This window comes from Ipomoea nil, unplaced genomic scaffold, assembly GCF_001879475.1.
Source record: "Ipomoea nil cultivar Tokyo-kokei standard unplaced genomic scaffold, Asagao_1.1 scaffold2826, whole genome shotgun sequence".
Taxonomy (NCBI): Eukaryota; Viridiplantae; Streptophyta; class Magnoliopsida; order Solanales; family Convolvulaceae; genus Ipomoea; species Ipomoea nil.
The window spans coordinates 1,939,300-2,056,257 of NW_017619254.1; the positions used below are offsets into that span (position 1 = coordinate 1,939,300).

The window sequence follows — 116,958 nt, forward strand, 5'->3', positions numbered from 1 at the left end:
CTAACTATGAATTTTTTTTCCTCAAATTTAGCTGATGTCAATATGACATAAAACATTTGTCTTTGTGGAAATTAACAAAAAGGGACAATAAGCTAAAATAAAAATATGAAGGTTTTGAAATTTAGATATTTTTAGATAAATTAATATGGAAAATACGTTTAATTCATTCATGAGATGTAAATAAAATGACACATATCTTTCCTAACAGTTATGCGGACGTGTTTTGACATTTTTGAAGTCTTATCCCATATTAAAATCTCATTTGTTATGTTTTTATTAGAAAATATGTAAAATATAAAAGTAAAAAAAAAAAGTTACAATTATATGATCTACAAAATTTGTCGCTTTTCTATTTGAATGGTAATTTACTCGTTTATTTTCTCACACTATTCAATAATGACTAATTACCATTCGCCACACTATCGCAGTATCGTTTCTTGAGGTTGACACATACAGAAGAAGAAAAGAAAAGAAAAAGCTTTTGTTTTTGTTTTATTTTTATTTTTATTATTTATTTATTTATTTACTTTTTGTTAAAGTGCCATCCCGCACCCTGAACCATTCCTAATTATTCATGGCGCGGTAATAAGCTGACGTGCCCTTATCTCTTAGTCCAAGTAAGCATTTTTAATTATATAATATAAACAAAAATTATGATTTATGCCTCAAAATATCACTTATTAAAGATCATGGTGTGACATGAATAATCAGGAATGGTTCGTTGTACGGATGACACTTTTTTTTTTTTTTTTTTTTAATGAGGAATCTCCCTCGTGAAAGCAGAAACACTGAAAGAGCCGGTCACAAGGGAACGTGAAACTTGCACATAACTGCCAACTATTTCCGTTCTGGCAATTCCCGCGGGAACACGCACACAGTTCCCGTCTAAATGACACCTAAGCCCCTCCATTGGTCCACTTTTAACGGAACTGCTCTGACCCCTTCCCACATTTCGTTCCATTAACGCAAACTCCAAACCCCCGTTACTGGAACGGAAAGCCCCCCTTTCGCTAAACCTCCAAAAGACCGATTCCTCCCTCACCAACAGACGACCCCGCGTACGCTCACCATGGAGTGACATGTCATTTTCATTAGGGGATGTAACTAACAGAAAGTTAGGTCAAACTAACACCTACGTGTCAATTCTGCTAACTCGCCAGCACATGCGCTTTTGTTTTCGTGGCTTTACGTGAGCATCCACACGCTCGGTCCGGTGTTCCGCTTCCGCACGAAATCTTAACTTCCCCGTTCCCTTTCCACTTTCGCTTCCCCAACTGAATAGTAAATGACGGAGATGTTAGTGATAAGACGGGTAAAAAAAGGTCATTAAATTATTACAAAAATTTTAATTGGATAATTTAATTTTAAAATTTATAATTTTAAAAGTGTTTGAGAAAATCAAAACATATATTTTCTTGTAAAGACTTATAACTGCTTAAAAAATTGATAAAATTACACAATATTAATCGATTGTAATTTTCTAAATTAATAGTTTACTGACTTATTTTGACTGTTATTCTGTATAGATTAGAGATTAGAGATATAATGGGGGGTTTTGGAAAATACGGTTGTTATTTGAAACGGTGCGTTTTGAGGCCGATGTTTGGTTGAACCAACCTAACAACCGCCACCACTTTCCTTCACGCTTCTTTGCCTTTTACCAGTAAGTGAAATTAAATTTGCAATTTGCTATTTTTATTTTCCTACTAAAAACGTGTGTATATATAAAGATATATATTATCTATACTTTTCTCTTTTTTCGGTTTTCTAGAGCCATTCTTCTCGGTTTCCTCCGTTGTCCCTCTGTCCCTCTCTCTCTCTATCTATTTCTCTCTCTTTCTGCTTTCTCTCTCTAGCCGCCGGGAAACTTGATATAGAACAGCACCGGAAACTGCATGTTCACCGGCGAGGAGAGTCGCCGGAGAATACATGCGCTTTTGTAATAACTCCGTTTAGGTGCTTTGGATTTATTACTCTGGCATGACACGGAGTTCGCTGACTCGGTCTGCAAAATCGTCTGATCTCTGAATTTGTCCTGGTTCGCGAAGTTTCGAGATAATGTGGCGGCTCTAAGGCCGTTTTCGTGGGTTTTCTCGCCGTAGATCGTGGTCTGGGCTCAATATTGTGGTTTTACGCTGTTTCTGGAGTGGTTGTTCGGCGAACTGTGAACTAAAGACGAAGGCAAGTATAGAACAGCTAAGGAATGAGATGGTACGTGATAGAGTTATTGTAAATATGAATATATATTGGTTTGCAGATTTTTTTGAAATTTAATTTTCCGATTAGCTAATGTTTGTTGTTCAAGTTTGGATCTCAAACATTATTCTAATTCTATTGAAATTCGTGTGTTTTACATCAAAATGAGCTCTCATTGCTCCGTGTCAGCGTGTCTCCTTTATAAGTAGCTATACTCTAAAGTTGTAATTGCAATTAGTTTTAATTTTCCGGACAACATTCATTGTCTCTAAGATTCGAAAGCTATGTAAGTGATCATGCACGAATTTTACCGGCGGAGTAGTTTTCTTTTAACATAAAAAATGCATTTATATGTACTATTTATAGAAATTAATTCTTTATGTTTTGTTCCCTCCTTTTTCAATCCTAACAGTAAAAAGTTTTTGTCAATCGCCTGAACTTGTTCTCTCTCTCTCTCTCTTGGTGATAGCCATATATATTTTTTCAAATAATGCAATAAAAAACTTCCGTATTTATTTTCTTTGATTTCTACTAGGTGAGTATTTTGTTCTTCTTTTGATGGCTATCTGTATGAGATAAGGTTTCAAGTCAATTTTAGTTTAAACAGGTCAATTTTGTTCTCAGTTTCTCAATTTGATCCTGGCTACCAAAGTAACAAATCTACATTGGGTAAATTTTGGTACTTCAAGGCGGCAAGATTTAGATGTTATTGATTTTTTCATTCAGCCTTTTGCCTCGGCCTCTATGTTTACTGGTTATAATGGTCAAAGTCTGATAGGATTCTGCTGAATCATTTTCATGGCCTGCAGAGTGTTACCTAATAAATAATTAAACAATCTATGCTTTCAATCAAATTTCTATCAACTTACTAATGCTTACAAACCTAAAGAAATTGTTGTGCATCCTTTCTAGAATCTATTTAAACAATCCCTGATCTGCTGTATTTTGCTTTAACAGGTGTAATTAATTCTTTGTTTCTGCAAACATTATGGTTGTAAGCAAGATTAAATCATATATATATATGTTTTATTTATGAAAATTTTGTTTTTACTGAAGCTCAGAAGGTGAGAGAGATTTGAATTTCATGTCATACACACTCTGGATTGAGGAAGAATTAATCAATTTGAATGTCTTTTTCCTCTCCGACACTTTGCTTACTTTACCTACCAGAAGCATATAATCAATATCAAGCTTAAACTTTGGGTTAATTTTCATCATAACTTCATTCTATTCTGTATAATGTTTTCAGTGTGTTGCTATAAAAGTAATGTATTACAAATCAGTGATGCTATTTTTATAGGTCAAATGATTCATTGGTTTCAAATCTTTGTCTTGTGGTAGGTGGAAAGAAAAGTTTGCACGTCAAGGGAAGCTAAGTTGGAATTTTTGAAGCGTAAAAGGCTTCAGCGAATGAAGCCAGAATCTGTGGATGATTCTCCATGTGTCAACCGTGTGATGAACAGAAGTGGAGGTGATGCTCTACGATCTCATGCATCTTGCGGTGTGAGAATTCATGGTAACTTAGACATAAATCCACGATTTGGTGCTTCGTTGACTGGAAAAGATGTTTTCTCTAAGCACAGAGTGCAAAAGTTTGAGACGGCGGATCTTGATTGGATTGACCGAATCCCAGAATGCCCAGTGTATTCTCCAACCAAAGAGGAGTTTGAGGATCCTTTGGTCTATCTGCAAAAGATTGCCCCTGAAGCTTCTAAATATGGTAATGCCTCTGAAAATATTCTACAGTAATGAAAAGTTTTATTGTTTTAAAGTTTTGATTAAGTTTATTTATTCCTCATGATTAGACTCTTTGTGAAGCAGCATTATTTGTGTATTCTGTGAATATTCAGATAATAGGTGCTGTATGAATTTGGATTTATTTGTTCTTGTGTGTTAAGGCTTTGAGTTTGATAACTTTCTATTGATTCAGGTATTTGCAAGATTGTCTCTCCCATTACTGCTTCTGTTCCTGCTGGTGTAGTCTTAATGAATGAGAAAGCTGGCTTCAAGTTTACTACTAGAGTGCAACCATTTCGCTTAGCTGAATGGGATATGGAGGACAAGGTCACCTTTTTAATGAGCGGAAGGTCAGTCTCTCATCCCTATTCATATTTGGATTATAAGAAATCAGTAAATGTTATGCTGGGGTTGTAAGGAAGAGCATGCTTTTTCAGAAATTGAGAAAATGGCGAACAAGGTTTTTGCTCGAAGATATTATAGTGTTGGATCCCTTCCTCCTGCATACCTTGAAAAAGAATTCTGGCATGAAATAGCTTGTGGAAACACTGATAGTGTTGAATATGCATGTGATGTTGATGGTAGTGCCTTTTCATCTTCTCCCGGTGACAATCTTGCAAAAAGCAAATGGAATATGAAGGTGTTTAGTTTGTTACAAGCTTATTATTATTATTATTATTTCTTATTTCTTATGTTAATGTATATAACACACACAGAGATGTCACATTGTCACATATAATATGGAGTTCTGTGGTTAAACATTTAGAAATTAGCCAAAATTTAGTGTTCATTCATTAGTATTGCTGTGGTGGCATCTGATGATTGGTTTCATTTTTTGTGCACTGAAGTTTATGCATGAATTAACACTCCAGTTTTGTTTCTTATGTTAACATTACTTTACTCTTTGCATGCAGAGATTCTCTAGGCTGCCCAAATCTGTATTGCGACTTCTTGAAAAAGCAATCCCTGTAATATGATAATTTCATTTTTTATTTAATGTTATAAAGTATGATCTTTGGCTGTTTCTAAGTGTTTTAATATGTCCTCTAGGGTGTTACTGAACCTATGCTTTACATTGGAATGCTATTTAGCATGTTTGCATGGCACGTTGAAGACCATTACTTGTACAGGTAATTAGTCTCCTTTTCAGCATTGAAATGTTGATAATATCTATATTGTAACTGATACCTATAATGTGCACACACATACATTGAAACTGATCATTCCACTTCAATATGTGTAGTATAAATTACCACCACTGCGGGGCATCAAAAACATGGTATGGAATTCCTGGTCATGCAGCTGTTGATTTTGAGAGAGTTGTTAGAGAATATGTGTACACCAATGGTATCTTATCAACTGATGGAGAGGATGGAGCTTTTGATGTCCTTTTGGGGAAGACAACAATGTTTCCGCCAAATATTTTGTTGGAACATGATGTTCCAGTCTATAAAGCAGTTCAAAAGCCCGGGGAATTTGTTATAACTTTTCCTAGAGCATATCATGCAGGGTTTAGTCATGGTAATTAATATAGATTGCATCTTCTTCTTTTTTTTTTTTTTTTTTTTTTTTTTTTTTTTTAATACAGATTTCTGTATCTTAATGGTCCTGAAAGTCAATTATTTACTGATGCTCTATTTCTCCCTAATGTGCATCTTTTTAATGGTTGTTTTTGTAGGCTTTAACTGTGGCGAAGCTGTGAATTTTGCAATTGGTGATTGGTTTCCCATGGGTTTAATTGCTTGCCGTCGTTATGCTCTTCTAAGTAGGACGCCACTCCTTCCCCATGAGGAGCTTCTCTGCAAGGAAGCAATGCTTCTTTCGGAGAACTTGAAGCTTGAAGATGCTGGTTGTTCATCTGAATACTTGAAGTCTCAGCACAGTATAAAAGTTTCTTTTGTAAACTTGATGAGGTTTCATCACCGTGCTCGGTGGGCCCTCATGAGATCAAAAGCCTGTTCAGAAATATCATTAGTTTCCCATGTTAACATTCTTTGCAGCATATGTCAACGTGACTGTTATATAGCATATGTCAGCTGTGGCTGCTACTGGCATACAGTGTGTCTTCGTCATGGTAAGTTTAAACTGAATTTTTATTTTTATTTTTTTTATGCAATTGCGACTATACTTTGGAATCTTAGTGATAAGTTCTGTGTCTCTTTCTGCATCAGATCCTAGGTCAATTGAATTACCATGTTTCACTAGTAGAATTCTCTGTTTAAGGGAAGATATTCTGGACAAGGAAGAAGTGGCAAAGAAGTTTGAGCAGGAGGATGCTGTATTGCATGCGTTTCAACAGCTTCAAAAAAAAGATGATGATTTTTCTGTCCTTTCAAACTTGTTCCCACAACTTGACGACACTGCTTATATTCCTTATTGTGATTTGAGCTTTGAACTTTCTGAGGAAATAGAGGTTCAGAAAGAAGTGACAGTTCGTCTTCCTATCTCAAGTGTGAACTCTTCAACTGAAATGCCTAATCCTTCTTGTTCTGGTGTTTCAACAGAATTCCCTTCCTTCACTGGAAATGTATGTACCTCATTGAGCTGCATTTGCACACTATTAACTTTCTGCTACTGCTTCTATTTCTTATCACTGAAACAGAATAGTACTTGTCTCATTGAATCTAATTTTCTACTAACAGCAGGTACATGGACATGCTAATTATGATCTGGGAAGAAGTGTATCTAAGAACAATTCAGGAGATCTTGCTGGATGTGTGAACAATGTCCAAGAATCTTCCTGTTCTGATGACTATTCAAATGTGCACAGGAATGTAATACAAGGCTCAAAAATTAGAACTGTGGTAGATGAAGATGAGGATGAGTCTGATTCTGAAATATTCCGGGTTAAAAGACGTTCTAGAGTGGAGCAGAAGAGTACTCACGATTCCAATTATTGTAATGAGTACCAGGTATTTGTCACTTCTTTAAGAAGGTTTTAGAATGTTGCCTAATCTGTTTCATGATAAAAGGAGACGAAATTGAGGTCTTAGGGTCAAATTTTAAAATGTTTACCTTCCTTAAAACTGCCTGTTGGTCTCTTTAATGTACCCCTCTTTATTTTTCCATTATGAGTATTTTTTTTTTATTAGTACCATTTTTCTGAAGTAATGGGACAAATATATCTGCAGAGTTTGAAGCGATTAAAGAAACATCAACAACCTGATAGACGCTCTGGGTCATTGTCTTCACCAGAGTGTTCCACTTCTGAGGGCAGAAATTTCACTTATGTTGGCAATTCAAGTGATTACAAGGAAGGTCGAAAGTATCCTCCAAGAGATGAATCTCACAGAGGTGGTGCAAACCGTATTCTAGTAAAGAATAAGAAATTGACAGCTGAAGAATCAAGGGACAAACATAGGGAGCTGAAGAAGAATGATAGATTGAAGCATGAGTTGGGGAGAAGTATTAGGGAACCACCCTGCCCCGAGACTGGGGAAAGGCGCTTGAAAGTGAGAGGTCCATCAATTTTAGGTTTCACAGGAAGAATGAACTGAAGAAGAAGAGATGTGAGACTCAGAGGGTATAGAATCCTACCGATTGACCCCCTATCTCAACCACCAACCTGACTTGGCTAACGCATTCATTCTCAAGTGAAGTGATCTAACAACAGTATAGAAGCTAAAAGTTGTTCTGGGAGCAGCAACGCCAATTAACCAAACTCTAGGTTAAAGTAGGTGCATTCTTTGTGCAGGCATCCAAAATGGGGTGAATTGCACGGTCTCAATTCTTATTAGTTCTCCGGCCAGGCTTCCTACTAGCTAGCATAAGGTAGATTCTGAATTAGCAACATTTGCTGTGTACATTTAGTTTTTAACATTCCCCCGATTAATTCATACAGAGCTAGCTGGTGCCTTGTGGGTAATTCCCACAATCCCACTGGCCGGCTATTTGATGTTCAGTTCAGTCTGCTGCCTCCCTTGTAAGAGCTCATTATTCTTTTTGTAGCTATTCATCTTTCACCCTCACATTTGCATTAATGAAGTCAAAGAAATTCTTTTTGATATATATCTTATCCTCAAAGAATTTGTTGATTTTTTACCTACGCCTGAAATACATAATTTAAAATTTGCATGGACAGCTCAGTTGGTCACAGGAATGAAGTTTGAAAAGAATGATTAAGGATTGAATCTCACTAGCCTTAGTCCCTGTGTTCTGTTGAGTTACCATGATTTTACATCATCATCTCATATGCTTTGTCGGGCGGGGTGTGGGGGTCTTGGGGTTAGTGATTCAATCTTTTGGGAAGAATGAATGAAGAGGTTAGTTTCTTTCATAAATTAAGCCTTATACAGTAGTACTCGCCGAAAGCAATGCAGCAGTTTCTTGGATAAAGCTGTAAAAGGCGTGAAGAGCGCAGTTAATTCTGGATTTCTGGGCCAAGGCCCAAAATTGCATAGACAACAAATTCTCCACAACGTGGCGCAAATTATGCCATGGAATCGTGTTCACCGAGAATGGTGAACACAAGGTAAAACGACGTCGTTTTTAGGCTAAAAAAAAAATTTCGCGGATGTGGAGTTAACGGCGCGCGTTTGATCAAATTATGAATTTTCTGTTATGAGATTATGAATTTTATGAAAATTCATAATCTCATAACAGAAAATTCATAATCTTATAACAAAAAATTCATAATATCATGGTTCCAAAGTGAATGTGTAGGCATGGTTCCAAAGTGAATGTGCAGGCATGAATTCATAATTTATGAATGTCCGTGATTTCGGACGGGAATATGTAGGCATGGTTCCAAAGTGAATGTGCATGCATGAATTCATAATTTATGAATGTCCGAAATTATGAATGTAATGAAAATTCATAATCTCATAACAGAAAATTCATAATCGCATAACAGAAAATTCATAATCTCATGGTTCCAAAGTGAATGTGTAGGCATGGTTCCAAAGTGAATGTGCAGCCATGGATTCATAATTTATGAATGTCCGTGATTTCGGACGGGAATGTGTAGGCATGGTTCCAAAGTGAATGTGCAGGCATGAATTCATAATTTATGAATGTCCGAAATCTTTGTTCACCTCAAATTAAAGTGAAACCGCAAAATGTGAAAATAAAGAAGAAAAGTCACGCAATTAATTTAAAAAAAAAAAAAAAAAAAAAAAAAGATAACGGTGTATTAACACCGTTAGAACCGTGTTCACCATGAATGGTGAACACGGTTCCATGGCATAACGTCTGACAACGTGGTTAGTGGGCTGGTGTTCCAATCGTTATGCTGTGGACTCGTGCCTAGCGTGCATCATGGGCACGGTAACGGTGCCGTTAGTGGCACCGTTATCTTCCTCTTTTTTTTTTTTTTTTTTAAATTCAGACCACTTCGTTATAGGAGCATATATACACAGCCCTGTGTTCATAATTTCATAATTGTACATTCATAATTCCATAACTGTAATATTCATAATTCCGTAACTGTACATTCATAATTCAATAACTATAAATTCATAATTTTCGAAGCTCTATGTTCATAATGTCAGAGTTCCGTGTTCATAATTCCATAACTGTACATTCATAATTAAGTTCATAATTCCATAACTGTACATTCATAATTAAGTTCATAATTCCATAATTGTACATTCATAATTCTATAACTGTACATTCATAATTTCATAACGAATACACTGTTAACGGCCTTTCGAACATTTTTTTTTAGTTAGGACAGCATCGTTTTCTCTGAAAACGACACCGTTTTAGAGACGTGCAAGGTGCGCGCACGTGCGCATAGCATAATTTGCCGGTGTTCCCAAATAGCGTAATATGTCGAACCCTCTCAGTGCAATGGGTTTCGCATTATTTTAACATATTTTCTAACCAAAATACCAAATCAGCTCAAACATTTTTTGAGTAACACTTATGTCATGGATCCGGGTCCACCTTACAAGATATACTCGGGTCAAAATATATAATGTGTATTTTTGAATTCCACCTTGCAAGGTGGACTCGCATCCACATAATAATTTGCCTTTTCTGAGTGACAAGTGAAACCCACAGTTATTACTCCAAGTTTGAAAGTATGTATAGGATAAACCCTATCTTGTGGCCGGATTGGTAAATGAACATAAGGAAGTAAACTAGTCTAGGTTGTCCATAGCTAACTGGCTCAAACCAAGAAGGCCAAAAGATCACCCAGTTCAAACATTTTGTTGAGTCTAAAGTAGGAAATTACAAAAATTAATTTTAATAATCCCGGTGATGAAAATTAAATGTTTCTATTTATGTCAAATTAACCATTCATTAAAAAGGATTTCTAGCCGCTCTTTAAGATGTTTGATAATTAAGAAAGTTCAAACTTGTTCAACGTGTTTTATTGTAGTAAAATTATTGCTCATTAATTAAGCTAGTTTGAGTTACTTTCATTGAGTATAAAATATATAAAATAATAAATTAATATAAAGTCTCACTATCTATTTAAACTTTTACTTAGGTGAAATTCATCCCCTATAATTTGGTATTTTGGTATAGAACAGACAAAATGTATTTAATTCATATTTTCTCATGTTACTTACTTATCTCATTTAAAAAAAAAAAATTTATTACCGACTTTAATTTTTCATTTAAAATAAAACATATCTTCCAAATTAAATTCCTTATATATATATATATATATATATATATATATATATATATATATATATATATATATATATATATATATATATATATATATATATATATATAATGAAGAATATCCCATATTAGAACGAGCCACAATAAAGTTTCATTCTCTATTATTATATTATTGTAGATTTGTAGTACAAAATTTAAGCTGATTGGTTTTCAAATTTCAACACGCCTATGGTCCATCACTTTAAAGAATGTGATTAGCAATGTCACTTCGAACTTTTGGTGAAGAGGTAGAATGCATGGAATTGAGAGAAAAAAAAAATGATGGATGTTTTGAATAGAACAAAGTAGGGGAGCATTAACAAAAGTTGGAAAAAACTAAAAATAAAACAAAAAATAAAGACAAAAAGGAAAATATTAATGGGATTCTTGTCACAAAATCTGCATATTATTTTCAGTCACTTTTTCTTGCAGATTTGTAGGGCATTTATTTATATATATAATATATATAAATGCTTTAAATTAAACTTAATTCACTTGCTTAAAGTCTTCACAAAGATTCAAAATGTTTCCACTTTTTTGACACTTTTCACTACTCTTAGAATAAATAGGGTCCTATACCTTTGGGAAATACTGGGAAAAAGTGATTATTGCTACTTTAAGTCATGTAAGTTTAATATATAATCCTTTTAGAGTGGTCAAGTTTTCTTCAGGGTATATTTTTCCATGGAAGCAAGCCCATATCCTAATTAAATGCATCATTTTTCAAGATCATATACAGATTATGGGAATTTGTTAAATAAAGTTATTGTTTTTGAGAATATTCTCATTAATCAAATTAGTTTTGTGTGATTAATTTCCTTTTAAGTATTAAATATTCATAGTGTTAATTAATTTGGTTGATGGCCATTATATTGTTGTAATCATAAATTTGATCTGAAAATTATTAATAAAAAAATTTATGATTTTGATGGTTTTACTGGACCGGACACATTATAAATCGAATAGAAAATATAAATAGGACATGTAAAAATAATAATTTTATTAATTAGGATATCGGACCCAAATAATATTCATAACTGGACCACGAATAAATAATTAATAAAACCAGCACAACAAGGGTCCAAGCCCTAGTTAGACTAGGCCTTTGACTCTAGCCTAGAAGGCACACTACTTGAGAAATTCGAACTCGGGTGTTGTGATTGAGAGGATAGAGAAGAAATCATTGGATTAGATGTCCCGATGCCCCTGATGATGATGGGATGATGTTAGAAGGGGACAAGGGACGAACCTATAATGTCTGCACCTTGTGAAATAAGTGATTATCATGTCTCAATCAACCATGTCTAATCGATAAAACGAGTGGTTATCATTCTTCAATTAATTACCCTATCCATAATTTATCATCACCACAAGTTGTGACCCCACACCTTTCTCCTTAATTGATTTTTACCGCTTCCCCTTACACAAGAAATATAGACTAGCTGAATTAAGGTATAGTTGTGCATTTGTACATTAGGGGTTCAAGTCTTGGTAGTTGTGCTTCTTTCCATAATTGATTGATGACTTAAATTGAGAATATAATGCTTCTTTTCATAATTAATTAACTCAAGTTGAGAAAGCCAACAAACATCTTCCACATAATGAAATGTCTAAATAAACGTAAAGAGTAATGCTATATACTCTTATTTTTTCCTTCCAATTTATCCCTCATGACGTATCAATATCTAATAGGTGAGTAAATTCTCATTTTAATTAGTGGTGAGTAAAATCACTTTTTAATTAGTAGTGAATTAGTTCATTCATAAACATCTAATGAATAGAATGAAGCCACATTAAAAAAAAATATATATTAGAGAAAATTTAAGAGAGGAATAATACATTTTCCAAACCTAAAAGCCTTACTAAATACGGTTTCAACCTGTTGAGCATATAATATATATATATAAACATAAATGTGCAATTCAACTACCAGCTTAATTTTTTAGTATGTTGAGATGAAACACATGCTTTAATTTGGTATCAGAACTATGGTACACGTGTTGCTTGAAGCCCATCAAAATTAATCAACAATCCTGAGAGAACGTGTTGAACATATAACCATTAATGTGCAATCCAACACCAAATGAGTTCCAATGCTTCAAGGGTACATCTTTTATATATATAAACTTAAAAAGACGAAGGGTGTAAATTTCTTAGAATTGGTGATGAACTATTTGTGCGTCTATATCCTTTCCAAACTTTTGTTTTTTGCGGATTAGCGAGCCCGTATCACCCACCACCTTACCAATATATTTTGAGTGTAATTTGAATTTGTATTATTATTAGCTATCACATGTACATTACGCGAATAATTCAATGTTCAATATGTATTTTTAAATTAGTGTTTTAAAATTTATCAAAGTATCATTCAGTATCCTGGCATATATCAATGTAAGATTATCAATTTTTTCATAAAAGTAAATATTTAAAAAATGCATAATTATAACCTGTGACATAATTTTTCATAAAATTAACTCATTTTCATAAAATTAACGGGTGCAATAACAATTTTAGAGGGAAACACCCTCATTGGATAGTACCATATAAGCATAACTTTTGCAACATAAAACCATATTAATTGGCGTGATATCTAAAAAAATAAATAATATAATATAATAAAGGGTAAAGTAGAAAAAATAATTTTTAAAAAATACTAAAATAAAAATAGTATGATCCATTCATTTTAATAACAATTACACCAACATTTTTTAATTCTCCTTAAGAGCCTAATTTTATTGGTTCTTATTATTAGGTTTGTAGAATTTTTCTTTAAAAAAAAAAATCGAATATCTAGGATTAAAAACTACCCGGAGATCAGATCATTACAAACCTTTTAACATTTGATTAAAATAATGAATTGAATATGATTGTAATTAGAGTACTGGGGAACATATATAATTAAATAATTAATAAAAAGATTTAGGATAATTCCAAGTTTAAGATACAGTCAAAATATGCACCAACTGGAAACCATGTCTTCCACAAGATTCCATTCTCACCTATGCATGCAGCAATCATTTTGGGTAAACTTTATCATTTCATAATAATTAATATATAATGTTAGCATACAACATCTTGTCAACCTGTCAACTCTTAATATCGCCTTCTCCATCGTATCTTAACTTCAAGGAATCTGTAAGTGCATACTTCACTAATTAATATGCATTATATTGCAACCCTTTCTATAACTTTAATTAATACACATAATCATACTTCCTAATATATATGTAAGGTTGTGATTTGTTCTTAGTTTTCTTCCGATGATGTGTTCTCATGTGATCCTATAGAGTTGAGTTCAGGTGAGGTTGTCTCTTCTCGTGCGGTCAGTCCGAACGCACCCATAGTTATCCAAATATGCACCATTAATGTTAGAAAATGCACAACAAAAAACGCACAAAGTAGGTATGTATCACCAAAAATGTACCATTAGGTATAAATAAAAGCACAACACAGTGTTCAGAAATGCACCATTAGGAGCGAGGAGTTATATGGTGCATGTTTTTGGATGTGTTGTGCATTTTTTGGTATATTTGTGCATTTCACTGATATGCATTTTCTTAACACTATTGATGCATTTTTCATGCGGCCGCACAACTGCACGGAAAAGCGCGACCACATTTAAACAAATTTATATATATATATATATATATATATATATATATATATATATATATATATATATATATATATATATATATATTACGCATATGATTATATCTCAGTAAAACTCTAAACCACAAATAATTTTTACTGGCAAATGTTAATTATCTTGTCTAATTTTTACTCTCATAGTCTCCTTGCTCTAAAGTATGGGCTTTATATATTCAGATTTTGAGACTTAACTTTAATTTATTTATAATTTAATTTTTAAAAAAAAATTAATTCAATATTATTAAATAAATTTCGAATTTGAAACTGAAAAGAATTTGATAAAGAAAATAAATGAAGAATAAAGGACTAACTGACCAATAAATAATAAATTGAACATATAAACTGAGAAATTTACAAAAAATATATAAATGTATTGAGGCAAAAGGAGTATACAATTTTCACCACCTTACCCTATAAAGTATAAAGCATTAAAAAAATTAAACAAACCAAAATAAAAGAAAGAAAGAAAAACTAACAAAGTTGGTCATGCCATATTCTTTGGAAAAAGTATAATTTTATACTAGATTTTTTATTGTGCTAAGATGATGTATTAAGAATTTAGAATTTTCAAATTTTATTAGAGTTTTCTATTTTAGAAAATAAGTAAATGTAAAAAAATGATAAGATCAAAGAAATCTAGCTAGTTAGTATAAGAACAAAGAACTCCTAGGGAATAGCTTTCAAAAAAGATGCATGTTATCATATCAACATTTGAGTAAGACTTATAGAAACAAATGAGTAGCTAGCATAGAACTTCGTCCAAATTTTAAAGAGATTGCCAAATGGGAAAAGTGTCGTGGCAATGGACTAAGTTGAAAAAAAAAAAAAATCTAATTAGATGAGTTGTTTGATCGAATAATTTTTTTTTTTTTTTTTTTATGTAACGGACTAAAAATATATATAATTTATGCAAAAGACTTGACGAAAAAGAAAATAAAAAGACTTATCTTACCAAAAAATTGTTGAACCTATGATGTCAAATACGAAGAGGTTCACTTTTGAAAGATGTGTGCTTTCAAAAGAAGTTAGCAAACAAAATATGCTTTCTCTTCGAAGAGTTTTTAATGTGACAATAGTAGAAGATCTCACTCAACAGATGAGTACTCTATACCAGATTATCAGATGACTTAAGAAAGTTGCAAAGCTTTTTCAAGCAAAAGAGGTTACTCGTCAAAAAACTGAAAAAGTAAAGTCAACAAATTAAAAGATATGGTCAAATAGTAGAGTTAATTGCCCCGGGGCTTAACGTAGACGTTCGTCTTCTGACTTGATGTCACAACTAAAGATAATAGTGTGGAATTCGAAACCCACTAGAAACATAAATGAGAAAAAGACTCATAATGATGAAAGGTGTAAATTTGATCCTTTGTGCGTACATGAAGACTAGATTTTGACTGATGGGCTAATTGCGCGACTTATAAGTACCTCTATCGTGACTCTAAGGACGAAGTCCTGTGGGCTTAAGATTAGTAGGGTGAAGCTGGGATTGCTAGTGTATTAAAAAAGAAAATAGAGGTAATTAATCCGCCATAAACTATGCTTTAGGCCCTGTTTGGTAAAAATTATAGGTCAATTTTGACTTATTTGATCACTATTAATTGTTTGATTTAGTTAAAATATCAATATAAATGTTTGGCTAATTAGCTTTTTGCAACTCCAAAATGCTAAAATTCAAAAAACTACTCCAAGCAATTTCTTCAATTAACTTTTTGAGAAAAGAAATTATACCAAACAGCTATCAGCTAACATCTAATTTACCAAACACGTTTCTACAATTAGCTAATGTTATCAACTATTTATACCCTCTAATTAACACAATAAGCTAACAGCTAACAACTATCAGCTAACAGTCATTTTACCAAACATGACCTTAATTTTTTTTTTGAATGCAAAATATGCTTTAATTAAGACTTTAAGAATACTAGTAATTCACCCGCGCGATGCACAGGAAAAACTTATGTTATTATAAATATAAATAAAAAATAAAAAAACTAAAATATTTTAAATTATTTAATATAATAATATTTTTGAGCTTCCATTGGTCAAGTATTTATTATTTTTATAGAATACAAAATTATAATTATAATTAAAATTATAATTTTTTATGGTTAATATAATCTCTAATTATGTGCATATTCAAATAAATTTATAGAGATAATTTACATAATTACATCGATTTATTTTTAATCGTATTTCATCTATATTATAATTTTCACAATACGAATAATAACTAAGATAATTACATTTGGAAAGCAAATTTCAAATTTTGTAGGTGTAAATTTAAACTATAATTGAACACATTTTTTATATGATTATATAATATATAGCTATTTTATTTTTCAAAAGTATATTTTTTATATGATTATATAATATATAGCTATTTTATTTTTTAAATGTTGTGCTTTTTTTTTTTTTATAATAAAGGATGTTGTTGCATTAATTGTAACATTAAATATTTCCCAAACCATATAGCTTTATTATATAAAGGATAAAAATTTGCCGCAAGAAGAATTAAAACATCAGAAAAAAAAAAGATAAAGTCAGAACAAAAAAGAAAGATTACATGCATAAGCTAAGCGTACTAAGAACGTAACCGTCTAACTCTTAAGCAACTGTGGTATGGTGGAGTGGAAAGGACATATTCATCCTTAATCAAAAGTCAATTCGATCAATGACTTTGTGAATGGAGCAACCTTAAATCTCCAGGTTAGCTGTCTTACCTAAAAGAAGTGTCTACAATCTAACGAGGGATTAGTCACTGTGCTCGACGGTGAAATACCGGGTATACCAAAAAAAAAAAAAAAAAAAAAAAACACTTTAGTGAATAGCAAATGAATTTGATGATAGATCTTTATTACGAACGACTATAAATTTACTTGCATTATAGACTGTTTTGACCCAAATTTACTTTTTCTTTTTTTGGAAGGGTAAAAACTTTATTCAGACTTAAGAACCTGTATAGGAAGTATCCGGGAGATTTTGGTTTAAGAATCTGCACACCAACTGACAGTCCGAGTGGATGATGACATTACGCCAACCTTGTGATATGATCGGAGATAGCGCTTCCTTAATAGCCATGACTTCTGCAAGATGTGGATCCCTTAGACAACGGATAGGTCCACATTTGGCCGCCACAAATCCACCACCATTATCAAGGACCACAATTCAATAAAACCCAAGCTCACCATTATTTTGTACACCCAAATTTACTTGTTATTCAATAATAATAATAATAATAATAATAATAATAATAATAATAATAATAATAATAATAATAAATATTGACATTTGATCTTTATATTATTTATTCACTTCTATTAATTCTCAGTAATTCTATTTCCGCAAACGCATCACTGAAATTTAAATTTCTACTTTATTCCTACGCTATTCACCTATTTTTTGTCTAATGGACTATGTGGTCTAATGGTATCTGGGTTGGACTTTCATTTGGAAGGTTATGAGTTCAAGCCTTAGTGTAGAGGCGTTATTGGCTCTTTGTGTTTACATACTACAATGTTATAGAGCTAGTAGCATTCAAAAAAAAAATCACCTATTTTTTGTCTTATGAAATTACAATTCTTTTCTTCCCTAATTTTCTCTTTGTAACCAAACGCTGAGAAATAAACTTTGTGGTAGATGTGAAAGTGCTGATTGATATTACTAATTAGATTTCATATATGAATATCTAAAAGTAAGATTATCACACTTTAGTATATCATACTCCGTACTAATGTTTTCATGTTTTAAATCATAACTTGATGACTATAGAAACAAACAATTGACAATATAATGTTCATAAGATTATCACAATTTAGAATAATATAATGTTTTTCAAGTTTTGTCATAACTCGATAACTATGGGGAACGAAGAATTGACGATGTTGGTTCATTCAATTAATTCCCACTGGCAATTGTTTGACAAAAATCACAAAATCCTCGTTTTAATTTTCCGTGAAGCTTGTCCAAAATCACCGTCATTATCTAATTAATGCAATTGCCTAAAGTCAGATTTTGGTCCATCTTTTTCCATGGCTACCATTTTGTGCATCAAACTTTTGGACTATCATTAAAAACAATGTCGACCCATTTGTGATAAAGACATCTATATATCATATCATACATATAATTGTCTCTTGTGTCTTGTCTGGTCACAATCTGTCACATAAGAACCAACTAAGGTATTCATACAAACACATATAATTATATGTAATTCTATCAACAACAAAAGAACTATACACTTCTATAAACAGAAAAACCTAACCAATTTACTGATTGTCTGTAACAAGATTTAAACTCCATCTTTACTGTCTTAGGATCAAATCCTTTTTCTTATCATCGAGTAAAATGAGGTTGGAATTATGTGATGAACAGTGTAATTAACGATAGATTAATGACTATTTCGTGCCTTCAAAATAGTAATCGCAATAAAATCATTGTTTCTGTGTATTTGCTGTTGAAGGCAGAAACTGGTGTTACGTTGTCTATAAGTTTTCCATTTTCTTCCATTCTGGTGGCGCCGACTATCTTAATGAGGACAAAAAGAATTAAAACGTATAGCTATGCATATTGCGTAATTTCACCGTTTTATATAATTGTTTGTGTTCATTTTTGTTGCATAATTTTTTATATCTATAGAATTACACAAGCAACCAGTATTATAATAGAGGAGAGATAAATTAAAGGATCTATAATACGTGTGTGGAATAAAGTACTCAAGTATATTATTAGTGGGTAACCCGATACCTCGAGTTGCTCAAAACTAAGCTACTATTCGTATAGGTGACATGACAATCCGCTTTTAGTCATTTTTTATTAGAATATTATATTCTCATTTGGTCATAGTATTATTGTGGCATGACAATTTTTATTCTTTCATCAATAAAATCGTTGAAATATCGTTAAATACAAAGATATATCAATCTTTTTTTTTTATAATACAAAATAGGTTGAACCGCTATATTTTTTATGTTTATTTATTATTTTTTTTGAAAACATCTACAATTGAAAACTGATATGTCCTTGTATTTTAAAGATATTTAAACTGTTTTGTTGATAAATGACAAAAAATAGTCAAGCCACAATAATACTATGACCAAAAGTGAATGTTCTAATTTAAAAAAAAAAAAAAAAAAAAAAAAAAGACTTAAAGTAGACTACCACCAAACTATAAATTTAGTACCAAAATTGGAATTAACTCTTAGCTTGAATAAAATATACATAGAAACTTGTACGTAGACTATTCTTTAATATTATACTTTTAGTTTTATTTTTACTAAGTTTTAAAATAAAATTTTGATAAAAAATTATTGTTGATGAAAAAAAATAATGAAAAGTAGAAACTTATTATAATTATTATATTATAAATGTAAATACGTTTTTTATTTGTTAAAATTTTAAATAAAAACAAACTTTTAAATATTAAAAATGATTTATATATTATATACAAATGTCCATAATTTTTACATTATGTTTTTGAGTTGGAATTTAAAATTAGAGATTTGGGTGAAATTAAATGATGTTTTAAAGCATTCAAAAAAAAATGATGTTTTAAATTTATATTTATTATTATTAATGTAAAGGTATAGCAGTGTTACTATTAACTTTAAAATTTTAATTCTAATTGAGCACAACTAAAAATGCCAATAGCTTGATCGAAGTTTTAGGATTAAGGCAAAAAAGAAAGAAGAAAAAAATAGATTGATAAAATTTACTCTATTATTAACTCAAACCAAATAAACTTGTTAGTACATGTAGACTAATCTAATTCACATCCTAATTTTTGGACAATGTTAATTGTTAAGTTGCCCGCATGACAGCTCAGTTGGTCACATGGATAAAATTTGGGAACAATAACCTGAGATCGAGTTTCATCCGTGACTGTGCATAGTACATAAGCAAAGGTCTAGTATATGTATTCATCTGTTTTACAATGATTTACATCCTCCCATATGCTCTGTCGGACCGAGACGTGAGAGACACTTGAAATTGCGGCTGTAACCCCTTTGAGCTACAACTTATAGAGAAAGTAACATATACTATATAAAAAAAAATAAAAATTAAAAGGTCATTGGTAAATAAATCTAAAGAAAACCTTAATTATTTACTTTCTTCCGATCCCCTTTCTCATCTTATTATTATATAGTTGCCCCACGTACGCCCACGATCACAAAAGCAAACACTCATCTTACTACTGTACTGTCTAGTCATTCTAATACTCCTTCCATTCAATCATATTTTGCATAACAGCTTTACTTTATCTTATTCATTTTTAATTTTCAAAATTAATATTGTTTGCGTATAAGAACTCTTCATATATATATATATATATATATATATATATATATATATATATATATTTTAATGAGTTAATTTTATTTTTTTTATCCTAGATTTATATATGACAATTCATTTTAATCCTTTTTTATTTGAACATCCTTATTTGATCCTAATATTATTGTGACATGATTATTTCTAGTCCTCTATCAACAAAATCGCTGAAATGTCGTTAAATACACAAATACATTTGAATCTTTTTTTATACAAAGTATGTAGAACTCCTATTTTTTATGTTTATTTTTATGAAAAAAATTCATAATTAAAGACTGAAATGTCTTTTTGTTTAACAATATTTAAATTGTTTGTTGATAAATTAAAGGACAAAAATGATCATGCCAGAATCAAAAGTGGATGTTTTGATAAAAAGAAAAAAAAAAAAAAAAAGACTTGAAGTGGACTACCACCTACAAAACTATGGCAAAAAATGAAATTAAATCTGATCTTTTAATTTATAATATATAAATTTTAGTTGCTAGTAATTAATTATTTTATATATACAATTAAATTATTGTAACTAAATTTTTCAACTACTATGTAGCTAGTGTGATGGTACATCTGTTACCATTCTAAATGGGTGGTTACAAGGTTGAATCATAGTAGTGGGGCATTGATTCTTACAAATACTACATGTTAAAGAATTATGAGTAAAAATAACAAAATAAATAACCTGACCCGCTCAATGCAAAATGAAATAATTTTTTTTACTCAATCCATTGGCCGGAACTCATGATATATGTGTATATATATATATATATATATATATATATATCTTTAACAATAGACAAATAATAAACCATAATCTTCCACTTCATTAAATTATTCTCTTTATTCTATTTTGTTTAATAACTTTATAATTTTGAAATTATCATCTTTTAGCACTTAAGATAATTTTTAAAGAGTTTTCTAAGAGTATATGGTGCCAAATAGAGCTCTCAAAATTAGCCGGCGCGATAGGATCCGTCAAAGCCCACCATATGGCAGGACGGGCTAAAAAGTCCAGCAATAATACGGGCCTAAAGAATGTTGCCCACCCTAGGCCCACGGGCTTTGGCAGGGCCCATCAAGTTTTAAAAGTTCTAAATTTAAGTGTATTTGTAATTTATTGAACACAATAATAATTAAATAATCTAATACATAATGTGTTAATCCAAAAGTCAATACCAAATAATTTATACAATGTACGAATTACTAATATATTTTTGTCAATATAAATAAATAAATAAAGAAACACACACACACACACACACACACACACACACACACACACATATATATATATATATATATATATATATATATTAATGGTTTATATTGTTTCAAAAATATAAAATGGTGTATGTATATATATAAACTGATATTAGTAATGTAAACATACTAGGCGGGCTTGGCGGGCCTTCGCCAACATGCCAAGCCCGCCATTTTGACGGAGTGGACTAAATAACCAATCAATATATGGATTTTAAAATTCAAAGTTTGTCCCGCTCTTTTGACCTAGCGAGACAAGGTAAGCATATTTTGACGGCTCTAGTGTCAATAGTAATATGTATGCTTGTAATACATATCTGATTTTACATAGTGGGTACTATGACTGTAGTATCTATCATATATACTAGTTTTGTTACGAATTGACTTTGTATATTATATTTGGTTTTACGTGCTAGGTAGTATTGACATAAGTATTATAATAATTTTTGTCAAATATTATATGTTATATCTGGTTTCACGCAATGGTACTATTAACAAAATTAAATTATCATAATAATTTTAGTCAAATTTTGAATGTTATATAATTTAGTTTCATGTATCGGGTACCATTGATGCAAGTATTATAATAGTTTTGGTCAATGTTATATGTCATATACGGTTTCACATAATGGTTACTATTAAAAAAAATGTACCATAATAGTTTTAGTCAAACTTGGAATGTTATATTTAGTTTTATGTACTTGATAAAAGCAGGTATTATAATAGTTTTGGTCAAATTTTATTGTACGAATTATTACTATGAAATGAGACAAATAGAGTATATAATTTTAAGTTTTTAACAATTACTCGGAGTCACACGCAACTATAAATATATATGTGTGTATGTGTGTATGTGTGTATGTATAGATTAAGGATTATTGAATTTATTCGATATGATGCTCCTTATTATATATAGTCGAGTGTGGCCATAGAATGTCTCCCACAATCCTCTAACCCCCTTACCCATCAATTAACTGTCATTTTCTCAAATATACTTCACACAAAAGAAACAACCATTCACTTCATATACATTGTCACCTCTCTCTCTCTCTCTCTCTCTCTCTCTCAATCACAAATCTCCACACCTCCTTTCATTTGATCATCTCTCCCTCTCTGTGTAAGAAAAACCCCAATTTCTATCACCTTCTTCTGCAGTTTAATATCAACAAGAAGAAGAAAACCTAGAGAGAGGGGGAAGAGTTGTAGTTATATATATATATATAGAGAGAGATATATTGTGAAGAATTGAAGGATAGATGGAGTTATTTCCAGCACAACCAGACTTGTCTCTGCGTATCAGCCCACCAAACGCTAAACCCTCGTCTTCGCCATGGACGACTTCTAAAGCTCAAGAACATCATCATCATGGTGACGTGATGGACTTGAGCTTCTGGAAGAGAGCGCTGGAGACCAGAAACTCAATGGCCAAAACTGAGTCTGCTATAAACGCAGCTTCTTCTTCTTCTTCTTCTTTCGAGCTTTCGCTATCGAATCCATGGTCTAATACTAATCGATCTTCTGAACATAACGGAAATATTAACGGCGGCAACAATTTCGCCCAGTTCCAGTTTCACCAGCAGCAAGTTGGGCTGGGCTCGGAGCTTGGGTTCTTGAGGCCCATTAGAGGGATCCCGGTGTACTGTCAAAACCCACCGTCTTCTCCGTCTTCTTCTTCTTCCCAGTCCCACCACCATCACCGTCATCATCAAGCTCTAATGCGGTCGAGGTTTCTGCCGGCGGCCAGGTTTCCGGCGAGGCGCAGCATGAGAGCGCCGCGGATGCGGTGGACTACCACTCTCCACGCCCGCTTCGTTAACGCCGTCGAGCTCCTCGGCGGTCACGAAAGTATATATTTTATATATAAGCTTCTCCTCCTCCTCCTCTTTGAGTTTCAAGATTTTCCAATTTTAAAAAACAGTTTCGGAAAAAATAATGAATCTTACTTCGATTTTCTGAAATGGGTATCTTTGTTTTTCACCTAGGAGCAACACCCAAGTCGGTTCTTGAGCTCATGGATGTCAAAGATCTCACCTTGGCGCATGTGAAATCTCATTTACAGGTGAAAAGCCTAAAATGGCGTTTTCCCTTAGCTTCTTTCCATTTACCACTCCGAATCAGTTTTTAGGTTATTTCATTATTTCTTCCATTAAAGAAAATAAAATATTACTGTACTACACCGTACCAGATTATCTTCAAAATTATTTGTTGATTGTATTTTAGAAAAATCCTTAACATAAATAACTTTTCAAATAAGTTAAAGTGTTACAGCTCTCGGACTCTGTGTCTGCTAGCCAGTACACCCTACATGTAGGAGAAGAAGAAAGTATTAGGTACATTTATATTACAGGAAAATTAAGGTATTCCAATTTTTTTTTTTAAAAAAAAACATTAATTCTATATATAATAGTTAGACATTTTTATTATTTCCTTTTTCTTTTTAGTGACAATGGAAACCATAGTTATTACGTCATAATGTGTACAGTATTGGGCGTCAGTCGAGTTCAACCATTGCACGATTCGAGATTGTGGTTAAATGGTTAATGTCTCCTACTTTATCACCATCTGTTTTTAGGTAAATATGACAACTAGATACTCAAAGAACTGAGGGTATTTATTCTTTTTACTCTAGGTTAACCTAGTGGTATATGAATTAACTTTTAAAAAAGTCAAACAAATGTTATTAATTACATGTTGCAGAAGCAATTTTGTGACAGACCTACTTAACATTTTTGGTTAATTTTCATTCAAACAAAGGGAGACAGAAAGTGAGAGAAGTGTGAAACCTAAGCCATCCTTTTGTTATAGATCTGATGGTTTGCAGGAGTATTAATTAATTAAACCAGCTTTTTATTGCTTTGAAGAATGAACCATCCGTCCATGTAGGGATAGTAGCAGTAGTACACTAGTAGCAGTGAGCAAATTGCTCTACAGCTTGATTCTCTCTCTCTCTATACATATATGTGTATATATATACACACGTATAAAGAGAGAGAGAGAGAGTGATGATTTATCAATAATAAGGGTGCAATCAGAAACAAGTAAGACAAAGACAGTTGAGAACAATAATCATAGACACTGTCTCCACCACCTTCAATCTTCTTACTATAATTATTGTTTCTGGAAAACATGAATGCAATTAGTGTGTGTGGATGAGAATGATTATGCAAGTACAAAACTATATGATTTTATAAAAACTAAATGGTTAAACTTTCGATAGTGACTTCGGGTTTCGCTCGCTCGATCTTCACCTTAAAACAACTAATATACATTCATGTTACCATGTATGTCCACATGCACGCATACATACATTATATATAGAGACATGCATGTATGTATGTAGATTATTATTATACATACATAGGGCACATGCAAAAAGTTTTTCATCGTTTCACTGCTTGTCTTCGCATTACACATATCAAGCTCCCAGGTCCACATCTAGTACTAGGAACCCTATACAGTACTAGCCTTTAAGATAAGTAGCTAGGGCTTTAAATGTGACCATACATATATATATGTTATATTTTATTATAAGATAAGGTGTGGGATTTTTATGCCCGTTGATCCATTGGTATTGATAGTACCTGATATATCATATATATATAAATGTATTGTGTACTATTTTTGAGCTCCTAAATGTATAAAATTTTTAATTTTTTTTAAATGTATTTTTCTCTATATGTGAGCAGATGTATCGGACTGTGAAGACTACTGATAAGGCAGCAGTCGCAGCTTCTTCAGGTTGGGGTCTATGACGTTAATGGTGTCTTAATATTTGGCATTTACTTACTGCAATTTAATTTCTTTCTCTTTTTTCTTATTTATTTTTAAAATTTGGGGTGTTATGACGTTGCACATATAGGCCAATCGGAGATATTTGACAACGGGTCTTCCGGAGACACTTCCGAGGATGTCCAAACCTCAAGAAAGTCGGAGTTATCTGTTCAGAAAGGAACACAAAATATGCATAACCAAGACAAAGATTACCATGGCCTTTGGTGCAACTTTTCTTCGAGGTAACATAACATGTCACTAGTGTCGTAATTGAATATTTTTTTTCACTTTTTGGTAATAGTTGCAGACTTTCTCGTAAATCAAAGAACATATTTTTTCTATATATATATATATATATATATATATATATATATATTTGGTATGAATAATACCTATTACATGTGTATGTAAAAGGGGAAAGACTGGAAAATAGAATTAGAATCGTAAGCAGAAAAAGGTGATTCGATTCTTTCTCAGAGCTTATGCTAAGCTACTACATATAAGATAGATCACAAAAGGAATATATATGGGGAAGTAATCATATCATTGCTATATTCTGTTTGTCCAGAACCTGTGGCTGTTTCAATTTATTTATTTTTTTTTAAATCAACAACTGAAAAAGATTTTCCAATTACCAAGACTACAATATAATTGGCCCCATTAATTTACACAAATATAATTTGTTTGGGTGACTTCTAAGCCCCACTCGGCCCCAATACTTTTTTTTTTTTTGTATCAGATACAATCATGTATATTATTTAGGTCGATTTCTGCATGATTGCATCCGATCGATATCATAGATACCAGTGCTGATAAATTCCCCTTATAAGTTTTAGATAAAAATGGGAATAGTATTTATTAAAGTATTGACAGTTAAAATTAAGTTGGACTGTACTACAGAACTTGTTATATATATTCCCAATAGACAAAATTTACCTGAATTGGGGAGTTTGGCATGCTGCATATCTATTTCCTATGGATATTGCTGGCTTAAATCAGGGCTAATTGAGATGGGGCCCACAAGTTAAAAGAACAAAAACAAGAATCAAAGCAAAACCCTAATCTAACACAGTATGATTAATTAGGGTCCCCATATGTTGAAAATTGGTGGTAGATATATAAAGGAAAAGCCATTAAAAATATTCCATGGCTATCTGATCTTCACTGTTTTGAACTTCCTTGAATGCAGTCTTTGTATGTTCATCTGGTTAATGGGTCATCACATGGGTAGGTGGGTTCACTACCCCCCCACCCACCTTTAGTTCTATCACCAAAGGAAAAAAAAAAAAAAAGAATATATATATTTATGAGCCATTGAAGATACAAGTACAAGTATATATGTATACAACACAGTAAAAAGAGATGTCTTTCTTTTTCTCAGTTTGCTTTCCATTCCTTTTTCTCCCTTCCCCCTTTCTCAACTGCATGCATGGCTTCCACTGATAGGAAATATTCTTTTATTGTGCACAGCAGGGAAAGTTGGTTGCATGGCAACCCAAGTGACTGTAGAGGGAGCACACCATTTCCTACTGAGGTATACTATATTAACTATTTGCCCCATTCTTTGTCGCATTTCATTTCCCTGTGTTCTGTCACTACAAGAAAAATCACGATTTGCAACAGTAAAAGTCAGGCAAAACCCTTAAAATTAATAATAATTACTATTATTATGAGGGTTGGAAGTTGGGTCTATATTTGGTAAATGAGGAAAGTTAAAGAACAGTGTTGATGACAAAAAGGATGGAAAAGATATGATAGGGGGTATAAAGGGCTCTCTCTCTCTCTCTCTCCATGCATGGGGGTATAATTAAAAAAATGATACTTATATCCTTCATGTATCACAGTGTAAAGTAGATTCTGAAGGGGTGAGAAAAAGACAAGCTTTTGTAAAGCTGGGCTAGCTAGGAGGCATCATCGCCTCATTTTTCAAGTTTGAAGGGTACAGAATTATTTAAAGCAAAGGGATTACAATCTTAAAAACATGTCATTTTCTGGTGCATGTCTGGTCTGCTTTTGGGGTCAAATTAAAGCTAATTTAAGGTCGCTTTATTAATCTTCATCATTAACTAATTAATTATGCTATCATCACCATTCCATACTCTTCTGTCGTCTCCATTTTGTTTAAACTTAAACCGTTTCTGCAACACACACACAACTTATATGCACTGTATATATCATAAAGTAAGAAGCTACATATAGCGGGTAATTCCAGCCAAGTTGGTCATGCTAGTTAACCCCAGTCAAGTTGGTCAAACTGGTTTATCTGGTCAGCTGGCTGAGTTTACAGGGTATGATTTACCCATTATACACCTTCGAATAGTGGCTGCGGGTTTTCTGGTCACTAAAAAAACAAAAAAGAGGCTGCATCTAGCTTGTACAATATGATGTAAATTCTCTGATCTGTAAATATTATTCCTATATAGTCAAATTGTCCTTAGGAATCTCTTTTATCATACACACTTCTTTTATGTGTACTGCCATATACTTATGATTGTACATATATATGTATATGACAGAAAGACAAGGATCCAAGGTTGTTTGGTTATGAAAGAATGTCTGCAGAGATGAACTCATCAAACATTACAACTACAATGGAGACAAGATCAAACAAGCCTAATCTTGAGTTCACTCTGGGAAGGCCTTCTGGGCAGTAATGAATTGAAGGGGGGAAGAAATATTATTTTAAAAAAGGGAAGAAAAGAGGTATGTAGAAGAAATGATTTTGATATCATTGTAGTCTCTGACTGGGGAGCTGGTGAAAAGAGAATCAGGTACCCACTGAGACTTTCAGAGCAGAGAAGAAAAGAAAGTGAGAAAAAAAAAAAAAAAAAAAAAGGAAAAGAAAAAGGTAGAGAAAAGAGAGGTAAAGAAAGAGAAGTAGGCACAAAACACAGAAAGCAACAAAGGGGAAAAGGTGGAAACATGGAATACTCATAGCTTCGTTCCCGAGGTATTCTATGGCTACGCTCTCTCTCTCTCATCTGGTCCTAAGTCCTAACAACAGGAGAACACGACATCTTAGTCTCCTTTGATAGCGGCTAACGTTAGGCCGGTATAGATATATAATAGTTGCATTCAATTAGTTCACTCACCACCAGTCTTGTGCTCTCTCTCTCTCTCGCCTTTAAATCAATATAATCAAGGATATATTATATTGTTTTACCGAATATATACTCCTTTAATTTCACCCATTCTATGTGTAGCATATCGGACCCATTGGTTGAATTGTGGTACGATTTTTAGTCCATCAATCATATTCAAAATCCAATTTAACTCAACAATGAAACGTATATTCTGTCTAAAAAAAAATCAATGTTGCATATGTCTTTTTCAAAATAAAATGCTACTATAACCAACTCGATAATTAAACAACGTCCAAATTATTTACTTGATTTGAACACGCAAACCAATAAAACTTCAAGACGTGAACAAGACATTCACTCGTCACAACTATTGATGTGAAAAGCATAACTTTTTATTTGTTTTCCTTTTCCCCTTACTTTTCGCCCTTGATCTCGAATAAGAGTGCATTAGACCAGCTCCAACTATAATTTGTCTTGGATTTTTGTTAGGCATTTTCGTATGTTGCAGAGATAGAAGAGAATAGTTTGCCCCCGGCTCACAAGTGTGAGTTTTTTTGTGGGTCCACGCAAATAAAGGAAAGAAGCGTAACGTTGGTGCTCCAAACAGCAGCACCCACTAAGCGCGCGCGTTTAAAGTCTCTTCAACTTTTTTTTATTATATATTTTCTCTTGTTGGGTTTTCTTTTCTCTTTTTCTTTTCTTTCTTCCCCTCTCTCCCACTTTGCAAGACAAAACCTAACCAAAAAAAAAAAAAAAACTTAAGTATTGGGGTTGATCTTAGGCTTGAAATTTTCTAGTACTACTATTATATATAATTATTATTAATGGAATTTTGTAGAAATTAAATATAATTATCCCATCTACTCAAGCATGGTCACATGCTCAACACTTTCGGAACAAAAAGAAGATGAAAGCTAAGAGGAAAAAGATGATTAAAACTGATAAAGGAGGTGATGGGGGAAAATGTGTATACGTAAGAAATGAAAAATAACAAAAAGAAAAAGACAAGAATGAAAAAAGAAGAAAAGGATGTGTTTTTATCTTCATGCCCTTTTTTACGTTTCATTATCTGTGCATTACTTTTGTTCTATATTACCTATCAATCTGCACGGCCAAATTCTAATTCAGCTTTTTTCACTTGGTTACATATTCCAATATGGATACATATATAGACTACCACTACCTATTCATGAACCACCATGTGTTTGATGAAAGCAATAATTCTACTGCTCTTTGCATTGTCTTGGCAATCGTGTACCTCTCATTTTTTCTTTTCACTTTCACATTAAAGTAATTGCTTTGTTTTTAATACTGAAAATGTCATAATAGTTATGAAGATATATGGTCGATTTGAATACTTTTCAATTGTGTTTAGATTATACATATAATGGTCCTGTTTGGTAACATAATTAGTTTATTAGTTAATTTTGACTTATTTTACCACATATTTCACAATATTCTCTCACCCACGACCAATGTTTTCTCTATCACTTCATGTTACATCCTTTCTCTCTTGCCAATACAATACAAATTTGATAGTTAATTTGCAAATTCTATATTATCATGTACATGTACAAATCATCAATAAATACAGTGGAGCTTGGGTTCTATTCCATTTGAAAAGACTTGTACTTTTTCTTTTAGGTTTTCAGGTAGAAATCATTGTTTCTTCTATCCATTATTGCATGATTGTTTATATTTATATATTATGCATAATTTTGGGTTAGTTATCTAGTGCTTTTATGCTAGGTGGATATATTAACACCAATAAATTGTTTAAAAATAAAAAAAAAATAAAAAAATAATACCTGATTTGGTCCCTTGAGTATGCACATTTATTTAATTTTGTCCTTGATTTAAAAAGTTGTATATTTTGGTCATTTGACTATTGATTTTGTACCAATTTAGTCCTCTGTTAGGAAAACTGTTAAATGACAATTAAATTTGAGGGTAAAATTGGAATTTTAATAGTTGAAGGAGATTATTTCAATAGTCGAAGACCAATTTAAGAATTACCCATATAATACTCAAAATAACTCATAAACTTATTTAAATCACATGCATGCTCGTACACACACACAATAATCAAGTATTGGGCACAAGAATTTCACAACTATCCAAACTCATTTCAAGCTCGACTATCAATTGTCCAAAGTCATCATGTTGTATTTTTGTGAATATTTTATATTGTATGGCTTAAAATTGTGCAATAAATGTATGTTAATTGCTCAAATAGAACACACTAACTAGTTATAACTTCACAGCTAGCTTGATGTAAAAACTTAGCATGTTATCATATTAAAACTTGTGAATGAACTATGATTTTGATGAAACAACACATATTTTCATCTTCATCTAAGTGAAAAATAAAATCTTGGAAATGAAAAGAAAGTATAAAATAGACACACAATTAGTGTTTGATCATAGTGTGATTCTTTTACTATTGTTCAAAAATTAATAAGGAAAAAATGTCGACATAAAAAAATTCTCAAAAGAGTTACTTCCTAAATTAGTCCCTCGACTATTGAAGTAATATGCAAAATGGTCCCTCAACTATTGAAATTTCAATTTTTTCCTTTAGTTTAACAGTCACTTAACGATTTTCCTAACGGGGGATCAAATTAGGTAAATGTATATAGTCGAGGGACCAAATCAGGTATTAACTCTTTAAAAAAATTATGTGTTTGATTATAGTCGATCATATGCAATATATAAGTAGAGTATAAATATATGGAGTATAAATTATTAATAATATTATTATTATTCTTTGAACTTGTATATGACATGTCATGCATAGATCTTGATCCTATTGGGAAATCAGGTAAACAGTTGCTTTCGAGAAATATATGAAAGATGTTTAATTATTTGGTGGTTTGGCTTGGTGCTCAAATTCCTTTGTGGGCATGTGCATTGAGATGTCCTTGCCACATTTTGTTAGGCCAAAGGTGTTGAGTATCAACACACAATTATAGATATGATAGCGATTTTGAAACTTCTTTGATAGATTCATCAATCATCAATATTATATTCATGATTTTAAAATTATTGAGATGGGTCTTGAATACTTGGACCAATTTTGAATGGATGTGGCACATGTGGTCTATTTGAATTCAATTTGTGTCTATTATTTTCAAAATTTTCGAGTTTAATTTAATATTGAAAAATATATCAATTTTATTCTCACGATTTTAATTTAGGTCATGACATTATTTCTGACCCAATATTTTCCATTTTCTACTTTTAATGCATATATGTTATTTTAGACACATTTTATCCGATCACAATGATCACTAATTTGGCAAAAACTTGTCAAATATGTCAAAATATTGGTATTTGAAAATAATTTAGGGACATTTTGATGTGCGTATAGTATGTCTATAAGCAAATTTCTTTCTACCTAGAAGAGAACATAAAAATACTTTTTTTTTTACGTCCCAAGATTTTTGTTTTTTAAACAATGTGAAAAGAAAATAAAAGTATATGATGGAGGAAAAAGCTAACTCAAATTTGACTTTCACAATAGCCAAGTACAACTGTACTAATTATAATCTTTTATATATATCCAATGAAAGGTTATATAGAAAAGATGAACAGATTGAGATCAAGTCTCAGTGAAAGCGGTGTTGACTCTTTATATTTCAACAGGTTGAGAAAGTATAGATTAACAGATACAATGAAACAATGAAAGTTGAAAAATACTCTTATCATACTTTATGAGGTTATCACAAAATGAATATGTTGTAATATAATTAACTAGTTAATGTGTCATATGGCATTAACAAAAATATTATAATAATAATAAATGAAATTTGAGTAAAGATAAAATCCAATCAACTAATTCTATGATGGAACAATTTTAATCGAGTTGGTTGGACAATTCAGAAACGACAAAGTTTAAAGTTTGATTCTTCATAAAGTTTATTGTTGACCTGGCCTGCTTGATTTGAACCGGTCATGTATTGACAACTTAGATTGATTTATATATTTTTGTGGTCTTTTGTAAGTTAGAATCACAAAGCAAATTTCGTCCAAAACACATATTCAGGTGAAGATGGTAGGAATGTCAATTGTACCCGAACCTGACGGGGAAACCAATTCTCCGCTCCTACGGGGACGGAGATGAAGACAAAATAGGGGATCAGGGATCTTTTGAATATTATTTAAGTTGGAGATGAATATATATGCGTTATTTATTTAAATAATTTTTTAATATTTAATTTTAAACTTTTTATAACTTATTATAAACGGGATGGGGATTTCAATTCCCATCTCAAACCCCGTGATGATGGGAATGGAAATGGGAGATTTTTCCTTTCCCTAGCGGGGATGGAGAATGTGAAAGAAAATCGGGGGCAGGGATGAGGGTATATCCCCGCTCAGTTGACATCTCTAGAAGATTGCAAATTGCCCGCAAATCAAAATTAATAGACTACAGAGTAAAAGTTTGAGCTATAAAATGTAGGATTGAATAAATGAATCACATGCAGCAATTAGCAGTGCAGAGTGAGAGAATTAGATATAGGTTGCTGCCTAGGTAGCTTGTTTAGGTGATTGGTCAGACTGTATAGTACGTACCGGCCTATTCATTAAAATTTTTGTAAGATGACAGACAACTAGAATGATCCACCTCAGTCTGTCAGTTAACATTGAAAACATACGGTTGAAGTGTTGAACCCCCAAAATTAATGGTTTACTTATTATTGCTTCTTCCAAAAGGTTAATCTCAAACTTCACCCTGAAATTTGTTCACTTTGAATATAATACTTATATTGTGATGGTCGAACTTTAGACATTAATCTCTTCTCTCAAATACTGTCTAGTGAACCATTGAGTTAAGCATGTTTACGCCTTCTCGGTAGATTAGATAAATTTCATAATTTCCACACTAGAAGCTCAGTTGGCTTCTGAGTGATAGATTATCGACAATGATACAAGATTGAGTCCGGACAATCGCAATGTTAAAGTTATACCCAATGTGGTGGGCTCCTTGTAGACACCAGATACTAGTCCTCCCACCTAATGGGCCGCTGAGTCACTGTGATTTACTCATCCACTATCTTATTAGGCCGATGTGTGATGTCTTCAATCGTTATAACCTGCACCACGGCGCACATAGCACTGTGCGTCCCGCACCTCCCAAAACGACGTCGTTTAGGTAAGTTATGTAGGGTTGATGTGATTATGTGTATTTGTTTATACAATTATATGTATTTGTTTATACAATTATGTATATTTATTATACAATTATGTACATTTTTTATACAATTATGTACATCCGAAACAGGAAATTTATGTGTATTATGTTAAAAGTTTATGTGTATTATGTATTATGTTAGATTATGTGTATTATCTTTTTTTTTTTTTTAAAGTAAGTGTATTTTGTTATACAATTATGTACATTCATGTAAATACAATTATGTGTATTCTAACATAAAATTATGTACATCTTTTAACATGATATTTTTTTAAAAGAAAATTAACCGCCAACACAGGGTAACGAAATTTCAAAAAAAAAATCTGAAACGACGTTATTTTGCATCAGGGCGCACAATGCAATGTGCGCCCTGGTACGGTGCACAATATAAACTGCCGTAAAGTCTTGGGGGTGAGGAAATTTTGCATTTGTGGGCAAGATAAATTCATAATGTGCATTAATTAATGATTTATAGGCATTATAAAGTGTTTACATTTTAATGCCCAAAATAAAAACCAATTTCATATTTTTATGACAAATTATATTGTAGACCACAGATAAATGTTCATTTTTAGTATACTGAAAGTCTATTTTTAACGTACAAACATTTCATTTTTAATGTACTAAAAGTTCATTTTTAAGTAAATTACCTATTAATGAACCCTTCAAAACACATAAAAAAAATATTTAATGTATTAAAATAAATTTTAAATATATTAAAAATGAACATTATGTTAGTTAGCAGTATACCTTAGTTAGTTAATACTTAATACTAGATGTAGCCCATAACTTTTATAATATTTTTAAGTTTTTAGATTTAATCATTAACAAATAAGTTGACTACTATTATTAGTCAATGTAATGACTCTAGTGACACCCAAATTTAATCATATCATTGGCCTTATTTTTTAATTGTTTGACTTTATATATGACCTTAGGCAAAAATATAAATTCCGCTCTCTATTATTTATTCTCAAATCTCGACCTATCACTTTACTTATTTGATCGAAGAAATTCAATATCATATTTCTTCTATTTATTAAGTGCAGTAGTAAGTCATGCAAGTTTTAAGAATAGATAATGGAAAGTTAAATTTAAATTTTTACCCATTAATATAACAACAAACAACCTAAACCTACCCACCCACCCCAATACTACACATATTAATGGCTCTATTTGGTAAAATAGTTAGTCTATCAATTAATTTTGGCTTATTTGGTCATTATTAGCTGTTTGACTTGGTTAAATAATCAATGTGAAATGTTTGATTAATTAGCTTTTTGTAACAATTTATTACTCTAAAATGTTAAAATTAAAAGAACTGTTTAAAGTAATTTTTTCGCTCAGTTTTTTGAGAAAGTTATTTTGTACGTAATAAGCTAATAGTTAATTTACCAAATACTATTTTACAATCAGTTAATGCTATCAACTAGTCAAATTCACTAACTCAATTAGCTAACAGTCATTTACCAAACACTCGCGTAGTATATACGTATTATGTATATGTATACATAACCTTGCATTTGTATATACATTACATTGGTAGATGATGGAAGAAATAGGGGCCTTAGCTTGTTGGTGCAGCTCTGATGTGCAGAAAAGTGTTGCATGCAGCTGCGACAGCTGAGAGTTGGCAGTGGTTGGGGGTTGTGTTTTTATTCTTAACCGCCCAACAAAATAATGTTAAAGCATCATTACACTATCATTTAGTCTCAGTGTACGTATCTGCGAAAATGGACGCGTGTCAACATCGCCCTGCCTTCAATTTCATCTTTCTATCTAATTTGGCCGTCTGATCTGGGGGGCAAGTAATTAATTAAAGGGGTCTATCTAGGCAGTATTTGGGGGGAAGTAAAGGGGTCTGTCTGCTTCGCAGCATGGACAGTGACTCATGAATGTGATCCTCTCTTGGACAACTTGTGCACTAACAAGTTGGTTTCGCGAAATAGTTGTTGTTGATCATTTTTTTATTTTTACAATTATTCAAAAATAAAGATGATTATTTCTCGGAAAAAAAAGATAAATATTCGTTTCGGGTACACTCGAACAATGTTATAGAAGGCACTAGTCGGGCGTGCAATCAGGGGCGCTTAGTGTTGGTTGACTTGGGCTTGGACGAGTTGGTCGAGTTGGGGGACTTGAGCGGCTAATCGGCCAGCCAACTAATGTCCGCTTAAGAGTAAAAATCACTTGGCCTAGGGCGCCTAGCGCTTGATAGGTGCCTAGCTAGGTGGCCCGCCTAAGCTGATTTTTACAACAGTGCACCCAAGTCCAAACTTTTTGGGCTCATTGCACCTTTCTGCATGCAAGAAAGATCATTTATGCTATGCAATTCAATCTCCTCGATCAAAAAGTAGAATTGTATATATACTATTGCAAATTCACACCTTTTTCCCATTTGAGACAAAAGTTACTCTTTTTTTTTTTTTTTTTTTTTCTGAAAACCAAAGCAATAGTATTATTATCATGAAATAAAACGTTCAATACAACAAGAATAGATGAAAACCAACTAATATGACCAGACTGAGAACTCGGAACCCTCGCTAAAGCATGAGCACACTTCACTGATCGAGAAACATACTTGATAGATGATTCAAAGTGTCGTTTGAGATTCTGACAATGCCTTACAACACAACCTGCATATGAATACTCTAGACAGTCCTGGTTGAGAAGTTTACACACCATCTGACCATCAGCGAACTATCACATTACACCAACCTTGCACAAGAATCCATGAAAGAGCCTCCTTCATTGTCATTGCCTCCGCAAGATGGGGATTATTTAAGCATCGAATGGGACCAGATTTTGCAGCCACAAAATTACCATTATTTGATAATACAACAACACCATAGAATCCATAATTTGTGGTCTGTGGAATGGAGGCGTCAACTTCAACAACAAAAGTTACTTAAAAACCTTCATATAACTCCATTTTTATTAAACTTAAATGAGTTCAATTTTAAGAATCAATTTATCATTCACTCATTATCCATTTCGAGAATATAATATATCCAATTAAACTTTTCATTTGGGAAAACCCAAATATACTTTAATTCAACCCAAATTAAAAGTTAACCCTAGTCAAAACTTTGCATCAAAATAATCCATTTTCATGATAATTTTAACTAATTTTCAACCGTTCCGACCCGTTAGTTCAAAATTTGACTACTATAACTAAAAAAGCACGTAATCACAATAATAACAAGTACTCATTAATTTGCACTGATTGGTTGTGCACTTACATAGAATATATATATATATATATATATATATATATATATATATATATATATATATATATATATATAATGTGAGTTGATGCAAGCTAATTAAGGCAATGTGAGGTGCAGAATTGTGGAGAGAAGAAGAAAAAATGGGATTGTTTGATGTAAAGTGAAGTGTGTTGGCAATTTAATTGATGAAAAAAGTGTGTAATTGTTGCAGAGGGCAGAGGGTGGAGGGAGGGACCAAATATCATTCAATGATTTAGTAATTCATTGCATCATGATTGACCCATCCATCACCTGACTCACTGACCACTTTGCCCCCCCCCACACTGTCCATCTACTGCTCCTATATGTCACTTCTTTAATTTATTATCCCCCCTCCCTACTATCACATTCATTCTTACAAATTACTTCTATATATGTATCTATGTGTTTATGTGTATACGTAATAATTACATATATATGTGATTGAATAAACCCATCATACATGTCCCTTGTTGCAAAGTGTATGGTATCAAACTACTCTTAGAGCATCTACATCAGTAGATAATATGGGGAGATTGTAGCATTAATTCTCCCACTTCAAGTTTATATCTAATGTAGGGGAGAATTCATCTGCAAATTTCAAAATAATGGCAGAGAAAAGAAGAAAAAGAAGAAAAAGATAAAAAACAAAGCATGGGTTGCTGTGCGCGTTTCGCGCACAGCAGCCAGCCCACATGGGGGCGAGTCAGGCGCGCCGAACGGCGCGCCTAACTCTTTTGTTTTTTTATTTTTTTTTTCGTTTTTGATTTTTTGATTTTGGTTTTTTTTTTTGTTTTTTTTTCTCCCCTTTCCACATTCTCTCTCCTAATCACTCTTACATTATCCTCCAATTCTCCCAAACTAATGTGGATGCTCTTAGTAGTGATTTTTTTAGGATTTTTGTGAGGAGAGTTAAGATAAAAGAAAGAAAAAGAAGAGAAAAAAAAATTATATTTACACGAAAGAAGATAAGGTTTTTTTAAGAAAGTGAGTCTCAAATTTTATTTTTTTAAAAAAATAATGTTGGCACGTGTTTATCACATTAGCACCCATTAAAGGCACGTTATTTTGCCTTTTTTATCTTCTGGCAACAGTAGTGTATCACGTCTAGGTTGCTCACTTGCTCATCTTAGTGTTATTTTAAAATATACATATATATTATTATTAAGATTAAACCAATCAAAATTATGATGAAATTAGATATTTTTAACTAGGTATAGAACAAAAAATTAACTCATAGTATAAGAACTAGATTGCAAAGAAAGGTACTTTCAAAAAAAAAAAGATTGCAAAGAAAGTTATAGATGCAATAGGGATCGAATGTTGTGTGTTACATTGAGATAGAGTCTTACAATGAAACTCTTAACTAGCTACCTTACACTTGTGCTATGATTGGGAGTTTGGGACATGCAATACAACTATAAGTCTATTTATGCAAGCTTCAATCACACATTTGTATTAGATTCAAAGTAAATTACAATTACTTGTGATATGACATAAGCCATGCCACTATTTATTAACCACGGAGTAATTTTTTTTTATTTTTTTATTTTTAAAGTATGAGGTGACTTGCAATCTTTGTCAGATTAGTAAGGATTGCAAATCTTGAAAAGTGTGACAAAAGTACAATACTTTAAATAGGAGAGGGGGTTTTTCTCACTTTTTTATTGTTATTAGTTTTTAATAATTTAAATAATAATAATATTGATGAAATATTATAATTTTCAAATGTGGTGTGAAATATGTACCCACTTTTAATAGTGTGTTGAAATTGTAAGGACGTAGAGAAAATATTAAATGAATTACAAATATGATGGTGTGAAACTGTGAAAGCATGACTCATTTTTCAAAGTGAGATAATATTACACGGATAAGGATAGCTCAACCTTGGATTCACTCTAACAATTTTATCACTGGCTATTGAGTTTAATTTGATGTTGATATATAGTATATTACAAAACTTGCATTCACTCCACATAGTTCTTAAAAAAAATTACTCAAGAATTAAATTGCCAAGCAAATCATCCTTAAATAAATGTCCAAAACAGAGTGATCAAATGAGTGAAATATAACTTTTGCATATGAATGATCAGTAATTTCTTGATCGAAATTACTTAGTATGCACTTTCAAGTTAATGACTCTTGATTTTCTCATCGTCCAAAAAAAAAAAAAAAAAAAACCCAACATATTGTCAGTCATTATTGTGTGGACCATACTATCAAATAATATACATTCACTACACAAATAATTTACTTTTAGTATATTAAAATTGTACATTATTTTGTATAATGTATATTTATTACACAAAAAATATATTTCTAGTATACTAAAAATGTACCTTTTAGTATGGTCCACATAGCATTGTGTGGACCAATAATTTGCTTATATCCTTCGTAACCCAATTTTGGGCCAGTTGGAATTTCCAACTTTGCAAGTCCATTAATGGATGATGGGCCGGTGCTTCCGCCCAAAAGGGGAAAACAAAACAAGAAAAATTCCGTTGCCGGGAATCGAACCCGGGTCTCCTGGGTGAAAGCCAGATATCCTAACCGCTGGACGACAACGGAAGCTGTTTACTTCGTGTCGATTAAAGTTATACTACCAAAATTGTAATTTTCTCATAAATAAAGCAAAACTAATTGCGGTGAACGTGGATCGAACACGTGACCTTCAGATCTTCAGTCTGACGCTCTCCCAACTGAGCTATCCCCGCAATTGTGATTGAACTTCTTCGTGACATTATTAACGAAACTCTTTGATTATAATACAGCAAAATGGAATTCATTTGCAACACAAGCAAACTATTTCTTTTTTGGAATGCTACTAATTCTGTTACATTATAGTATCTGTTCAAATATACTTTTTCAACGTAATGAAGCATAAAGAGTCAACAAGCAAATTGTTTTAAATTGTTTACAATCCAAGAGTGTGTTAGTTTAGTTCATACCATGACATATGTTAAGGTTTGCTATGTGAGAATATCGGGAAATTGTATTGTTCACGCATTGACGAGAGTATTGAGTCCCTATTATTTCTTGTCTGTTTGAACAAGAAGCATGTCCGATAGTAATAAGTATTTATAAAAATTATCATTCAACAATTATTCATTTTGAACATATAATATATCAATTTCTTCGTTCAATAAAGAATACGAATATACGTTCATCCGACCCAAATCGGAAATGGAATCCCATATATATTTGTACCACAAAATAGCCACTCAGAATTGTTAATTTAACTAAAATTTTCAACAATGCAAACAGAATAATATCAATACTTACTAATTATTTATAAAAATTGAAATTAGTAATTTATATTGGTGTTAATCATGTCAAGGATTTCACATCTCTCACAAATTATATCGCGAATTAGGATTTAGTATGTAATTTGTTATATGAAAATACATAATATGTTAATTATATGTAATACAATATGGACTATGGTCAACATTGTTCATGGTGAATTTTGGTCCAACATATAATGATTGCATGCATCTTCCCTTTCAGGGCGTTTGGTTGGAGGGATTTTAAATTCCCTTCCCACTTAATTCCCACATAATTCCAAAGGCCATTAAATTCCGTAATTTGGTTGGATGGAATTGTAATTCCATGAAATTGCAATTCCCCCATTTTCATGGAATTAAAATCCCATGTCCCCCCTGGGATTTTAATTCCTGAGAAAAAAAGATACTGATGAGTCAAAATTACTCATTCCTTTTTTAACCTAAAATTAATGTCTAACAACAATAATGGACATTTTTTACTTTATACTACTTATTCCCTTTCAATTTCCATGTATACCAAACATTGGAATTGAAATTCCTAGTAATTCTATTCCGGTCAACCAAACACTGGAATTTAAATTCTCACTTTATTCCCAGTAATTCAACTCCCATGGAATTACAATTCCTTTCCCACATAATTCCCCCCTCCAACCAAACGCCCTGTTAGAGGTTAAAAATCAAGATTCCAAACTCAAAAAAAAAAAATACAAGTGATTGAGTAAAACATAATTGTAATATAGAAAATCATGAGTTTGATTTTTGTCAATATTCTTTCTATCAAACACATCGCATATTTTATAATATGATTTATTTTTCTTGAGAGTGACTTTGGATTTGTCTTTGTTTTAAAAAAAAATATCAAGATTTCAAATATAATAAGAAAAACAAATAACGAGAGATAAATTGAGAATGAAAATGAGTGTATATTGGGTGATAGGCAGTAACCACAATAACTGCTATCTTCATCAATGGCCACTTCCTCAGCAGCAGCAACTCTCTCATTTCTAGTCCCGTACAATACTATCAAAACTTGCAATGTTTACTCTCCAAAATGTTTCATTGCCTTCTCAAACCCTAAATTTTCGACGCCCAATTCTTTGATAATTCGCCGTTTGGCTTCTTGCAATTCCAGGATACCCACTCGCCCTCTCTGCAGCTCTCTCCCCACTGTCTTCACAAACACGACCGATTATGAGGTATGCATATCTACTCTCTTGGTTCCAAATTATAGTCTGGGTTTTTGCTTATTCATTCATTTGTTCCACCAAAACCTTATCCGCTTTCCGTTCTGGGGAGTGGAACTTGTGATTCCAATTCTAGAAAATAAAGAATATGAGTTTTATTTAATTTAAATGCAAAATTTTGTGCTTCTTAGAATCTTAGCTTAGGATTGGGGTTCAGTTAATGAGTTTTAATTAAATGGTGACGTTTGGTAAAGCTTACTATTTATTGGTGTAAATAAGCTAGAATGTGTTTACTAATTACCCAAATTGTGTTTTCCCTACTAAAATCACTACATAAAAGTGCCACTACCACTTCATGAATATGAGACTTAACAATAAAAACTCTTTATGACTATCCATAATCTGTTTTCTTTACCAAACATATAAAATAGTAGATTGTTTAATCTATAATAATCTCAATAATCAAATTAAATACTTTAATGTACTCCCCTATGATTGTGGTGTTCTTGTGACAAACTTTACAAATCATATATTTAGAAGCTATTGCTCTAAGTTTCTCACTGGTAAAGAATGCAGCTTTTATCTTTTTCCTTTTCCATATCTTGAGCTCCTGAAATCCTTGAACTTAAAGCTTTAAAGCTAATAGTAGAAATAAGTTTGATGTGGGGGTGGTGGGTTGTAATTGGAGGATATTTTCATTAGAATGATAAGGATACTTAAATGGTATGGGCCTTGCCAAGGACCTTGTGGTCCAATGTCACCAAGTTGCTCCCTTATACTGCATTGTAATAGAGTCAGTAGTATTCAAAAAAAAAAATAAAATGGTATGGGCCTTCCATTTTTATTTTTATCTGAATTTTCTTTCAGTTCCTAAATGATATTTGAAAATTATTTGACTGGTTGGCATTATCATATTGATGTCAAATGGCTGTAAATTGCAGTTTAATGATAGTGGTTCGTCTGAGATGGAGTTGCGATTAGATCTTGGTAACGGAGACATAAGTTCTAATGATATATCTGTTGATGCAAATGAGAGTTCTTTATCTATTAGAATGCTGCAATATGGATCTCTTCAGACTCTCATGGAGACCAGTGCTCTGTATGGGAAGATAAAGCCTACAGAGACAATATGGTATGCATGGTTTATAATTTATCGTTTTCTTATTTAGTTTGGCAATTATATATTTCTTCTAACTGTTTGGTTTACTCAGGTATATAGATGATGATCAATTGGTTATTAACCTGAAGAAACAAGATCCAGAACTGAAATGGCCTGACATTGTGGAGTCCTGGGAATCCCTAACAACAGGAATTAAGCAACTTCTGAAAGGAACATCAATATACTTAGTTGGAGAATCAACAGAAATCAATCAGACAATTGCTCGAGAACTTGCAGTTGGTCTTGGGTATGTGCCTCTCTTCCTTTTGGATATAGCTGTATAGTTGTCTATTCATACTTGGGCAGTTTTGGACATGAATATATGGACACACCAGATGTGCTTTTGCATAGTTATGTGGTTCATCCAAGCTCTTTTATTTTAGTGTTTTTTTTTTTTTTTTTTTTTTTTTAACTCAAGTCTCTCTCTATAAAAGTTGTCGGCTGCAATGGTTTGGTACTTTGGTTGTCAGGTATACTCCACTCTCTACAATGGAACTTTTGGAAACTTATGTCAAGGAATCCATTGATTCATGTGAGTTATATGTAAAGCTTTTGTCTTACCAACCTCTGTAGCAATTCAATACCGCTTTTTACTCATTGTGTTGAATTTTTTACGTTATATGAGCTTAATTATCTCAGCTATTATTTAGAGTTTATATCTGAAAGATCCTTTAGATACATCATAAGCAATTATTCAAAGAACCATGCCTTCTAGCATACGATATGAAATATAACAGTGCTGCTCATGCTCCCAACTATATGCACCACATTTTGCAGTGCATTAACAAATGTAATCAATTTAGGGGCAAGTAGGGAGGGCTCAGATAACGTGGCAGAGTCAGAGAGTGCCATATTTGAAAGCCTCAGTAGGTACTTACTGTTCCCTGGATACCCTATTCATAATCACTCTTTAATGTTGAGAAGTATAGGCATCTTATTTGAAACTTCATGTTCCAGTCATGCCCGTGCTGTAATTGCGACATTAGGAGAGAAGCATGGTGCTGCTAGAAGAGCCAACAAATGGAGGCATCTTTTTGCAGGATTCACAGTTTGGCTATCTCAATCTGAAGCTACTGGTAACAACGTTTTCTCCTCTTCCGATTAAGCAACTAAACATCCATTGTTTCTCTACAATGCTAATTGCCACTTTTCTTATTTCTTTAATTTCAATCTATCTTAATATTTCAATTCCTACTAGATTATCCAGAATTTATACTTGATCTTGATGAAAATATGTACTGTGTATGATATGGCATGTAATTAGATGTGTCAATCACTTAATCTCAATCAGACAATCAGTAGAGAAAAAACAAAGAAGTTTGGCACGTGTGCTTCGCCGGCCGGCCCGCCAAATTTCTAGCGCCCCATCAGCAATTATACTGTCCACAAAGCTTTGTGGACCATGGTCCAAAACGGCAGACTATATTGTATCTAAACTGACATTGTCTCACGTATTTATTTTTATTATATTATCAAATGAAACTGCAATTGAATTGAAATGAAATTGTAGTTGTGTTGAAATGAAACTGCAGTGTATACAAAATGAAACTGAATAACAATTTCACATACTTGAGTGTATATTGTCCAGCGAAACTGTAGTTATATCAAAATGATACTGTAGTTGTGTTGAAATGAAACTGCAGTGCATATTTGATGCCTGGACCACAATGTATTGTGGACCGCAGTCCACAGTATAATTTGCCGCGCCCCATGGGGTAGGCAAATGGAGCAGGCCAGCCCGCATTGACACTCCTAATTGTACTAAGCAACCAAAGTTCCTTTGTGTATTTTGCAGTATCTGGTTCATTTGACCTGTTAACTGAGAAAAAGGACCATTGCTTGTAAAGAAGCTTGGATTTTCACCAGTGGGTTGGTTTGACAGATAACTTGCAGCTGCAAATAGAAATTGTGGCTTGCCAGTCCCCACTCATCTTGAACATGACTGATCAAGAAGACCTCACTCCCTTGTTATACTAAATCCAGTTTTTATTTGGTTTTCGTGAACTTCAATTTCAGACGAAGATACAGCAAAAGAGGAAGCCAGAATGCAGATGCAAGATGATCTTCAAGGTTACTCTAATGCTGAGGTAGTAGTTAAGCTTGCAGGTTGGGACCCCACTTACTCCAAGAAAGTTGCTCAGGCTTCACTTAGTGCCCTAAAACAATTAATTTTGTCAGATAAAAACCTTACAGGTACTCTGGCCTTTCTAGTCCTTGCTCCGACTTCATGGTGCAACTTCAAAATTCTCAGTCAGTCAGTTTTGATAGTCTGCAACTCCATATGGCACCGTTTGATTTCCTGTTTTCTTTTGTTGCAGGTAAAAAGAGTTTATACGTAAGATTAGGGTGTCGAGGTGACTGGCCGGATATCAAACCTCCAGGGTGGGATCCATCAAATCCTGATGTATCTTCTGCATTGTAGTACAAGGCTTTTTGCCAGTTTTATGGGATTTTGTTGTCATAAACAGCAAGTTTTGTTGACCAAAGTTCACAATTTGCTAAGATTGGAATCTAGATGTGCAAAACCAGCTATTTCTGCTATCATATATGAATTTTATACATTGATTCCCTACCCATTTTGGGCAAATTCTGCTATTTCTGGAAAATAAATCTATCATAGACTCAAAGTTTATCAATAGCAAACTAACTTGGTTGGCGTGAGTGGCCGCACACTCTCATCCCTTAAGAGAGGTCGAAAGTTCAAACTCTCTCTCATATGAAAAAACTAACCTGACCAACACTTTGCTCCTTAATCAGGCCGCTCCAATTCGAGCGAGGATTAGTTTGAATATGATATACGCTTAAAGGTGCTTCATACATTTAGAGTCTTCTTATGACAAAAAAAAAAAAAAAAAAAAAAAAAAAAGAAGCTTAGCAATAGCCAATAGCACAATAATAGTGATAGGATGAGATTATTTGTTAAAAAAAAATACGGAAGACATTTTATTCCTTAATTATAGCCATAAGGAAGTACTTATACCCGTAAATAGTACAAGAGAAGTAAACCACAATTCGTGCCCTTTTAGTATTAGAATCATGTTACGTTCCCCGTTTATTCTTCTCAAAAGCTTATTATTTTTTTATTTAATTATTTTGTAATGTTAAGTTTCAACTGAATTTTTAATTTCTTTTTAAATAATTTGTGAATTTTTTCCTACCAAGAATTACGACAAATTATGCTATAGACCATGATTTACATTGCAATGTGAATATGGATAAACGTCCATTATTAGTATACTGAATATTTTTTTTTAATGGTTGGAGGGGGGAAACCCAAAACTAGCTATCTATTATGACGACTTGGGGTACAGGTACACCCATCAAATCATCGTTCAAAAGCTCGAGAACGTCATCTCCGATTGAGTTAGTAAATGTATGCCCCTATTAAATTTTAGCGCTTTCTTTGCCAATAAATCAGCCACTTTGTTATGTTCTCTATAAACATGAGCTACCTTGATTTGTCATTGTTTTGCCATCCATCGGTTGCATTCACTAATAACATTGCCACCATATTAGTGGGGGAGTCCTCACGCTCATGAATGTTGAATATTAATTTTTAATATACTGAAAGTTTATATTTTGATAATATACTTAAAAATAAACATTAAATAAACTTCAAGGTCCATGGTATAACCGTATAATGATAAAATAATTTCTGTAATTTTAAATACACTATCTAGAATTTGAGTATTGGAATATTATGTAACTTTATATTACAATTACAACAAGAATATTATTATTATTATTATTTTAAAAAATCCTTTATCGCGAAACGGCAAACGGCTTCTATTCTTCTATATAATCATTTTCGTTAAACCCTTGCGTGGAGACTGGAGAGGCTTTAGGCGCCATATAGGAGGGGTTCATCGGAGCTTCAACTGAGAGTTCACAGCTAGAACGCGCGAAAATGGGCAAAGGCGGAAATGATTTGTGGGACGATTCTGCGCTTATCAGTGCCTTCAATGACGCTATCTCCAAATACAAGGTACAAAAATCTCCTCTTCTCTCAAGAACCCTAGCAATCACTATTACTCTCAACACTCTCTGTCGCGATACATACAAAAAGAAGTGTGCGTACATATATGTTAACTTTTGAATAGGAAGTTCGTGGGAGGAGGCTTTAGAGCTCTGGTTTCTAAGAGGAATGAAAGAAGCAACTCCAGTTTCTTGCCTCGTTTAATCAATGCCCATTTCAAGATTTATCTTGATTCTTGTCTGGTTAATTCACGGGTTGTCTGCGTTCTGAATGTAGTTTCCGTGGAAAACAGATACATAGATTGATTTTGTACTAATGGATATAATAAAGTTGTCTAAACAGTTCCAATTAAGTAAAGAAATACAGAGAAATGATCAACTGCTGATTGAATGGTCCTTCTGCAGCCATTTCCACTCATAGGCTGCGATTTTATTGTGAATCTTTTTTTTTTTTTTTTTTTTTTTTTTTTTTTTTTGCATTGAATTGCATATGGTTGGAACTAAGAAGTTAGATGGGCCTAGCAGAGAGGGTGCTATATGCCAGAGTTGAATCAAGTGATTTTTACTTCCTGCTTTTATTTGCTCATTCTTGATCATCGTTCTTTTCTCTTCCACAGTTGCTTCAATTCCTCTAAACTTTCTTGACTTTTCTAGTATCTTGAATTTTCTTGTTGCCTAGCTCTTAGTCTTCTTAATTCAGTCATGAACTTTAAGTTACAAACATTATTGCTCTTGCATCGATATATGCTATATTTTTTGCTCAGCATTCCAATATGCCATGTTGTTGCCTTGTTGGCATATCAAAAAGTAATTGCTACTTGTTAGCATAAAACAGTTGGAATCAATTAGTTGTTCTTAGCTATTTAATATATTTGCATTTCTTTTCTTATATTCCCTTTTGCTTAAGTGTTCACCTGTGTTGTATTCTCTCATATGTTTTCCAGGTCAAGCATAACCAAGCTGGTGGGGTTGGTAGTGCACCAGTGAATTCATCTGCTGTGGAAGATGAAAGCAACGAAGCAAGAAGGTCCCTTCATAATTTGAACAAAATGATTTGCATGTTGATCTTTGCTTGATATCTTGCCATTCTTTATTGAATGGTTAAGATGAATACTTGAGACTCAGTAGTTAGCATACCATTAACTGAAAACTAAAATACTAAATGCAGTATCCAAGGAGCAGTTCACATGGCATAATGGGGCAGTAGTTGGTGATATGCATTTTAAAACCTGAGTTTGTGGACCAAGAGTGGGCCACCTTTTTGTTGAATTTTCTATAACAGATTAAATATAGAAGATTGGAAAGAAATTTTGTTGTATAACTTCACCTATACTATGTAAATATGGTGACACAAGCTAGCTCATAATGTCAAATGCTTAAACTAAATATACTGTTTTTAAAAAAAAAAATAATAATAAATACTACTTTTCTTGATTGTTTGCTGTATTGTTACAGACACGAGCAGGCAGACGATGACAGCAAAGCTTTATCAACTAAGACGATAGAAATGGCGGAAACTAGTACTGTTTCACCTGTAAAACAAAATTATTGTGCAGAGGCAAGTGGTCTTGAGCAGTCCCAGGATAAACCCACAAGCTTTGTAAACTCTCAAAGTGTAGAAGATTACAACGTCTTGCTGAACAAATATTATGAAGTTGAGGATCAGAGGCAAAAAGCCTTGCAGCAACTTTACCAATTTTGTGGATGGAGTTATGAGTACCCTGGTCATAGTACCTTAACCTCTCAAGAGCATCAGACTTATGCAGCGCCTACTTCTAACTCTACGCCCACCGCTTTTTACTGCCCATATGGATGCCAGAGTTCGGTGACTCCATCACCTTCTTGTTGTGTGGATGGAAATTGCATTAATAAAAACTTTGATGCTGCTGGAAGCAGTCATGATCAGAGTTCCACATCTCTTCAACAGCCTGATGTTGTTAAAACAGCATTGGATGCCGCAGAGAAAGCACTTTCTTCCTTGGGACATGATTTAGGTATGTTTAATGCTTTTGCAAAGGAACAACCTGCATGTATAGTGGTTTATTAGTAGTATGTGTTGTTCTCAAAGCTTCCTCAAATCAGGTAATGAAGAGGGAGGATATAAAACTCTTAAGATTAATTATATCACTCCTTTCCTACAGGCCTAGCATAGTCATGAATTGAAACTCCAAAAGAAAAAGAGGAGATATATCATTCTCTTTTGACTTTTTATGTTTCATTTCTTTGTCAATCACAATGTTATTTTGTTGCATATCTCTCGCCTTTTTCAATGGAAGTATTTAAAATTTTCTCTTTACTATTTTAAGAAGAATGTTCAACATTGTAGTGGCAAATCTTTGCCCTTCAGTTCCTTTTCTTTTAGTTGGGTGTCCAGGGGTTGCTATGCCAAATGCCTTATTAATATACAACTGTCAAATGCCAGTTTTCCTGAATTGAAGATCTAGAATGTTATTACCACTAGGCAATGGCAATGAACTTGAATAGAAAGTAGACTCATTTGTCCTGCAACTCTTTCATTCCTGAATATACCACATTATTATTCTGCATTCAGGGAATGATACATCACCGAATATGAGCAATGATCATGTAGAGGAAGAAACCAAGGCTGAAACAGATCTTTCGGAAGTTTTGCGTGCATGGTATTCTGCTGGGTTCTACACTGGAAAGTAAGAATCACCTAAGCTGTGCAACCTATTATAACCCATTTATATGCCGATTGATGTCTACTATATCGCTAGTTTGTAGTCAATTTATTTCCTGCATTAAGTTTGAGTATTAGTAGCTATAACAAGGCCACTGGCCTGCTCTTTTATTTCTCATGACTGCAGTAGTTTATGCTTCTCCATCTTTGGTTTGTGATTAATGTTGCATGAGCAGTAGAATTTACTTGACCTCACTCTAGGGGTCCTCAAGCTTACCAATTTAGCAGATTTCATTGGCAATGACTTAATAGTTAATAGTAGAGTTAGGAACTGTCGTGCATATTTGTAACTAAAGCGAATTCCTTATTATGACATAGGTATCTCTCTGAGCAATCTTCTGCAAGGAAACAGCATGACTAGCCCTTTCCGGGGGGTTGTTGGTAAACCTTGCTGATGGACGTGCATTGCTGGATTTTTGTGATTAGCAGTATATCCATGAGAAATCAAATCTGTGCTGTAAACACTGATATGGAGTCATGGAGAGCACAAGATTCGACTTGAATTCTTCACAAATCATTGGGAGTGAATTGGCTGCTTCATCCTTATTAGTCTTGAATTTCCTATGTACTTTATTTTGATCGCACTTTTTGGCCTGTTTGTGTTTGGCCTTCTTTGGTACCTGAACCTTTCGTGTAAAGTGTATACACCGTACTAAAAATTTTAAAAGGGAAGGCTAACGAGGAATCATTTTCGCAAGTGCCGTGGGTTTGGTTAGGATATATAAGTTTATAAATTTGCGTGTTTGGGAGTATTTTTAAAAATAATACAAATAATTGCCCACGCAGGTCTCGAACCTGCGACCAAAAAGGGATATATAAGTTTATAAAATTGCATTTTTTTTAAAAAAAAAAGTGTTTATAAAATTGCGTTTGGGGAGTTTAAAAATGACGTAAAATAGTGGCCCATGCAGGTCTCGAACCTGCGACCTTCGCGTTATTAGCACGACGCTCTAACCAACTGAGCTAATAGGCCTTGCTGATTTGTTATTACTGAAAATATATTTATTATATAATTATTATTAGTCCTCACTCCTCAGTCAATAGCGAGGGTTTTTAGACTTGAGTCTGCGGAACTCAGTCTATTTGGTCCATAGAGATCGTAGTGAGAGAGAGAGAGAGAGACTGCAGAAGAAGAGAGATGGCGAGATCGTCGACAGGTAAAGATGCTCAAGCACTCTTCCACTCTCTGCGCTCTGCGTATGCCGCCACTCCTACTAACCTCAAGGTACACCCCGACCGCTTTTATCTTCTGTCTATCTAAGTGTTTGCGTTTGTATTTCCTTGTGTGTATATAGCTGAACCAGCAATGATTTCTTTCTTCTCTTTTATTTTTTTTCAGATCATTGATCTGTATGTCATGTTTGCCCTCTTCACTGCTGTAATTCAGGTAATTTCTGCATTTTCCGCTCAAGTTATACCCATTTTGTGCTTTTCCGTACACTAATCTTATAGTATAGATCTGCTAATTCGCCCTTTTTTGGGGCTGATGTGATCCCTTTTCCGGTATAATTATCCGATTAACATGATGTTATTATAAACTTCGAGTCAACCTCCAAATGTTGGATGGTCAATTTGAAGAGTTCTGTGCAATTTGGGTAAAATGGATGTTCCTATTAATGTGATCTCTTGAAATTGGGTGTGAATTTTAATTGTTGCTAAGATATGGTCACATATTACATGGTGACAATAGCCATCATTTCGAGTTTGAGTGTGCTTAGTGTTCCAAATGAAATGAGGAGAAAAATGAATTTTCTGAGGGCTAGTAATCTGCAAGAGCAAGACATGACCATTAAATAGTCTACACTTTTGGTCTCACTTCGTGTTTTCTTGTGTGTTCTGGAACTTGGTTATCTACAAGAATCCACCACTTGACAGTCAATGAGTTACCATATTTGCAACATTATGATTTCAAGTAATGGAGATGACATTTAATTTTATTTCTCACTCACAAGTAGAACAGCTTCATAGATATTATGCCCTTCTTAGATATATCACTAGGATGGGTTGGTGTAATTGGGCATTGGTCTAAACAGCAGTTTATTATCAGCTTTAGCTTCTTCTTAGAGTCTGTTCTATTGATAAAGCATCAATTTATTTAGAATCTTGAGTAACAGCTGTGTAAACAGTGGATTTTCTGCCATTTTCATGAATTACTCTAAATGATAATGGATATTTTGTACCAAATACTGTCTCAGACTCGGTAAGACTGATGCACTGTTTAAAGAGCTTTGATTATTATCCTTTCACTGGTTGTCTATACATCACTGCAACTACTTTCACAAATTTCTTACTTTTGTGATTATCAGATTGAGCTATCATGCCTATATATTGTTTTGACTGGGATTATTCATTTCCTTGTTCCCATATATTTGTAATTTGTTTTATTTCTCTTATAACTAGGTGGTGTACATGGCCATTGTTGGATCATTTCCATTCAATTCCTTTCTCTCAGGGGTACTTTCTTGTATAGGGACAGCAGTCCTAGCTGGTGAGCACAATTATCTACTCTCTGCATATCTTGTGTTAATAATTAGAGTAATTTTTTTTTTTTTTTTTTAACTGACTGAATGGAGTCTTTGTTCGCAGTTTGTCTTAGAATCCAAGTAAACAAAGAGAACAAGGAGTTTAAGGTAAGCATTCTCTTTGGACTCCTTCCCCTGCTATGCAATGAAAGGGGAAACTGGGATGTCATTTTCATATGAATTGCTTCTAATCTCACAAACCTAACTATGAAGTAAAGTCGGAGAACTTGTATTTTCTAGCACTGAGTATCTAAGTTTAGTGTATAATTAACCATTTAACCCTAAACCCTAAAATCTGGAATGCGTACTGGTATGATAAGCCAACAATTATTTCTCTTTCAAATTTCTGATTCATGATGTTGGTTGATTCTCATTGCTTTATATGTTTGTTTCTATTTCAGGATTTGCCTCCAGAACGAGCTTATGCAGATTTTGTTCTCTGCAATCTGGTGCTCCATTTGGTGATCATCAACTTCCTTGGATAAAACCGAGGCTTCTATAATTTACTGATTACTGCTTTCTGCAAAGCGGTGGTTATATGTCATTAGAACAATTGAGGCATTGACGTAGACATGTTGAGACTTGCTTCTTATACATTCGCCTTCTGGGACTGTATTTTCGTTGATTTTGTAGAAATTTTATTTGCCTATTGAGTTAAAGAGAACACAGATAAATATTTTGCTTTTCCACTAGCCCTAAGCCCCTAAATATGCTAGTTGTTCTGGAATTGGTTTGTGGTCTTGAGCTTAATGCGCTATAGAAATGTAGTCTATTTCAATCATTGTTGAAAAAATTGCTAGGCATTCTTCGGGCGCTCGGAGAGCGCCTAGCACCTAGGTGGTTGATTAATTGGTGTAGATATGTGCTTGTCTATTTTTATTTTATTTTTTATTTTTTAAAATCGCTAAGCATTCTTCGGGCGCTCTCCGAGCGCCTGCACCTAGGTGGTTGATTAATTGGCGTAGATATGTGCTTGTCTATTTTTTTTTATTTTTTATTTTTTAAAAATTTATTTAAAATTTTAAGACTTGATAATTATAAACTATTTAATACTCTAATAGTTAATACTAATATATTAAATATTAACTTCAAAAAATCTAGAGTTTGAATAATTTTGGGTTATTTCGTTTAAAACGATGTTGTTTTGATGAAATCATTCTTTTAAAAAATAAGGGAATAATAGCCAATCAGCTGACTAGGTGATTTAGTCGGTGCCTAAGTGGTAGCACCTTAGTGGTGAATTGTCTCAACCACTGATCATGGTGATACATGTCAACCGCCTCAACCAATGAGCAACACTGATTTTAATAAATCAATAATTACTCATACCTTCCTGAGCTTCTAAAATTAAGCATTTTCATGAACCTTGAAAATTGTAACAATACTAAAGATTTATGAGAAAACAGTCAAATACACCCTCTAATTTTATGTAAGATGTCAATTAGATTTTCGAACTTTTTCTTGGTAGTGACTTGCAATAGCAGGTTGATAATGCATCGAACGGCAAAATTCTGACGAAGTTGCCGGAAACAAACTAGTCGCCATCTCCATCAACAGAGGAGCCCGAAAAAGGCAACCAAATTGGTCGCCGTCTCCGTCGACCACCGTTTCCGTCGATTGGAGAAGCGACCAAACCGGTCGCCTTCTTTGCCGTTGGAGATGGGCCTAATTGCAACTTTAATCGCTATTAAGATTTTGGATTTTGATGCACTAAATTAATATATTAATGTCTCTATTGCAACTTTCAAAAGTTCAAGTGTCTAATTGACTTCTTATGTAAAATTGAATGGTGTATTTGACCATTTCCCCAAGATTGATTAAATTTATAACATATAATATAAAAATTTGGTGTTACTTCTTTTTTTTTTTTTTTTTTTTTTTTTTTTTTTTTTTTTAATGTATGTATGATTTTCTCCATTATATTATATATTTGAAGGGCTGTTTGGTTAGCCATTTTGAGACTTTCCCATTCCCTCCTGGTCTTAAACCCTTCCTCCCTCAGAGAGTCAAAGCCTGGGTTTTACTAGGGTTTTAGTCTCTCTCTAAACATGGGTAGCCTTCTTCTGAGGAAGTCTTCTTCATCGCTACCCTCAAAGAAGCTCTCCCTTGTTGCTCTTTCCCGTCTCTTCTCTCCAACGTCGTCGACCTCTGAAGCCGTCATTTCCAGAAATGGCTGCTCGATCCCCCAATTTCACAATTTCGCCACTGCGTCTAACTTCCCAGCCTTCGGGAGTTCTTCGGCTGCGGCGACGGCGCCACCGCCTTCTCCGAGGCAAATAGTGAGGGGCTTACACATCTCCCGCCCGTTGGCCGCTGGAGTGGCCGTGGCTCGTTTGCCGGAGGAGGATGAAGGGCTTGAGATCTCGAAGCTCGGCATCTCCCAAGAAGTCGTCTCTGCATTGGCACGGAGGGGAATAACTCAGCTTTTTCCTATTCAGGTCTTCAATACAAAACCCAAAAACTTGGAGATATTCTTTTCTGTTTACAGTTATAAGTTTATAATTTTAATGGAAAATTTATAAATTTTGCTTGAAATGTGTGTACCTTATTATTATTATTTTTATGACTAATTGTTTTCTCTTACATTTCTATCATCACTTGGTTATGAAATCAATTTTCATTTCCAAAGAGATTCATATTGATTAGCTGATTGGAATATTCTTTTGATTTATTATTTTTGTAGAGAGCAGTTTTGGAACCAGCAATGCAGGGAATTGACATGATAGGTCGAGCTAGGACGGGAACAGGGAAAACTCTTGCTTTTGGAATTCCAATCATGGATAAGATCATTCGTTACAATGAGAAGCATGGGTTTGTTAATTTTCTTTTCATTGTTCAATTCAATAATTTGGCATATATGACAGTGTATACCCTAAGTTAGGCACGTTGATGGGGTATCTATACTGTATATTTCTTTTGTCCCTTGTTATGCCTCTTGTTAACAATCATGAGATTTATTCTAACTTCTGCTTGGCTATTCTCAAATATGCAGGAAGGGGAGGAACCCTTTAGCATTGATAATGGCGCCTACAAGAGAACTTGCTAAACAAGTTGATAAGGAATTTTATGAGTCTGCTCCTAATTTGGATACATTGTGTGTTTATGGAGGTGTTCCCATCGGAAAACAAATGGGTGCACTAGATAGGGGTGTTGACATAGTTGTTGGGACACCTGGTCGGATTATTGATCTGCTTAAGAGGGGCTCATTGGATTTATCAGAACTGCAGTTTGTTGTTCTAGATGAAGCTGACCAGATGCTTAATGTTGGCTTTGCGGAGGATGTTGAAAGAATTTTACAAAATGCACCAAAGAATCGTCACACAATGATGTTTTCAGCTACAATGCCTGGTTGGATTTTGAAACTTACCCAGCAGTTCCTAAAAAATCCAGTTGAGATTGATCTTGTGAGTATGAGGTCCTTTAAATACAACAGTATATCCTTATTTCAAACTTGTAAGTTCATTAAATTCTTGGAGGTATACTATCTCACTTATTTGTCCGATGTATTCTTTTGCTGCAGGTTGGAAATTCTGATCAGAAACTAGCTGATGGAATTTCCTTGTATTCTATTGCTTGTGAGATGCACCAGAAACCTGCAGTTCTTGGCCCTCTTATAACAGTATGTTTCTATTATTACATTTCCCTGCATTTTAGATATGATAATTTATTCAGATATATTTTGTTATACTGCTGTTTTGAAATTTACATGGCTGTAAATCCTGGCCATTTATTCTGCTTCACTCACACATGAAAAAGGTTGGGTATAATGCCTAAATTCCTCACATCATGCATGGTGTTAGTTGAGGAGATCTACAGCACACATGCACACCAATAAAATCACTGTGGCCTTTGAACTTTCTACTTCTAAATCTTTGACTGATGAGAACATTCCCTTGTATTCTTAGGAACATGCAAAAGGAGGGAAGTGTATTGTTTTCACTCAAACAAAACGTGATGCTGATAGGTTGGCATGTGCCATGCAAAGAAACTTCAAATGTGAAGCTTTGCATGGGGATATCTCACAAAACCAGAGGGAGAGAACACTATCAGGTTTCAGAGAAGGTCACTTTAATGTATTGGTGGCCACAGATGTTGCTGCCCGAGGTCTTGATGTCCCTAATGTGGATCTGGTTAGTCTTTTAAATGGGAGTTGATATCCTAAGTGGTGTTTCAGTTGATGCCAAAGATTTTGAATTGCAGTCACTTTTGTTTTTCATCTGTTAATGGGAGCTATCCTAAATGCTTTTGTTTCTTAGGTGATACATTATGAACTTGCAAACTCTTCAGAGATCTTTGTTCATCGATCTGGCCGAACAGGACGTGCAGGCAAGAAAGGAAGTGCAATCCTCATGTATTCAAATCAGCAAGCGAGAGATGTTAAAGGTATTGAGCGCGAAGTGGGATGCAAATTTATTGAGGTAAGAATACGAACTTTGATTTTTTATTATTATTATTATTATTATTATTATTATTATTATTATTGCAAGGAGAAACTTCCTTGATAATGTATTAATGTTACACATGTTTGTTTGCGTGCATGAGCTGTGTATGTGATGTATACCTATTTATTTGGAAGCCTTTGGTTGTTACTTTTTGCTGTGTGGTTTGGTAGTCTACTAGTGTGAAACTTTGAATAGTAATTTATGGTAACTTGAAATGCTGGTAATCACTGGGTAATATCTAATAGCTTGTCCTTTGCATGTTTTATTAATTTCATTAGTTAAACTTTTAATTGTTTTTGATGGGTTAGTCTCAAGCATTGATGCCTGCAAAGCAAGGTATGTGTTGTGTTTATCTTTTAAGTTAGCTTATAAACTTGTGTGATTTTGAGTAAAGATTTCTTTAATTTGATTATTGTGATTATACATTAAACAGTTACTTTCTGTGTTTGCCAAATGGGAACATTTCTGCTTATTTTGACTAGTAAAACCAAGGATTAAAGTAGGGAGTTTTTTTATTTTATTTTATTTATTTATTTTATCTACTTGATATCGCAACTTTATTAATAATACTTAAATCCCTTGGTTAATAAAAGCTCCCAAGGATTGAAGTAGATGCTGGAGCAGCAAACATGTTCAGTGACATTGGACTAGGCAATAGTCGTTTTGGCTCTAATGGAGGCTTTGGAAGTGGTCGCTCTGGTGGTGGCCGCTTTGGTGGCAGCTCCCAAGGGTCATCATATGGTCAAGTGGGTGGGTTTGGCAGATCTGGTTTTGGACAATCAGGCAGTGGATATGGTGGAGGCCGTTCTGGAAATTTTGGAAGCCGCAATTCTGGTGGGTTTGAAGGCATGAGCAGCTCAAATCGTTCAGGTGGGTTTGGGAATTCCAGTGGTCCAGCCAATCGGGCGGGTGGATTTGGTTCAAGTCGCCCTAGTGGATTTGGTGGCTTTGGAGGCTTTGGAGACAACAAGGACAGCAACCATCAAAGCTATGGGAGGAAACCTTTTTGACCTTATTCCCTGGTAAATTTCATTTCAAGATGCCTTTTTTTTTTTTTTTTCCCAGAGTAGAGTACATGATTGTTTTGTGTTGTTAAACAGATGAACATAACACTATGTGGAGGGACAAATTTCCTTGATACGTTTCAGTCGACACAGAAAAGTTCCTAGTATTATACTCTCTTTTCTAGTCTCTACTTTCATTCAATGTGTAATAACCAATTAGGGAAGAAACCAAGCCGGTGGCTTATGTTTTTCTGATATTGAAAATGTAGTCATTTATACTTATACAATTTCATGTTTAATTTACTATAAATTGTATTATATTTCCTATACTATTATTTACTCAGTCAAAGAACTCGTGACTTTAAAGTAAAAGGTGACATGTTTAGTCACTAACTCAATTTTTTTATGCATGTTGCCCTCTGAATATCTGATTAGATTTTGCCATTGTATTGTACAGTATATATTGTGATGTTATGACTCGTGAATAGTAATTCGTAGTTGGATTTCGTTAGTTGTAGAAATTTTTATTATTAAAAATTTTAAATTATAAACTTATTTGTGCTTTCTATGAATCCAATGATCACAGCTAGTGTAGGTTTTAATCAAACAAACGTGGAACGCACTACAATCACTCAATTATAACCCAAAAAAAATAAAAATTAAAAATACTTTCGCCATTGATTCACTGAATAGGTGAGGGATTTGATTCCTATCACAAATATAAATTTGAATTAAACTTTTTGTATACAAAGGTTCAATTTGATATTGAATTTTAAAATTAAATTGACTCGATATATCTTATTTAGAAGACACGTGGGATAAAAAAAATTAATGCAGTTAGGCATAAAACCAGGCACCAAATACAGAATATAATAGGGAAAATAAAAAAAGAAAAGGAATCTGAAGTCAGCAGGCATCACAAGTAATGGTTGGCGGGTAATATACAATTGAATAACAACAAAAATTGAAATAGTTTTGAATACTTCAAAAAGAATATATGCTTTCTGTATTTTATATTCATGAAGAGTTTAGTACAAATTGATAAGATATGTCGTACCGGTATAAGATTTATTACAAATTTTTATACAAATTGTGTTATCTTTTTATAAATGCAGAAAACATTTTATTCAATATCTTATGAGATCTACTATGTTGTATGTATGTGTGTCAATACAATATGTATTCATAACAATTGTTAGGAAAATTTTATGAATATTTAGTTTTAAATATAATAATAAATACTTTATTATTATTATTATTATTGAATTCGATATTCTTATTATTACAAAACTAATTTGAATTTGACTCTAATTATCGTGAATGATGATTGCTTTGATAATAAAATATTTTTCTTTGAAAGAATATGTAGGAAACCTTAGTGGTAGTTCATAGTTGGTATGGTAAAGACAATTTACCTTCTTAATTAGAGCCAGTTAATTATGGATAATTTAGGTGAGTTATCCTATTGTGATTTTTTGCAGGATAAACTTTACCCAAAGAAAAATGTTTTGATGTAGTTGATTCGTCGCCTGACTTAAAAATCATGACAGAAAACAGTAGTGTAGAGGTTCGAATTCCATTGAAAACATGTATGTGAAGTTCTAGGGGCAAAATTCTGAAGGCTAAGGACCAACTAAATAAAATGATATTGAATAGTCAAAACATTTTCATTGATGAAAATAATAATTTATTAGTTTTTTTTTTTTTTTTTTTTTTTTAAATTGAGGCAATAAAAAATTGTAAAAATCAAACGGGTATTTAGCATTACTCTTATCCAAAATATGTATTCAGTTATCATCTATTAATTTCCTCGTAAATCAAAGATAAGAATATGTACGTGGTGACTCAACTTAAAATATGAGCTTAAATAAAAACCTTAAAATCTGAAAAACGATTTAAAATTTGAAAAAAATACCGAGTGAAAAAGGTATTTTTAAGAACAAACTTGAACTTTTTCTTGTATACATCATTGTTACTTTGTGAGGTAGGTACTAGGTAAAAGCAGAAGGGGAACTTTAGAATTTATTTCACTTTGGGAGAATCAAAATCCCATTTTTCTCGTCTTGCAATAAAGCGAACCAAATCTCAATGTTATTATGATCTGTGGATCATTCTACTTAACGCTCTCCAAGTTATTATGATCTGTGGATCATTCTACTTAACGCTGGGATCTGCAGTTTTTTGCTGTAGAAACAAGAATGCATCAACCACCTGAAATAGAAGTAGTTCAGGTAACTCTCTTTATATATGTGCTTAAATTCTTGCTTGGAGGTTATTGAAGTTGAGGTTGAGCTTTTAGCTGTGAGCTGTCCAAACATATATTTGAAAAAGCTTTTATTGTGGATTTATGTACTATGATTTTTGATGGGTAGAAAAGGGCAGTGGTTGAAATTAGTAAAGATTGGAACTTTTCGGTCGCTGGGACCAAAGGACTGAATTTAGGTGATTTGAGAGGACTTTCTAATCTGCAGATTTTGTTTTTCAGCTGAACCCTCAACCATTAAGGGGGAATTAAATAATTAAAAAAAAAAGTTGAATGGTTATTTTCTTTGGTACATCATTTTTGCGAAAGCATAGTCAAGATTGGTTTAGTTTTTAGTTTCCTCCACAATCCTGTTGGGCCGCGGTGTGGAGAGATTTCGCCTTTTGTGGGCAAGATTGGTTTAGTTTACTTAGCTACTTTCAGTTTTAGTGAGTTGACTGGGTGAGAGGTAATAAGAATGACAGGAGAGAATTCAGAAAAGAGGAACTGAAGGATGATGAGAAAGTCAAAGATTTTGTTTAATTGGTCTGTTTTTATAGAAAATCTGTTAGAAGCTGAGAAGAAAAAGTAAAGAAAGATAAACAAATGCTAGTACACAGCTGAAACATAGGGCACATGAAACATTGCCTTTTTGGTCTCATCTTTCTCAGTAGCTATAAATAATAGTACTGAGGTAGCTCTATCTTAGGTGGGTTTGTGGGGTGGAGCTTTTATTGGATATTGCTCTTCTTTGCTCTTACTATAGGTTTTGAATCGGTAAAAATTGACTTGTGTATCAAGCTTTTTGGTAGAGAAATGAATTTGTTCGCTATTTATTATGTATGGATTTGTGTCATATTTTACTTATATCCCATCCATGAAATCAGAAAGAGGAGAGAGAGGAAACGACCTTAATCCAGCAGCAGTCAAGGCGGCCAAATCTCTCCTCTCTGCAAATACCTGCAAGGTCTTCAGAGTGTGATTTAACCAGTTTTACCAGAATAGATGTGCCCAGTCCTGGCTCTGCTCGAGCAGGATTGCCCCCGAGACCAAACTCAGCAAGGCTGATATCATCGGTTAAGAATTTGATTCCACAGAAGAGTTTTAGGGCAAAAAATTTACCACCAGATGCTGAAAAGACAGTTCTCATTGTCCCAGAGACACCACTTTCAGATAAACCTTCAACTTCAAGGTCATTTTCTCTGAATAAAATTTTGTTCTCTTCATCAACAAAACCAGCTCATTCATTACCCGTGACACCAAAGGAGAGTGCTGCCCCCAAGCCCTTTGAGGATAGTCAATTGGATGATCATTCAGAATTACCGGTAAGTTCATTTCCATTTACTGCTGATTGGCCCACCCAATCTTTTGTGCTATTCCTCTAACTCTATATTTTCTTCTTCTTTTTTTTTTTTGATAGATATTTGAAGTCCAACATATACCACGTTCATTCTCAGTCCCTGCCAATGTTAAAAATAAAAGCTTAAAGAGGATTGATTCTTCTGGAAATTTGATCCGTGTAATATCTTCATCCGCCAGGCGAAATGCAGATAGTGATGCATTACCAGACACAACACAAGAAATAGAAAATGGTATGTATGTATGCTTCTCTATTAGTATTGCATGCATTGCTTGCTCAATTTAAAATTCACATGACTTTGTGTTTGAGGTTATTTCTTTTACTATCACATAGCTATTTATTTATATATATATATATATATATATATATATATATATATATTGAGTGTTACTGACTCTGTTACAATGCAATATCTGTTCATAACTACTTTCTCAACCTACTGAAGCACAAAGAGTCAATAGCGCCTCCACTGAGGCTCGAATCCACAACCTCCTATATGAGAGTGCAACTTGGTGCCACTAGACCACAAGGTCTTGGCGCCATTTATATCTAATCAGTAACAAGGACACTGAAATTACGGTGTACCTCTTGTGGTCACTTCATTGATTCCTAATTAGAGTTTGATGGTTTAATTTACACTCCACCGTCAGCTGCTACTGATGATAACAGCGAAGACATTCCAGAGGAAGAGGCTATTTGCAGAATTTGTTTTGTTGAGCTCGGGGAAGGAGGTGAAGCGTTTAAAATGGAGTGCAGCTGCAAAGGAGAGCTTGCGCTTGTTCACAAGGAGTGTATCTTGAAGTGGTTCAGTATCAAAGGCAATAAGTTATGTGATGTTTGCAAGCAGGAAGTTCGAAACCTCCCTGTAACATTGCTAAAGATACAGAATCCTTCGACTGCTGTACGGAGGCCAACAACTGGATCACAACAGCGGGAACCTACTCGTTACAGGCAAGTTTAGTTGCTTTATTTGCATGGTTTTCTTTGTTTGACTTGATTTTATGCGATTCTTTAACTGGTACAACAAGAAGTCACTTTTATGTGCAAAAAGAAGACTTGTTTCCTTCTAATTTTGCTTCTAACTCCCCTCCTCTACTTGAACATAACTATGTTGGAATTCAAGCATTATACTTAAGAGATTTGCTCGACTCATGTAGCTGTTTTGTTTTGTTTCAAACAGGGTTTTGCAAGATGTACCTATTCTTGTTATGGTCAGCATGCTAGCATATTTTTGCTTTCTGGAGCAACTCCTGGTACAATACTTGATCTTTCTGTCTTTTATTTCTGAACACCTGTTTTATGCATGCTAATATTTTTTATTTTTTATTTTGAGAATAGACTAAAGTTTCAAATAAAAAGATGAAATGAATTTTTATTATCTCAGTTGAAGTAATGAACCATCTGCTTCAACTAGCCTCCATGTTGAAGTGGTATATAATCTAGCTGATTTGGTCATTTAGCTTTAGGAGACTTTGTTCTATACATTTTTACTTTCAACTTGGTTTGAATTATTGACTGTTTATAACGCACTCATGCTGATTTGTACACTGCTTTTAATTGGACAGGTGTCTGACATGGGAGCTCGTGCTCTTGCTTTCTCTTTGCCCTTCTCTTGTGTTTTAGGTTTCGTGTCATCTATGATAGCTTCTACAATGGGTAATGTTTGTTTACTAGAATTCTCTTCTTCACAACACAACTTTTAGAACAAATTTGTTAGTTTCAAGTCAAAATTAGGCCTTTATGGTACAACACATGTAGAATTATCGCTTTCCTGATTTTCGTTTTTGTCGTTTGCAGTGAGCAAGAGTTACATATGGGCTTATGCTTCTTTCCAGTTTGCGATAGTGATATTATTTGCTCACATATTTTATGCGGTGGTGAGAAATACTTGTCCTTTCACTTTATATTATGAATCACATTTGAATCTTAATTTGCATGATAGTAAACATTGACCCAAAATACAACATCATCCAACTATCAACTTAGGCTTTTAGTTGAGATGGAGCACATGCTTCAATTGAGTGATTAGGCTTTTAGTTGAGATGGTGCACATGCTTCAATTGAGTGATTAATGTATTTCCTATACACGTGCAGCTTAATGTAAGCGCAATTCTATCTGTGATGCTTTCCTCCTTCACCGGTTTTGGAATTGCGATCAGTACCAATTCACTTCTTGTCGAGTATTTGCGGTGGAGAGCTAGCCGGCGCCTCCACTCTTCCCCCGAGAACACGAGGAACGAATCCACCCTCCAGCAAGACCGTCATAATCACAATCATCCAGTTCAGAGTGCATGAACCGGAATCCAGTTTTGCTAACACGTTTCTCGTGTAAATTCTTGACAGCCAACTCCATGTAAGCCAAGCTGAGATGGGGTTTGTCTAATGCAAAGTTGGATTGAATGTTTTTATAGCTCTAATGTCTACTGCACTAATATTTGAATAAAGTTCATTAGGGTAAAAAATTTCCTTAGTTACATTTTTTTTTCCTGACTAGCAAATAATTGAAAATCTAACATTCTAGCATAGCTATTAGCCAAAGCCTTTCTTCTCAAAACAGGTGCAAAAATATTTGGAATCACAGAGTATTACAAAACCACAGAAAAGCTAAAGAAGAAATTGCACATCAGAGTCCAGCATCAAATTTCCATTGTAGTAGTCATTGCTCCCATCCACTGTTAGAGTTTTCTGATCATTGTGAGTTCAATACCGCGTGCAATCTCCAGGTGAGGCCAAATTTACCGAACAGTACTTCTAGCATTTGGCTTCGTCACTGCTTCAACAAGTCTATACATCCATCTGTCTAGCATTCCTGTCACACGAAACAAGCAAAGTTTGTCGCAAAATGAAACCACTTGTTTTATATTCAACGTTAATAGGGTTTTGATTTTTATCATATCTGTGAAGTAATAGGGTCTATACAGCAAGGGAGTACTATGACACTCCAAACACTATATGGTGGGTTAATCACAGTTTCTACGCGTTAAAAACTAACCTGTTAGAGCAAATGTACCACCGAGAACTGCACAAAGTCGAGTGATGAAGTGAAGAAAACTTCGGCGTTCTTCTTTGATGGTGACAGTAATTGGTGATAAATCATACAGAAAGTACACAGCTGCATTAAATATAAGGAAGATATTATGTAAAACCAAGACTGGAAGAGCAAAGGGTTAGTAACAAAAGAATACATAATTAATAAATGAGTTTTTTTTTTTTTTTTTTTTAATAATAAGAATATATACTTTTAAAATGGTATGAGATCGATTTTGAAAATTGAAACAAACCTGGCCACGCCCTATCAAACTCATGTATCAGAGAGTAATACTCAGAGACAGAGAATTGATTCGTAGGTAAAACTTCCTTTGATAAGTACCTATATTCAGTAGGAACAATCTGTGCCAGAAAACAAGAATTTCAAGATCTAGAAGCAGTTTTCTGTTTACCAGTCAACAAAACACCATTTTAACACAAATGCAATGGACAAGTATCTTTCAGGCAGAACTTACCACAAAAAAGGGAACATGCACATTCCATAAAAAAAATTGGTGTCTTTTGAGAAACACCTAGTTCTCTTGTATTAGACCACCACAAACACAAACTTCAAAATATACAGAAAGAGATACGTGAACGCCTAACTATCTACAGAATCACCATAATTGTTAGTTAAAGTTCTTATCTCCAGTGAATAGCTTATTACAGTGCAAGTGGCCTAGTGCAAAACATTGAATTGCATTTTCACATCATATAAAGTCTAGAACTCAAACCTTTATATAATATTTGAAAGTTCCACTTCCTGCATGCAGAATCCGCTCTGTCCCATCTAGAGGGTTGTGAATTCCAGGATATTTTGGACCAAATGACAAGTCATGGATGATATGACTTACATTAACATGACTAGACCCTTGAAATATCTGTGCATGAAAAAGAAATGAAAGTAACAATTATTAGGAAGAAAAATTATGGTTAATCCTACACCATTCTATTAACTCTCTTTTAACTTAAAAAAAAAAAAAAAAAAAAAAAAAAAAAAAAAAAAACCGGAAAGGCCAGGAATTGGACTTGGTCTACTCCAAGTCACTCTATCAAACAGGATATCATTTAGTACAGAGGTTACTGATCTCTCATGTGATCTGGAACTTAATTGGTTTATAAAGTTTGGTATTCCTATTATTTATTTACTTTTTATCTTTTGGTTTTCTGCTAAAACAAATTGATTATATATCAAATATTCTAATGGGTATTGGACTCTGGTTAATAAAGCAGCACACTGTGACACCAAACACCCAAAGGGATTTTGATTGGTACTATCTGGATATGGTTATATCACATCTTAAGCAATTTGATTACATTATATGGAGTATCCTACAGACATGTTTTACTAATGTTAAAAAACGTAATTTAATTTTGGTGGTTAACTGGTATAAAAAAAGTCCAACTGTTTCAGTTTTAAGGATATATTACGATTAGTATGTGGTTTAAATAATTAATAAGCCACATATGAATGAAACATGTTTACTCCTGGTTTGACCAGTTGACCCAGTTGGAAATCCCTAACAAGTAAAATACAGCTTGTCGCACACTAGTTTTAGATCACTCAAGAAACTAATACTATAGAATTCAAAGCAAACTGACCATTTGAGCAACAAATATGTTGAGCCCATGGACAGATATATGGAAGTTTCCAGCAACACGTTGAACATCCAAAGTACCATACACCTGGAAGGAACTATAACTTATATTAGTTATATAAGTATTCAAAAGCCTAAAGAAACCACTGACATTGGAGATACTAAAGACTAACCCTGCATCCTTCACCATTATCCAATGCTTGCTTTGCTTTTTTAATAAAATTTTCAGCTTCCTGGTCAAAACCTTGCAGATGTAAATCTTCATGATTATCTTTGTGGTCATCTGATCACAATTGTTTTGAACTGTGTTAAAACATTTACTCCCATAATGAAACAACTGATGTGCAACTATGTAGCAAAATGATTTTTTTTCCCCACGTAATGTACAGTTAATGAATGACAAATGTGGAGAATTTCACCTCAATCAAAGAATAAAAGGCAGAAAGGAAATATAGAAAAATTAAATTAAAAAAAAAATCACCTGCAAGGTTAGAAGATCAATCACAACATAGAAGATCATGAGATCATGTGAAACATGAAAGAATAGACAAATGCAATCAATAAAATCTTATGGTTACTAGGCAGAGCAATGGTATGATTGTATGAAGCTACCAAATCCAAGGCTGGAGGACCACAGCATATAAAACTTGCTAATAAAATGTATCAACTTTTATCAAATTCAATGCAGGTAGCATCTGTTTATTTTATTAATTTATTTTGTTGTTATTAGAGGTCATTATTAACAAGTAACTTCCAAATTTTCTTTTCATCAAAGGAGATGAGTCAGAAACCTAAAAAGAGTTGAACTGATGTCATAAACCCTAGCACAGGTGGCACAGGAAAGCTGAGACATTAACCCTATTTGTAGAGGACATCATATCCTTGGTTTTGTTAGTAACCATAATCTTCCACGCATTCTATACAAATGTTCTTGCTATCGGATGAGGCCAGAGTCAGAAACCTCAGTTGAGTTTAAATGAAGTCATAATATCAAGTGCAAGTGGTACAAGAAAGCCAGGACATTACCATGCTTATGATCCGAATGTTCCTTCTCCACCAGGTCTGACAAATATTCGGTGCCAACGATGTAGCCATCACGGCTCAAGCGAAGCTGCATAAGCTTTCTACTGGTGAGCAAATCAAATACAATGACTATAACATGCATGCAGTTACAACTCTCAATAACCAAAAGGAACACAACTAAACAACTATACATTCAACCACAAGCAACTCCTGTAACTCTCGGATTTTTGCATAACAGTCACAAGGTATGTCCAAATTTCTTGATACCAGAAAGTTATACAGAGTAAAAGCTTTTTGGAATATGCTACGAATCAAATAATTCTTTAATAAACTCAAATCAACTCAACTAAAGCCTAAATTCTAATTTACTAGGATCAATTAATCTAATCTTTCTTTCATGGGCATAGGCAGAGGGAATTGTTTATATGTGATCAATTCTCCCGTAAATAATGATGGAAAATCAATGACGAAGCTACCAAAACAATCCATGATCAGTGTTTCACTTGCTTAATTCTCTGTCATGTTAAAAGGTAGACAGATGACAACGACAACAAAAATGATGATGATTATTATTATTATTATTATTATTAATTATTATACTATTTAAAAAAAAATAAAGATAAACAAGCTGCTCACCTTCCATATGTTTGTATCAAGATCTACTTCATGCTTTCCTGACATGTCAATTGCGTCGACACTCAAAACTGCCAAAAGAAATATTAAAAACTAAAAACACTGAGCATGAAAAATATTTTAAAGGGAAATGTATGGAAATGCACAAAAGAATTGTCTAACCATCACAAGGTAAAGACGGGAATGACATATTGATGTGTATGGGGAGTGTTTCCCCACGTTTCAAGTCAACAGCCATCTGCCAAAACATAATTATGACAAGCAAAATGAATAAGGTTGCATGCATACTAGATAAAAATGGTTAACCATTTGAATAGAAAACAAACTTCATTGTGAAATGCAACACAAACCTGATGGACTGTATTTGTAGTAAGATAATATCTTAGTTCATGCAAGAATAGTGTTGCCATGATGACTAGCCCAACAATAGAAACTAGTGTGATAAAAACAAGAAAGAAAGTTAGTGACTGAAGCATACAAGTGGGTTTATATAACATGCAAACCATCTCCATATGAAACAAAAGGGACATATTGAAGAACACCAATTTGGAAAGTTCTACTAACTTTGAAAAATACTCCATATTATTGTACCTACTATATAGGATGGTGTAGGATGAGTTTTGTTGAACAATTACATGTTAATTGAAAGCAATAACATACTACAATAGAGAGTTATTGTTTTCTTCCTAAAACCATTGATAACAGAAATGGATTTCCTGAATTATTATTAGCTGGTGGATGGCAATCTAAAAAACTTTATTCTCTAGCAGAATGCATTCTGCCTCTCTCTATCTCTCATATTTCCTTTGCCACTTCAGTTTTCTGTTCCTGGGAGAATCTCCTTTTGCATTTGGCTTGGCAGAGAGGTGAATAACAAAACAAAATCTTTTCAATCATGCGCATCACGTATCTCAATTACATACACATCCCATGTGAATGATCATTCGGATCAACATGAAACGATGGGTAGCATTTTTAAAAAAAGGGATTTTTTTTTTTAAATAAAAATAAAATGAATACCGAGGGCGCCAGATTTGGTCTTCTGCAACAAGTGCTCCTCAGCGCGCGGAAAAGCATCTATAGCTTTGATTGCTTGTTTCACTCCCATCTTTTTCTTCTTTTATTTATTTCCTGTCAATTCATCAAATATCAAACAAACATTATGAGAACATAAACAAATAGAACAAAATCAATCTGAAGCTCAGAATAATGTTCCCCGGGAGATTTGATTAGCAAAAAAGTGGTAAAACTACCAGAATTTGAGGATTTAGAGAGAGGGAGCGGGAGAGAGATACCTTAAACGAAGATTAAAAGAGAGAGGAACAAAAATTGAGAGATATCCTCCCCCTCTGACTTCTTCGCCGTCCGTCTACCGAGCACGAACAGAAGCGCCTACGAGGAACATCGAGTATGATGACCAATTAAAAATCATTGTTATTTTATGCAAAAAGGGCCTCTGATTGCGCTATAAGTTTCAAGCACAATACACCTCAAAGCCCATTATCTTAAGCCCATTAATGCATAGCACTAAGCCCATTTTCACTACTCGTATATTGTACGAGTATGTGTCTTAAACAATTGTTATATTCTGGATCAAGGTCTACTAATTCTCTTTTGTTAACTAAAGGTACATTTATGCTCATGATGAAGCATGGTCCACAATATAATAATTAATAATTTGTACTTTTGTGTATTTGGATCACTGAACGTAAAAAAATGTGTAATTAAATTATTAAACAAGTATAATATGTGCAATAGTTGGGACATTTTTAAAATTAATTCGTATAGAATCCAATCATATTAATCACATAAGTATGAACCCTAAATCTAAGGGCCCCTCACGCCCATGCCCTTTGGTTCTGTGAGAAGAGGTAAATCATGGGTTGTGCTTTAGTGATGTAGGGTCAGAGGGTATTGCTTTTTTAGATGAGGGTTATTCGAACATGGGTATTTGTTGGGCATTATACGCACACTCAATCTTTCGACCATGCACTGAGTTTATGCTATAGGGCATCATATTACTCACATGGTATAGTATGTACTAAGAATCACCATTTCTTCTACCATACTAGATGAGATGAAAGATTGAAATATTTTCAACTTAATTTGCATTAAAATAAATCATAAAATTATCCCAATTGCACATATTTTACTTGTTTGATGGTTTGATTACACACTTTTTAAGTTCAATGATCCAATTATACAAAACCAATAAGTTTAGTGATTTATTTGATATTTGTTTCAAAACAATATTTAGATTATGGGTGTGTTTGGTTCGCACATGGGAATCGAAATCGGAATGGGTATCAAATACTTGGTAATGGTAATGAGTTTTGGTGAAAGTATTTTGCATGTTTGGTAGTAGGGTGGAATGAGAATGATATGATTAGGCTAAGGATGAATAATGGGATGAAACCCTTATAAAATAAGGGAATGGATTTTCCATTAATGTGGTATTCCAAACTCATAGTAGTGTTTTAAAAACCAGTCAACCAAACAATAACAATCATTTTCATACACATACATGAGTGCTAAACCTGCCAACCAAACACACCCTATGTACATGCAGTTAATATATTAGAGCAAATACCAATTTTGGTCCCACGAGTATTAGTAAAATGACAGTTTTGATCCACATGTTTAATTCCTACCAATTTTCGTCCACGACTATTGTTTTAGTACCAATTTTCATCCACAACTATTATTTTAGTGTCAAAATTCATCACGCCGGTCACCCCTTCGTTTAAGACATGCCGGAATATGAAATTATTAAGGGTAGTTTCGTGCTTTTCAAATTAGGATTCATATTTGAGCATGAATAAAGCGATTTAAGCCCTAAGATCTATCACAATTCGCAGTTTTCCTCCTCAAATTAATGTAGGATGAGGAGGAGAACTGCGAATTGAGATCAATCTTTGGACTTAAATTCATTTATTTATGCTCAAATTGGAATATTAAGTTGAAAAGGACAAAAATGCCCTTAAAATTTTTAGATTTCGGGATGTTTTAAATAGATGGGTGACCGACGTGATGAATTTTGGTACTAAAATAATAGTCGTGGACTAAAATTGGTACAAAAATAATAATCGTAGATGAAAATTAATAGGAATTAAACATGTGGACTAAAACTGTCATTTTGTTAATACTCGTGAGACTAAAATTGATATTTGCTCTAATATATTATGTTCATTCAGTTTCAAATACGCCTCCAAGCCCATTAATACATTCATTAAAAAAACATTAAGCCCATTAGAATGTGTTATAAATATATGTATTATATGTATTATGAGGGCAACATTGGTCGGACTGTTTTAAGTTTAATATTATAATATTTATTTATGATATTTAGAATGAATATTTATTAAAGGTTGTATCACATTTTATGCATTTTCTAGATGCCACTTCTCATGTGTAGGCGTGTAGCCGTGTAGGTATATATATTATATTGTAAATATGCTACACCAAACATAACACGAAAACAATACAACCTTAAATTAAGGCATGAAATATAACGAAGCATATAATTCATGAATATAGCAAGTTGGTGGTACTTTCTTCATGATACAAACATCAATAACTATGTATAAAACGAGTGTAAAAGTACATAATTTAATTTAATAAGTGCTAAAAGTAACTAGTTATTTTATTTTTTTAGGATCGAACTACCATATGTTTAAGTATTCATGTTTACAGGAATATTTATGAATAATTCTAGAAAATTTAAGGATGTTAGGGAGGCAATCACTTCTAGCTTCTTTGTCACTGCTTGCCATTTTCCTCTTAGTATTCTTAATCATGTTTAGCACAAACTCAAATTCTCCGCTTAGAACCCCAAATGATGAAATCGCCATTAATATCGTGCCTGCAGATTCCCATGCAAGATTCAGTCTCCTGATAGGGATCTTCACCCGGCCGGAAAAGTACGACCGCCGTCATTTCCTCCGCCTCATCTACGGCATCCAGTCCACCTCTCTCGCCCGCGTCGACGTGAAGTTCATACTCTGCAACCTCTCCGGCGAGGCCCAGCGGGCGTTCGTAGCCCTAGAAATCCTGCGCTTTCGCGACATCGTCATCCTTAATTGCACCGAAAACATGAACAGCGGCAAGACGTACACGTATTTCTCGTCCCTGCCGGGAATCCTCCCGTCGCGGTACGACTACGTCATGAAGGCCGACGATGACGTGTTCCTCCGGCTGGCGCCGTTGGCGGCGTCTCTGGAGGGACTGCCGCGGCGGGATTTGTACTACGGTTTCGTGATTCCTTGTCCGAGCATGAACCCGTTCGTCCATTACATGTCCGGAATGGGGTTTGTGCTGTCGTGGGATCTGGTGGAGTGGATCGGACGGTCCAGAATTCCGGCGAATAATACGTACGGGCCGGAGGATAAACTGGTGGGGCAATGGTTGGATATGGGGAAGAAGGCGAAGAACCGGTTCAACAATAAGCCGGCGATGTATGATTATCCGGGGACTAACGGAAGGTGCTCGCACGAGCTGATTCCTGAGACGATTGCGGTTCACCGGCTCAAGAAGTGGGAGCAATGGGTGCATGTGTTGAAGTTTTTTAATGTCACAACAGAGCTTGAACACTCGAAAATGTACCATTTCTGATGCCATTTTATATGAACACATTAAAGAATAATGTAATTATGAATTAATTAGGCATTTTCAATTTACTCAAGCGAGAATTCCCAATCTCTCACAATATATGAATGAACTAGAATTCTAGCGTAAGTAGCCACACAAGTCCTATATACCTTGTCCTCTCTTCGATCACTTGGTTTCCCTCAATTTACTTTGCATTATTTTGTTGATTGATCTTGGTTTAGTTCTTCCCCGGCCCATTGAATTAACGTATTACGATTTGATAAGCAAGATTCACTCTCAGTTGAATTGACATATTCCTAGTGCTTTACACATTGTTTGTCCAAAATATTGTATAGTACAGTACCGCATGAAAAAACATAACAAAAAATTAGACATAAATAAAGGGTAATCTTCTTATGTAATTTGTGAGTTATTACATAGGAACGGATTACTAGCCCATACACACCTTTGAGGCTTTGAGTAGTGGCTAGGGTTTGCCTGATCACCCAAAAAGAAGTGATTTCACTAGCAACCTTAGCTTGATGACAGGATCTCTAATAGGTATTAAATCTGTTGGAAAATTCATTAACTGCTAGCTCTTAGTAGAAAATTAAAGTTAAAAAATAGGCATCTAGGCAAAACAATCACCTTAAGAGGCCAAATTTCACTTCAAATACTCATATCAAATGCAGGAATGTAACTATACTAGCATACCTGACAACCACTCATATGAGGCAAAACTAATTTTACCAAATTAAACACTTTCAATCATAACAGCTAGCTTAACAGCTCTTTAGTTTTTAGCTCCTAGTTTATAGTTTTTCAGCTTTCAGCTCATAGTTTATAACTTTTCAGCTAGGTTTGCCAAACAGAGTCATATACCACCAACTGGCTCAGCTTGATCAACTATTGGTAAGCTCATAGCTTATAACTTTTCAGCTAGGTTTGCCAAACAGAGCCATATACCACCCAACTGGCTCAGCTTCATCAACTTATTCACCAATTCAAAATGAGTTAATAGCTTTGCTTTGATGACCTTCCACTATATATTTATCTCCTCCAAAAGTTAACATACCCCAGATTGCGCAGTTGTATGTATGTCATGAGTATGATAATATATAGAACAAGAACTATGGGGCACAAAGTTGAGATTATTTCTCATATATATCAGCTGCTTCAAGAAATTGAAGCAATCTGCTGCTTTAATTTAAACCCTTCATGAAGCTAAGTATATATATGTAGTGCACATCTAGTCTAAGTACTCATGAATTAAAGTTGAAAGGTATACCATATACAGATGAAACAAAGATGGATTGAATAATTTTTGTCCCCCATTTTGAATAAGATAAGCTAGGGTAAATTAAAGTAAACATGCTGTAAAATAGGCTGATGAGAGCTGAGGCATGGTGAATATGTTGGGCAGCAATTCTTATTATAGAAACGTGATTCACTGCTATACAAGTACAAGGAAATAAACTTGATATGACAGAATAAGATCGATAATGAATTGAAGAAGTGTATGTATGTATGTCATACTCCATAATATTTTATTTCTCTTCTTATTGCTATAAATAGGGAGAGTTAACAAGATGGAGATCAGATACAAGAAGCTAAAAGCTTATCAGCATCATCACTGTTAGGTTATACGTATTCATAGCAAGGACAAGACAACATAGACACACACACTCTCTCTCATTTGTATATATAGAGAGAGAGATAAATAGAAAGAGTGTAAGTATAACTCTACTCTAAATTTTAGGCTGCAGGCGCGACGCTGGATGCATCGTCATCGTCATCATCGTCATCCCCTTCCCATTCATTGTAGATGTAATGGCGAGTTCCGGCTCCATCAGCAGCTTCCTTGGCCACAGAGTTTCGGAAGCTAACTTTCATGGGGTTAACAATCACCATTTCTATCTAGCTTTCTGGTTGTAGGCAGGTTTAGCTAGCTAGCTAGCTAGGGTTTGTTTCTTCTTCTTCACCGGAGTTGTTTTGTGGTGAGGCCGGGGCGGAGCAATTTGTATTTATAGCTGTGAACCTGGATTCCGCCATTTCATCAGTCGGGGTCCACTCCGATCGACCAAGATCCTCCAAGATAGATGCTATATATGCCACTAGTTAGGGCAACTGTTATAATCGAATGTTTGTCACTGTGCCAAAAGTTATAACTACATTTTCACGATCTCTAGTCATCAATTGTTGGATTTGACCCTTGCTTAGCTTGGGTTGGTGAGTTGAATGAATGTGCAGTGATGTCTGAAACAGAAACAGGTAGAATGGTGGTTTAGATTTTGAAACGGCAAAGTTGAAAATTGGTGGAGAAAATTAAAGCGAAAAGATGAGATGTGAGCTTCGTCACCATACGTTTGTTTGGTAAAAGGCGATGGGGGCCAGTGTAGGAGGCAGGAGGGGAGCTCATGGAGGCTCGTTGCCCTGTACTTCCCGCACGCGTAGGCACACTTCGGTGTTGTACTGCCTCGTGTACACGAGGCGCCAGCGTGGTGCTAGAGACCCCACTCAGCTTCACCAAAAGTTGTTTATGACAAGATCCTTCAGCAAAAGCTAGCTAGCAAATTGCTCATTTTGATTCCTCCTAGCCTAGCTCACTCCCTATTTAATTTTGTAGGGCAACATGCAGTTGAATTGATTCTTAAGTGAAAATTTTTAAATAATCAAAATTAACCAATATGATTGGCGTGGTGGTTCAGCACATCATCCTTTAAAGATGAGGCCATCCATGTGAAGGAAGCAAACCATTTGGTAAATGCCAAGTCCAGCTAGCGTTTCAAAAATCTGATGACGATCTATAAGAAAATAAAATTTCGCCTTTACTACTAGTTATAATTTTTACCCTAAGTGGTAAAAGCTTATAATCATAATAAGATCCAAGTATCGGACTAACTCATGTGGTTAGGGTTGCCCCACTCACTTCCATGCTGGCACATATGCAATTTAATGTGGAGAAAAATTGTCGCAAATTATGCCGTGGAATCGTGTTCACCGAGAATGGTGAACACAAGTCAAAACGACGTCGTTTTTAGGCAAAAAAAAAAAAAATCGCGGATGTGGAGTTAACGGCGCGTTACTGATCAAATTATGAATTTTCTGTTATGAGATTATGAATTTTATGAAAATTCATAATCTCATAACAGAAAATTCATAATCGCATAACAGAAAATTCATAATCTCACAACTGAAAATTCATAATCTCATAACAGAAAATTCATAATCTTATAACAGAAAATTCATAATCTCATGGTTCCAAAGTGAATGTGTAGGCATGGTTCCAAAGTGAATGTGCAGGCATGGATTCATAATTTATGAATGTCCGTGATTTCGGACGGGAATATGTAGGCATGGTTCCAAAGTGAATGTGCATGCATGAATTCATAATTTATGAATGTCCGAAACTCCGAAATTATGAATGTAATGAAAATTCATAATCTCATAACAGAAAATTCATAATCGCATAACAGAAAATTCATAATCTCATAACAGAAAATTCATAATCTCATGGTTCCAAAGTGAATGTGTAGGCATGGTTCCAAAGTGAATGTGTAGGCAGTCACGTAATTAATTAAAAAAAAAAAGAAAAAAAAAAAAAGATAACGGTGCACTAACACCGTTGGAACCTTGTTCACCATTCCATGGCATAACGTCTGAAAAATTGTTTACACGAGGCAAAGCAGCAAAAGATGAGATCGAGTTGGAAAGAAAGCAAAGGGCACGCGCAGAAACATGGTAGAAGCAGGCCTTCCATGAGTTCCATCTGCTCGATCTTCCACGGGCGCCCCCTCACCGGCCTTCTATCCATTAAAGTGAAACCCCGGCCCGGCCCTTTTGAGCCGCGCCGCCGAATGCCTAGACATTACCGTACCTCTGATCTACCTACTTCCGCGCCATTGATCTTTAAACGTAACCTGCGAGCATGTAATCATGTATGTATAAATTAAGGTGCCGCCGACGACGGAGCAAGTGTAGCTCCGGCAGCTTGATATCATCAGAACTCAAAGAAGTAAGGCGCTGCACTTCTCTACTTCTCTTGCTCTTTCCATTCATTAAGTAATGTGATAAATATTTATTTATTCTATTTTTTTTTTTCAATTATTAGACCTCCTGTTAAGTGAGAATAGCTAAACCTTTGTCAAAGGTTGCAATTTTAGCCATATCTTTAATCTTCTTGCATTGTGTGTGTGTGTTTTTGGGGTGCAGTTGCATCAACTTTTGATTTTTTTTTTTAAATTAAAATGTGAGTCAATTATTAATTTTGGTTAAAATCCACTTGAATTTAACTAATTTCATATATAGTACCTTTATTTTTCAATTAATTATCAACATATGCAAAATCTGAAATTGGGATAATGGGATGACCTAATGTGGCATTTAATTAGTAGAATAACGCTAATATAATTGTGGCAGTTTAAATTAGGATTAATTAGGTTAGTTCATCGAAACATATTCTTGATTGTCACATAAGTATAAAGAAATGAAATTGCACATTAATTTACTGGTAGCTGTCACATAAGTATAAGTGTTTAGTCTTGACAATTGATCGATATTAGATCAGAGTAGGTGGGAAGCATGTTGTGCTAGAGGGTTGAATCTAATATTTTGCCATAAAGTTGTCTTGATGATCACTAGCTATTACTTTTGGTGTTGCGTTAAAATTTTGCTTAAAATTACGACTAATAGTAATTGCATAAATATTTAGATTATTTTTTGATTAATATATATATGTACGTGTTTTTTTAATGAATGTCACTAATATGATCTTTAAGTTTGCAGATGTCACGTGCTTTGTGGCAATATATGCATTCCTTAGCATATTTGAGTTATGAAAAATTGTGTAAAAGTTGATTGGCTTTGAGTCATTTTATAAGTGCTCTCACTCTACAAATTCTTGAAGACTCACTCAAAGGAATTGACCGTTGCTTGTTGTGGATGGAATTGGTGTCTCTTGACTTAGGGTCCGTTTGGAAAGCAGGAAAATGACTTCTGGAAAATGTTTTCTGGAAAATGAGTCATTTTCCGGAAAACATTTTCCTTTCCAGTGTTTGGTTGCATTATGGAAAACTGTTTTTCTGTGTTTGGTTCATTTTTTGGAAAATGAGTAGAATTGTATAATTAAACATTTTAATTATTTTATTTAGAATATTACAACATGTATAATAATATATAATAATATAATATTAATTTTAAATATAATAAAAAATAGCTAAGTTTTTCAAAAAAAAAAAACTAATAATATATCAAAAATATTATGGTGGTGGTGGTGGTGGTGGTGTAGTGGTAGTGGTTTTATTCGTTATATAATAATAATAATAATAATAATAAAAATAATAACAACAATAATAATAATAATAATAATAATAATAATAATAATAATAATAATAATTGGTGGTGGTATGACGGTGGTGGTGTGGTGGCGGTGGTATGGTGGTGGTGGCGACGGTGGTGGTTGCGGTGGTATGGTCGTGGTGGTGGCGGCGGCGGCGGTGTGATGGTGGTGACGGTGGTTGCGGTGGTATGGTGGTGGCAGCGGCGACGGTGGTTGCGGTAGTATGCTGGTGGTGGCGGCGACGGCGGTAGTGGTGTTGGTGTGATGGTGGTGGTAGTATGACGGTGGTGGCAGTGGTCGTGTGGTTGCGATGGTGTGAAGGTGGTGGTGTGGTGGCGGTGGCGGTGGTATGGTGGTGATGGCGGTGGCGGTGGTATGGTGGTAGTGGTGGCGGCGATGGTGGTTGTGGTGGTATGGTGGTGGTGGCGGTGGTAGCGGCGACGGTGGTTGTAGTGGTATGGTGGTGGTGGTGGTGGTGGCGGCGACGGTGGTTGCGGTGGTATGGTGGCGGTGGTTGCGGTGGTATGGTGGTGATGGCGGCGGCGGTGGTATGGTGGTAGTGGTGGCGGCGACGGTGATTGCGGTGGTATGGTGGTGGTGGTGGTGGTGGTGGTGGCGGCGGCGATGGTGGCGGTGGTATGGTGGTGGTGGTAGTGGTTGCGGTGTTGGTGGTGGTTGTGGTGGTGGTGTGATGGTGGCGGGGGTATAGTGGTGGTGATGGTGGTATGGTGTTGATGATGTTGGTGGTGGTGTGATGTTGGTGTAAAAGTTGGAAAATGACTTCCCCCAAAAAAAGGGGAAGTCATTTTCTTCCAAAACAAGCCTATTTTCCAAAGTCAACGGAAAATGATTTCCGTTGACTTGATTTTCCAGGCACATCCAAACACTGAAAACTTGGAAAATGATTTCCAGAACTCATTTTCCAGGTTTCCAAACACACCCTTAGAGTGATGTAATTGAGTTTAGTTTAGCTGAAATTATTATCTACTATATCAGAAAAATTGTATTATTTGTTTTCTATACATAAATATCACCATGTGATTTTATAAACATTATTTTCTTAAATTTGTGACTCATATGCAAGTTATGTGTAAGAATCAAATATCAATAATAATCTATTGCCCAAATTTTTATCCCAAATGGATAATAGCCCTATCTCTTAATATGCACTATGACGTGTGATGATATTGCTACTTTACACAATCGTAGGGGTTTGCGTTGGTTCAAGGAATATTTTGAGATAATATAATGTAACATTTCTAAAATAATCTTGCATAATCTAAAATTATCGGAGGGATGTGATTTCTATGAAAGTTACTAAAAGTGAACTAAAAACAATGCTTGTGCCGGAATTCTCACATTCCTAAGGTCGTTATATGAGGTAATTAACCTAAACCAAACACCCCATTAACATTCACAATGGCAAATATACCATGAACCGTACTCCACATTGTAAGGTAAACTAACATAGTTGTTCATTTCTAATATACCAGAGATTCATTTTTAATATACTAAAAGTTTAATTTTAAGTAGTATATTATAAATGAATCTTTAAAAAAAATGAGCATTCAATATGTTAAAAATGAATATGTATATCAGTAGTTCACCTTTCAATGTCGACCATAGTTTATGGTACAATAATTGACATATGACAGCGGGAGCAAATGCCATAAATTAATACTTTTGAGCTATGACCATGATCCGTCTAATTATCTCTCAACTTAGATTTATTATAATCTAAGATATAACACTAGCTAATCTTAAACAAGTTTTTGTGTTGCTAAAATTTGTATAAAGTAAACAAGAAAATGAAATGGCTTTGTAAATGAAAAATATGGAATTTTATTGAGCAAGATCGAAAATATAATACAATTGATTGATTACAGTCGTCGCGTTTTAGCGTAAATTGTATATACTAAATATAAGGTCTTCCCTCTTGTATATGATTGGCGCATTGATACAGTGGGCCCATTCATCATGAGGTGGAGATTACAAGCAACCACGAAGGTGACCCAATATGCATGAGATTCCACATGGCACCAATCACATCCTCAACACCCTTATCTAAATCCACTTATCTAATCTTCCCAAAATCCACTTCCCATCTTCTCCTTCACATATCACCAACACAAAAATCACTCCTCTCAGTATAGCTAAGCTAAGCTAAAGCGGCGAGACAGACAGACAGACAAGACAGTAAGCTCCTCCGCGCGCGATCATGGCTTCCACACAGTGCTTCTACTTGCACCACCCTGCACTCTCTGCCCCTGCTAGGCCATCTTCCTCGAACCGTTACGTTCCGGTACTGAAGCCTAACCAGCTTGTCTGCCGCGCTCAGAAGCAGTCCGCCTCGGCTCATGAAGACGACGCCGCCTCTTCGGTCGCCGTCTCTCGCCGATTGGCTCTCACCGTCCTCATCGGCGCTGCCGCTGTTGGCTCTAAGGTTTCCCCTGCCGACGCCGCCTACGGTGAAGCCGGTACATGCTTCTCCTCATTCGTTAATTGTTTATCTCCTTTTCAGTCACTGTACTGTTTCTGGTAATGATTTTGATTGTAGTTATGATTGGATTGAACGAGTTAAAATGTGTGCCGGAATCGTTAATCGTATTTGCTAGACACATAACAATCAGATTATTTAGTGTCAATTATCTCTTAGTTTAAGCTTGATTGAGTATGTGAGGATGGATCGTCGATCCATCGAGAGCCTACCACCGGTATCCTTAGAGTCTTTGGATGCTAATGTTGATGGTGGATTGCAGCGAATGTTTTCGGAAAGCCGAAAACAAACACAGAATTCCTGCCAATCACCGGAGACGGATTCAAGCTGCAGGTTCCCTCAAAGTGGAACCCTAGCAAGGAAGTTGAGTTTCCCGGTCAGGTTCTCAGATACGAAGACAACTTTGACCAAACCAGCAACATCTGCGTCTTGGTCACTCCCACCGACAAGAAGTCCATCACCGACTACGGTTCCCCTGAGGAATTCCTTGCTCAAGTAAATTCATCATCTCTTTAATTTCTCACTGTTTGATGGTAAATGAAGTAAATATTAAGGTCGTGATGATGATCTGATTGTGTATTTTATTCCCCAGGTGGACTATTTGCTTGGGAAACAAGCCTACTCTGGCAAAACCGATTCAGAGGTAATATCTGGATGCTGAGTTTACTTCAATCCTGTGTGATTAGTAAATGCAATCAATGTTGCTTATGATGCAAGATGAACATGGATGTTTGCAGGGAGGATTTGATCCTAATGCTGTGGCCACCGCAAACATATTGGAGACATCAACTCCAGTGGTCGGAGGAAAGCAGTACTACTTCATTTCTGTGTTGACAAGAACAGCGGATGGCGATGAAGGTGGGAAGCACCAGCTGATCACTGCCAGCGTTTCCAATGGAAAGCTTTACATCTGCAAGGCACAGGCAGGCGACAAGAGATGGTTCAAGGGAGCGAGGAAGTTTGTCGAGGGCTCTGCCAGTTCTTTCAGCCTTGCTTAAGGTTGAATGTGTTTCTGAGTTCAGTCAGTCTGTATGTAGTGTTTTGTTCCCCTAAATCACATGCTGCCTGCTAAACTGAGCTTTTAAACCTTCTTCTGCCTTGCCCATAAAGTTTTAGAAATGTTTTGGTGTCATGATGGAGGCTAATGTGGATAAATCCAGTATATTTCAACCATCTCTGTTCTGTTTCTCTCTTCTCAGAAGATAAAATTCAACATCCTAGCTAGCTAAATATCAAAGCCAAAGATCCCTGACCGATTCAAAGGTATTTTATTACTTAAAAAAGTTAATGCACATTTCATATTCTTGCTCAATGTAAATGCTGAATTGACATTGGATGGAAAAGAAACCATTGGGAAAACAAGAGGTTATAGACTTCTCCCTCTGCCATTGCAATAATGGACGCCATTACTAACCGAGCCATTTTGCTTCATGTTTACACTATTCAACCCCCATATGCGAATAGTCCGATCATCACTGGCAGACGCTAGCATATGAGGGTTTACTGGGTTCCAGCTCACAGAGTTGACAGTCCCAGAGTGTCCACACAATGTCCGAACAAGTTCCCCGGAGCTTTTGTGCCATATATAAACCTACAAAATGACAGTGTTGGTAACAATTACAACTAAAACTACAAAGGATCATAAGCAAGCAATGGAATATGAGAGGAGGAGGTTATAGCGTGTAAACAAATCACAAGAACAAATTGCCTCTTTTCGAACTTATAAGGCAATAATAAGGTACCTGGGAGTCCTCACTTCCGCTAGCAATGAATGCTTGGTTGAGTCCACCAAAACAGGACCTTACAACGAAGCGAAGGCGTTTGTGACCTTTAAATTTGGCTATGCACCTTGGATGTCCACCTATATACCAAAGATGAATTTCTTGGTTAAGCAAACTAACCAAGAGGTGCTTATTGTCCCTGGATAATACGAAAGAGGTTATGTCTTGATCCTCCTCAATTAATTCCTCAGTATTTGATTCCTGTCTAAATAATGAAATCATGTTATCTTTACAAACAGAAATAATCTGCTTCCCGTCAGTTGTTATACCAATATCCGGAATCTTAATAGTCTTTTCCCCTTTCCAACTTTTCACCTCCTTCCCATCTAGGCTCCACATGCTAATACTTTGGTCAGTAACACCGGAAAATATACTTTGGCCATCTGGAGACCATCCACACGAAATCAGACCAACACCATCTTTTTCATAAACATGAACACATTCCCCAGAGGCAACATCCCATTGCCTAACAACTTCCTCCAGTCCACAAGTGAGAATCTGGTTGCTATCGGGGCTCCAGGAAATATACGAGACAGGCTTCTGGTGACCAGAAAACCGATCCTTTAAAAGGACTTGACTGTCTTCTTTGACCTAAAACAGAAAGAAATGTAAAACAAATTTACAATACATTACACACAAATACAAAAGACAGTATGCAACATAGAATGAATCGAAAAGCCTCAGCATCAACCAATCAATCACATTGGAGTATATACATACATTTCATTTCTATATAACCATAAGGTAATGGCAGCACAGGTTACAGGAGAGGAGGCAAAAATTCTAAATAAAAAGAGTTACTAGAAAACAATCAACAAACATGTGTGTCTGTCTGTCAAGAGAGAGAGAGAGAGAGAGAGCATATTAAGGCAACAAATAATACAGCAAGGGCGGTGCGAGAACCTCAAAATACCTCCCAAATAATAACAGAACAATCAGCAGATGACGAGGCCAGGTATTTTCCATCATGGGAGAACTGCAAGAACCAGACTTCATCATTGTGCTCCTCTAAGATCTGCGAGATTGCAAGTGAAGGGTGGGAATATTAATGCTACATACAGATTGTGCTTCCGAGTGATGCAGTGCCCCCTTAAAACTACAAATAAATGAGAAATAGGAAAGAATTGAAATCTAGAAATAGCTACAAGATTTGAAATTGACACTATAAACTCCTCAAAATGAAATGATGGGAGGTCAAACTCTTTCAAATATACAACATGGATTGCAATGTATTGGCATCTAATAGAACCTTTCAAGAAAATATCTCAAGAAATTTATGAAGATTGAATTAAGTCAGAGAGTGGATCACATCTTTAAAAAAATTATATTTTTAATATCCTTGTATACAGTATACCAACCCAAAGACTCAGTGCAAAAGTTCTTAGGAGCCACATCACAAGGTTGCTAAAAGATGCTTAGTTATAAGAATCTGAATTTTTTATACACAAACTTAGGCTATTTAGCTCATTAAAGGTTAAACTTGTTTAGAATTGACTCAAACTGATTTGCATGAGATAATTTTCTTTTGACATTATTGCCTAATTATCAAATGGAAATATGAAATATTATGAGGATCTCATGAAGTATGTGAGCCAAGGATCATGGCATAATTTGCACAATGATCCAGCAAGTTTAAAATAGACATCTTAAAGGAAACAAAGATAACCTAGACCCCGCTTCACTCTATCATCTAGATATCACGTACTAAAACCGAAGACCCTTCCAATGACATTGCATTTTTAAGAACAAGGTTCTTCAGTCCCAAAGTAGTGGATTATGAGCTTTGGAACAACATTTATTCAAACAATGATATCAAATTTAAATATCAGCCCTGAAATAATAGTAAAATGTTAAGGAGTAAATAACAATTAAATTCATCAAAAACCTGTAAGGTCTGAGAAGGAATTCGATCTCTACCACACTGGTGGTCAGTGAACAGCGATATTTCACCCACCAAAGAGTTGTGAAACCTACAAGCAACTAGTTGCAAGTCAAGAGCCTGTTCCACAAGATTCACCAACCTCTTTTCAGGTATCATGACAGAAGGGGGGAGCAATTTCTGCAATTCCTCTAATAGTTCTGAACGTGATTTCATCCTTACAATTTGCTGGCCTGATATGCCAGCAAGATTCTGTCGTGAACGAGACAAGATATGGGAGGAAAGCTCGCGGACCTGATCATGGTTTACGTATAGAGGTGCTATCTCAGTCCTCAATGTCTTCAACGCACCCATGACATTGTCACCATCCAGAAGTTCAAAAAATTTCTGCTGAAATATTAAGAAAGAAGCCAACTTTATAATTGTTTTATCTACTACACCAATTTTTTGCAAACTGGCTACACTTTCATCCCATTTTCCATTGAGGATTTGCTGCATAAATGATTTTACAATTGAGGAGTGCAAAGGTATCCCAGACTCTTCCTCCAGACATGCCCCACTCCTCTTATACCCAAGAGAATATAATGCTTCAGATATGATTTGGACAAATTCAACTTTCTTGACAACACGCTTTGAACCAACAACCTCAGTGTCTGCTTGAAATGCTAGAGACCGAGCCATTGAGTTGCTCGGTGAGCAACTTGCAGGCTCAGTAGGAGATATTCCGTTCAAAAGACATCCTGATTCTCTAGAGGCCACTTTTACACGTTTTGTAGGTCGTTCACTGTCCTCTAAACCTCCCATGAAATATATAACTCAGGCCATATATAATAAAAATGGAACACAAACAATTATCAAATAGTAACCCCAAATCCTCCAACAAACCAAAGAAACTTTCTGCCTGAAAAAATCAAATGAAAAATATATGTTAGAACAAAAAATATATATTTGAACACAAAGAAAATGAATAATAGGATGCCAATAATATAAAACATTCAGTGAAAAACTGAAAACAACATTTATGCTGATAAGAGTCAACTTTTGAATGGCATGGGAGGGAATGGAAACACATGGTAGATAGTTGACCACAACTTCATAGCAATTCAATCACATAAATTTTCCATTTGTTAAATTGAGATAAAAAATTTATTACCAAGGGGATGCCACCAAAAGGGAAAAGACAAGGGGATAAAAAGTAAAAAGAGATAATATATAAAGAAAACGGGAACTAAATTAATCTAACCAAGTGTATATAGAAAGTGCTAGAAAGAAAAGAGAAAACTCAACTTATTATATTGCACTTCAATGTATTTATAATCATTATAATACCATACCGAATCACCCAAATACTCAAAATTGCACCAAGTCCATGGCTACTAGAGAAAATCATTAAGCACCTGAATTCCTTCACTCATTTCTCATTAAAAAGCTTTATAGTTAGTAGCATTAGCTAGAGTACCAATAGGTAGCTCATAACTATGAATTAAATCAACCCTTGGCCGATGATAATTTTCCTAAAAATTTTCATAAGTGCAGCAATTACATTCAAGACAATCTTGACTTCTACAACTCTGCTTTAACACACAAGTCAAACTAAGGAAATGTGCATCATTCTCTCTGCCCATTCCCAGCTATGGATACAGTGTATGCTTAAACTAGAGAACAATTGCATCTTTAAGCTCCAAAAGGCAAAAACTATAATTAATAAAGTGATTTAAAACATCAGTATTCTCTATCAAGAGATACAGCCAGATTCTAGATAATCCTGATTACTAACATTCAATAAAATCCATTAAGGAAAAAAAAAAAAAAACATGAAGTTTAAAAGTAGAAGAATTCAAAATTAACATAAACGAAAACCAAGTAGAAATGCATGCAAAATCAAGCTCAATTCATCGACCATAAAAGCAAAACATAATCCAAACTCGTAAGAAATGAATGGATAAACGAAGAATGTACTCTACCCAGATAGCGATATGAGGATTGAGGAGTGAGATCAAAGTATCTGCAGAAAGAAGGGAAACAAAAGTCAGTAAAACGAAAGGGAATAGGTAATTTTGTCGGCAAGCTTACAGTAGATTGGACAAGGGAGTAAGCAGTGGATTGAGTCTTGGGTTTCGGGTTTACGTATTTATGTATGTTGAGAGAAATCAGTCCTTGTTAATGGCCTTTGCATTTGGATGGAAGTTGGAACTGGAGAGGAAGAAGGAGAATGGGTCGGGTTGGTATATATAGAGATAATGGAGCTTTTTGGGAACAAGAAATGTTGCTTCTGCAAGCCTCTTTAGGCCCAACTACGGGTTTTATGGGCTTTGTATTTTTCAGTGATCTCAAAACGCAAATTATACAAAAACGATAGGAAAAAAAGTGTAAAATAGGCCATTAAATTTACTGCTTTCTATGTAATTGAGTAATAATTATATCATGGATTTGGGTCTTCCTTGCCAAGTAGACTCAAATTCAAAATAGACAATATATTGAATGTTCACAATTTGCATACTAAATGTTCCCAATTTACTTTTTATAAAATTGTGTATTTTAGATCCATGTCTAAAAACGGCGTCGTTTCTTTAAGTAAAGAAACGGCTACTGTTACAACTTAACAGGGTCAGTATTTTTGGTGTGTTAATTACAAAATGAAACTATAGTTTATCTAAAATGAAACTATCCCACATATTGTTTTTATATTATCAAATTAAACTATAAATGAATTGAAATGAAACTGTAGTTATATTGAAATGAAACTGTAGTTGTGTTGAAATGAAACTGAATAACAGATTCACATATTTGAGTATATATTGTCCAGTGAAACTGTAGTTATATCAAATTGATATTGTAATTGTGTTGTAATGAAACTATAGTGAATATAAAATGAAATTGAATAACAGCTTTACATATTTGAGTGTATAATGTTAAATGAAACTATAATTGTGTTGAAATAATAGTGTATATAAAATGAAACTAAATATGTTATACAAACATAGTTAATTTTTCAGAACGGCACGAAACATGCACTATTTTTATGCTTGGACTACAATACAATGTAGACTGCCGTCCACAGTAAAATTTGCACAATAACAGACTGTCAAGCACAGCCCATGGATAACGGACAACATTAGGCCACTACTTGGCAATAGTTATGCTGTGCAACCGAATGTACCATGCGCATGGTGCATACGGTTCAAAACGACGTCGTTTTGACAAAAACGCGCGTCCCACTTTAAAAAAAAAAAATTTCAGGTTCGATTTTCAGCAATAACATTATTGTGGATATATAGTTATGAAATTGTGGATATATAGTTATGAAATTGTGGTTATATAGTTCATTCATTGTGGATATTTAGTTCAATCATATATTGTGGATATTTAGTTCATTCATTGTGGATTTTTACTTCATTCATTCATTCATTGTGGATTTTTACTTCATTCATTCACTGTGGATATATAGTTATGAAATTGTGGATATATAGTTATGAAATTGTGGTTATATAGTTATGAAATTGTGGATATATAGTTATGAAATTGTGGTTATATAGTTATGAATTTCTGGATATATAAAAATGCTATTGCCGGGAATCGAACCTGATTTCTTCTTTAAGTGAGACGCGCGTTTTTTTTAACCAAAACGGCGCCGTTTTGCAACCGTATGCACCTTGCAAGGTGCATTCGGTTGCACAGCATAATTTGCGACTACTTGGTGGGCCACACGACATTATATATATAGAAATAAGTTCATATGGTCCGAATGGGCAGCTTAATGAGTCGTAGGAATGAAATTTGTCATAAAAGATTAAGAATCAAGCATTACTAGCGATAATATGATAATAATCTTTTAAAATAAGGGAGCTCTTTGTGCACAATAAGCGAAATTCTAATTTTTGTTGGTCAATTGAGTCTTGTGCGTAATGAGCAAAAGTTTAGTCACTGTTGATCAAGAATCGAGTTTTACTAGCGACAGTGTAGAAATAGCCTCTTAAAATAAGAGGTTCCTTGTGCGCAATAAACTGACGCCTGGGTGGGCAATTCCACATTTTGTCACAAGAAATAAGCACATATTTATAACAAACTTTTAACGTGAGTAAAAAATGATTAGTACGTAATTGAGTAACTGAATCTTGAGAAAGGAAAATAATCTATACTTTCTTTGATATCATGAAATTAGATTCATATTAACTAGATCATTACACCAAATGTGAAAATAATTTTCTCAACTTTTAAATTTTTGAAAAAGTTTAATTTGAGGCTACCAAACGCCCTCTAAAGTTCTCCTGAGTGGGCCCAATATAATTTACATCACGAACAACGAGTAAATCAATTGTCAATCGTTATATCTTGCATCAGGACGCACAATGCATTGTACGCCCCGCCCTGTTCAAATGACGTCATTTTATTAAGCTGTGTGGGAAGTTGACGCGACAGAATGTATGTGTATTTTGTTACACAATTATGTACATTCTGTTATACAATTATGTACATTCGAAACAAAGAATTTTTTTTAAGAGTTAAGAGTTTATGTGTATTATGTATTATGTTAGATTATATGTATTATCTTTTCAAAAAAATAGTATGTGTATTCTATTATACAATTATGTACATTATATCATATAATTATGTATGTTCGAAACATCAGATTTTTTTTAGAGAAGTTAACAGCAAACACGGGAAGCGAAATTTTCAAAAAAAAAAAAGAGTACAAAATAATGTCGTTTTGGTCCAAAGCGTACAATATAATTTGCCATCAATTATCGTGTAATGACTGTAATTTCCCTCGGCATTCAAACAAAATTAGGATTTGCCAGTGATGCAAGGTCAGTACTGCATCATGAAGATTCAGGCATTCGATCAGGCATGCATCTGAAATTTGGGGACTTGTAAGAAGAGATATGCTGCTGAGAATGAAGAGTTTGAAGAGCCAAACGCGAAGAATGCTGCGCTAAAGAAGAGTACGTGGCAGGTCAACGACAGTGGAACAATCTTTTTGGAACCTGGTGCCTTGACGGTTGCCTTAATAATACAGACACTCAAAAGAAGAATAACTGAAACTAACGATCATTTCAAAATATATGAAATTGTAAAGTCAGAACAATCACAGTAAACATATACTTAGTAACAATGACGACAATAATAACACATTATTATCTTAAAAATGTCACAGAAATGAAAATTTTAACAATGATGACAATAATAACACATTATTATCTTAAAAATGTCACAGAAATGAAAATTTAGTAACATAGATAGGCTTTATTGGGAAAACATGGAAATATAATACAAACTTTTCTTTCAAAAACAAGTGAATGAAACACACAAAACAATAACCTCGTACTCCATCCAAGTTCTTCAACCTGTGTTGCAACGCACATAATCCATCCGTGCCAGCCTATGACGTATGCCAAAGTTGTGGCAAAAGCTTGATTTTAGAAAATGAAAGTGCAGAGCGTAATTTCATAGTTTAAATATCTACTCTTTCACAACAAAAAAGACGAAAATGAAATAATATAAATAGTAAGATCAGAGTAATTATACCTCAGCTCCTATCATCATTCATTCATTCATCAAATCATCAGGTGGGCCTAAACTTTCGCTGTAGCCTCCGAGACGAAATTTTGATTTTCACATAAATCCAGTCTTTAACATCATTCAAGAATTCATAGTAGGCTGATCTCCACGATTCTTTAAGCACCAAAGTAACCACAAATCCCCAAAAACTGATAGAGAATCCAACCACCATAGATATGTAAAATCCTTGATCTGGAAAATCATCATCTTCCCGGTAGTAATTGTTGTTCCTTTGTGGAGGAACATCCGCAGGACATTTGGGAAGTGGGTCCCCGCACAAACCTCTATTTCCAGCATAGGAAGAAGCATTGAAACTTTGTAGTTGAGTGCCCGTTGGAATTTTACCCGATAAGGAGTTGTTGGATAAGTCAAGAACAGCAAGATAACTCAAACTAGCAAGACCAGTTGGAATTACACCTGAGAGTTGATTCTTAGACAAATCAAGAACCTCTAAATTTTCCATCTGATAGATTGTTGGAAATATTTCTCCAGTCAAATGATTATTTGAAAGGTTCAAAGAAAGTAATCCTTTGAGAGTAGAAAATTCCTCAGGAATATCTCCAATTAATTGATTGCTTGAAAGATCAATGCTTTTTAGAAGTCCCAATTGCTTCCTATATTCCCAATCTTTCTTTTTCCATTGAACCAATATATTGTCCACGTAGTTATTAGAACGGAAAAATACAATATTGGGTAAAACATATTGAAACTTTGTGTGATTGGTATTTTGCATCAACAGAGTGAAATTGTTGAAGCACTGTGGAATTTTCCCTGTCAATTTGTTTTTGGAAAGATCCAAGATTTGAATTCTATTGAGCTGACAAATATGTGATTGCATGTCTCCATAGAACTTGTTATGTCGAAGGCTAACAATGACCAAATTCCTTAAAGATCTCCCAATCCATGGTGGAATTCTCCCCGTAAACTCATTGCCTCCAAAATCCATAACTTGCAATGATGTGCAATTTTGAAGTGAGGAAGGCAATTCCCCAACAAGGTGGTTGTTTCTCAAGTGCAAGGATTGAAGCGAAAATATGGAGCCCAAAGAAGGTGGAAACTTCCCGGTGAAATGATTATTTCCCAAGTCAAGAATTAATAGACTTGTAGAGTTATTCCAACAATCGGGAATTTCGCCAGAGAGTTGATTATAAGAAAGATCAATAGAAATAATATTTGAGCTGATAATTGAGCACAATAATGAAATTGGACCAACAAACTTATTATTTGAGAGATGAATTATTGAAAACTCTAGAAGAAATAATGGTATGGGACCCCCAAAGTTATTATAGCTCAAATGTATTGATCTCTTTTCAAGACGAAGGAACTTCTTGAGGAACTGATTGGTCGACATATTAGGTAGTCTCCCATCAATGTTGTTGTTGGACAAGTCTATGGATGCCCAATTACTGGAGGAGTTACAAAACCATTTGGGTATTGTATCTGAAATATTTCCATAAGAAATATCAAGATAAGATATAAAAAGCTGAGTTTGCAACCAATTTGGAAATTGAGGCCCCACTTTACAATTTGCCAAAGATAAAAATAGTAGTTGAAAATGAGGAACCCAATTAGCACTGAAGTTGAAAGACAAGGCTTCATTAAAGGATAAATCCAACACTAGAAGCTTGGTAATGTTCGAAAAGTGGGCTTCAGTTACAACTCCTCCCAATAAGTTTGATGAGGCAAACAAACTAGTGAGATTTAATAGCTTCCCAATGGTTTCTGATAAGGCTCCCTGTAATTGATTTCCTGAGAGATCTAACGATTGTAAGGATAAAACATTTGATAGATCAGGAAATTGTCCAATAATTTGATTGTTGGACAAATCAAGAAGCATAAGATCACATTTTTGTCCAAAACCTTTAATGTCTTGAAACAACCCTCTGATATTGTTACCAGATAAATCTAAAATTTGAAGACTTGAAGGTATGAAGCTTAGAGGTAATGATCCATTCAGCTGGTTTTTACCTGCGGACAATTCCATTAAGAACTGAAATTTGGTGCTGATATTTACGGGGAGTTCACCAATAAGTTTATTCACAGACAAATACAACGTTCGTAATGACTTTCCAGCCCCTTCTGATAACTTTTCCAAAAGCCCAGCAATCGATTCGTTTAATTGATTACCACTCAATGAGAGAACTTGCAAATTAGTTAAATTCCCAAAGGATTTCGGAATTTCATTTGCAAAAGAATTCTCATTAAGAGTAATGCTTTTAAGAAAGTTCATGTCTCCAAATACATCAGGAATGGGGCCTGTAAAGTTATTTTTTGATAGGTCGATGCTAGTGAGTTGTTTGCTAGCATTCCCCAACAAATTGAATACCAAAGGAGAAGTGAGATGGTTTTCAGAAAAGTCAACAACGGAAAGAAACGGAGGGGAAGAAGAATTCAGCAAGAAAGGCAAAGTTTTATGGAGTCCACAACTTGGCATATGTAGTTCCTCAAGGAAAGGAGGAAGGCTGACACGAGTTGACTCATCAGTTAAATCAATGTCAACTTTATACAAGTAAATGGATCTTAAAGAAGAAAGCAGAGTGAGGCACTCAAGATTTTTTATTTTCAAATTGGGACCCGTAATATATAGAACCCGGAGACTGGTGAGGTTCCATAGTTGGGAAGGAATAGTACCAGTAAAGTTGGTATCTATAAGTCTCAAGACTTGTAACCTCCTGAAGGAACCAATAAATTTGGGGATTCTTCTCCATTGAAAATTAATGTTACTAAGGTCCAGATAACTCAGATATTTCAGCTCGAGTAAAGATGGACTAACCTTGTGGGCTACCATATATAAGTCATCCTGATAAAGATCAAGAATGGTTACATGACCGGTGTTGTTGTTGCAGTGAACACCCCACCAATTGCAACATTCTCGTTGATCAACATCACTTCCCCAAGAAGAGAGAACACCCGTGTCGTTCTCAAGGCCATGCTTGAAATCCAGAAGAGCTTGCCTCTCCCTCTCAATACACCTTATCTTTTGGACTGCAAAGCTTTCTGTGAAACCAGAAGACAAGCAAAGAAAAATGACAACGAAAAGCAAGGGAGGAAGTGTAGTAAAGGTTCTCATAGTAGCTTTAGTTCTATGTCTATGAATTATGAAAACAAACTCTAACACACAGTACATATATATAGGACGCTGTGCAGTGCAGTTGTGCTCGCTTATTGGCGTTATCCACCATTTTCTTGGTAAAAAAGCGAAATCTCTCTCACTCCGTGCCTTACACGGGATTGTGGAGTAATTAAATCACAATTATTCAAAGATTACGCTTGATAACCAGAAAAGTTTGAACTTTCACAGGAATTTGAAAGGTAAAAAATTATTCTTACCTTTGCTGTAATTTTTTATTTAAAAAAGTTCCGATTAATCGAAATCACATTTCATGATATTTAGGAAAGTAAATCCCACATAGGGAAAGTATGATTCTTTTTCCTGGATGATAGGAAATCTACCAAAGTTATTTAATTATGTATTTATCCTTGTTGGCATGATGTTAAAAGTCTTTTTTTTTTATAAATATAAAAAAGTCCTTCTACCAAGGACCTTGTGGTCCAATAACACCAAGTTACTCTCTTATATGGAGAGGTTGTGAGTGGGTTACTCGCCTCACTGAGGCGAGATTGTCTTTTTGTTCTTCATTAGGTATTATTACACATTGTTTATAAATTTTACATCTAGGAGTTAAAAGTGTTAGCAATAATAATAATAATATTATTATTATTATTATTATTATTATTAGTATTTGTCCCTTGCGATGCACGAAAAATATGTTATAAAAATATGCCCTATATAAGGTTTATTCATATATAAAATTTTTGTTATTTAATAATTATTATGTGTGAATTTCTATGATAAAATTATGATCATAACAAATGGATGACTACAAAGAAGTAATTAAATTGATCTAAATCCATCAAATAAAAATTGAAATGACATAACATTCTCGTGAATATTATATATTGTTATTTCTTAATAGTTTTTATTCATGGGCTATTCTCTTGATAGGGGAATAGCTATTTTAATTTGAAGGTCCCTGCTAGTATTAAACTATTTTGTGGACCAAACGAGTTCTAAGTACTTATACATTTAACCATTGTTACTTGTGTCCTCTATTACAATTTGTATCCAATTATTGACTTTAATTTTTGAGACAATTTTAATTTGCTATTACTACTTAAATTAAACAATCATTATTGTGTGGACCATGGTTTACACAAGTTGTGTGGACCATATTTTGTCAACTGTAAAATAATCTACATTCAGTACAAAATTAATGTACATTCAGTACAAAAATAATGTACATTGTATTAGAGGATGTATATTATTTTTATTCTAAGTGTACATTATATAATATAATGTACATTCAGTACAAAAATAATGTACATTTAATATATTAAAAATGTATTTTTTGTTATAGTCCAGATAACATTGTGTGGATCATGGTCCACATAATAATTTGCCCTACTTAAATAACATTCAAAAAAATGACATAATAAAACATAGGAAAATGCTAAGTGTCCGTACATCTACCACTCACAGATGTAGCAAGTTTTAATAGTTTTTTTTTTTTTAAATAGTTTTAAATCTTAACCTATTAAAACTTGTCATATCCGAGAGTAGCAAGTTTGTGAGTGGTAAATGTAAATGCATCTAGCATTGTTAAGGGTATATTACATAGAAAAAAGCTATTTTTTCTTTTACAAAATCATATATCAAACTATTGTTTATTATATATTTATGAAAAGATATTTAATAAGAAGAGGAGACTAAGATTTAAAAATACCAAATTGTCATAAAATTTAACGTTAATTTCATGATAATTGTAACAAAGGACCAAATTTTACTAGTATTTTACAATGTTTTTTTTTTTTGAATACTAGTATTTTACAATGTTAGTAAATTTATTGATCTAAATATGTTAATATATGGTCAAATTAAAAATTAGGGATTACATATGATAATAATATCTTAATAGTCATTGGAGTAAAGATATATATATATATATATATATATATATATATATATATATATATATATATAAGTCTTGACTATCTCACATAAGATCAAACGTGCAATACTTGTTAACAAAAATATTTTTTTTATTTACTAATAAAATGTATTACGTTTTAACTAAAAAAGTATTACACGTTTTACATAAGATGTTATTACACTAGACTTATTCTTTTTTTAATTTATTTGTAATGAATAACATAAATTTAAAATTTGTGTCAATTTTTTTAATAAGTCTTGCTTAATATTGTTTCACTTAAGATATTTTTAGTTAAAAATGTAATACTTTTTTACACACTTATTAAAAAAATATTATGGTCTTACAGAAGACTCGCTCGTTCATCTTTCATTGTCTTTTCAAAATCAAATTTATTTATTTAAGGGATTATCATTAAATGCAAAATAAATAAATACTGATTAATATATCAAGATTTTTAAAAATAATAATATGAACCATGATAGTACAATAATCAACTACAATAGTGGTAACTCATTTGCCATGATCACTAGTACTATTTTTGTGATTTATACTCTTTCTTAATGACTTAATAGTTGTGCTGCTGCTTTACTTTATTAATCTAGTTTTTGTTTTGTTTTGTTCTTTATTTTTCTCTCTATTTTTTGTTTAATAACTCATGTTTCAATTCCCGACTTCGTCATACTATATCATGGATCACAATATATGCTATCCTCCCAAATGCTCTGTCGGGTCGGAGTGTGGGGGGGCCTTAGGGTTGGGGTTCAACCTTTTGGAAGAATGGATCACAATATGCTAGACTTGACTTGAATTCAACCATTTAAGGATGTGTTTGGTTGGTGAGTTTTGCCGTTGTTGTTTGGTTGATAGGTTTTTTAGAACACTACTATGGGTTTTGAATACCCCATCAATTGAAAAACTCATACCCAAAGCCCCTTATTCATTCTCAAACACTACTATTAGTAACCATTCTCATTCCACCCTACTACCAAACATGTTAAATACTTCCACCAAAACCCATTACCATAACCAAATATTTGATACCGATTCCGATTCCGATTCCGATTCCTATGTGCGAACCAAACACACCCTAAATTTTTCTTCGCTGGAAAACAACGTTCTTTCCCCTTAGAAACGTAATAGAAAGGAAAAAAGAAAATCAAAGTAATTATGTGAAGTCCTTAGTCATTTTTTTTTTATTGATTTTTGTTATATTGATAAAAGGGAGAAGTGTCAAATAAGTTCATGTACTATTGTCAAGTGCTCAATTCCAACCATGAATTAAATTAAAGGCTAATTAATCACATTTACCTACTAAATTTGTTCAATTAGCATTTTTTAGCAGGTAATTAACTTTTTTTTGTAGATTGTACGTTACCAATTCAATTATTAAAAAATTAATTTCAAAATAATTTAAAAATTATTATTAAAAAAAAAAAAAAAGAATACAGCCACCGGCTGTCCTCGCCGGACAGCCGGTGGCTGCCATTTCAAAGACAGCCGTGGTTGTCCGGCGAGGACAGCCACGGCTGTCTAATATGAGGTCCAGATCTGGACCTCAAACGGCCTGGAACGAGGGCGGCGGCCATGGCTGCCGCCCCAGTTCCAGGCCATGGACGGCCACAGCCATGGCCGTCGAATTTTTTTTTTAGACGGCCATGGCCGTCCATGGCCTGGAACGGGGGCGGCGGCCATGGCCGCCGCCCTCGTTCCAGGCCGTTTGAGGTCCAGATCTGGACCTCATATTAGACAGCCGGTGACTGTATTTTTTTTTTTAAATTATTTTTTAATAATTAAATTGGTAACCTGTAAAAAAAGTCAATTACCTGCTAAAAATGCTAATTGAACAAATTTAATAGGTAAGTGTGGTTAATTAGCATTTAATTTAGTTCATAGTGGGAATTGAGCACTTGACAATAGTACATGAGCCTATTTGACACTTCTCCCTTGATAAAAACAAAACTCAGAAAATTGCTTCCCCATGTTTACGCCTAGTTGTTGTTTTGTTTTATTTATTTTATTTTATTTTTTAATAACTCATGCTTCTTGACTCCGTCATACTATATCATGGACCACAATATGCTAGACTTGACTTGAATGCAACTTAGAGGTGAAACTTTGGAACAATGGCCAGGGTCCAGGGATCGAGTCTCACCAGCGACAATGTGGGAGTAACTTCTCAAAGTGAGGGGTTCTCTTTGTGTGCAGTGAGCACCGGTCTAGTCTCTGTGATTTATGTTCAATTGAGTTACCATGATTTACATTCTTCTAAATGCTTTGTCGGACCGGGGTGTGGGAGACCCTTAGGGTTGAGGTTCAACCTTTTGGAACAATGACTTGAATGCAACCTTTTAAGTTGTTCTGGGGTGGAAAACAACGTTCTTTCCCCTTAGATACGTAATAAAATAAAATCAAAGCAATTACGTGAAGTACTTCAATTCCCCCATGTTTACGTCTCTAAATATACTACGTAGCAAATTCCTGGATTGCAAGTTGTGGATGTTATTAATAATAATTAATAAATGTAAACATATTACACGTATTTCCCACGTACTCCAAGAGGCGTAATAAGTTGACTTCAAGTCAAGATTAGGCAACTAGCTTAGCATCCATGCAATTCCTCCAATTGCAAGCCTATATGGATTATTTTTAACACAATAAAGTATAGTTTTTTGGCACTTTTGGTCACATGCATGCACGACTATAATGAAAATATCAGGATTGATCCGTGATTTTCAAGCCTTGCAATTTTAGTCCACGATTATTATTTTTGTTATAAAAATAGTCCTTTCGATCTATTTTCCGTCAAAATCTCATCGAAGAAAAAAAAAATTCTCCATTTCAAGCATGGATAAAATAGATATTTACATTGACCTTGCAATCCCATATTGTTTTGACCTCTTATTCTGACCAAAGTACGAAAAAATCAAACCCAAAACAAAAACAAAACAAAAAAACAAAAAAAAAAAACAAAAACAAAAACAAAAAAAACAAAAAACCCAATTTTGGGGTTCAATAGGTAACTTGACTTGAGATAGATAGCATTCATAATTTGTACATGTTTTGGAGGTTGCCTATGGCGTTGAGGATGAATATATATAATTCACTTTCATTATTGTCGATATTTGTATCAACAATATGTCTAGGCAAGTCACTTAGCAAAAAGTGAGAGTTTGTGTATCTGTTGGTTCAGCTGCAACTATGATTTCATCTTCATATGTCAAGAGATTCAGCAGTATTATCATTATCTGTCATGATCATTATTTTCATCAAAACAACCAATAGTAGTTATAATAGATGTTTGAGTTACGTTGCTGACTCTGCATTTGTTCTTGCTTTTGGAGGTTCAACTTCAAGAGTAACTTTAAACCATTCACAAGTGCTGGAAATTCAGCAAATTCTATTAGCACATGAATTGATTCTCGAGGAGAGGGTTTATAGTGGAATTTACCTTCATTGAAGACGTGTCTTAAAATATATACATACTCTTTTTGTTCGCACCTATAACCCTGGTGAATAGCGCGGTAACCGATAAATACACAAGGATAAGTTTTCTTAACAAATTTATTACTTCCTTGATGTATTAGAGAAGGAAAGCATAAGCATCCAAATACTCGCAAGCTTTTGTAATTTAGTTCTTTGTGATATAGTTTAGAATATGGAGACTGAGTGTGTAAAACTGAGGTTGACATTCTGTTGATTAAATAGACAATTGCAATACAAGCTTCAATCCATAAAAATAATGGTAAGTTAGCATGAAATAACATAATTAAACATGTCTCAACAATGTGCCGATGCTTCCTCTCAGCCACTCCGTTTTGCCAGGGACGGAGCAAGAAATTCGATTGAGGGGGGGCGAACTAGGACAGATTCAGAAATTTTTTCCAGTAAAAGCGAAACATTAAAACAAAAGATATAATTTTAAAAAAAAATTACCTAAGAATTTTTTTTTTTTATAACCATTACTTAAGAAATATAATTGTAATTTAATAAAATAATTTGAATAGAAAACACATTATAAATTATACATATCACTATTAATATAAAAAAATGTTATATATATATATATATATATATATATATATATATATATATATATGTGTGTGTGTGTGTGTGTGTGTGTGTGTGTGTGTGTGTGTGTGTGTGTGTGTGTGTGTGTTTGTTAAATATTAAAAAAGTAAATGTGTTAAAGCCATAGGCTTTGGGAAGGACAAAATATGCTAATGCAATGTTTCAAACCCAAATTCTTTCCTATTACCATAGATATACTATACCAACAAATCTAACTCCTTACTGAGCTGAATACCACAATTACTAATATGATTGAGAAAATCAAAGGAGTTAAATTCTCCACCACCATCACATTAAAAAGAATTAATTTTTCTATTAAATTGATTTTCTACTAATTTTTGAAATTTTTGAAAACAAAGAAAAAAATATGACTTTTTCTTTAAATGATATAACCAAGAAAATATTCAAAAATCATCTATAAATATATCATAAAATCGAAATCTTTGATTTGAGATAGTGGGAGATGGTCCCCAAAGATTACACTACACTTTTTGTAAAGGATAATTAGACATATCATTATTCAAATTAAAGAGTAATTTACAACTCTTTCCAAATTGGCAACTAACACATACAAAAGACATAGTTTGCCAATTAGTACATCAATGACCTTCTTTCAAACCAGGTTCCAAAGCATAGAGTTGGCATTGTCTATATCCTTCTCTATTGTTCTCTTGTTTTGGTCCTTAATAACAAAATCAGATGGTATGAATTCAACAGTATAAAAGTTATCACTAGTGATTTTACTTACTGAAATTAAATTATTTTTCAGTTTCAGAACAACAAGAACATCTTTTAAATTTAATTCTCCAACACATGCATTTACAGTATGTGTTATATCAAGTTTGTTTCCGTTTCCAACATAGATAAACATCATTTCCTTTATATGGTTTTGTGTAAGACAACATACCTGCGTTATTGGTCATGTAGTTGTAGCTCTCGAGTCCACGTAAAAAAAAAGGGGGGTCATTGTTGTTTAAGGTGAGAATTGCCAATGTTTGTGGTAGATTATACCAACAATCAAGATCAATGTGATTCAGCTTAACACATATTTGACATTTTGGTTTGCCACCTTTTGATTGTTGTACAATTCCGTTTGTTCCATCCTTTTTTAAGTTTTTGAAATCAACATTGTTGTAATGTCCTGCTGGAATAAATCCTCTACCTTCTGAATTAAAACTTCTGTGACCATGTCCACGTTGGCTAAAGAGTGCTTGATTATATTTAATATAATTTTTCTCTTATTCCTTTGAGAAGCTAAGGTCTAACATATCCCTGAAGAGCAAGTAAAAATTGATTAAATTTAGGATAAGGAGGTTTAATTTAGTTACCATAGTTAGACCCAAGCTTTCATATTTGGAGATGTCCTTATGCACGCGCACTGCAGAACACTCTCCTGAAGACGTGGCAAGGGTGCCCTGAGAACATGGAAACTGCACAGAAGGCACTCCTGGTTCGTGCGAAAGCAAACTCCTTAGCTCAGCTCGGGAAATACTCAACAGCAGGCGAAATCGAGGAAGCTAAGACAGGAATGTTTGTCAAAGGGTTATACTAAGTGTAGCAGAATCATAGTGCATCTTGTTACCACTTGCTATTGTATCTTGACTGCTAAGTAGAGTTATCTACATACCTTATTTATCATTCGTTTTTTTGGAGGGTGCCTAATACTCATTGTCCTTAAATAACAGAACATAATCTTAGCAAAAAGTTTCATGTTTTTACATCTTTCTTGTAAAAACATCCTCTGAAACATTACCGAATACAATACTAAATTAGCAAGAAAGTAAAAAAAGGTTGAATTTTTCTTATTCCAATTATCCCTAAGACATTCCATTGACCTACTATCCATTGAACAGAGTCATGAATTCAAACCTACAAAAATGATTTAGTGCAAGTCAACAATTAATACATATAGCTAGAAGAATGGCAAAAAGACAAAGACCAAGCTGGCTGCCTTTACACAATGTTCATATTTCCAACCACCCCCTCTTAAATCCAACCACTTCGTAATGTATGTTTGACTATTTCTATTCTTTTGTCACCACCCAATGATCCAGATAGTCCCCATATTGGATTGCTGCCCAGATATTTAAAAACGTACCAATTAAAAAAATAATTCCCTTACTTGGTAAATCCTATGTTGTGAATAATCATAAAAATGTAAATCAACTTAGATTACTCTTTTCAATAGGTCGAACTTAGAACCTTGTGTTTATCAAAACAATAGCCTGACTAATTTAGTTGTGATTGTCGCGAATTAATATTTATTATTGAGTTCACGATATGAACAACCTACGAGGGACTTCTGGAATGTTGATTTACTTGTCCCATTTTCTAGAAAAAGGGTATTGGTTGTTGGACGCTGCTTGTAAATTTAAAAGACAGTTGACAAAGTCGTAACGGTCGCTGTCGGCAATACGTGCCTTCTTCAATCTTCACCGTATTCCCGCCATTTGTGCCGCAACTTTTCTCCATCCCTAATTAATAATTATCACCAATAAATAAATAAATACGGACATATATACAGACATAAACCTTTGGCTGGTTGGATCAGATTGAAGGGTTCAAGATAATCCAGTAGTCTTGTCTCTCAGGAGGACGGCCGGCCGGCAAGAAAAGATTAAATCTTTTTCTTTTCTGCACTTCCGGGGAGCTTTCAGGTCGCTGTCGGATCAGTTTGGTTGCTTATCCGGCTCAAGAGACGGAGAGATCTAAGCCAAGATTAGTATCTTTCAGTATTTCAGTGCAAGCGAAATGAGTAAGAAAGAATCAGTGAAATTAGACGACGGGCAGTTAGCCGAGCTCCGGGAGATTTTCCGGTCATTTGATATAAACAAGGACGGCAGTTTAACCCAACTCGAGCTCGGCTCACTTCTGAGGTCTCTCGGCCTGAAGCCAAGCTCCGATCAGCTGGAAACATTGATCCAAAAGGCTGATAGAAACAACAACGGCCTGGTTGAGTTCTCGGAGTTTGTCGCGCTGGTAGCGCCGGAGCTTCTTCCGGCGAAATCGCCGTACACGGAGAAGCAGCTGAAGCAGATGTTCAGGATGTTTGATAGGGATGGTAATGGGTTTATTACGGCAGCAGAGTTGGCTCACTCCATGGCCAAGCTGGGCCATGCCTTGACGGCTGAAGAGCTGACAGGGATGATCAGAGAGGCTGATACTGATGGTGATGGCAGGATAAGTTTCCAGGAATTCTCTCAGGCGATTACTTCAGCAGCTTTCGATAATTCTTGGGGCTAAATTCCAGGTACCTACCAATTCCCATCTTTTCTACCTGTGATTCTAGAGTTTATCATTCATTATAATAGTCTACTGATTTGATTTGCTTGATCAAAACTCAAGGAGTAAAAATTTAAACTATTCATGTGACCAGAAAGATGAATATAATTATTAATTAATCATTCATTCAAGATTATGAAGAAATGAACCTGCTGCTGCTGGTGCAAAGTCACATAGCATCAGATCTGCTGCTGCTAAAGCCTACCATTAAATGATATGATGTCACAAGAATCAAAATGTAAACAAATAGATATTCTCAAGTACCATAATCTTAAAACAGAAGAATGATCGATCTTTTTTACCGTTGTCTTTTGCAGGTTGGATAAAATTTCAGACCCCAAACCAATGCTGTTGTGTGCACTTCAGATAATGTCAACTCGTCATGCTCTCCATATTCATTCATATTGCATTCGTTGTATTATGTGAATCTGTGATGATAAAGCAAGCGAGAAGTCCATCATCCAGTATAGTGTTCTACGATGTGATATTATGGCCTCTGCTCTTTGTAACTCTGTCATATGTTCCCTATTTTTTCATGTAAGGATGAAAATTTTGCACATAGGAGATCAATAAATCAATTTTTTGTGCTTTCTTGTATAGAGTTTAAACTGTTCTTGTCAATGCTACTCCACCTCAACCCTTCATTGATGGTTAGAGATGCAAAAACACTGTATTTAACAGCTTAATACCATGCCACTGGCCAGAAATGCAATGTTCAGGCGGACTATGGAAGGCAACTGATTTTGGTTGGTATAGACATTGAACAAAAAGTTTCATTGAGTGGAAATACGCATGGATCAGGTTATATTCCAAAAACCCGTTACAGCAAAAAGCACGTAGAGAGCTACAGAATGTACAATCAGAGGCATTCAAAATTGATTAGAAATGGGAACAAATATTTCAACTATTGTAAAAAATTAGTGTATGATACTATGATTGGTCAAGAAAACCTGTAACCAGACCAAAAAAGAAAGCTAGTATATCGTGTAGAAATTGCATCAAGCCTTCTTCTTCTTGGATTTGAGCATCACATACCCAATGAACATACTCAAGAAGCTGAGAAGTGCTACACCAGCAAATACAGGAATGATGATGGCATATTCTTGTGGGAGAAAGTACTTGTGCACAAAATGATCGCTGTCAACAAAAGGCTGAAGAAAAGACAATTCATCTTGTTAAAAACTTAAAATGCTATAAATGTTACAAAAACATGTGCCAAAACTGAATTGACAACTGACCAGGATAATGACCCAGAAGGTATAATATGTGAAAATTGACAAGCTGGTTACAGTTAAAAGCAGCCCAACAGCTTTATCTGCTAATTCCATAGTAATCACCTTCACCTGTTCAAACGGCAAACAGAACTAGTTTAGATGAGGAAGTTGTACAAATCCTTCCTACTCTATAATAAACCAGAAGACTTTTGGTAATAAAAAATAAAATAAAAAAAAATTCCCGCGCATGCAAAACACATAGTTTTGGCATTAGAGGAAATGATAATTTTTCTTATGCATTTGCTTGACAGCCAAGCATTTATTAAAGCTATTCTATTTCGAAAGTTTGCTTTCCAATGATATTTCTCACAAATATTCATTTCTATTTTGTTTGTTCGCTTGACAATTAATTAATTAGTAACATTTTCCAATGTTGTTTCGATTTCTATTGTTTAGTTTTACAAGTTACAGATCAGAAGGAAGCATGAAAAAAATTAATGATTACAAAGTAAATTTTGAATTTGAATTCACATAAAAAATAGTTTATAAATATTGCATGTTCAAAGGTAAAAACCCACACATAAAACATTCCCATATTCAACTATTAAACCAGAACAAATTCTCTCAAAAAATCAAAATGGCTAGAATGTTCGTTTTGGCCAGTGAGATCAACTCTCTTAGCTTAGAAAAAGCAATTAAGCACCAATTAGAGAAAATATATGAAATACCTTAATATAGAGGTAACAAAGTTTGGAACATTGGAAGTATAAGTATAGGCAAATTCTCCCATGAGACCGTTTCACGGAGACATGTCGGATTTTTTATAAGTATTACATTTTCTCACGTAATTACAATTTTTCATTGTAAGTAACTCTTCAACTAATCAACTCTTAATATTACATTTTGATTTAAAAAGTATTACATTTTTCGTTATAAGTATTACACTTTCTCTCATAAATAACAATTAAACAATTTATCTATAATTAGTATTACATTTTTTTCTCATAAGTAACTATTCAACCCTAAATGTTACATTTTGATTTAAAAGTATTACATTTTCCCTCAAAAGTATTACACTTTTTCTTATAAGTAACAAATAATTTATTCTTGATTAGTATCACATTTTCAGTATAAGTATTATATTTCTATCATGACCCGACCCATCTCACAGATAAGGATTCGTGAGACAGTCACACAGGAAACTCACACATAGGTATATTATGGTGAAGCAAGTCTGCTGAAATTATTAGCAAAATGACAGTTATTCATGCTCAAATTGGGGTCTTAATTATGAAAGGACGAAAATACCCTCAATAATTTCATATTCTAGCATGTCCTAAACGGAGGGGTGACCAGCATGATGAATTTTGGCACTAAAACAACAGTCGTGAATGAAAATTGGTAGGAATTAAACATGTGGACCAAAATTGTCATTTTGCTAATACTCGTGAGACCAAAATTGATATTTGCTCTATTGTGTATATATAAACTGTTCTTCATTTATTTACTTCTATATTAATTATTTTTTATTTATTTAAGTATTTATAAGGGTTTGTCGGATGTCATTTACACAATCGGATATTAATCTACTGTTTAAATTTCAAAGGAGACAATTTCGCTTAATGCTTTCATATGTCATGACTATTAACAAAAGTCAAGGACAAACTTTAAAGCATGTTGGTATGTTATTAAAGTTTTTTTTTTAATCGTGGACACTTTTCAGAGTTAGTAGTCCAAAAGGGCTAAAAAAAATTTAATTTGCAATGATTCAAATGTTCATTGCAGTAAACTATGAATTTTGTGTGCAAAGAAGTCTTTAATAATTTGTAATTTAAAATTCAAATTAGATTGTTAGTAATTGGTTCTTATGTGTGCAGTGTGCTATTTTTATTTTCAATAAATATAAATTTTAAATGATTTATTTAGATTTAGGATTGTTTTTCGGTTATGGTATATAAATGTAGAATGAATAAACAAATTAGTATTGCTAAATAAAAAAAAAAAAAAAAATTGACTGTAACTTTCGAGCATAATTTTACGCACGGGAAGAATGCTAGTTATGTTATAAAACAGCACCCAGCAAAATATAGTATTAGTATCCTACAAATTAACAAATTACATTGACCCCTAAATCCAAGATACCAAGAAATTCCCAAAAATTAGAGAAAGACATGATCAAATTTAAGAAAAGCAAAACATAACAACCAAAACATTAAATACGAGTTAATTCCATAAATGATCCTTCGACTATTGACTTTACTAATTTTTATCCTCGACTTTTCATTTGAACAAAATTGATCCCTTGAGTCCTTGACAGTTGGTTTTGTTCCAATTTTGGTCCTTCTGTTAAATCTCAGTTAAGTAGGCATTAAAGATTTAAATCTAAGGGCAAGAAGGGAAAATCAAATCATTAGCCCTTTTATTCTTCATTTCTTCTCCATTGCCATTTCTTAATGGATGAAATAAGAATTCCTCAACAAAATTCTAGAATCGTAGGAGAAATGTTGAAACATAACTACACCAACTTGTTATTATATTCTAACAACCTCATCTACTCTTAAGGTTTAATTTGGTGTGTTGACGCAGATGGTCAAAAGGAGTCCTCATTCAACCTAGGCATTGGATTAGGTCTAATGTATGCCATTGCAAGTTGCAGAAATGAACTCAACAAGATTGTATACTTACCTTTGCAATTCAAAACCTTAATTCACTCACAAAGCACAAAATCAGCAACTCTCAACTCCATATGATGTTTCAACCCTCAACAACCTTTCCTGCTTCTTGAACACTGTCCGCCACGAAAATTTTAAGGACAACAGAGATTGTTGTGGTCGGCACACGAAATGCAATTAAGGGTTCTAGAATTTGGTTGAGGAATTCTTTTTTTTTTTTCCCATTTGGTAAGAAATGGCGATGGAGAATAAATGAAGAAAAAAGGCCCAACAATTTGATTTTACATTCTTGCCCTCAGATTTAACACCTACTTAACTGAGATTTAACAGAAGGACTAGAGTTGGAACAAAATCAATAGTCAAGGGACCAATTTTGGTCAAATTAAAAGTCGAGGATAAAAATTGGTAAAAGTCAATAGTCAAAGGACCATTCCTGGAATTAAGTCTATTAAATACCAGGTCATACAGTGTTGAAGACCAAACACAAGAACATGACTTAAGAAGAAAAGGAAAATGTAGAAGCTCTAAATGAATATTCCACAAATTTCAACCCATTGTGAAGATCTGATTGCTTATTCCCTTTGCAACATGGACCCCCATCAAACCAAAACTAATGTAACTTGTGTATCTAGTTTGAATAGTGCAGTTTTATGTAGCATTCTCAATGAGCTGAATTTCATTTCAATCTCTACTCTAGTATTTACTTAACTAGCTTAAGTGCATGTTTGGCCCAACTTATTTAGGAGCTTATTTACTCCAAAAAACACTAAGACATTGAGCCAAACACCAAAACAACAAGAAGGATTTTTAAGGGGAGATAAGAGGAAGAAACCTCCTCTTCATTAATAATAAGAGCAAACAAAGAATTTAGATAGACTTAATTGTCCACAAGTTCCCACAAAACTCAAGAAAAATATTGCAAATAAAAAATATTCACTTTTCGCAAGATCACATCCAGGGTTTGATATTAACAAGCCAAGCCTGAACCAAAGATGTCATTTATATGTCCACAACTTTATTGTTTATATATAATGAAGCCTACATCCTCTGTTCTCAATAAGCATCTTATTGCTCTCAATTATGAACAAGCATCACCCTTAGCATCCATAGCCCACTAGCGAATTATGCAAATAAACAGGTTGTCTAACCTCATTCAGCTAGACAATTATGCAAAATAAACAGCTTGTCTAACCCCATTCTGCTAGCTCATACACAACATAAACAGCATGTTTGACCTCATTCAGCTAGCCCATTACACAACATAAACAGCAAGTCAGCATATTATACATATCCATTACTTAGTAGATTATGCAAAGAAAGTCACAATCCAGTAATAAATGGATACCAGTAAAGCTACAAGCACAAATCAACCATTCAATGAATTCCAATCTGACTAAGCTCCATTTAAAAAAAATAACAAAGCTCGTTAAGATTTCAGTAATTAAAAACATTAGGCCGTTGATGGAAAAATTATCATAGACACGAAGAACATTTTACTTGATAACCATTAACAAGGGTTCGAACAAAATTAACTTTAACCAATCAAATTGAATATACAAAAAAAAAAAAAAAAAAAAAAAAAAATAGTAAGAATTTTATGCTAAAAGAGAAGCAGGGATATGATGAGAGATACCTGAAAAGAATTTTCAGCTTTGTGTTTAGAGCATGAAGATCCTCATAGGCGATGAAAACGAACTTCGACGATCTCTCCCGCTTTGATTTTTCGTCCGCCTTCCTCATTTCCTCTTTCATTTTAAAGTCGGGCCTCAGTGGGCCTATGCATCATAAAGCGAAGGCTTACGGAGAAGCCCAAATAAATGCGCTTTTCGGTCATTGTTCATCAGAAGTGAACAGCTTAAAATTATCACAAAGTTCTCCAATTCTAATTGATCACGACCCTATCATAATTTGATTAATATAGAAATTAAAGTTTTTATCCTTTAATTATTTTGAGTATTGAAATGTGATCCCTTAATTATAAAATAAACATGTTTGATCTGTTAATTATCATTTAAATTATAAATATGATTATCTTACTTGTAAAATAAATAAATCGTTGTTTAAACCAACTTTGAGAATGAATATTTTGATCATTTTATGTAACATTTTTCTTCCTTTCTTGCATTATTGTTCAATTAAGAATAGAACAATAAAATATTTCGCCCTCCTATTTGAAATCAAAATTTATTTGAGCGGTAAGTAAAAAAATATATCAACAACTAAAAAATAATTAAAGTATCAACTTTCTTCATAATAGAGAAAACAAATGTAACATATCTTACATAACTTTGATGTACAAAAAAATATAATAATAATAATAATAATAATAATAATAATAATAATAACAATAATAATAAATTGACGCACATCCATACAAATTGAACACATTAAACCTTTAAACGTAAAAGAATTTGTACCAAAAAGAGATTTGATACAAGAAACTAACAACAATATAATAAATTAAGAGGTAACTACCATTTACAAAATGTCAAACTTGAAGCATCTAGTTTAATTTTATCTTCCTGCAACTTGAAGAAAACTTTCTTTGGATTAAGGACATATTGTGCTTTCCAACTGAGAGCACATTCCACAATACTAATTAGAATGCATGAAAATTTCCTACTTAAGAACTCAGCACAAAAACAAAACAATTATAACGATCCAAAATTTTAAAATCTCCGCCAAACATAAATATGATCACGCCGGGGTAAACAGAGAACCAGAAAAACTAATTCTAATAATATCCGCTTACACAGCAGAGCTGTGTTACTTTTGTTATTTACCTAAATTCAAACCTCAAGGAAGTTCAGCTTTTTGCAAGATAAAGCAGCAAACGTAGTTTGATTAGTAAGGTGACCGCGTTGAATCCACTGCATTATGTCCGGGCGTACCATGCCACTGTAAGTATTGCTTCCGAGGTTGGCTTTGAAGTCACCAAGACTGCTAATGCTGAACTGCCTGTAGTGGATGCTAGTTCCTGCAGGCTTTGTAGGCCTCATCATCATTGCAACAGTGGGAAAGGCTTTAGGCCACATACTTCTTGATGAGGTAAACAGATGCCTGCTGGAATCCTGATCCTGTTTTGCATCAAACTTCTGAAAACTGTCGAGCTTCTTGGGGGGTGTTGAGTTTGCAAGTGGTTTGGGGTTGAATTTGTTGGAACTGCTAATGGAAGGGGGTTCTCCTCGGATGTTAGCTGTTGGCTTTGCTTTATCAAGCCATCGAAGGATCCAGTTGCCAAGATTCCTTCCAGCTTCAAGATCTCTTTCTTGTATTTTCCTATGAACCGTGAGTGCCACATCAAACACAGCTCGTGTTCGTCTGCAAGACAATGAACTCAATCAGCCAACCAGCCACATAAAGAAGGATCAAAATGGTTCTACTGTTCTACCATACAATGAAACCCAGGAATATTCACATGAAACGACATGCCACATCAAGTTAAGCAACATTCATTTCATTTTGTTCATGTCCACATCTTTATTATGCATGTAGAGGATTGAGTGGATACAAGAAACTAAAACAAAACAGAACAAGAAAAAAAAATTACTATGGATGGAATTTACTATCTTCTGCAAAATTCCATGGAATGTAATGCTTATTGAAAATTCTTACCAAGAAAATAAATAGTGTACTATAAAGCAGGCAAAGAAGTATATTCAGTATCATTCAAGTAGGAAAAGTCTGAAACTATGGAAATGTCAGTAAAAACTTACAGCGAAAAGTACTCCATCTTCAAGAGTCAAGACACCAAATAAAGCTTTTAGTGCTTAGGCAATGGTATTCAGAAAGAGAAGTCAAAAGTCATTTAAAAGTTAAAGGAGTTCAGAGAATTAGTGAAAACATCTTACGTTTGAGGATAGTGCTTGAACTACAAAATGACAGTTTATTTGCTAGCTCACCCCCAACCAAGTGGGGTTCAAGAGTGACAACTGATTGATATAAGGAACCTGAAAGGAAATTATTTTCTTCTAAAAATTCAAGATTTGCACATTCTCAGATTATGCATAGTTCCAATAGTTTGTTTAAAACGTATCATTTACTTCCTCTGACAAAGAAGAGAACCACAACCACTTTCTTCTTACTAAATGGAAGCTGTTGGAATCAAATTTAATGTAAGGATATTATTCATTTTACCTATTGTAAATTCAAATGTAATTGAATGATATTATTTTAATATGGAAGAATAGATATTAAACAGATAACTTGAAAGATAAAGTTGCCTCTCATAGTCTCATGGATTGAAGAAATTGTTAATGGCTACAAATAAAGTGACAAACTAATAGTTATATGTGATGTTTCAGATACACATCTGGTTGATGACCATAAAACACAACAGACATCTAACATTAATTGGATGTATGCATTTGCATCTTCTGAACTTTTTTTACAAAGATTTATATGTATACTGTTTATTTTGTCCTTAAGAATAAAACTTTACATCTGTATCCACATACAGAGTTCACCAGCATCATTTCACAATGTTATGCTCATGATCAAATCTAAGATTTTAAAAATTACAAACCTAATTTTGTCATGTAAAATTCACCTCTCAAGACAAGGAATAGAGAGGTTATGTTCATTTAAAATATTTATAAAAAATAAAAAATAAAAAAATAAAAAAATAAAAAAAAAATAAAAAAAAATTGGACAGAGTTTTCTAGGTACAAAATAGTTGGCATAACCAGTTATGCAGGTCATATCTAATGGATGGGATGAAGCTCGTGGAGAGCAATATGCAGCAAGCCAGCAAGGTAAAAGATAAAGCATACTGCAGTACTAGGGGAAGATGGCTACATATATAGACTCACTTACCATTAACTACTATAATAGTTCCAATAATCACATAGTTATTAGTATTAGATCACATCCTAAGATAGAGTGTAAGGCCTTACATTTTAAATGAGGATATTTGTCAAACCAATTCCAGCTTCAGATATCACTCATGGCATATTAGGACCTTGGATCAACTACCTTGTCATTGAACTCAAGCAATTATACAATAGCCAACCTTGCATCCAGCTAATAGATACTGTAACTAGACCACTTTTCTAGAGACCAAAGCTGTTTACTTCCTAAATTATACAACTAACATTTCACACAAATTTCAGAAATTTCATGATGATATCTTGTCTCTTTAAATTCTCTAATCTCATTTACCATAAAGCCTTAACATCTGTGTCATGAGCTGAAGATTTCTTCCCCAATTTCCTTAAAAGATTCAACCAATTTAGCTCAATCCAAAATAATTGCCAGTAGTTCTGAGAATGACAGGTTTCTCTTATTTGTGCAGATCACGTCAATAAGGAAATCAACAAATTACAGAACGATACACCACATTTTACATCTATTTTCATAAAACTGAGCCAAATTTCTAAATTGGATGCACACACACACACAGGAATAGAGACAAAAACTAGATGCATCACAATCACAATACACGAATTGAAAAACTGAAATATTCTATGACAATCGAGAAAAGAAAAAAGGAATTAACCTGTGAGCAAATTGACGAATCTTCGGATACTTGGGGCTAATCACCCGCCGCTGAATCCTCAATGCGAGTCTGTACGTTCTCTTCAAACCTAAGAAATAAGCCGTTGCTACTGTTATCTCCCATAGCACCATCTTCACTTCCTCTCTCTCTCTCTCTCAGCTTTTTATTCCTCTGTTATTTTTCTCTCTAGAGATGCGTTCGGACAGTGTAGAATACAGGCCTTTTTTCGGTCCGATTTCCTCTTTAAGCGTATGAGTGTTTGGTTTCGTTCTGGGCAAGGCAGGTGTGTCAAGTTTAGGAGCCGCCGCAGATTCGGCCTTCTAACTTTCTAAAGCGCACGGATGACGAGCCGGCGGCTTTCTAATTTTAACCCGGTTTGGGTAAATCTGTAATTGCACACGCCACCCTTTTTAGTTTTCAAATTCCCTTTCGTCTTTTGCCGCTATAGACAAAACTCGCCGCAGAGAACTCCATCGCATGGCCGCAGCTAACTCTCAGCTTCGAATCTTCAGACTCCAGAACACGATTCTCCTCCCGTTCTCGTCCGAATATTACCAATTTGTGCCATTCCAATACTCACTTCTCTTCACTCTCGCCGCCGGCGCAGCCTCTTTTGCCACTCTGTTCCATTTGCTCCGCCTCGACTCTACTCGCCGTGGCTCTCATTCGCGGCGCCACAGGCCGCGTCGGTGACCCCTCCGGCAAGTGTCTAGAGCGGCCTCGAGCTTGATTTGCTGCATTGAATAAAAACATTGCCGGAATTTCTGCTAGCTTTGCTTCTTCTTTTTTTTTGGAGAGAGATTTGTCACTGGATTCTTGAAGTGATTATTTGATTTTCTTTAATATATACTGTGGATAGATTTCAATGGAAACATATGATTCAAGTAGAACCAAAAGTAGTCAATCATTTTTTTAGTTTTTCGGTCTTACTCCTTGCCGTCCTTGGAAACTATTGAAATTCATTTTCAAGATTTTGTTGAGCTGAGAGATCTCAGATCTCGCCCTGCTACAGGTCCACAATAAGAGCACAATTTGACATCGTAACAATCCAATTGTTAAAGGTTGCTTAAATATTCGAGTGGTAGCTAGGCATGATCACAGTTTGAACCGAACCGTGCACTGTTGAATCGAAATTGGAACTGAACCGTCTGTACGGTTTCGGTTTCCGTTCTTAACCGAAACTAATATGGTTCCGGTTAAGGTTCGAGGTGAAAAGGAACTGGAACCGGCGGTTTCGGTTTCAAACCGTTAAAAATTAAAAATTATAGCTTATTATTATTATTTTTTTTAATAGTAAATACCCAAAATGGTTTCTCGACTATAGCTAAATTCACAAATTGGTCATCGACTTTCAATTTCAACCAATTAAGTCCTTAACTTTGTAATTTTAACACAATGTGGTCTTTTGTCTATTTGGCCGTTTGTTGACTGATTTTTTGAGGATATATATGTAATTTCATGGTCCATCGTCGGTTTTTTAAGGTTCCGGTTGCATTTCCAGAACACACTGTTACATTTGAATACACTGTCGAAAGCAATTTACCAAATCTGGTCGCCTTTCTTCATCCTCCATTTGGATTCAATGTAGTTGAGTTCGTACCAGAGTGAAGAAGACGACGTGTTTCCGTACCAGTGCAACGTCATCCTGGAGGCCTCCACGTGCTCGGACGAGAGCTGAAGGTTCTTCTGGAGATCGTCGATCACGGTCAACAAACAGTCAAATAGATGGAAGACCAAATCGTGTCAAAATTACAAAGTTAATGACTTAATTGATTGAAATTGAAAGTCGATAACCAATTTGTAAGAGTTAATTACCAAAATGGTCCCTTGACTATAGTGAAATTACCAATTTGGTCCTTGACTATTTTTTTAACCAATTAAGTCCCTCAACTTTAAAAATTTTAACCAATTTGGTCCTCCGTTAGTTTGACCGTTAGTCAACCGTTAACTTGGGACCAAATTGGTAATTTCAATATAGTCAAGGGACCATTTTGGTAATTAACTTTAGGGGTGGGCAATTCGATTTAGTTTTCTCGAATCGAATCGTACCGAACCGAAGTAATATACCGAACAACCGAACGATATTGGATTCTTGTATACCGAACGGTTCAATAAAAAACCCGATCTGATCCGATCCGAATTGTTCGGTAAAAAATTAAACTGAATCAAATACCGTTTGATTTTTTAATAATAATAATAATAATAATAATAATAATAATAATAATAATAATAATAAACAAATAAATAATAAATCCAAGTCACTTGTTGCTTGCTCTGCCGTTCAGCTCATATTCTCACGGGTATCTCTCGTAAATGTTTTATTTGATTTCTTTATGGTTTGTTATCAAAAGTTTTATATTATGTGTTATGATGTTTACATAGTCCATATCCAAAGTCTAATATATAACAAAATAGAAATCCAAAGTTCAAACGGTATTTGGTTCGGTTCAGTTTTTACCGAACAATTCAGTTCGGTTCAAGTTTTTACCGAACCGTTCGATATACAAGAATCTATTACCGTTCGGTTGTTCGGTATATTACCAAATCTAACTAGTTTGGTACGGTTCGGCTCGGTTCGAGAAAACTGAACCGAATTGCCGACCCTTAAAGTTAATTACCAAAATGGTCCCTTGACTATAGCGAATTACCAATTTGGTCCCAAGTTAACGGTTGACTAACGGTCAAACAAACGGAGGACCAAATTGGTTAAGATTTTTAAAGTTGAGGGACTTAATTGGTCAAAAAAATAGTCAAGGACCAAAGGTAATTTCACTATAGTCAAGGGATCATTTCGGTAATTAACTCAATTTGTAAATTTAGCTATAGTCGAGGGACCATTTTGGGTATTTACTCTTTTTTTAATAAATCTGGTTATAACCGGAACCTTACTATAAGGTTCCGGTTCCGGTTTGTCCATTTGCGGAACCGGAACCGAAGCCGCGATCACCCCTAGTGGTAGCTGTAGTTGAAATATTCTCACGAGCTTCGGCGCAATGTTCACGAAGTCTATTTACATAACTAGAATTAATACCCAAAATCGTCCTCGACTATAATGATTTTTCTCAATTTCGTCCTAAACGACTTTGGTGACTTAATATCGTCCCAGACTTTTGTGTTTCGCTCAATTTAGTCCTCCATTTGTTATTTCGTCAAATTGGTGTTAAATAAAGGGACAATTCAGTAATGTCAATATTGATCTATCTTTACTTTCAACTTGTGAAGTGCGAAATTCCTCTTTCTTGTACGAATTACACCCAGAATTACTCCCGGACCTGCAAATCAAATTTTATATTCGCAGTTCTGGGAGTAATTCGTAAAAAAAAAAAAAGATTTCGCAGTTCATATGTCTATGAGTACAGAGATGCCAATATTAAAATTATGAAATTGTCTATTTATTTAACATCAAATGGACAGAATAACAAATGAGGGACTAAATTGAGCAAAAACACAAAAGTCTAGGACTAAATTGAGCGAAATACAAAAGTCTGGGACAATATTAGGTCACCAAAGTCGTTTAGGACGAAATTGAGAAAAACCACTATAGTCGAGGACAATTTTGGGTATTAACTCAATTAATTCTCTTATAATTTCATCAAATGAGCTGGAAGTTCTTGAAGAAATATACACGTATAGTAGTGTAATTTTAATTTAAAATTACTTCACGTCTTCATACTAAATTCAAATTTTGTATCGTATTTGTAGCATTAATGTTTGATATGCATCCTTAGTAAGGCCTATTTTGTATATTATGACAATATAATATTGAGTTTCTAAAATGAGAAACCAATCTTATTGGAATTAATTATATGTTCCTTGTACTAAGTCATTATAAAATCCCAGGAATAAGGTTCAAATTGGTCAAATTGGTCACTGAACGTAATTTGAAAATGCAATTAGGCCACTGAATGGAAAAAAAAAAAGTGCAATTAAGCCACTGAACACTAAAAAAATGTGCAATTTCACATGATAGCAGGTTACCCTCAATTTTAGCAGGTTATCTGCTTACGTGGCAGCTGAGTTGGCATTTTTAATAAATTTCAATTAATTTTTAATAAATTTTAATAATAACTTTTTATTAATTTTTTTTTAAAAAAATAAAAATGACTTTATTTTATTTTTTATTTATTTTTTTCCAATTTTTTATAAAATTTATTATTAGAATTAATTATTAAAAATTATTTAAAAATTATTAAAAATGCCAACTAAGCTGCCACGTAAGCAGGTAACCTGCTAAAATTGATGGTAACCTGCTATCCGGTAAAATTGTATACGTTTGGAGAGTTCAGTGGCCTAATTGCACATTTTTGAGTGTTCAATGACCTAATTGCACTTTTTTTTTTTTTTCGTTCAGTGACCTAATTGCATTTTCAGGTTACGTTCAGTGGCCAATTTGAACCTTATTCCTAAAATCCCAACACCTACATTACTTGAAACTAAATAGAATTCTTTAAAAAAAAATGATAAAATAAACCAAAAAATCATTCACAAAACCTCACATCATCTTCAATACTCTCACACTATTTTGAACTAAACTAAAATAATATTGTTTTAACGAATTTGAATGGGGAATTCTATTTGCACCACCCTAATTGCTATTTGCACCACCTATTTAATAGGTGTGATAACTTTTAGGTGGTGTAAATGAAAAATTGCTATTTGCACCACCTTCATTAATTTTAGTCAAACATTATTTTTTTAACAAATATTTATTATAAATGACACTTTTTCCCCTTAGGTATATGCTTTTAACACTTTTTCCCTCTTAGTTATTCATGTATCCACATTTGCCTCCTAGTTATATTAAAAGTGGCATGTTTTCTTCCTTTTATGTTTGATAGACATTTTTACCATTAAAACTAAATATTTCATTTATTTTTTCTTCTCCAACAAATTATTGTTTATATGTACGGATGGTCACAGTTCAGTTCAAACAATTTTTTTTTTTGTATTTATTATTGTCAGTTCAAAATTTATTTATTGATTATAAATTTTATTTCTTATTTAAAAAAATTAATAATTATTTTTTTGTATTTTATTTTTTCGGTTCTGAATCGTAAGCAAAGCCAAAGGGAGTTTGTTTTAATTTGCAATCACACGTGTTATATATTACTCTTCCGAACTTCATTCCAATTAAAAAGGGGAGGGGGGGGGGGGATATTGATTTCTTAGGCTTTCGCAGTCATATTGAAGTTGACAATCCATTACGTTCCAATGGCATTTTGGAGTGTGATTTTATATCTAAGATTATATTTGATTTCTCTCTTTTTGAGGAATGCACACCTTCATTAAAGGACATATATACTAGTAATCTACAATTACTTTGATTTAACAGCAATTGTTTTTTATATGATTATCTTAATCTTAATTATAATAAAGTCATGTGGTCTTGTGAAAATTAAATGTTGATATTAATGGTTAAATGTTGGTATTAACAACATGTAATTTTCATAAGACCATATGGTATGTGTGTGTGTGTGTATATATATATATATATATATATCTAAAAACATAATAAGTCTCAATCAAAGTTATATCCCTCATTTATGTCCATGTTTTCAATGCTAACCATTTTGTACAGTGTGCTTTTAGAGTTGTACTATATAATTTTTTTAACAAAAATACCCTTACCGTTATAACTTCCGTTATCTTTTCCATTACTTTTACCATACACATGCATCCATCATATCTTTTCTTATATTTTTTAGTGATAACAATATTTGTAAAACATTATATATTCATTGTATATTGGATTAATATAATAAATAAATTTTATTTCACTTAGATTTTAATTAGTAAATATCTATTAGTTATTTTTAAAATTATAAATATTGGGCATATGTTTTTGCGCATCGCGCATAAAAAAGACTAGTATATAATATATATATATATATATATATATATATATATATATATGAATATGAATTGCAACTATGTTGATATTAGGTTATGTATTTTTTAATAAATAATATTATTATAATGTTGTCAAATATTCATTCTGTGCATCGCATGGGTAGCATACTAGGAGTAAACATACTCAAGATTAAATATGTATACCGCTAGTTGCGATTAATAATATATAGTAACTTTTTCATACTATTTTCAATTATTAAATTAAATATTGTAAATACAATATCATAATTATTTTGTCATATACTTAATAAAAATGTAATTTTAAACAATTAAATTGTGGTTCATGTTTTCTTCTTCTGTACTTCAAATACCATTATTAAAAACATTTTTTTACCTATTCTAACATTACAAACAAATTTTTAATATTTAGTCCATGCATCGCACGGGACAATACTAATTATATATAATATGATTAAGCCAACTATCATGTAATATGATGACATTTCA

At 33.9% G+C, this 116,958-nt stretch overlaps 15 protein-coding genes, 1 long non-coding RNA gene and 3 other non-coding genes across 28 annotated transcripts; 10 read left to right on the plus strand and 9 right to left on the minus strand.

The window, feature by feature from the left end:
- Positions 1 to 1,755: 1,755 nt before the first annotated feature.
- Positions 1,756 to 7,941, plus strand: LOC109159080 (lysine-specific demethylase JMJ706-like). Its single transcript, XM_019307087.1, has 11 exons — positions 1,756 to 2,211; positions 3,538 to 3,916; positions 4,127 to 4,283; positions 4,354 to 4,573; positions 4,848 to 4,901; positions 4,984 to 5,063; positions 5,177 to 5,454; positions 5,612 to 6,007; positions 6,105 to 6,460; positions 6,576 to 6,845; positions 7,065 to 7,941. The coding sequence occupies exons 1-11, from the start codon at positions 2,209 to 2,211 to the stop codon at positions 7,428 to 7,430; spliced, it is 2,559 nt and encodes an 852-aa protein (XP_019162632.1). The 5' UTR covers positions 1,756 to 2,208; the 3' UTR covers positions 7,431 to 7,941.
- A 14,777-nt stretch (positions 7,942 to 22,718) lies between these two features.
- On the plus strand, positions 22,719 to 28,779 carry LOC109159081 (probable transcription factor KAN2). 3 transcript variants are annotated; one of them, XM_019307090.1, is made up of 7 exons: positions 22,719 to 22,974; positions 23,006 to 23,628; positions 23,766 to 23,842; positions 25,470 to 25,521; positions 25,643 to 25,796; positions 27,025 to 27,088; positions 28,071 to 28,779. In XM_019307090.1, exons 2-7 carry the CDS (start codon positions 23,040 to 23,042, stop codon positions 28,206 to 28,208), a joined length of 1,074 nt encoding a protein of 357 aa, XP_019162635.1. In that variant the 5' UTR covers positions 22,719 to 22,974; positions 23,006 to 23,039; the 3' UTR covers positions 28,209 to 28,779. The 3 variants fall into 3 exon arrangements, with proteins under 3 accessions (XP_019162635.1, XP_019162634.1, XP_019162636.1); XM_019307089.1 differs by having other exon boundaries at positions 22,719 to 23,628; XM_019307091.1 differs by having other exon boundaries at positions 22,720 to 23,628; positions 27,028 to 27,088.
- Positions 28,780 to 39,578: 10,799 nt separating this feature from the next.
- On the minus strand, positions 39,579 to 39,650 carry TRNAE-UUC. The gene has a single exon. It is a non-coding gene; the product is annotated as a tRNA-Glu (tRNA).
- Positions 39,651 to 39,723: 73 nt separating this feature from the next.
- On the minus strand, positions 39,724 to 39,796 carry TRNAF-GAA. The gene has a single exon. It is a non-coding gene; the product is annotated as a tRNA-Phe (tRNA).
- A 1,468-nt stretch (positions 39,797 to 41,264) lies between these two features.
- LOC109158637 (probable inactive shikimate kinase like 2, chloroplastic) lies at positions 41,265 to 45,281 on the plus strand. The gene is made up of 8 exons (XM_019306524.1): positions 41,265 to 41,562; positions 42,492 to 42,682; positions 42,762 to 42,956; positions 43,180 to 43,241; positions 43,513 to 43,579; positions 43,667 to 43,785; positions 44,726 to 44,902; positions 45,028 to 45,281. The coding sequence occupies exons 1-8, from the start codon at positions 41,335 to 41,337 to the stop codon at positions 45,129 to 45,131; spliced, it is 1,143 nt and encodes a 380-aa protein (XP_019162069.1). The 5' UTR covers positions 41,265 to 41,334; the 3' UTR covers positions 45,132 to 45,281.
- A 1,221-nt stretch (positions 45,282 to 46,502) lies between these two features.
- LOC109158666 lies at positions 46,503 to 50,082 on the plus strand. Its single transcript, XM_019306558.1, has 5 exons — positions 46,503 to 46,694; positions 47,629 to 47,711; positions 48,140 to 48,678; positions 49,236 to 49,350; positions 49,704 to 50,082. The coding sequence occupies exons 1-5, from the start codon at positions 46,617 to 46,619 to the stop codon at positions 49,744 to 49,746; spliced, it is 858 nt and encodes a 285-aa protein (XP_019162103.1). The 5' UTR covers positions 46,503 to 46,616; the 3' UTR covers positions 49,747 to 50,082.
- Positions 50,083 to 50,284: 202 nt separating this feature from the next.
- TRNAI-AAU lies at positions 50,285 to 50,358 on the minus strand. Its single transcript has one exon. It is a non-coding gene; the product is annotated as a tRNA-Ile (tRNA).
- A 73-nt stretch (positions 50,359 to 50,431) lies between these two features.
- LOC109158885 (dolichyl-diphosphooligosaccharide--protein glycosyltransferase subunit DAD1) lies at positions 50,432 to 52,597 on the plus strand. The gene is made up of 5 exons (XM_019306778.1): positions 50,432 to 50,610; positions 50,725 to 50,772; positions 51,786 to 51,873; positions 51,972 to 52,015; positions 52,309 to 52,597. The coding sequence occupies exons 1-5, from the start codon at positions 50,524 to 50,526 to the stop codon at positions 52,390 to 52,392; spliced, it is 351 nt and encodes a 116-aa protein (XP_019162323.1). The 5' UTR covers positions 50,432 to 50,523; the 3' UTR covers positions 52,393 to 52,597.
- A 1,256-nt stretch (positions 52,598 to 53,853) lies between these two features.
- LOC109158875 (DEAD-box ATP-dependent RNA helicase 53-like) lies at positions 53,854 to 57,746 on the plus strand. Of its 2 annotated transcripts, XM_019306762.1 has the most exons (9): positions 53,854 to 54,345; positions 54,591 to 54,718; positions 54,900 to 55,311; positions 55,428 to 55,526; positions 55,813 to 56,037; positions 56,164 to 56,325; positions 56,943 to 57,269; positions 57,303 to 57,371; positions 57,450 to 57,746. In XM_019306762.1, the coding sequence occupies exons 1-8, from the start codon at positions 53,956 to 53,958 to the stop codon at positions 57,357 to 57,359; spliced, it is 1,800 nt and encodes a 599-aa protein (XP_019162307.1). In that variant the 5' UTR covers positions 53,854 to 53,955; the 3' UTR covers positions 57,360 to 57,371; positions 57,450 to 57,746. The 2 variants fall into 2 exon arrangements, with proteins under 2 accessions (XP_019162307.1, XP_019162306.1); XM_019306761.1 differs by having other exon boundaries at positions 53,855 to 54,345; positions 56,943 to 57,371.
- Positions 57,747 to 59,322: 1,576 nt separating this feature from the next.
- On the plus strand, positions 59,323 to 63,372 carry LOC109158877. 2 transcript variants are annotated; one of them, XM_019306767.1, is made up of 8 exons: positions 59,323 to 59,584; positions 60,483 to 60,920; positions 61,016 to 61,187; positions 61,606 to 61,906; positions 62,136 to 62,208; positions 62,521 to 62,611; positions 62,753 to 62,832; positions 63,050 to 63,372. In XM_019306767.1, the coding sequence occupies exons 1-8, from the start codon at positions 59,552 to 59,554 to the stop codon at positions 63,248 to 63,250; spliced, it is 1,389 nt and encodes a 462-aa protein (XP_019162312.1). In that variant the 5' UTR covers positions 59,323 to 59,551; the 3' UTR covers positions 63,251 to 63,372. The 2 variants fall into 2 exon arrangements, with proteins under 2 accessions (XP_019162312.1, XP_019162313.1); XM_019306768.1 differs by having other exon boundaries at positions 61,609 to 61,906.
- Positions 63,373 to 63,431: 59 nt separating this feature from the next.
- LOC109158878 (endoplasmic reticulum-Golgi intermediate compartment protein 3) lies at positions 63,432 to 68,653 on the minus strand. Of its 2 annotated transcripts, none has more exons than XM_019306769.1 (12): positions 68,532 to 68,653; positions 68,257 to 68,367; positions 67,587 to 67,669; positions 67,399 to 67,474; positions 67,240 to 67,307; positions 66,607 to 66,691; positions 65,754 to 65,863; positions 65,585 to 65,668; positions 64,717 to 64,863; positions 64,237 to 64,345; positions 63,948 to 64,067; positions 63,432 to 63,764 (listed from the first exon to the last, which is right to left on the minus strand). In XM_019306769.1, exons 2-12 carry the CDS (start codon positions 68,342 to 68,344, stop codon positions 63,691 to 63,693), a joined length of 1,044 nt encoding a protein of 347 aa, XP_019162314.1. In that variant the 5' UTR covers positions 68,345 to 68,367; positions 68,532 to 68,653; the 3' UTR covers positions 63,432 to 63,690. The 2 variants fall into 2 exon arrangements, with proteins under 2 accessions (XP_019162314.1, XP_019162315.1); XM_019306770.1 differs by having other exon boundaries at positions 68,490 to 68,569.
- A 2,205-nt stretch (positions 68,654 to 70,858) lies between these two features.
- LOC109158879 (beta-1,3-galactosyltransferase pvg3-like) lies at positions 70,859 to 72,013 on the plus strand. Its single transcript, XM_019306771.1, has one exon. It carries the CDS (start codon positions 70,963 to 70,965, stop codon positions 71,845 to 71,847), a length of 885 nt encoding a protein of 294 aa, XP_019162316.1. The 5' UTR covers positions 70,859 to 70,962; the 3' UTR covers positions 71,848 to 72,013.
- A 7,218-nt stretch (positions 72,014 to 79,231) lies between these two features.
- LOC109158881 (oxygen-evolving enhancer protein 2, chloroplastic-like) lies at positions 79,232 to 80,873 on the plus strand. Its single transcript, XM_019306772.1, has 4 exons — positions 79,232 to 79,638; positions 79,921 to 80,153; positions 80,251 to 80,301; positions 80,396 to 80,873. The coding sequence occupies exons 1-4, from the start codon at positions 79,380 to 79,382 to the stop codon at positions 80,654 to 80,656; spliced, it is 804 nt and encodes a 267-aa protein (XP_019162317.1). The 5' UTR covers positions 79,232 to 79,379; the 3' UTR covers positions 80,657 to 80,873.
- A 34-nt stretch (positions 80,874 to 80,907) lies between these two features.
- LOC109158876 (WD repeat-containing protein 26-like) lies at positions 80,908 to 85,551 on the minus strand. Of its 3 annotated transcripts, none has more exons than XM_019306765.1 (6): positions 85,446 to 85,551; positions 85,283 to 85,323; positions 83,325 to 84,219; positions 82,353 to 82,454; positions 81,401 to 82,030; positions 80,908 to 81,249 (listed from the first exon to the last, which is right to left on the minus strand). In XM_019306765.1, exons 3-6 carry the CDS (start codon positions 84,120 to 84,122, stop codon positions 81,025 to 81,027), a joined length of 1,755 nt encoding a protein of 584 aa, XP_019162310.1. In that variant the 5' UTR covers positions 84,123 to 84,219; positions 85,283 to 85,323; positions 85,446 to 85,551; the 3' UTR covers positions 80,908 to 81,024. The 3 variants fall into 3 exon arrangements, with proteins under 3 accessions (XP_019162310.1, XP_019162311.1, XP_019162309.1); XM_019306766.1 differs by lacking the exon at positions 85,446 to 85,551 and adding an exon at positions 85,392 to 85,417; XM_019306764.1 differs by lacking the exon at positions 85,446 to 85,551 and having other exon boundaries at positions 85,283 to 85,439.
- Positions 85,552 to 88,536: 2,985 nt separating this feature from the next.
- LOC109158740 (probable LRR receptor-like serine/threonine-protein kinase At4g36180) lies at positions 88,537 to 91,947 on the minus strand. Its single transcript, XM_019306638.1, has 2 exons — positions 88,845 to 91,947; positions 88,537 to 88,698 (listed from the first exon to the last, which is right to left on the minus strand). The coding sequence occupies exon 1, from the start codon at positions 91,945 to 91,947 to the stop codon at positions 88,882 to 88,884; it is 3,066 nt and encodes a 1,021-aa protein (XP_019162183.1). The 3' UTR covers positions 88,537 to 88,698; positions 88,845 to 88,881.
- Positions 91,948 to 99,613: 7,666 nt separating this feature from the next.
- Positions 99,614 to 100,348, minus strand: LOC109158887. Its single transcript, XR_002050461.1, has 2 exons — positions 100,226 to 100,348; positions 99,614 to 99,805 (listed from the first exon to the last, which is right to left on the minus strand). It is a non-coding gene; the product is annotated as an uncharacterized LOC109158887 (long non-coding RNA).
- A 112-nt stretch (positions 100,349 to 100,460) lies between these two features.
- LOC109158883 (probable calcium-binding protein CML18) lies at positions 100,461 to 101,817 on the plus strand. The gene is made up of 3 exons (XM_019306776.1): positions 100,461 to 100,593; positions 100,633 to 101,186; positions 101,536 to 101,817. The coding sequence occupies exon 2, from the start codon at positions 100,688 to 100,690 to the stop codon at positions 101,177 to 101,179; it is 492 nt and encodes a 163-aa protein (XP_019162321.1). The 5' UTR covers positions 100,461 to 100,593; positions 100,633 to 100,687; the 3' UTR covers positions 101,180 to 101,186; positions 101,536 to 101,817.
- Positions 101,818 to 101,971: 154 nt separating this feature from the next.
- LOC109158886 (dolichol phosphate-mannose biosynthesis regulatory protein-like) lies at positions 101,972 to 106,839 on the minus strand. 2 transcript variants are annotated; one of them, XM_019306780.1, is made up of 3 exons: positions 106,738 to 106,839; positions 102,457 to 102,561; positions 101,972 to 102,369 (listed from the first exon to the last, which is right to left on the minus strand). In XM_019306780.1, the coding sequence occupies exons 2-3, from the start codon at positions 102,544 to 102,546 to the stop codon at positions 102,217 to 102,219; spliced, it is 243 nt and encodes an 80-aa protein (XP_019162325.1). In that variant the 5' UTR covers positions 102,547 to 102,561; positions 106,738 to 106,839; the 3' UTR covers positions 101,972 to 102,216. The 2 variants fall into 2 exon arrangements, with proteins under 2 accessions (XP_019162325.1, XP_019162324.1); XM_019306779.1 differs by lacking the exon at positions 106,738 to 106,839 and adding an exon at positions 106,086 to 106,133.
- A 742-nt stretch (positions 106,840 to 107,581) lies between these two features.
- LOC109158882 lies at positions 107,582 to 110,918 on the minus strand. 2 transcript variants are annotated; one of them, XM_019306774.1, is made up of 3 exons: positions 110,602 to 110,918; positions 107,888 to 108,425; positions 107,582 to 107,723 (listed from the first exon to the last, which is right to left on the minus strand). In XM_019306774.1, the coding sequence occupies exons 1-2, from the start codon at positions 110,730 to 110,732 to the stop codon at positions 107,894 to 107,896; spliced, it is 663 nt and encodes a 220-aa protein (XP_019162319.1). In that variant the 5' UTR covers positions 110,733 to 110,918; the 3' UTR covers positions 107,582 to 107,723; positions 107,888 to 107,893. The 2 variants fall into 2 exon arrangements, with proteins under 2 accessions (XP_019162319.1, XP_019162318.1); XM_019306773.1 differs by lacking the exon at positions 107,582 to 107,723 and having other exon boundaries at positions 107,735 to 108,425.
- Between the last annotated feature and the right edge of the window lie 6,040 nt (positions 110,919 to 116,958).

Bases quoted from the DNA above. Each gene is read 5' to 3' on its own strand.
- LOC109159080 (XM_019307087.1), top strand. The intron at 5,455-5,611 runs GTAATTAATATA...TTGTTTTTGTAG, and splicing joins TCATGCAGGGTTTAGTCATG to GCTTTAACTGTGGCGAAGCT. The intron at 6,461-6,575 runs GTATGTACCTCA...TTCTACTAACAG, and splicing joins TCCCTTCCTTCACTGGAAAT to CAGGTACATGGACATGCTAA.
- LOC109159081 (XM_019307089.1), top strand. From the start codon at position 23,040: ATGGAGTTATTTCCAGCACAACCAGACTTGTCTCTGCGTATCAGCCCA. The intron at 23,843-25,469 runs GTGAAAAGCCTA...ATATGTGAGCAG, and splicing joins ATGTGAAATCTCATTTACAG to ATGTATCGGACTGTGAAGAC. The intron at 25,522-25,642 runs GTTGGGGTCTAT...TTGCACATATAG, and splicing joins AGCAGTCGCAGCTTCTTCAG to GCCAATCGGAGATATTTGAC.
- LOC109158637 (XM_019306524.1), top strand. From the start codon at position 41,335: ATGGCCACTTCCTCAGCAGCAGCAACTCTCTCATTTCTAGTCCCGTAC. The intron at 43,242-43,512 runs GTGAGTTATATG...TAATCAATTTAG, and splicing joins CAAGGAATCCATTGATTCAT to GGGCAAGTAGGGAGGGCTCA. The intron at 43,580-43,666 runs GTACTTACTGTT...TTCATGTTCCAG, and splicing joins ATATTTGAAAGCCTCAGTAG to TCATGCCCGTGCTGTAATTG.
- LOC109158666 (XM_019306558.1), top strand. From the start codon at position 46,617: ATGGGCAAAGGCGGAAATGATTTGTGGGACGATTCTGCGCTTATCAGT. The intron at 47,712-48,139 runs GTCCCTTCATAA...GTATTGTTACAG, and splicing joins GAAAGCAACGAAGCAAGAAG to ACACGAGCAGGCAGACGATG. The intron at 49,351-49,703 runs GTAAGAATCACC...ATTATGACATAG, and splicing joins GCTGGGTTCTACACTGGAAA to GTATCTCTCTGAGCAATCTT.
- LOC109158885 (XM_019306778.1), top strand. From the start codon at position 50,524: ATGGCGAGATCGTCGACAGGTAAAGATGCTCAAGCACTCTTCCACTCT. The intron at 50,773-51,785 runs GTAATTTCTGCA...TCTTATAACTAG, and splicing joins TCTTCACTGCTGTAATTCAG to GTGGTGTACATGGCCATTGT. The intron at 51,874-51,971 runs GTGAGCACAATT...CTTTGTTCGCAG, and splicing joins AGGGACAGCAGTCCTAGCTG to TTTGTCTTAGAATCCAAGTA.
- LOC109158875 (XM_019306761.1), top strand. From the start codon at position 53,956: ATGGGTAGCCTTCTTCTGAGGAAGTCTTCTTCATCGCTACCCTCAAAG. The intron at 56,038-56,163 runs GTTAGTCTTTTA...TTTGTTTCTTAG, and splicing joins ATGTCCCTAATGTGGATCTG to GTGATACATTATGAACTTGC. The intron at 56,326-56,942 runs GTAAGAATACGA...GGTTAATAAAAG, and splicing joins TGGGATGCAAATTTATTGAG to CTCCCAAGGATTGAAGTAGA.
- LOC109158877 (XM_019306767.1), top strand. From the start codon at position 59,552: ATGCATCAACCACCTGAAATAGAAGTAGTTCAG. The intron at 61,188-61,605 runs GTATGTATGTAT...CTCCACCGTCAG, and splicing joins AACACAAGAAATAGAAAATG to CTGCTACTGATGATAACAGC. The intron at 62,833-63,049 runs GTGAGAAATACT...ATACACGTGCAG, and splicing joins CTCACATATTTTATGCGGTG to CTTAATGTAAGCGCAATTCT.
- LOC109158878 (XM_019306769.1), bottom strand. From the start codon at position 68,344: ATGGGAGTGAAACAAGCAATCAAAGCTATAGATGCTTTTCCGCGCGCT. The intron at 64,346-64,716 runs GTTTGAGTTCTA...TTTCTGGCACAG, and splicing joins CTTTCAAATATTATATAAAG to ATTGTTCCTACTGAATATAG. The intron at 64,068-64,236 runs GTTTGTTTCAAT...TATTTAATGCAG, and splicing joins GTTTGATAGGGCGTGGCCAG to CTGTGTACTTTCTGTATGAT.
- LOC109158879 (XM_019306771.1), top strand. From the start codon at position 70,963: ATGTTAGGGAGGCAATCACTTCTAGCTTCTTTGTCACTGCTTGCCATT.
- LOC109158881 (XM_019306772.1), top strand. From the start codon at position 79,380: ATGGCTTCCACACAGTGCTTCTACTTGCACCACCCTGCACTCTCTGCC. The intron at 79,639-79,920 runs GTACATGCTTCT...GGTGGATTGCAG, and splicing joins CGCCGCCTACGGTGAAGCCG to CGAATGTTTTCGGAAAGCCG. The intron at 80,302-80,395 runs GTAATATCTGGA...GGATGTTTGCAG, and splicing joins CTGGCAAAACCGATTCAGAG to GGAGGATTTGATCCTAATGC.
- LOC109158876 (XM_019306765.1), bottom strand. From the start codon at position 84,122: ATGGGAGGTTTAGAGGACAGTGAACGACCTACAAAACGTGTAAAAGTG. The intron at 82,455-83,324 runs GTTTTTGATGAA...GCAATCTCGCAG, and splicing joins TTCCTTCTCAGACCTTACAG to ATCTTAGAGGAGCACAATGA. The intron at 82,031-82,352 runs GTATTTTGAGGT...TTTCTGTTTTAG, and splicing joins GTTCTGTTATTATTTGGGAG to GTCAAAGAAGACAGTCAAGT.
- LOC109158740 (XM_019306638.1), bottom strand. From the start codon at position 91,947: ATGAGAACCTTTACTACACTTCCTCCCTTGCTTTTCGTTGTCATTTTT.
- LOC109158883 (XM_019306776.1), top strand. From the start codon at position 100,688: ATGAGTAAGAAAGAATCAGTGAAATTAGACGACGGGCAGTTAGCCGAG.
- LOC109158886 (XM_019306779.1), bottom strand. The intron at 102,370-102,456 runs GTCAGTTGTCAA...TCTTTTCTTCAG, and splicing joins CCTTCTGGGTCATTATCCTG to CCTTTTGTTGACAGCGATCA.
- LOC109158882 (XM_019306774.1), bottom strand. From the start codon at position 110,732: ATGGTGCTATGGGAGATAACAGTAGCAACGGCTTATTTCTTAGGTTTG. The intron at 108,426-110,601 runs GTTAATTCCTTT...ATTGTCTTGCAG, and splicing joins ATTCGTCAATTTGCTCACAG to ACGAACACGAGCTGTGTTTG.